At 42.7% G+C, this 144,179-nt stretch overlaps 4 protein-coding genes across 8 annotated transcripts in view; 2 read left to right on the top strand and 2 right to left on the bottom strand.

Annotated features, from left to right (window-relative positions):
* The window catches only part of LOC118222374 (E3 ubiquitin-protein ligase SH3RF3-like), a 119,802-nt gene extending 88,377 nt beyond the window's left edge, over positions 1-31,425 (bottom strand). The window contains exon 1 of the mRNA XM_035407927.1: positions 30,627-31,425. Within this exon, the coding sequence (XP_035263818.1) occupies positions 30,627-31,034 (408 nt within the window). The 5' untranslated portion in view covers positions 31,035-31,425. The remainder of the gene's footprint in view (positions 1-30,626) is intronic.
* Positions 31,426-42,555: 11,130 nt separating this feature from the next.
* Positions 42,556-77,048, top strand: LOC118222542 (tumor necrosis factor receptor superfamily member EDAR-like). 2 transcript variants are annotated; one of them, XM_035408208.1, is made up of 12 exons: positions 42,556-42,861; positions 56,349-56,418; positions 57,898-58,020; positions 61,996-62,177; positions 64,354-64,439; positions 67,945-68,028; positions 68,176-68,301; positions 68,679-68,753; positions 70,071-70,143; positions 71,881-72,064; positions 72,685-72,745; positions 74,039-77,048. In XM_035408208.1, the coding sequence occupies exons 2-12, from the start codon at positions 56,368-56,370 to the stop codon at positions 74,371-74,373; spliced, it is 1,380 nt and encodes a 459-aa protein (XP_035264099.1). In that variant the 5' UTR covers positions 42,556-42,861; positions 56,349-56,367; the 3' UTR covers positions 74,374-77,048. The 2 variants fall into 2 exon arrangements, with proteins under 2 accessions (XP_035264099.1, XP_035264097.1); XM_035408206.1 differs by having other exon boundaries at positions 72,664-72,745.
* A 9,302-nt stretch (positions 77,049-86,350) lies between these two features.
* Positions 86,351-125,413, bottom strand: LOC118222901 (radixin). Of its 2 annotated transcripts, XM_035408829.1 has the most exons (15): positions 125,227-125,413; positions 117,895-117,999; positions 107,929-108,012; positions 102,984-103,079; positions 100,776-100,898; positions 99,104-99,255; positions 97,387-97,470; positions 96,832-96,978; positions 96,565-96,661; positions 96,174-96,337; positions 94,845-94,975; positions 93,575-93,735; positions 93,217-93,309; positions 92,022-92,246; positions 86,351-90,921 (listed from the first exon to the last, which is right to left on the bottom strand). In XM_035408829.1, the coding sequence occupies exons 2-15, from the start codon at positions 117,904-117,906 to the stop codon at positions 90,757-90,759; spliced, it is 1,734 nt and encodes a 577-aa protein (XP_035264720.1). In that variant the 5' UTR covers positions 117,907-117,999; positions 125,227-125,413; the 3' UTR covers positions 86,351-90,756. The 2 variants fall into 2 exon arrangements, with proteins under 2 accessions (XP_035264720.1, XP_035264719.1); XM_035408828.1 differs by lacking the exons at positions 117,895-117,999; positions 125,227-125,413 and adding an exon at positions 113,250-113,345.
* Positions 125,414-125,451: 38 nt separating this feature from the next.
* Positions 125,452-141,244, top strand: fdx1 (ferredoxin 1). 3 transcript variants are annotated; one of them, XM_035408831.1, is made up of 4 exons: positions 125,452-125,602; positions 135,318-135,442; positions 139,042-139,171; positions 140,760-141,244. In XM_035408831.1, exons 1-4 carry the CDS (start codon positions 125,556-125,558, stop codon positions 140,878-140,880), a joined length of 423 nt encoding a protein of 140 aa, XP_035264722.1. In that variant the 5' UTR covers positions 125,452-125,555; the 3' UTR covers positions 140,881-141,244. The 3 variants fall into 3 exon arrangements, with proteins under 3 accessions (XP_035264722.1, XP_035264721.1, XP_035264723.1); XM_035408830.1 differs by lacking the exon at positions 125,452-125,602 and adding an exon at positions 132,945-133,265; XM_035408832.1 differs by lacking the exon at positions 125,452-125,602 and adding an exon at positions 133,288-134,733.
* Positions 141,245-144,179: the final 2,935 nt, after the last annotated feature.

The raw sequence follows: 144,179 nt of genomic DNA, 5'->3' as shown, positions 1-144,179 counted from the left end.
CGACCCTATAGGTCAGGTCATGAAGTAGAGGTAGTGACCCTATATACCAGGTCATGAAGTAGAGGTAGCGACCCTATATACCAGGTCATGAAGTAGAGGTAGCGACCCTATTTACCAGGTCATGAAGTAGAGGTAGCGACCCTATATGCCAGGTCATGTAGTAGAGGTAGCGGCCCTATATGCCAGGTCATGAAGTAGAGGTAGCTACTTTTCATGCTATCTGAGTTCATGGCAGCCCTGTCACCGAGATATGTTTTCAGACCCGACACAGCACAAGTTTGGGAAGCCTGGATCTACGGAATGTGGAGACTGCCTGTGAGAGAGAAGTCAGCTCGTCGTTAAAAAGTGTCTCAGCAAGCTCTCAAATTCCAGAGCGGTGTCCAAGCAGCTGTCTCCTGATTGCTTTCACTCAATCATAACCAGCAAGTCATCTCACGAGAGTGTAACTTTAAAATGAAATACAACTTCCCCTTAAGACTCTGCACTTCTCTTTCTCTCCAAAATATTTATGTACAGTTGCAAAAGCATTGGGACAGTGAAAACATATTTGTGGTTTTGGTCTGTACTCCAGCATATTGGATTTTAAATAAAACAATAAATATGAGGTTAAAGAGCAGACTGTCAGCTCTAATTTGAAGGAATTTACATCTGTTATTGTAGGAATTACAGCCTTTTTATGCATTGGCCCCCAATTTTAGGGGAGCAAAAGTAATTGTAGAAATTAACAAAAAATAAATAAATAAAAGTCATCATATTTAGTACTTGGTTGCAAATCCTTTGCATGCAATGACTGCCTGAAATCTGCGACTCATAGACGCTTTGTGTCGCTCCATGTGTGGCTCCATGTGTGCCCTTTCATATCAGTTTGTTTCAGGGGCATTTTGCCTTCAGTCTTGTCTTCAGCAAGTAATATGCATGTTCAAGTGAATTCAGGTCAGGTGACTGACTTGGCCAGTCAAGAATATTCGCTTTTTGGCCCTGAAAAACTCCTCAGTAGCTTTAACAACATGTTTGGGGTCATTTTCCTGTTGCAAGGTGAAGCACCATCCAGTGAGTTTTGAGGCATTTGTTTGGATCTGAACAGGAAAGATGTTTTTGTACACTTCAAAATTCATGCTGCTGCTGTCAGCAGTCACATCATCAATGAAGACAAGTGAGCCAGTTCCAGTGGCAGCCGTACATGCCCAAGCCATAACGCTGCCTCCACCATGTTTCACAGATGAGTGGGGGTGCTTTGGATCATCAGCAGTTCCTTTCTTCCTCCACACATTCTTCTTTCAATCACTTTGGCACAGACCCATTTCATCTGTCCATAAGACTTTACAAACTCTACAGTCTCTTAAATGTAGTTTTTAGCAAACTCCAACCTGCCCATTCTGGTCTTGAGGTTTACCAGTGGTTTGCATTTTGCAGTGCACCTTCCGAGGTTATGCTCATACAGAATCAGACTTCCATCTCCTCGTCTGTCCTGAAGTGAGGGTTTTGTGGTTACGGCAACATTTTGCTATAGTAAACTAGCTGGTTGACTTCAACACCCAAGACACCTTGCAAATATGTATTGTACATGCATAGTTATAAAAGTGTTTTAAATGGAATAAGGTGTTTTCATGCTCTTAATTTTTAGTATTATTAGAGGGGTATGCAACCAAAATCTTATTTGAATTGCACATATTCAGAATAAGGTGTTTCCAGGCTGTATTGTAACCGGAATACATACAAACATGGTTAGTGAGTCTACACTATGAATCATGTGGAAAAACAGCATTGAATTTCCCACAAGGTTAAAAAAAATCAATGAAGGTCTGACATTTTGAAGGCCCTCTATCCCGATTATCACAGTCGACTTAATATCTTTCTAATAATCACAAATGAGAATCGTTTGTTGCTTAACCATAATTCCATATGTTACAGCGTTCTGCAGCTTTAAAGACATGCGACAAAGGAAACATTACAAGAGTACAACTTTCATTTCCATTGTGTTAGAGTCAAATACCTAATTTTGTACATAGAATATTGTGACCTGTAAGGATTAGCTAACAATTACATTTTTGTTCAGTGGAATATATTACTTTGTGGACTTATCAGTGGTAATTATGTCACTTTGTTGAGCTGTCCCACAAAGGGTTAAATTAAACATAGGGCTTCAATCAGTAGTTTTGCTACACATCAGTTTGGACACTGGCTGAAGACACTGACACAAAAAGTTTTTCAATAATTTCATACCTTTAATATGCTTTGTATCATTTCAGCATAGATCCACAGTTTCACATCAAACAAAACTGGTTTTGTATTTGTCTTTTTGATTCATTGTTCATCATTCTACCAGTTAGACTGCAAAGACATGTTTCATTAATCAATAGGCTATGAACTGAAAGCAAAAAAATATACCTTTGCATCAAATGGAAAAGCGTTGGATTCCTGTACTCCCTGTCTGAGTCAAGGTAATATTCTTGCTAGATTCGATTTCTACTTTCAAAAATGTGTGATTAACTGGTGCAGTAGAGTCCTTTTTGGATGAAGAATACCCAGATTCATGGCCTGAGCCCGCTGTCTGCAGCTGTGTACTCTCTCTCCTGTGGTCTAGGTAAGCCTTGCCAGGGGAGCGGGGTGCCTTGGCAGATGGTAACGAGTGATAAAAATGCAGATGTTGCATTCTCGATTGCCTGTAGATTCACATTAACATTCCGCGCGCGAGGCGGCCAATCCAGGCGCCAGATCCAAAGCCTGAGTGTCATCATGAAGCACGCTCCAGACTCCACAATCCCAACGCTTGGACGGCGTCCATTTTTATGAAGTTCGCTCCCAAAAATGCTCCAATGGATGGCCAAGCGTGTGATGTACAGATGTCTCCGCTTTCTTACACACACACACACACACACGCAGTCGGCGGTAATGGAGCAGGAAGCAGATGAAAAAGAGAAGTATCGGGCTGGCATAATAAAAATGAAATGAGCCCCATCATAGTTTCCCAAATTAAAATTCCTAACAATTTATTTGATATAAAGATGTTCTCCAATTGTTTAGCTGAAATGTGGGCCTTACTCAGGGCTGTAGTGGAGAGTGAATGCAAGCAGATAACATTTATCCACCTTTTTAAAATGAGGTGGACCATACACTCACCTATTTTCCATTTAAGAGTGTTGATTAGCCATTAGCATTATTGCAGTTTTCCACAAAGTCACACTATGCAAATGCTTTATTCAAAGTTTTCTACATCACTTAACATTATTGTATGAGAGAGATATGTCATTATGCCCTGCCTCTCAACAAAACAGTATATGTCACTCGTGTGCAGCAGACTAGGCTACACGCAATGAAACGACGAACAGAGAATCCCCCAGAAAAAGACACCCCTCTGCACGATATTCAGAGCATGCTGTTGTCGAGTGCACCCCCCACCCCTCCCCTCTCCTTCTGCATATGGTAAAGTAATAGCCTATTATTTCAGATTGGTATTATTTAATTGAGAAAATTGATATTGAAAAGAGATTGAATTAAGGAATTGGTTACGAGAGAGGACAGAATTGAGGGAACAGTTATGGACAGAATTTATTGGAGTGAATTGATAATAAAGATTTAATGGGAAACAAATTACACGAAATTATCCCGCCGAGCGTCTGAATTGATGCCAGCCCCGAGGTGAGCAGCAATTAAACTGTCAATCTTAAAATAGGGTCGGCTCCTTTCTGCGCCACGGTGTAAGCCGGCCGCGCGAAGACGTGCTCAACCGACGATGCACCAGCCGCGTACGCCAGGGCGCAAAACTTTACCCACACAGAGCCCAGAGTTTACTGACATTTTTTACCACTAGGCCTTACCGCTTCCCAATTTATCAAGAGCACAGCCAAGAAAACGCCGCAAATCCATTTGTCTGGAAAATGTTCAGTCAGGTGCTGTGGGGACGAAAGGAATGCGCGGTTATGAGGCTCTTATTCATTTATGGCCCCAGCGCACGTCCAGAGACAGATGGACTGCTTATTGCGCGTCGCGTACGAGTCAGCATTCGTCAATGCTTCGCTCACTGCGGGGAAAAAAAGTACATTTGATTTAGCTTAAGCGAGTCCCCCCCTCCCCCTCCCCGGCATCGACTGGGACACCTTCGGTTGCCGCGCTCCGACTGGAAGGAGCAATCTGATGCGATACGCAGCCGGGTCCTCGCGGGGTTATCGCCCCGCTCCGGGATGCCCAGCACGGTGCAGGCCGAGGGGACCGCGATCGCTTAAACAGACCGTCTGGCGGCATGAATCATGAGAGGCCAGTAAGCGGCCGTGATTTAATTAAGTCGGAAACCCGGCGGGTAATCCACTGCATCCTGATCGTCTGCTAAGTCCGCGAGTCACGGAACTCCTCTCCCAGCGGAAGACGAGCGCGATGGAGCGAGCGGGCGATGCATACCTGCTGAATTAATCAGCGTCCCCTTCGATAAGGAGGACCGGCACACAAACACCGTCGACAACTCGCCACGCTTCGACCTAGAAGTCCGACTCCGCTGAGTTAGAAAGCTACGAAAGCGTATTGTTCAGAAAAAAGTGGGTAATAATACAATGAATTTCTTCTGAAAAAGTGATAGGCGGACAAACGAGTAAGTTATTACCACAGGTGTGTTTGGTGAACCCATCCAAATGAGCTCTTCCAGAAGCCTTTTTTTTTTTTTAAACCGCAGACCACTCCAAATTAATTTCCTGCTCCAATTAGACATGCATGCTAAATGATCATTTATATGGCATACGTCTACGCACTCTGGCTCCTCAGTATTATCAGGAGCCCCGAGGCTTCCCTGCTCTGGCTGCCTGGGCTGGGGAAGCACGGTTGTGTTGCGAGACCCTCGCGGAGCAGCAACATGGGCGGTGAATACTGAGCAGTAACGGAGCCATGAATACTGGGCAGCTTAGTCCAGTAAACACAGACAGGTCTTTCACACAGCATTAAGGAGTAAAGCAATGTCTTTCAGGGCTCATCAGAATGGGAAAGTCACAGGTCTGAATTCCAAACAGGGTCATTTTTTTACTGCCCTTGAACTGAACCTGAGTTGCTTCCGTTACTATGTCCAACTATATAAATGGTCTCTGGAACCTGGGTTTTCAATAGGGGGTCATGAACATAGATCCCAGGGGGGGACAGAGGGGGTGCCACCCCACAATACTATCATGTTCTATTAGGTGGTACAGTTAGTGCCTACCTCCTGCCCCCCCCCCCCCCCAGAACTGACTCATCGCTTGAGAGAGAGTGTTTATAGTGTGGGTAAGGGCACGGACAGCCCCTGAACCACTGTACACTTAGTAATTTCAAAGTTTTAAATGACTGTCCTTCTCATTAATGGCCTGCATAAACTGGCCTTCCTGGCCTACTGGACACAAAGCAATAATGATGCACTGTTTAAATACACAGTAGCATTTTACCTTGTGTGAAAACTATGGTTTTTATAAAAAACTATTAATTCATTCAACGATTCATTCATTTTTAATCAGAGTCTATCGGGACTATGTATTACTAAGAAGCACTTTGCACTGAACAGGTCTGTCTTACTGTGATTCCTTGGAGTCCTGATCGATGTGGTCACTTCTGGCACTACGATCCTTACTTCACTCTAGTGTTTCTTTTGCGCCTCTACATCTTGAAACCTATGCACTTGTTGTACGTCGCTCTGGATAAGAGCGTCTGCTAAATGCCTATAATGTAATGTAATGATTCCTTTCGAACTCAGTTAAGCCTGGAAATGTTAAATGTTTAATGTCTCAAACATGAGGTATGTTATATTCATTGGTTCTAGTTTACGTGATCTTGAGTCCCTTTTAATGTATAACAAATTCCTGGAAAGGTAATAAAGATAATCAATTCCATTAAATTCACACTGCCCAACCATTACAATGGGAATAGCGGGAAAGGAAAATAAATTATCGCGAAGAGGTTGTAGGTTCAAATCCCAAGCGGGCTTGAACCGTTCAAGAGCACCTAGCATGTGCAAATCTCTGCGGATGAGGGTGCCTGCCAGGTGAGAATAATGTTGAAAAAGTAATGCTTCAAGCATTTCTTCTCCTAATAAATTCACTTTTTCCTTCATTCTGTTGGAGAACAGGGTGTCAAGATGGACATAAACCATACGCCATAATGCAATCCTGGTCTCGGTCTGGGTGTTATCCAGAAGGCCTGGTTTCTGTTTCAGGCTTAGTCCTTATTTGGGCATGACGGCAAAACTGTACCACAAAGGTCATGACGGATGATGAAGTCAAATTAAGGGTATTGTTTTCTGCTTCCTTTTATTTGATTTGTGAGCAGTGCCCCTTTCCCCCTCCATGAACCATGTGCAGTATCGTAGCACAATGGCAAATAGCCCTCTGTGAATTTGGGTGTCACACTGGCAGATTAAAAGCCATTTCAAACTTAAACTTCAAACTAAAAAGTTTGAAGTTCATTCAAGAAATAGGTGCATTTCAGCACAATACGCCACAGACGATACCTGTTAATTTAGCCATTGTGCAGCAATGCGGAAAGCCGCTGTATAGCAGTTTAGCACCCTTGGGTAGCTCCACAAAAAAACCTGCATCCCAGACAAAGAGGACTTTGCCTACACTGTGCTTTGGGGAATCTCTGGGGAAACGCTTGCACAGCTGGCATCATGGGACAGATGAGACGGCTGTGCTATCCAGCTCATACTCTCTGTCTGGAGATTTGGCCCTGATTGGAGGAGCAGACTGGCATACTGTACGTTGTTTTTTTGGAGCGACACAATGAGCAATTTACAATGAGCAGGCCATTATAAGCCACCATTTACACTCACCCAGATCAAAGACGAATGCTGCTCTCCAGTTTTCTTTTTCCCTGAAATGATCCCTTCTTCGCCTTTGCGATGGCCACCAGACAATGTGTCCCAGGCTTCAAAGGAAGCGAGTCCTCCCTCTTCGCAAATGCTGCCCTGCTCCTTTGATCGTCCAATTTATTGCTTTCATTTACAGTCAATCAGTTGACTAGAGGTATAGGTAGTGGACTGGCCGCAGAGAAGCATACAATTTCTTTTAAAAAGCATAGCAATTTTTTCCCACTCTGTATTTTGGTGTATTTTAAACAGGGTCTCCATTTTAATTTGCACAAGTAATGCATTTTCAACAGACCAGGCACAGGTCAAAAAAGCCAAAGAACACACCCCTTCTGCATTTAAAAGCATCTATTTATATTTTAATATTTAATAATTTTAGAACATGTTGGGAATTCACACAATAGACAAATTTTACCGTTGAATAATGTGTATTTAAATGAATCCCAGGGAATGCGTTAAATTGAATTTACCCAGAACATGACAAATGTCTCTTGCAGGTTGATTTTACATAATTTTCCTCCCATTCAACCACACACAGAGCTGTCAGAACTTTATATTGTATCCAATGCTGACATACTGCAAAGAAGTGTAAGAGAATGTGTGTGCACGTGTGTGTGTGTGTGTTGTGTACTAGGCTTATCTGTATGCGTGTGTGTGTGTGTGGGTTGGATAGTCAGGGGTCCGATCAACTCTACTCCATATGTTCAGATACTGTATATTTTAATGTTATACAATATATTGGGAAAAAGTCAGAATATCATAGGCTAAATGGCATATCTTCCCTAACCCAGTAGGTATTGCTCTGAATGCATGAATAATAAAGCAATATGGAACAAGAACCCGTGGTTTGACTCATGAATATTGGCATGGCTAGGGGGTGTTGTTCGGCATAACACAAAGCAGAGCCATATCGCTTTTATAAAAGGGCGTCACCATATATCTCACAACAATTCACCAAAGAAACACAGCAACTTTAAAAGTAATGTTTTTTAGTTTGCATGGAGTGTCCTTCCGCTGAATTAATTTGCTAAGCAACAATAATTTTTGTTTAGGCCTACTTTAACCAGCTACATAGAAACTAGCTAACATCAGCTCTTTAATTAACTGAATGATGGCTAGCTTGGTGAAATAATAATAGGACCGGGATTGATAAACTACGGGCTAATGGATCCGTTAACATTACAAAATATTGAAAATAGTCAAAATCGCATATTATTAAAATGATGCGTACACATTCTATGTAGCCTTGCTTTATCAGGGATTATAGAATGGCTGGAACGTTGTACTGACCAATGAGCATCCAGTACCGGAACTATCTGTTTTATAATTATTATTTTTTTGTTCTATAATGAACACTTTTCAGTCCAAAGTGTATTACAGTAAGAGACAAATAAAGCTTAAAACACAAGAAAACATACAGTAGACAGTTACTGTACAGCTAAATGACTGTCAGCGGTTTTCTCACAGTACACAAGCAGGCCAGCATCGGGAGGAGTGTGAGCGTTACTCGGGGCGAGAGCTTGGCCGGGTCAGGAACCAAATTATGCGCACTGTTAGTGTAGTAACAGCCGTCACAATTTTCCCCTTACGCCAAGTCTGACCATAATTACTACTTTCCCCACCAGAGTTTCTATTGCAAATGCAAGCGAGAAACCTCACATTTACAGCATGATGGGGCGCGAATGGGCCAGCTTAGTCTTGGCCTTCCCTTCCACGGCTGTTTCAGAGAGCACTGCTTGATTAAACTTCCTATTTGACCCGTGTTCCCGTAAAATATCCCTAATTGCCCATAAATACGCAGAATGTACTTTTACTCACTGGTCGTTAAAATGCCTATAATTTTTTTTTTTTTTGCACACTGGTTGGGAATATACAGCTAGCAGACACTGTTAATTAGATCTCCAGTAAATCATATATGATGCACTACAGTCTATAAACTCAATTGTTCATGTATTGTGACTATAACAATGACTATAACAATTGATGTGTTTTCAGCCCATGAATTTTTGGACAACTGGCTGCATTTGCAAGTTAAGTTTACAACTGTATCTCAAAATAATTGTGAATGCAATTCTGTTATGACAGAATCCATAACTGTTCCAACTAGCAGATGCTTGATTTGAAACAGCAACAGACTATTGCATGTTTGTTCATGACGTTCAGTATACCTTCAATGTCACACATTATTGTAGATGGGCATATCCTCGCTGCTTTAATTATGTTTGTCCAGATCCATATCAGTATGTCAAATCAAATCACAAAAGCAAAATGCACACAAAAGGAGGGAATGGAATTTGTCATCGTTCCCACCCATCACATTTTCATACTGCTTTCCTGAGCCTGCTAACTTTCCTCCGACTGGATCGAGTCATTTGTCTTGCCTGGAGCTCTTCGCCTGTAAGTGCTGCTGTGCCTTGGCAGTCTGGGTGCTGGAAACATCCACTTCAGCTGTAAGAGAGATCACAGCCTTCTCTCTCTCCTCTCTCATTACTTGAACAAAGATCGCAAAGGAGAGCTTTGGTGTCCGATGACAAAAACGTCTCAGCCTGCCAAAATGGTGGTGTGTGCGAGGGCAGCAAACTCTTTGACTGCTGTACAAATGACACTGCTCACAGTTAAAAAGCTATGGCTGAATGGTATTATGAATATTAATGGTATGAATAGGAGGGAATCAGTGAGTTCGCTAAGGTGTGCGTGTGCTTCATTGCTTTGGCCTTTTCCTCTCACATGATGTGCTCCATAATCTGTGTGACTGGCTCCAGACAGTGGCACGGTTATTGGGCAGTGTCTCCAGGCCCACACACAAGAGCTTTTTGAGATGACCCCCTATGAAACAAAGGCATAAATGTAGTACTGTGGCAAGGCCACAGTATGGCTATGACAGGCTTACAGCCACAGACATCGTGCTACACTTATTTAGGAGAATATCTGTTCAGTTAACACTGAAAACTGTCTCAAATCAAGATGGTGAGAACCACTGAGGAAATTGCAAGGCAAGACACTGGGCATTTTGCTATTACAGACACAGAAAGATGCTGTTTGTTCTCAACTTAGCCTTAGTTCTGCCACAGGTCTTTTGAGTAGTTTCTGGATGCTGTCATTTTTCATTGGGTCCAAGACAAGCCAAGACCAAAAGCAGAACCTCAATCGCCAGAACTATTAACCACCAGCTGCTCTTAGCAGTAGAGGGACCAGACAGAATGCAGGAATGTTGCATTCCTCCAGGCAAACTCAGCTCCAGCTGTGTGACATCATTCAGAGGGGACAGCTGAGCGCCCCCACGGGGCTGATCAGGTTATCTCTCCCAAAACTTTCACAGTAAGAGCCACTCCTGCACCTGCTCTCCTACCCCAACACCCTCCCCCACCCCACACTCCTGCAGCCTTTGAGGTTTGAGGACTCACTATAGGGCATTCACCCTCAGGGCTGGATTCAACTGAATAGCATTGCAGTAGTTAGCCAAAAATCTGGAACAAATTCCAAGCCAAGTCCTCCCATATAGCAGTTTTCAATCACATATTACCAGCTACACTGTTTAGTCACATTGCTTTGTGTTTATAAACTGAATTCACACCCAATATAAGCCTTGTTTTAAGCAAGAATATCAGCTATGTTTAATTTTTTGTACTAAATGCTGAATGCAAAATGTTCAACGTGGAAAGATATACCATATATGCTTAAATGAAAAATGTCATATTTACATCACATTAGATTACAGGTATTGCTCAGGTTTACACTGAATTGTTATTTTAAAGATGCAATAATATTTTCAAGCAGCGTGCTATAAAACAACAAATGTATGAGAGCAGAGGGAGAGTGAGGAAAGACATCTTCCATCTGTAAAAGTTTACCCAGTCTCTGACCCAAGTAAACTTAGACAGAAAAATACCACAGCCCTCTAAGACCTCAGCAGTGTTAGATGCCATGTGAAGGTGTCTGCCTTTCACTGTGCCCAAGGTGACATTTGAAGCTTGCAGGAACTTGTATCCCATGCTTCACTTTTACATTTTACAATTAGGCATTCAGCAGATGATCTTATCCTTAGCACTGTTAGAAAAACACACACACTCACGCACAGGGAAACAAAGGCACATTTTGTGAATGATCAACAAGATTTTTTATCACCACATTGTCTAGAATTTTCCCCGGAGAGATGGTGGAAAAAGCCAGCCACACAGACTAAACACCTATTTATTCTCAGTGGAAGTCTCGCAGTCTGAAGAGGGGGAGCATTTGACATGGTGTGTGCAGGACGTACGTCCAGTGCCTTTCCAAAACAGACCAAATGCTGAGACAAAAGCCAAAAACAGGTCCTAAGGCAAGGATTACTGTGCAGTGGTGCATTATGACATCACAGTATGGTCAAGGAAGTGAGTGGGAGGAGTTGCTAGACTTTTTAGTGCATTATTATAATGCCTGCCAGTCTGTGTGGCATTCGGAGACACCACAATAACACTGGCAACGTGGTACGTCTAGCGATGGTCACAGAGTGCTACTTACAGACCTGCGGACAGCTGTTTATTTTTCTCTCCGTCGTTCCTGTAGGCAGCGTATCTAGCCTCTTGCAGCTTCTTTCTTACTCTCAAGGCTGACAAGAGTAAATGCACTCACAGTGAACACATTGGCCAGGCCTGCACAATTAAATGAGTCACATTCAGCCATCACAGCTGGCAATGGTGAGTCACCATGCATCAAAGAGGATTGGTCTTTTTGATAACACACAATAATCATTGGGTCAAAAGCATACTTTACACATCATAAGCATGTAACATATCTGTTATAACTAGCCACGGTAGCGGATTATAGCTTGTGACAGATGTCATAACTTTGGCAAAATATATGGAGCGATCAAATTGTATCTGTTTTGTACAGTAAGCTGTATTCACTATGACAGTGTTTTGATATTTATTATGAGTTGTAATACACTGCAGTGGCTGGTCATGACATAATGTTATGATCAGCCACTGCAGTTATATAATGCTTGCTATGTACGCTTCATGGCTTATAGTTCAAACAAATCATTACCCAACATGTTGTGTACTATTATCAAGTGTTCCTCATTATACAATAAGACCACTTGTGCCTAACCACTGACATCTACCTGACAGCCACACATGCCATAAAAATAAAAACATAACATGCCATAACAAAACCAATGCAGTTCAGGGCCATAAACCTGCCTAATTTATGGGATGTAACCAATATTCAATATTTTCTAACCAATCACATCAACTCTAGGTGGCAAATATTAACTATGAGACACAGGGAAGTGGTCAAATAGTGTCAAATACCTCACACTTCCACAAGCTTCTCTCTGAGAATCCAGTCAATGTCTAAGCTGGCACATCCCTAGCATACCTATTGCGGTTACCAAGTTCTGCTCTCAGAAAGTAAGGTGAATGTGTCTTCATATCACTGGCTGTCTGGGTTCTGAGACTCTCTCTACTTCATGGTTTGATGTATAAAGCATGGCCTGTGTCCTATTGCAAAAACACCTCCAGGGTTTATGCTGGGTTGCCTTAATCTCTGGGTTCATTAAATAGCTTCTGAAAGCATTTCAGTCTTAATTTGTTCAATAAAATTGACTCTAGCCTCGTGCTGTGGGTCATACATTCATTGTGACATTTAAACTAAAGCCGAGTAAACAAGACTGCAGAGATGAGGAACATCTCTATGCAAACCACAGAGTGTCTCTGGAACTGAATGAATCTCTAAATCCCAAATAAAATGAATGTGCCTCTTAAGCCCTCACTTAGGTCAAGTTCAGACAGAATGGCTTTGTGTGAATGAAATACACACAACCTACCACTACCTTGTAAGTTAGTCTATTATGTACAATTGTTTACATGAGCAAAACCAATAAGCCTAATTAACACTGTGATTGTGCATAATAGAAAAAATATGTCAAGGTGACAGAAATCAATTCAAATCTGAGATGAAGGTGTAACATAGAGGTTAAGACACTTAACCATAACAGTAAATTTGCAGGACTGGAACCCAGGAGGGGCACCACTGTTGAACCCTACGTGCCAGGCGCAAAGATTTATTCATGCGCATATCCGACTGCAAAGCATAATATAAGCTGCCATGGAAAATAAGGCTCACAAAGAGTATAAACAAATAGAGAAGGAGTATTCACGAATGCAGCCAGCTGCCCACGGTGAGCTGAACCACTTCAAGTTCTGAGCGCGCTGTCGGTGGTGTCAAGGCCCGAGACCGACTCCTTTGACAGAGTCATTAAATGTGCTGTGCCAGGGCTTGCTGTATTGGTACAGAGAGGAGAAACTGAGCCACTGCCATTTCCTTCTGAAATTAAACCTGATATTTCCATCTCTTTAAGTGTGATTACCCAATTGTATTTACACAAATAAAACTAAAAGAAATAAATTGTATTTTTTGGAAGATTGGATTAAAGTAAGGCTCTGATGCCATTTTCATTCCTAATAAATTTAATTTTGCCTTCGAAAAAAAAAAAACTCTAAGCTCCAACACATATGGACACATCGGAGCAGATTTAATACTGAATCTGAATGCTGAACAGTACGTCATAGTAATCTCTAAGTAATCAGTTTCGATAATGTACTGCTTTTGATTTTGGTTTAAAAATATATTTACTTGTGCAAGTTACAACTAGGGGTGGGACATTTTATGACTTTCTCTAAACAAATACCAGCTGATCTGTGCTTGTGTTTCACTGCTGGCCGCAGCCTCTGAGGGGCCCTAAGCAGGATGTGATTTGGGAGCCCCCAACCCAACACTATAAATAATATATATTTTATAATATTGTAGGGAGCCCCTGGCAGTCGCGGGGCCATAAGCAGCCGCTTATATTGCTTATTGGGTTGGGTCAGCTCTATTGTGTTTAGTTTTTTTTTTTTTGTACCTGAAGACAAATGCAAAGGTGTGGCAGAGTACTTACTTTTGAAAGACGAAAAAAAAAAAAAAAAGTTTCAGATTTTATGATAACTTTTTCTAAACCTTTAAGAATCTGCAGGCGAATACTCACTTACTTGGGTAAAGCCCCCCCCCCCCCACCGCAGTCACAACAAATGAATTTGGTTGCCGTGCAGACACAACATCATTCTGCCAAGTGCACAGGGATAAGGGGCTCATTGAGAGAGAAGCAGAGGAAGTTCCAGGGCCATTGTGCGCATCCCAACGGCAAGTGAAGGAGCGTACGCACAGCACTTCCTCTCTCCCAGCAAGAGAGCGATCAAAGCCTAACCCACACGGCAGATAAAGCCCCATTACCACACCGTTTGAAAAAGCAGATCATAGACGTGACTCACATTGTTAAAAATGTATTAAGCCCACAAGAAAGAAACACCTACAACGGTTGTGTCTGTGCGAGCAATGGCTTGCTGCAAATTTACATTCACTTACTTTCAGGGAAACAAACCAGTTAACTGGAAGACTAAAATTAAATAATAAAAAATATATACAACAGGATACAACACAGCCCCTATTGCCATACATTATATAGGCCTCAAACAGTCACAGAGAATGTAGGAACACCAGACATGGAAAGTAAGAGAATCCTAAATAAACAGAAAACAATCACTGGGGAATCTTTGCAAATCTACTCCACGTGGTTGCTGTTCCCAAAACATCTGTGAGAACAACAGCAGCCCCATGAGATCTGAAGAGATCTTATCTTTCCTTTGACTGCGCACTGGTGATGTAGTACACATCCACATTAAGAATTCCCAAGGGCAGAGAAACTATCCCTCCAGCTTTACCTCCACTTTCGTCAACTTGGAGGCTGAAAACATCGCCATTACACAAGTGCATTCAAACATCTCCCACTGATCCATATTGCCATCATGAACTAAAAGTCCAAAAGAAAAGTTTAACATCCTTCTCATCTGGCCTATGAAAAATGCCAGTAAATATCGTCTCTTCCAAAAGGGGAAACTGTGATCCACGAATGAAATGGACAGAAAATAAAAACGGCCAGCACGTATTCATTATCGCTAGCACAGAAGCAGCACTGAAGTGTCACTTTCTTCCAGGTAGGAAGAGTTACAGTATACGCAGGAAAGTACAAGAATCTCCCTTGGTGGCCATATCACAGATGGAGGACGGATAAATAACTCGGCGATGTGTTGAAATTGTTGGCACATTTTTTAAACACCAGCTGCAGCGCCTATTGTGTTAAGCCATATGGGGGTCTCGCATTGTATAGTTTACCAAACAATAAATATATAGAGGAAACTACAAAAATGAAACCATTACCGGTGACTTTGACACTTGCCCCTCGGGATGACCAGCCCCTAAGTGTGCAGGGATTGTAGCTGTGACTGAACTCATGGGTGGTCCTGCAGTTATTTTTACACATGAGCATAGACATCAAGGTGAAGTGTGTCAGATTACAGTCACAGGCGGCTTTTTCAGTCGGGTTTCACAGGGGTACTCTTAATTCTAGGTTCAACAAAGGCAATGTTAGTATGGCTTTAGAGGCTGCCTTTTTTGCTGCATTATTTTTGAAGAAAAAGAGACAACCGATGGAAACTATGGAAAATAAAGTCATTCAGAACATCTATGTAAAAATAAGTGAAGCACTTTTAGCACTTCAATGACCCTTTAATACCTTTGACCCAAAAACTGTAATGCACACAGGTCTCTATATTTTTGGCACTTGACGCAAGTTACATAGCACAGAGTAATAAGGGACTGGTTCAAATCACCCCTTATAAACCTTTTCACTTGGCACACACCAAGACATTTATTTTTTGATGGAAACCACAGTGTAATGTTCCGTATCACTATGCTTCCCCAGAGTTTCTTTGGCCAGCAAGGGTGTACACTACAGATGAGATTTATTTAGAGCCTGAAGTGTTTTTGTGTATTTTCTGCCATTTTTTAATTCAAAAGCAAACTGAAGGAGAGTTTGTTTTTTTAATCACAGCCAGGCATGCCGTTTCAAACTGAATGTCTTTTCATCTTTGAGTGTCTTTACTGTGAAAGAGGAGACGCAGCTAAAACAGACCACATGAAATTCAGGACGGGAAACAGACAAGCTGTTGGCTGCAACAGCTCTCTCGCTAAAAGGATATGCCAAGAACATGAAGTACAGGGAAAAGCAAACGAGAGAGAGAGAGAATTTTCAACTATTGTAGCAGAAGTAGGCAATTAAAAAAACATTTAAATTCCAATTCTATCTATAATGCATATTTTACATTATTTTATTGTATAACCTCTGCTTTGGCAAAACAAGTGCCTGTCATGGCAATTGCAAATAGAGCACTTTGAATTTGAAATTTGAGTGAGACTTCAACACCTTAACCCTTCTTCAGATCCAAACCTTCTTGGAGATTGGTTTCGTCAGAGATCTCCAAGAGGTAAGTTATTAGAATGGACTACAAACTAGCACAGGTCTGTTAACCATATGAAAGGTGAAAGGGTCATGCAGAGGAGATGATATGGGTGAAGTACAGTATGTGCAAATAAAAAAACCTACATTGCCCGTTACAACACGGTCACAGAAGATTAGTCTAGGTATGCAGCCGTTACAAATTCAAGCAGATTCCGTCAGTGCTTCTGTATGGTCTAAAAACGATGGTTCAGACTACAGGAAGCAGAGGCTAAGATTTCGTGGCAGTTTGCAAACTACAGATGCAGAGCACATTCTGCCTCTGCAACAAGGAATGATGCAGATGCAACGTAATCTCTCCAGAGATGAGCTGTGGAGATGTGCTGGATTCTCATTTCTACCGCTCTCTCTGCACACATGCACCTCTCTCCTCTCAATGTCACAGACTAAACACACCGAGCGAAACGAAACCCCGGCCGGCCCCAAGGAAATGATTCACATTGGCTCTCCGCAGAGACCATTTACAACAGGAAGAGCATTATCCTCAAATATTCTACTGTGTTACATTTGGAGAAAAAAAAAAAAACAAAAGCCAGCAAGAGGCCTTCTCGTGACTGATTGCGACCAAAATGTTTATCGTACAAACCTAATTATTTCCTGGGCAGGCCTCCCCCTTTTTCGTGATGTGAACGTGAAATCTAAATTGGTCTGCACTTGCTGCATTAGAGAACAGTCGGGCCGTTTGGCCTTTTTCTAACAATTTCATTCTATATCAACTTAAAATGAAAACATTTTTGAAAACAAATATAAAATCTAGCATGTGTTCATACTGTTCTGCACAACTGTTTGTGTAGAGTTTTCCCATTTACAGCAATGTGTTCTCACTTACAGAACCCCATGTCTAATCACAAACCAAGTTCACGTTTGTGAATAACGAATGTGGAAAAACAGATGAATAGACAGGCCTAAGAAAACTATTTAGGCAATCAAAAAGGCTTCCTAACATTCAGTGACATTGCTGAGTGAAAAAATGCAGAATGGTTTCTGTGCAACGACAAAATACACTTTACGAGTGATAGCATGGGGAAGGTCAAGATTAATGCAGCTTTCAAACAACACTGGAATGTTGCATTCATTGGCATTCAAATGCTCTTCATGTAATGCAGTTATACTCCTGACTAGATAAAACCTAAAGACAATTTAGCAGTTGAATACTTTGGTATTTCAACTGAGCATTTAGGCTTAAAATGATCAAAACTCCATTATGAGGATGATGATTATTATGATTATGATGAGCCGCTGAAGTTCAAGTAAAGCAGGTGCACTGCCATCTCTACATATCCAATAACAACATACCCCTCAGGGGAGTGATTCTTTATCAGCAAATCAGAAAACTAAAATTAACAATTAAAACGGTAAGTACTGCTTTACACCTTGAAGAATGGAATAAGATCAAAAGAGAAACTTACGTGGTGAAACAACCCTCTTATTATTTGAAATCGAACTGAATGCCTTAACAGCTCACTCACACAGAAATAAACTTTTAATTTGAAGAAAAAACAAAGAACAAGCAAGTTAATTGTTTTTTATGGCAGCCCTGGAGCTCTACTCAATCACATCAAAAATAGGCACTAACAAGACATATGCAACAAGACCAGCTGAAGGCAGCACTTCCCATTATGGTATTCAAAATGCTGTTAATTGACTTTGCGCGTGGACCAAAATTTAATGAGCAAACATTATCATTTTTAAAAGTTAACCAATCAGATCTGGCCCCAGAATCCAGTAATCTTGTTTGAGCCTAAGAAACATCCACAGTACCCCCTATATCCTGCCTTGGAACCTTCCGGACGCATCTCGCTGCTGCTCCGCTAGCACTAACCATGGCCGGGGACAGCCGTTTAAGGCTGATTTACCCACAGCCAGCCCTTGGCCATTACCTCATCCCCCTTCCCTCCCCCTTTCTTCCCTCCTGAAGAACCCCCACAGGTCATGAGCCACAGCTGGACGTGCAGCTAAGCTCTGGATCTGTCATTAGACCCCCGACGGCCCAGAGCTCCGTCAGCTTTTCCAGGGCACGACGTCTGAATCTCTGCTCTGTGCTGAACACAGAGGCGTCCTACATCCTAAGAGCTCGTAAGCCAAAGTGGAATCTGACCTGGTGATCTTTCCTTCTCTCTGTGATGGCCGTGAGGGGGCTCAACTCCAGGAATCTGCGTAACATACATAAGAGACCGAAGGAGGGGTGTCTGGGTGGTTAAACTCTCTGGGTTAAAAGTTCATCTTAATCGTCAATATCTTAGTGACTATAAAAAGCACAAATTGGGGGGGCGTCTGTATTACAACATTCAGTGTTTTTCCTGGCTCAAAATGAATCAAAGGCGATACATTAATCACGTTCATGTGATCAAGTGGTGAACTTTACCACATCTTGTTAGTAATCATTCTTTTCAACGTCCAGGACTGATCAGATGCTGACTTACTGTCCTCTCTAACTCTACGGGCCATATCTGCAAAGTTGAAAAAATTAAACTGATAGGACGTAGTTTAGGAAACATTTCTGAAAATATTGGACGTGCCTGGGTGCAAAAGAAAAGTAGGATGCCTTCACACCGGACATGCTTTAACCGCTTTGGCTGCTTTATTTCAAATTATTTTCAATGAGTTGGAAGCATTTTCGACGCTGCTTTTGTGCACCAAACACCTCGTTTATCCGCTCCGGGTGCCTCGCTGTTTTTTGGCGTGCTGAAAATGATCCTATTTCGATGCGCTCCAAGAAAAATGTAACCTACGACACTGTCATTCTTTTCTCTGCCGTCCAATCGCATGAAAATAGAGGCAGGCCTTGATTCTGCCGCTAGCTTCTGCTGTAAATAAAGATGGAAGAGAAGTTGGTTGTTACAGTTTCCGCCTACTCAGAGTTGTACAATTTCACAAATCGGCCTCAGGCACGGTCACAAATTACCGCCGCGTGGACGTAGATTGCAAATTTTTTTTGGGGTGAAATTAGTTCGTTAATGCTGTTAAATACATAATGCACGTGATTGACTCGAGCAAAGTGCAGTCGCCTAGCAACAGCAAAAAAGATGCCTCCTGCGCCTTTTTCAGAGTAGGCTTCATAAAATCAAGACAGGTAGGGCGTCATGCGTTTGCAAGCCGATAAAACGCGTCCGGTGTGACTGCAGCCTTACCTGTCATAACGCAGCGAACTCGGAGCGACGTCCGATTACGCACTCCCTGCGCACAGCTGCTGTAGCTTTGCGTTTTTCGGTAGCGCCTTTCCTGGTGCATGGTGCTGATTGCGATATAGGGTCACATGACAGAAATGGTGGCCACCATGCGCAACGATTGTATTCAGAATGTTTTTTCATGCCGTCGCTGGTCAGAATTTTGTGGAGGCAGGACAAAATTTGATGGAGGAGGCCCCCGCAGAATTCTCCATGCAGGAAAAACGCTGGACATTACAGTAATCCTAATCCTTTTGCCAGAAACTTCAGCCTACCAGAGCTGAGCGGACATACTATCTACCAACATATGTTTGCTCAGTATGAGCATGAAGGATAGCACTGTTAACCTATATTTGTTGTTTCTGTATTCATTTATGAGAAAATTTTACAATTCATGTTTATAAACCAGACCAGCTGTTTGAGTGACTAAATTCATATTAACTAATCTTGCCATTATACAATTTGTCATTGAAGAAACTCTCCAAGACAACAGAAAAGTGGTTCTCAAAATCAATACAAAAATTGTGTACAGGGATATAGGCTACACAAAACAAATCAATGACTGAACAAAAGAACTGAACACATTCATTGAGCTAAACACAACTCCACTCTTTTTCAAGGCATCTATTAGTACAGCTGTATAGTCATGCTGCTTGCAGTGTATGACTCCAAATCAAAAAAGACAAACATTGCCTCTATTAAAAATATTTTCTTATTATTTCCAAGGGTGTCCAACAATGCGCATGTGAAGTGCACATTCTCAGCTTTTATTAAAGGCTTTTTAATACATTTTTATACATAATGTCCCTATTTCTGGTGTTTCTGGTGAGTCAGGAGTGTTCAATTGCTTCCTTAGTGCAGTTATAAGAGAGCTTTCAGTATCAAGACCTGATTCCAGGCTTGTGATTGCCTTTGGAGTCTGTTATTGGCGTTTGTCCACAGGAGGACCTGAGTTGGGCCAATGAAAGTCAAGGAAGCCATTATGAGGCTGAGAAATAAGAAAAACAGTCAAAGACACATGCCAAACCTGAGGCTTGCCAAAATCAACTGTTTGGAACATCATTGAGAGGAAAGAGAGGACTGAGAAGCTCAGTAATGGCAAAGGGGCTGGTAGGCAAAGGAAGACCTCTACAGTTGATGGCCATATAATTTTCACCATTATGAAGGAAAACCCCCAAACATCTGTCTGACAGATCAAAACAATTTTCAGGAGGCAGGTGTGGATATATCAGTGACTACTGTCTTATCTGCTCAAGTTAAAACAAATGCCTCCAAACTCACTGGACAGCGCTTCATCCTACAGCAAGATAGTGACCCAAAACACATTTGAAAGGAGTTTTTCAAAGCCAAACACTCTTGAGTGGCCAAGTCATTCATCCAAACTGAATCCAACTGAACATGTGTTGCTTGTGCTGAAGAGAAAACTTAGGGCAACTAGCTCCCTAAACAAGCACAAGTTGAAGACGACTGTACAGGCATGGCAGAGCATCACCAGAGAAGATACTCAGCACCTCGTGATGTCTGTGAGTCACATATTTCAAGCAGTCATTGTGTGCAAAGGATATGTGACAAAGTACTAAACATGGCTGCATTTAAATAACATTAATATTTCACAAACATTATGCTGCCCCAAAATGGGGATATGCATAAAAGGTTCTGTTAATTCTCAATGATGAAAAGTGTATAAAAATGTCTTTTAAAAATCTGAGGATGTGCAATTTCACCACACGTGAATTGTTTGATTATTAATCAAAAATTGAGTATAGCCAAATCAACAAAAATGTGTCTTTGGCCCAAACACTATGTAGAAACTTAGCCTAGATGTCCAACCTTTCATATATAATTGAAGTTTATCAGGTGCAGCGCTGTTTGCCAGGAAAGCAATTGTAAATGAATTATAAATTATAAATTTAATTATAAATAAGTATTTGTCAAGTTTAAAAAGGGCAATTAGTGATATATATGTATTGCCCACACATGTAATTACTTTTTGACAACATAATTAACACTAATAAGTGTAACAGCAGGAGGCTGATAGCAATGCAGGATACAGCTTAACAGAAAAGTAATGAGGCCAGAGATTCCAGTCCATATGTAGCCAAATGTTCCAGTCAACAAATAATCAGCCACTAACCAATGGATACCAATGACATCCCAGTGGGAGATGAGAAAACTGTGCTGCACCACGTAGCAGGACTCAGTAAGTGGCTACAGCTTCATCACTATATACACTCAAGTTCACTTAGATTTGTACTGCAACTTCATTTTTTAAATTGTCAACAATGATACAAAAATGAATTTTAATAAAAATATCTATATAAGAGTATTTAAAAAATGGGCCAAACCTATGGCTTTATTTATGCAGATAAGCAAACAGAAAATAACAAAAGACAAGCCTGTGTTTAAACTAGCACGAAACCATCCAGACCCATGGCGCAACTCACTTCCGCAGACACATTTTCGCTGGCACCACCTGCGCATGCGTCCCACAAAACGTCTCTGAAAGGTCGTCCGTGAGTGAGTGAGTGAGTGACCACAATTTGCCATGCATAACCCACAGCGCCAGTTCCTGCACGCCGTGGGAAAAAGGCACAATAACTTTTATGTAGGGACAATCACAGATTATTTCTCCATACAAAAACTTTTAAAACTGAACAGTGCAGCAAATCACCATAAATCTGAACAAGCTGTTGTGTTTTAACCATAAACGCCTGGTGGATTTCCACCAGGAGGGACAGTGTGGCTTTTGGGCTGACCACACCATAGACACTGCATTCCTCTCTTTAGTGAGACCCTCCAATCTGTTTAGCCTGATTCTCCTTTACCTCTCTGCTGCATTTGACAATGGCATTGTTCTGTCTTCCCTGCCTGCAATAGGGATCTGTGGCATGGCCCTTACTAGGATTTCATTCTACCTCACTGGATGTCCCCTCCAGGTCTCTAGGGGTGGCACACTTTAAACACCCAATAGCCTCCCTCCCTACAGGCATCCCCCAGGGCTCTGTCCTTGGTCCACTCCCGTTCTCCCTCTACACCAAATGCCCTGGTCCTGTTATGCCACTGACACTCAATTATTACTTTCTTTCCCACCACCATGTTTATGTGATGTTGTTAATGTACTTAGTTTAATGCTCATTCAGGTAGTTTGGTTCTTGTTTGCTGTATAACATAGCTTTATGTTCTCTAGGGTAGTTGAAAAATTGTCAATCAAGGTTTCACTTGCTATCTCTTGGGACTATATGTTCCCACTGCAGAATTACTGCAGTTTGATCTCATATCTTTACATTTGTGTCTGCACTGTAAGTTGCTCTGGATAAGAGTGCCTACTGAAAGGCAGTAAAGTAAAAAAAGGATGCGAACAAGCTCTCCAACTTGAATTGATCACACACAAAGACAAAGGCCTCCAGCAAGTGCAAGTTAAAATGCAGATGGCTTCAGCACCTCCCATCTGCACAGATGGCAAATGGCATCATCTTGTTTCTCCTGCCTCGTACACTGCTGTAGGAACATAGGGCTAGGATTAACCTTGTGAACAGCATTTGAATTGTGTGTTGACAGAAACTGAGTGACACACAGCGGTTCTATTTGTGTTTCAGATTACTCATGACCCATGTAAATGGCCTGAGGGAGTATTACATATTCAGCTTATGAATACTGAATAATCAGCTTGCAAACTTCAGAAATCATCTTTAGTTTTTGATGCCGTGGGGTTTACATCAAAGAGACAAGGGATTTTACTTCTGTCAAATATGTCTCATAATTTACCATCTCAATAAAGATAAAGAAGTGATAAAAATAGCCTGAATAATAAATGTGAGGTTTTGCCTCTTGATTCTGAGCCAGGGTCACAAAAGACATCACCTTGTATTGACTGGACATACTTAGGCAAATTATAATGGCACCAAATACCTCAATATCTCATCTCCCATTCTTTAACCACAGCATTTAAAAGCGCTAATATACCAGCCATTAATGAATGCATATTCAAACAAAGGAAACAGCCATCTGCCTTTCATATTGTGTATTACCCTATATTAGACTGTTTCGACAAGATAGGCAAGGCCCTGTAAAAGTAATGAAAGCAGAGGATCTGAGGATCTTTATCAACGGTTAAGTCAAATGAACAGCTCATGTTATTATAAAGTACAAATATAGATTACCATCACCAATATCAAAACCCCATTGTATAACAAAAGAATGTTCACTGGATTAATCAGACTGATATCATACAGTACATCCCCAGCCAATGTACACCGCAATATAGGTAGCTTGCATTACCAGTTTCACTGAAGAATAGTATACAAGTGCACACCCAGCTATATGACACACAAGTGCCACTGAAGAATAGTACACAAGTGCACACCCAGCTATATAACACACAAGTGCCACTGAAGAATAGTACACAAGCGCACACCCAGCTATTATGACACACAAGTGCCACTGAAGAATAGTACACAAGTGCACACCCAGCTATATGACACGCAAGAGCCACTGAAAAATAGTATACAAGTGCACATCCAGCTATCTTGTTAGGTGCGGATCGGAGAAAGCTAAATGTAAACGTACATGCGCACACAGGCTCGAAACATCATCACATTTGTGGGGGAGCGTTTCTCTGTACTAAACAGGTGCTGTTGCTGCCTGGTGCTCTGCTTCCCAGCGGTATCCCAAATTCAATAACAAGTGAAAAGCTGACATAATCTCCGAGAAGTTTACCAGGAAGCCATGGCAGCACTTAATGGTTAATAAAGTGCTAATCCTCACTAATAACGGGCAGCAAAGCGTTCGCCGCGACCATCTGGCGTGCGCGCTCCCTTTCCGATCTTCGCCAGGTGGATTAGTCAGGTCTTCACACGATCGTCTTTTCGTACAGACCCTCTGCAAATGAAATAGATTAAACCAGAACTGCCTTCTAATTACATTATGCCAAGACTTCGTAGGACTCGGAATTAAATGCTGCTGCTTTATTAAATTCTCTAACGGATTTCTTCGTGTAGAAGTGCCATCGACTGCCTCCTGTCCGTATTTCAGTGGGATCGTTACGGATTGCGGAACGGACACAACCAATCTGGACTGTCACAAGACAGCACCCACGGCAGGCCAAAGACAGCTTTGTTTCCTAGCTGATAAAATGCTCTTTCCTGTGCTCTGCTTTTTGGACAATGTCTGTATATGTGTCCTGACAAAAAATGGCAGGGTAAAATCATAACAAAAAAGCTATTTCTCACAATCGTGGAGCATTTACATGAGCTGCTCTTATAACTAATGATTTTGCTCTGGTATTCTAACCAGTTCAGAACATTTGAGAAAACTTGCAATATCGGCAAGGTCTTCTTCAAGCAAACACCCCACTGTTTTATGCAAAATACAGAGTGCTCACATATTTTACTCTTAATAAATTACTTAGTAATAGTCACTCAGTTTAACAAAAGTAGGGACACATTTCTTTTTTTTTAAAACACACTTAAGCATTCGGTGGTCAAAAAAGAAAAACTGACAAATTTTTGTCCTCAACACTCTTAATGGCAAAACTCAAGACAAGGCAGGATTAGTTATTTTCTGATCACTGTTTAGAGATCCACTCAGCCCCTGCACTTAGTAAATTTATTTAACAGCCATGATTCACAAAGGAATAGAATATAGGTGCATTAAGAGGAGTGGCACAGGATTCTCCCCTTATGATGTCAGCTCTTCACTCTTCTCTCCCGTTGACGTACATCTTTCACTCAGTTTTCTATTTAGTAATACTGCCTCTGTGCTGAAAACCAATCCTTTCATGGACCAGAGGTTAAATGATGTTCTGCAACATCGGCTATCAAGGCAAAACCACAATGTACCCAGCATTCAGCCTCCAAATGGTGGGAGGTATGACATCTTAATCGCAATGGTACAGACATCGCCGCTCTTCACAAATGGCTTGTTGGATATGCATAGACTTTATTCGTTACCTGAAACAGAGGCAAGAAGCAAGCAGGGACATACTACCCAGCTACCATTTCACAGCTCATTTTAGTCAGGACAAGTCACGTATTTACATATTTTAATGAATATGCAAGTACATTTTTTGGTTTGCCGCTGAATGGTTCTGCTTCAGGCACTGTAGAGCACACACCAGCATGACCTACCTTATACATCTTCCCTACTAAACCGGAGAAATGCCAGAACCCCACCCTACCCCAGTATCTAGAAGAAGATTCAAACTACAGGTAGTGATGGGGTGGTGGAGGGTGAGCGCAATTCTGAGCAGCAGCAGCGAAGCATGCAAAAGCAGCGCAGGCAAACGGCAGCGCCGGAGGTTTTGATTGTTGGTTTAAAAAGGTGCTCCATTGGTGATGTGTGCATGTGATTGAATGAGTATAAGAAAACATGTTTTATGTGATTGGTTGAATATGAAAGTGTGTGAAAATGGGATTGCTTAGGCCAGCCAGGGTCAGCTGGAGCAAGAGTTGCCTGACAGAACTTGCTCTGTGTACTCCATGCATGTGGCTCATTCCTCATTCCTGCATTGTTCCTTGTGACTTAAAGGCAGTGTATAGGGAGTCTGTGTGGCACAGTCCATAGCCAGCTAACTTTCAACCCATATTTACGCATCTCCTGTGCTGCCAGAGGTTTGAATCCCCATCTTACAACTTCTAGTACTGTCATCCATCTCTAACTGTAACCCTCTCTACTTCCCCCATCTGAATTAAGTGGAATGGATACATAAGGAAGGGAGGCTGTCAGCTCTTTTATTTAAAAAGAAAATCGTGATTTTGAAAAACTGAACAAATTTCTATATTGGGTATTTTAACCCTAATGATCTTGAAATGTTCTGAGAATGAAAATTGTTATCTGGGTAAAACATGCATGTTAAGAGAGATTAGGCATCTCTCTGGCATTAAAGAGCAGATCATGAAGAGCATGTGTGTGTGCGTGCGTGCTTTTGTGTGTTTATGAGCATAAAAAACAAATGAAATTAAATCAAGTTCATGGACTCCAAGAAGCCTCCTGACAACTTCCCAATAAGGTCCTTGGAGAAAACAGACAAGCAGGCTTTTTTGCTTCCCATATAGGTGTGAAAAGAAGTCATCAGGAGCTCATTCAGACTGTGAATTTTCACAGCTGCCAAGAACGGCAACCGAACCAAATGGTTGAGAGCTATAAATAGCATTTATCACCTGTGATTGGTGTACTGTTGGAAGAAATGGTTAACACACCTTCCTGAAATACTTCTCATACTGCTAGCATGTATTTCAAGTGTACACTTTCATCAATTATCTTTCCAGCCAATAATAAATTAATCTATTTAAAAAACAGAATTTGTTACTAAAATAACTACTTTTCATGCAACACATTACAGATAACAAAAGCATGAACTGATCTGACAAAATAAAATTCCTGATGTTAATATGGGACATTTCTTGCTCATGTCTTTCATAGCTACTTCCTACAGTAACTAATGAAACTAAAATGGCTAATTAAGAACTATTAACAGTTTGTTACAATGCAAGAGCTCGAGAGTTTGAGAACCCCCTTCAAACAAAATCCTGTTATGTATCCCGTCACGTAAATCCAAGTGTGGACCGTAACCTGACATATCTTAAACAGCAAACCTGAACGTTTTAAAATGATCACATTCAGATTTCCACCAAGTTAAAAAATCCTAAAGAGAATTATATGTTTCAGTTCGTCCTAAGATCATGGTAATGTTAATGTATTCTGGAGCAAGAACACTCAGAATTCCTACTGGCACTTGTGTCTCGAAACACAAACAAAGCACCAGTTATATTTTAAACTCACGTTTGACCTTTTTACAGACTTTCTGGGTAACAGAAATTGGGTCTCAAACCACTTTCAGAACAGAGACATTTTGCCTAAAACCTAATAAACATCAGATAAAGCATCTATTTATAAGCCAAATAAAACACAGTGAGCCCTGTGAATAAGACACCTTGAGAATAATAACAGCATCTAGGGGGATTTTAAAAAGTGCAGCAGGTTTTCATGTTCTCAAGACTACATTGTTGGCTACAATATGACACTTTAAAGTTATTTTATGCTTTTTCCATGAATGAGCTACATAAAGTATTAAGTACAGTCATCTCCCCAAGACAATATGTTGTTTTAACAAAATAGTCCTGATTTTACAAAAAGCACCAGTGTTTCCATGTTTGAAATTGAATGTAGAATGAAAACATAAAATGGAGCAGCAATAATCTGCTAACCAATCATTTCAGAAATTACTGTCAAATTACTGTCATTTTACACCAAATATAATTTTTCACTGCTATAATTGTACATGAAACATTTGAAAATGGAAACCAACTCTCCATTTTTCTCATTTTAGCAATTGCAGCTTCTGAAATGTATCTACAAAATGGCCCTCTGAAGTACACAGTATGAGTATTTGCTCGAATGATTCTTTTTTTTAATCAAGAGGTTTTGGTTTCTGTCCCTTTGTGACTCTTTGTTTGAAATATTACAGAACTGAATTGCTTACATTGATTTTCCAGCATGTTTGGAAAGTAGGTGGCAATATCAAATAAGAAAAGATTAAAATTCTACGGAGTTCAATTAAATTATTAAAGATTACACAAATTCAAAACTAAAGAGGAAATTACTCGGCTGTAGCAAATGAAAACTCCACAGTATACCTCATATGCAGGCTTACTTCATTTTTATTCCTGGTGGAGCCTTAACATTACTTCAGTGACCTGACTATATTTCACCTGTGATGTCCTCAATTAAACTCTCAGTAGAGTACCATATGTGTGAACAGTTCAATTTTGCTGTATCAATACATTTTCCGCATGCCCTAAGGACATTCTGTTAGACCGTATTCATTGCTTTTAAATTGGAACAATAAGGGTGTGTAAAGTTTTGTGTTCTTTGACCCTTATACTTGCACCAAGAGTGCAACCAAAAGAAAGGTTTTTATATGTCCCTCTGGCTTTGCAACAGCTAAAAATGCATGACCAAGGAATTTCCCAACAACCACTGACTTTTCACTAATCTCTGTTGCCTGGGTTTGGCTGCTTTTCAGTCTCGCTGACCCCACAGTGAGGTGATGATCTAAAGATCCCCTTAATGTCAGCAGTGCCAGCCCACATTCCATTAATAATTTACTTTATTTTGGCAATTAGCACTCGCTGATAGTTTTCTTATACATGGACAATCACACAGAAAATTAAACTGCTTAAACTTAAAGTTGAACATTTACTGAAGCAATTCCGGTTGGGATACAAGGATCCAACGACAGTGCCCCACTGGGAATCAAACCCGCAACCTCCGAGTTACTGTACAAGCCCACTTCACTACTACTCTGCTGTCCATATGTCCTCCCTCTCAAAGCCAGGCTGCAGCAGAAGATTATTTCAAACTTTCATCTCAGGGCTGTGGAGGGATGAGGAAGTGAGAGGCAGGAGTTCACCACTTCCAAGGTTCACAGACACCACAGTCTCACAAAAATCTAAGCAAACAAGGACGGGGCAGCTTTGAGCCTGGATCAATCTCACGCCTGCCTGTGGACAGCCTCCAGGCACCACCATGGCAAAGGCCTTCTTCACACAGTCCAAACATCTGGACCCTACACTGCTTGGAAAACTGAGATTCACATTTGTTCTTCCAATATGTTCCAGATCCTGTGCACGATAATTCCCATCTGCTGAAACATACTGCATGTACAGTCCCACACATATTGGTGTCAGAACTGTAGGTTTGGGCAAGCTGGTGATGGTGGGCATTTGATAGTACCTGGCTATACAGTTTAGCAGCACCACAAAACAACAAATGAACAAATACATCACTCCATGCAAATAAATGCTCTGCCTGATTGTGACAAGCAAACTTTGATCTGGCCTTTTAACTTTGACCTAAACATCGCTCCACATAATTTCTCTTTACACTACATCGAGTATCTCAAAGATACGGAAAGAATACGTCAGAGCAATACACACATACTATTCATGGGTGTTCAGCAGTAATGTGTGTATGTACAGAAGGGAACCGAAAACGCACACTCTCTGAACGCATCCAAAGGCGCTGTTTAATGTAATCAAGGTACAGATAATATTTAGACTTGAAAATGACAGAAAGTCTAAATATCGTAGCTCTGCTCTTTAAACAAGCAACAGGTTTGGGATGTGTCCTAGTGTGTGTGTGTGTGAATTACATTCACTCCCCTAATGTGAACAAGTCACATGCTCAATATAAAGGTGGTTCTTTTGCTAAGTGCTGAAACTGGTCATAGATAATTTTGTACTCTCTTTTTTTAGTTTATACACAACAAAAACACAGTTGTAGCCATGACTACACAAAGGGAACTTCAAAGTCACAGTGAAAAGTCAACCAAGTAGGATGAGGTATTTCAGCCTCCTGTGGAAGTACAAATAGGGCTGGAGAATAACACAACAGAGCATTGAAAGAACACTGAAAACTGGACCTGTCCGTGCAGTGCTTTTTGTTTTTCAAACAAAACAAAAAAAATTGAACCGAAAACTGAGAGTAGACAATTTTACCTCCAATACGATTACATCACTGCAGCAAAAAAGTAATCTATTGGCACCCCATAATGTTGACTATCCCCAGCCTAACTCTTTCAACGAACTGGCAAACGAGAATTTAGCCACTAGCTGTTTTCAGTTGTTCTTCTTCAGTGAAAATTGCCATCCAGTCCAGCGGGACTTCCGTCAAGCAGGCTTTCCACTAGCATATCATGACATGGGGTAAACCTTCTGAAAATCGCCAGTATCTTAATATTTGAATCGGGAGGCAGGGTGGGGGTTCATCTGAAACCGGATCTTAAATGTGGTCACTGGCATTCCCAGAAAGCGTGCCGTGTCAGTGGAATCTCTTAGAATATCAACACTGAATTCTGGTGCCATTTAAGGGGAAATTGCGCTTTGGAATTACACTTGTTACCTGAAAACAAATTGGCACAACTCTAATTGCCACTTACGTGACTCAAATCGCTTCTCCTTACACTTTGTTCAGTCTTAGGTGACCTACTGCAGCAGAGATAACGGTAATTAAAAACCAGGATAGGCTGTAAATAGCAAAATCCGATGCTTATCGCTACTGTAGCCAACGTGAAATGAAATGCACCGCAGTTGTAGAATATCCGTTATTACCACACGAGTGCTTGCTAATTAGTCCTCGCAGCAAGGACAACAGTTGTGTTACCAATTACGTGAACAATCTATATGGAATGTACAGTCAAGAAATTTATTTTCATATAATTGCGCTCAAAGACGCGAGCGACCGCCACTGCATAAATTGTTTAGTGGCCACAAACCTTGACTGGAGAGCTCCGAGTCGAACTTGTCAAGTCACGGATGGTCGTTCCTGGAGGTGAGGCTGAAATGCCGGCTGCATATCCCAGGGACACCCCGGTCAGTGACGGTCTTCCGCCGTTCCACGGTCGCTGTTTAATCCCATCCAATAACCGTACCAAGAGGATGTTCGCTGGTAAATCATCCACCTCGCAGTCTACCAGTATCCGACACTCTGGGCATCGCAACTCATTGCGGGAGCTGACAATGTTCTCCAGGCAGCGTCGGCAGAATGTGTGTTGGCAGGGGAGTACTTTGGCGGTCGTGTCCAGCCGTTCCAGACATACGGAGCATTCGAGTAAATCCAACAGCGATGACTCGTCCATTTTAGTAAATGGCATTGACCATAAACGCGGTTCCTTGGTCCACATAAGATGCTCTACCGACAGCGTGGTGCATGCTGACGGCAGTCGGGAGTAAGAGAATTATTCGACTACGCTAAAAGCAGCGCTGTGCTTCGCACACAGATGTGCACACCGATCTCACCCGCACTAAAATCTATTTTCTGAGCCGGAATCGCAACCGTGTTGTGAATAGGTTTTTTGTTCCACCGTCACATATTCAGAATGTGGGAGACGTGCAGCTCCCTGGCTTCTGGTGCAGTAACACTGACTTGCTCGCAATATCTGGCCAACTGGCTACCCTGACGACGGCAAGGTAACTGTGTACTGGCTGGTTAGCGGATCAAATGCGTATGTTGTTGCTGATCTCATAGATTTTTAAAACAGCGTCTTTTGTCTCCCGCAGAACAAGATCTTATTGAAGATTTTTTTTCACCCCTGTAGTGCCGTTTAACGTGTACGCTTGATCGTCTGCAGGCTACTTGAATTGTATCAGAAAAGTAGCCTAAATGACTTGTCTTATATGCAGCACGTGAGTGTTCGCATTCGCAATTTTATACATTTCTGCACTACACATTTTTCACTTATAGCATTTTTTATCTTCGACCATAGTTTAAGATATGCGTGGGAAGTAAACTTTTTGTTTTCAGATATGCGTTTACAGTTCCGAAGCACAAGATCAAAACTACATTACGAGCAAAAATGAGGGATGCGACTATATAACATTTATTTGTTCAGTAGCCTACTGCAATGCACACCCATCTATAGAACTAGAACACTCATGTCCAAAAGCAGCCTGCTCCTTTGCTGCGTAAAACAAACATTTTTAGTTAATCTTGTAACTTTAAGATTTTCAATGCAGACGGCGTTCATTCCCTGTTCTCGCAGTCTTGGAATCTTAAAAACGGGATACTGATTCACGTTGGAACGAAAAAAAAACATTACCAAATCTCCAAGACAGTATTTAAAGTCATGTTCTGGTTTTCAGCGGTGCAAATAAGGGGGTCCAGCCATTCCGTGGGTTTGTGGATTTGGTTGCGTCAGAGCGGAAGAGGTTGGAGAGGGGAGCAAAGTATGCCAGTAGACTATTTTGTAATGCCTTTAGTCTAAAATCAAGGCATGCGAGTTTCGACCAGGTTTGCATCTAAATAATGGCTACGGTTACATTTATTTTCATCTATATATTTATACTGTTTAATAAGATATATTGTAATCATTTTCGCCCATTTCTAGATGAAATGACAGCAGGTGCAGATACATTGCCACATCAGGATAGAGTAATTATCAGCTAATCTGCACTGATACGGAATTTTAACTGAAAATAATAGTATATTTCGTATTAAGAACGGTTATGGAATAGTCTGACTATTGAGTGCATGAAGTGATATTATTCCAACGGCATAAAATTCAAATCCTTCAAATTTCTGAAATGGTCATCATCTTTAACTGTGGTTACGTTTATTTGACAGGGAACATCCATTTGACTTGACTACTGCCCTCTGCTGTTCGACAGAAGTAATAGCTGAAATTCCCTTCATGGAACACAATGATTATGCATGACCACTAATTTCTACAGTACGTTAATCTGCATTCACAGAGAACAAAATAAATCATTTTAGAGAATTCCAAATAAGCAGTGCTTTAACCGTCTGCTGAAAATGATGAGCAATTTTCATGAATGTAACTTTGTGTGGTGCATCTACTTGAGGATAAGAGCACATTCAAGATGCTCCTTGAGTGTTTTAATTGCATGTGTCATATCCACATTGAGTGGAAAGAATACAAGGCAATTATACATGAAATGTGTAGATAGACATCCACACACGATTACAAACATTTAAAACAATCCCATGCTTTGGGAGTTTTTAAGGACATTTTTCCTGTTTTTCTACCAAATTGGTGAGTGTGCCTCCGGTGTCTTGTGACATTTCTCGTGCCAACAGAGTTAGAGCAGCTAAAGCAAGTGTTCTCCTCTGGTGTAATTGTATAATTACATCCAAGACAGTGACTTTTTACATGATTCAGACCATGCAGGACTGCAGGAGAACCAGTGAATATTTACCTACGCACCTCCAGGGCCAGCCTCCGCGCTGCTGAGAGGAAGTGGGGAAAATCCAGGGACCCATCCGACCTTTCAGCCTATCAGTCTCTCCTGACAGAGTTTTCTTCTGCTGCCACTGCCGCTAAGGCAAATTTCTATCAAACTAAAATTCATAACTCCATTTCTAACCCTCATCAACTGTTCTCTATTTTCTCCTCTCCTCAGCGTGCCACCTCCCCCACCCCAGTCTTCCTTCACTGCAGATGACTTTGCAGCATTCTTTGACGAGAAGATCGCAGACATCCGCAGCTCCGCCCCCTCCGCCCCCTCTGCGCCCTCTGCCACCTCCGCCCCCTGTTTCTCCACATTTTCTCTCCCCACAGACTCTGAAGTTTCCCAGTTTCTGCTCTCCCACCGCCCTACCACCTGTGCCCTCGACCCTATCCCCTCATCTCTCCTCCAGGCAATCACACCAGACATCCTCCCATTTGTCACCTCCCTTGTGAGCTCCTCCCTATCTTCTGGATGTTTCCCCTCATCCTTCAAGAGGGCCCACATCACCCCACTGCTGAAGAAGCCCACACTATATCCCTCAGTCATCCAGAACTACCGCCCAGTATCTCTCCTTCCTTTTCTATCCAAAACACTTGAACGAGCTGCATCTAACCAACTCTCTGCTTTCTTCTCTCAGAATAAGCTGCTTGACTCCCACCAGTCCAGCTTCAGGCCTGGCCACTCAACAGAGACTGCACTCCTCTCGGTCAGTGAGTCACTCCATGCTGCACGAGCAGCCTCCCTCTCCTCTGTCCTGATTCTTCTAGACCTCTCCGCTGCATTCAACACTGTGGAGCACTCTATCCTCCCAGCAACAGGGATCTGCGGCACAGTCTTTGACTGGATTGAGTCCTAACTCTCCGATCGTTCCTTCCAGGTTGCCTGGGCTGGTAAAGTATCGCCGCCCCGTCCCCTCACCACCGGAGTTCCCCAGGGCTCAGTCCTCGGTCCCCTTCCCTTCTCCTTATACACCAGATCCCTTGGCCCTGTAATCTCTGTCCATGGTTTGTCCTATCACTGTTATGCTGATGACACACAACTCTTTCTCTCCTTCTCCCCATCGGACACACAGGTCCCTGCCCGCATCTCCGCTTGCCTGAGGGACATCCAGAGCTGGATGGACAATCACCACCTGAAGCTCAACCCGGGAAAGACGGAGCTAATCTTTATTCCTGCTCTAACCTCTCCCCTCCTTGATTTTTCCATTTCCCTAGGGGACACCTTAGTGACATCATCACCCTGTACCAAGAATCTCGGATTGGTGATGGACAACAGGTTGTTCCTCTCCAAGAACATTGCAGCGGTAAGCCGGGCGTGCAGATTTTTCCTGTATAACATCCGGAGAATCCGCCCCTTTCTCACCAGATACTCAACCCAGCTCCTGGTCCAAGCAATGGTACTGTCCCGCCTGGACTACTGAAACTCTCTTCTGGCTGGACTACCGGCATCTGCCATCAGACCCCTGCAACTCATTCAGAATGCTGCAGCTCGTCTGGTCTTCAACCTCCCCAGACACTCCCACGTCACTCCCCTGCTCACTACCCTCCACTGGCTGCCTGTTATGGCTCACATCAAATTTAAAACATTGGTCCTAGCATACCAGGCAGTCAAGGGATTAGCCCCAGCATACCTCCACAAGATCTTCAGACCCTACATGCCAGCCAGACCCCTCCGTTCCGCTACCTCAGGACGCCTGGTACCTCCCCTTCTTCGCACCTGCGCTTCCCGAACACGTCTCCTGTCTGTTCTGGCCCCACGATGGTGGAATGACCTCCCCGTGGAGGTCAGAACAGCTGAGACACTGACCCACTTCAAGCGACAACTGAAGACTCACCTCTTCAGGCTGCACCTCTCCCCATCCCTCCCTACCTCCTTGTAATCTCTAAATGGACTGTAAGCTTAGGGTTGTAACTAGGTTGCTGTTTCGTAGGTGACTTAAGATGAGTGCATTAACTAACTACTGCTTGTATTTTTGCATAGACTTCGTTGTTGCTGTTCTCGTTAGTGTTAATCAGTTTAACCTACAGGGTCGAAGCTGAACTACGCGGTTGTTCCCTGCACTTTGAACGGTACTTCTCTCTAGGGTTTTCAACACACTTGTTCCTGGTTTGGTTATACACTTTGTTGTACGTCGCTCTGGATAAGAGCGTCTGCCAAATGCCTGTAATGTAATGTAATGTATTTTATGCTCTACAGGCCACACAGTACTACAGGAGAGCCAGTGACTATTTTACACTATGTAGCCCATACAGTGCTACAGGACATTGAGTAACTATTTTACTAATTACTGTGTGACTTAACTAATGGTGCTAGGAGTGTAGGCACAATCTTACAACCCTTACAGAAATCCCCATAGCTGGGCACCATTCCACAACAAATTGGCTGCATGTCATTTTATAGCCATGATGAAGAATCTGGATATGTTTATGTCTGTTTTATGGCATTAAAGGATTGTGCATTATGGTGCAATATTGCCATCCTTTGCCATCTCTATTCCCTCATTCAATCCATATGGTTCATTGAGGTTGAATATCAGGGTGTTATTTCAAGTTCTAAATTAATTTGAAAATAATCTATTGAACAAAAGAGCACAGGACTACAGGACAGCCTGTGACTACTTTACTTGCTACAGGTCACACAGGACTGCAGGAGAGTCGGTGATTATTTTACACACTATTGGCCACAGGACTACAGGAGCATTGGTGACTATTTTACACATTGTAGGCAACACAGGACTACAGGAAAGTCTGTGACTATTTTACACCTCAGTCCACACAGTGCTAATATTGGCATTTGTCAGCCATGCCGGAATCATGTCAGAAGTGCAGGGGACAGACATAGGCCTATGGTTTAGTGAAGTTTCATATGTGACTAGGCCTATGACTTGCCACGGACACAGTAGGCCTAGCAATAAATGGTGCAAGAACAATAGCATCGAGAAAGCAGACGTCTAAAAGGTGACATATAGTATAATCAATTTGTAACAGATTCGTACACCATCCCTGCCTGGGATGACAATTCGTCAAGCTGAGGAGGAAACGACTTGAGCCAGTGGCAGGGAAAAGGGGACGTGAATGCAGGCCATAACAGGAACTGTTGCAATTATAGGAGAATTAGTGGAGATACGGGGATTTCAGGGATTCGCAAGGAAGGTAAAAGTGGGGGGGGGGGCAAATGAGATCCTCTCTTCACCTTTTGTGGTGAAGAGACAAGCTAATTTACCAGTAACCAAAGAAAAGCTGGCAGACTACAATCCAATTCCCAATCAGAAACAAGACAAACTCTGTGCTGTGGCACCCTGTGACAGTATGAAAATAAGATATGCAAAGTTTGAACCAGCGTCTGAAGGACCAAGCCTGTGCCAATGGTGAGCCTTTGCACAGTCTGTGCCGCTGACTTTGGAGTTTTGTAAAATCACCACTCCTAGGGGAGGCTTTTCTCTTACATGCTGTGATTTGAGTTCTATTAGCTCATTTCATCTTCTTCAGTTCATGTGCTTAATGTTATCACCTCATAACACTGCAGTCCTTAAAAATTTGATAGAAGATACTAGTTCAGAAAGGGGTGTAAATACTAGAACGTAAACCATGTTTATGTCACTGGAAACTGACATCCTGCCTTTTTGAGCATGTCGTTTGGTTTTCCTCACCACTCACAATGGCTGGTATAATGGGATGCATACAAATTCACTGCATTTGAGTTGTAGATAATGTGGTATGATGGTAATATCAATGGATTTTTAAGCATTATGATTATAGGTTTGAATCCTGGGCTCAATCGTTGAAACTTGCATGGTTCTTAACGCAAACAGCCTAAGTGACCTTAGTAAAAGAGCTAATGGATGTTTATGTTGAAAAACTCTACCTGTGCAAGTCTACTTGAATAATTACTTGTCATATGCAAATAAATTATACACTGTGATGTATTTACAAGTGAAAAGGAACCTTAATTTTTTATATACACTAAAATGCAAAATTGCAACACTCTTGCCAATGGGTAAATACATTATGCTATTATTTCTTGCTGTTATACCTCCCTTCTGTATTTACCAATAAGCTGAACCTATAGATACATTAAGTCTGGTGTGAAGTAATATATAAGTGTATGTACCACATATAGATGGATGACTAGGGGCTAGATCAGAGATGGGCAAGGAGAACCATTTTAGTTTCTGGATTTAACACCAAATTCTGCTGTTTATTTAGTTAGCCCAATCGTTTACACAATCATACATTTTGAATGGACAAGTTACATTTCTTGAAAAGCCCATGAATGACTGCTACTGTTTCACTATATCAAATGTTTTATTGTGAACTAACTAGAATCAGTCTATACAGCTAATTAGCAAATCGATCCTGGGTAACTGGTGGCAACAAAACCAGCATACAAAATGCCCTCCAAGGACAGAACTGCACACTCCTGGACATGTCCAGATTGCACTAAAGTAAAACAACATGAGGCAACACACAATTTGGCACACTGGATGCATGACAAGAACAAATAAACTCATGCATCATGGCATAATCAATTACCTGTAAGTATGAGAGGGAATAAACGAAAATATTTATCGTACCAAGACAAAATACAGTTGTCAATAGAGTCAATACATGAAAATACTTCACAGAAACATTTTCAAAATTAAACTGATAGATGTAATTACATTCTGACAAAGGATTATGCCTTCAAAAGGAGTAAAGTTTGTCCAGTGACTGCAATCAGTCGATTCAATACTGAATAATTTGTTTAGCTTTCACTTTAATACAGGAATCAATTCAATATCATCTGTGCTTTTATGTAATTATCAGGATAATTGTGAACCATGCAAATGTTAATGTTGAGAATATTGAATTGCTAATCAAAGATTCTTAATTTTTTCCCTTTTCCACTGAGAAAATCGCAAGATGTCAACAAATGTAAGCAAAGAATTTATCATTTCATTGCAGTGTTAGGAAATAATAACTGGAAACCAGAAATCATATCTATAAATATGACATTGCTCCATCGCATCACATAGTGTGCCCTTTCCACGTAATATTTCACCCACAAAGGCATTCTTCAGACAGGCTACTCTAGTTATATATTCACTCCAGACAATAGTGTGAGTGCTGAGATATACTTTTTCAGATAAATCTGCCATTTTCACACAATGAAAGAAAAATTTATGAAATTCCAAAGCTACATAAGCACAGAGCGAAGTTATGATGCAGTTTCTAATACAGCATTTCTTTGCTGTGATTTATCTGCTATGTAAAGAATGGCAAACTGTGTATTGTGCATTTTCCTGTTCTCCTTTATCCTTCCTGTTAGAAAATAAAAAAAACTTATAGATATTCCCATAGAGATGTTTTTTGTTGTACCAGAAATATCAGAGAATTTCCATATTTTAACCCACCTGAAATAAGGTGATTTTCTTCCAAGTGCATTTTGTACACTTTATAAACCAGCTCAGTAGTTTAACATGCTGGTCTCCTCTGTTCTTCTCTTCCTCTGTGAGCCAATAGCAAATGATAAATTTGCTTGCCTTGACTTTAGCTGAAAAGCTGCAAAGAAAGATAATTGTGGACATGAGCAGTATGCCAATCAAGAATAACCAATTTTGCATGTTCAAGAGTGCCGTGATATTTAAATAAGCCCTCATAGAAAAAAAGAGCAAAGCAGCAGAGACTGACGTATGTCTTGGCTGAACCACTACAAAAGATGCAAGAATTTATCAAGAACTACGACATCATTCACATAACACTAATTTAGAGTAGAGTATTAAATAGTCCCTGCTCTCCTGTAGTGCAGTTTATTTTCTAATTTATTTAGGACTTGACTTTTTTTTTTTTTATTATTAAGGGTGATAATCACCAGGGACCTCCCGATATGATATCATCCTGGTATTTAGGTCACAATAAGATGTTTTTGTGATATACAAAGTGTTGGTCCTGGGCCTTTTTGCATGGAGTTTGCATGTTCTCCCTGTGTTCATGTGGGTTTCCTCTTCCTACCTCTCGCCCAATGCACACTGAGACCCTGCCCAGGATAAGCGGGTATAAGTGCATATAGATAATGTACAGTATATCAGAACAATGTGAATGCTTATGAATGCTCAGAATTTGGCATGATATCCTGAGAAGGACTGGCCCTCTTTGCCCACCCTTGGGCTACAGTATGCTCAGTCTGGAGTGTTATTTTAGTTCCCACATTGGCTTAGACACTGTAACAGCCTCTAAAAGCATGTCTAATTTTGAGTGAACTTCTATAAAACCTGTAGCAGGTACAGAGAGATGAAGCAGAGAGCAGTAGACCAAACACTTTAAATTGAAATAAAATTTTACATTTGTAACATATTGGAGTGGTGGTAGTCTTTTATATACAAGCAGGCAAATTAAACGTGTTCCTATTTGCATATGTAAGGGAGATTGCAGAGTCAGACAGTCTCAACACATCCTAATCCAAGTTAATTCCCTGTTGAGTGCAGTTGCACACTTAAATTCCAGCCTTGAACACAAATCTCATCCAGCTTTTGTAGTTTTAAGCCAGTTTTATTTGACAAGCCTTAAACCTCCTTATCCCTGCTTACAAAGTGGGCCGCTGTACCTACAGTACTGTGCAAAAGTCAGAGACCACCCTTTCTTTGAGTTACGTTCCACTGAAAACAGCCATTAAGAGCAAGTTATGTATTTTTCAGCCTCAGAAAATAATGCTGCAAACATATATTTAACACAAAATTACACAAAAACCTCCACAGCTAGGTACAATATCTAATTGTTCACTTTTTCAATGTTTCCCACACATAGGCTTTACTTGGGTCAGCGGAGGGGCTCCATAATGTTTGGGACAAAGACATTTTATTTTTTATGGATTTGTCTCTGAACTCCATAATTTCAGATGTGTAAACAAACAATGTATATGTGGTTAAAGTGTAAATTCTCGGCTTTTATGAAATGGTATTTTAATACATTTTGGCTTCACCATGTACAAATAATAGCACTTTTTGTACATAGTCATAGTTACGACAGACCAGTTCAATCACTGAAGTAGCAATTAGCCTACTTTTTGGTCAATGGAGTGTCATTCACAACAGCTTCCTCAGTCAGTTCAGTCAGTTTTTCCTGGTAGCTTTTTGTGGCATCCAGCTTTTATGAGTGAATAACTGAACAGCATTAGAGGTGAGTTGGATAGCTGATAGCCAACCATTGGATACTTCTTTTCAATTGATTAAAAATGAAAGCAAATAAATTTGTTGACGTGTGCCTTCACACCATGAGAGCCAGAGAGCATTACAAGCTTGCCATCTGTAGCTGGGCAACACAGCAAGTGCAGCCAACTGCTGACTAGTCCCTTGTGAATGGCTTATATTAGCCTTGCCTGCAAACCGTAAGTGAGAGTATGAAAAATAAATTGCTTTTAAATTTGTCAGAAAGCAACTATATTGTTAATCTGTCATAGAAAATACTATTGTGATTCTTCTTGATTCACAAGCTTTTTGCCTAGAAGCTTCTCTAGAGTCCATGGTGATTTAAATCTCACAATTCAGAAACTGTAGTCCTACAGGAAAGTGTGTCTCTCGTCCCAACCCTGTCTCAATGATAACAACACAAATCATATAGGTCAGTGATGGGGGGGGGGGGGGGGATTTCAAATATGCTAATTTGTCTGGTCTGTCCTGTGGATGCACATACTCCTACACAATTAATTGTAATGCAATACTTTATTAACATGTGTCATTAGATACCATGAATATAAATGAATTGCTTGACTAAATTTTTATTTCAGAAAAAAAGAATATTTGCTTGATAAGCAACTAAAGCAGACAAGATAATATCACTGACACTTGCATTCACATTTTGCCTTGGGCAGCTAGCGGGAAACCTATTTTTATGTCAATAATGCTGATTTTTATTCCAGAATAAAGTGCCTGTGGCATCAGTGTGTTCTCGTATATGGAAGTCATGGAAAGATAAGAGTCATTGTCTAAAGAACATAAAGGCGTAAAGCAAATCAATGGACTGACAAAATCTTGGCATTAATATATCCTGCTCACTGCATAGCATTTTGCTCATTAACTCCGAAAATATTTAGCTAGCACTATGAAATTTAACTTCAAACAGCATTGATTATTAGCCTTTTCAGTTACATTACTAACTTAATTGAGTCGGATACAATTAAAACCAAAGAACACGCGCTCCAATGTTACATCCATACGACCTGTTTAGTATTATTGTAACAGTGGTGGGGAATAATTGTAACAGTAAACTAAATTTAAAAAGCATGTGCACTTTTTTAAAAATCGTTTAATCGTTACGTGAGACCAGCCTCATCCTCAGATCATGAAGTATGGGGCTTTAGTCATGAAAAAAGATTGTGGCACAACCAACTTCGTAACTTACAGTGAACTTACCATGAGTTGCAGTAGTGGCGAAATCAATGAAGAAAGTTATTTCTGTTAGTTTCTTAACACCCAGGTAAGCTTTTACAAAGCTAATAGCGTACCATTCACACCAATCTGGAGTGTGCTTATTATAATTGCCTGTGACCACTGTTTCTTTTCCGTTAATCGTGTCAAGCGATACACAAGACGCATGTTTGTGGAACAGAAGGCGTCATATGTGCAGTGCATGATGAAACTACTCTTAAAAGGCTTAGTAAGTCTGACCCAATGTTGTTTGACTGATTTACGTTGCTGTAACAATTCGTAAAACTACGTTAGTCAGTAGGTAAGTAAATAAATAAATCCTAGAGCTAAAATGTGGAAATATAAAATCTATGTCGATTTAAGAGTTCATGCCAGAAAGGGTAAGGGTGACTTTGAAGTTCTCTCTGCTCGGCGTCTTTCACAGGTGCAATCTTTTTTGCAATTGCGGGTCTGTTGACCTGCGATTTCCTCTGCGAAGAGGGGCGGGCAATTCCTGTAGCTCGATTTCAACAGCTTTCGTGCAAATGCGAGGCACAGGCGGGAGCGTCTGCCAGACAGTGAGGATAGCTTGGGGGTTTCATAGCGTATCCGAGTAGGAAGTCTTGCAGCCGCGTTTCTGTATTTCTTATCCATCCTTGCGGACTACCCAGCGGTGAGGGAACTGTCCCCGACAGGTGCGGAGTATTCCAATGCGAGACGTATATAGCCGTTGTAAATTGAAACCATGCCAGAGTTGTGAATACCACACTTTTACGCAATGCAAACAAATTCCGGTTTGCCAGTGATCATATAATCAACCTGTTTGTCCCATTTGAGGTTGCTTTGGATAGTAACCCCTAGGATTCTGATTGCTACAGGTTTGTAGGGGAACCGGGTATGGACAGGATTGGGGGAACGTAGAAAGAGAGAAAAGTAGCTGTTAAAAGTTTATCTTAAAATACGACATTAGCGATATTCTACCACCAGGTGGCGAACTCGAATTGCAGTGTGATATGTGTAGCGCTTGAAGTCTACCTGAATCAGGTTCGTTCTGATCTCATTGGGCGGGACGGATTTCTTTCTCTCTTTTTCTCAGGAGGAGCTTCAACTCTTTTAACACACATAAATTGTGCGATAAACCCCTGGGATTCCACGAACGGATTTGTCCGTGTAGCCTACATCATGTTGTAGGCTACATTTTGCCAAATAATAATTTTCTGCGTTGAAAATGACTTTACAAACTGTAAATTGAGATTTTTCTTTAACACAAGATTGGGAGGATTTATTTCATCTACAGTCCTTGAGGATCTCTTCTCCGCTTGCATTACGCTGGAAATAGGCTACTTATTAGCCTACACTACCACGCGTACACATTGCTGCAGGTAATGCGTTTCCCTTTTCCTCTTATCTTTTTTTACAGTCTGGGTTGCAAAATGGTAGTCGCAAATACTGACCTTATAGTGACAGATACATTTGTAACAATTCTGTTTGTGCGTTCTATTGATGAAGGGCGCCAGTGGGATAATTGGTTTACGTACGTAGTCTACTGTAACTACTAAAGAAATGTTACTTGTTGGATTGTCTGCCTGTTTTAGAGTCTGTACTGATTTCGTTTGTGCTTGTATCTGGTTTCGCGTTGTCACCTATGACTCTGGGCAAAATAGTTGGAACTTGTCATTCTGTGGCTGTAAAATAGGGCCCGGTGTGTGCCTCAATTTGGACCCAACGCCTGTAATCATTTTTCCTCGCTGTATATCCTGAGCTCAATCTCGGGGAAAGTCCTGTTTGGAGACTGAGGAGCCGGAACATGCATGTTCTTGTAGCTCCTCTGATGTCTCTTTGGCTTTGAACTCCTGCTGAAGGTGAATATAAATCTTTTTTTTTCTTTTTTTCCCATTTTTTTAATCTCCACGACCTGCAAGTTTCAAGGTTGTTTTCTTTTATGTATAAAGTAGATATAGAGAAAAGTAGCTGTAAAAAGGTCACCTTCAAAGATTATTTGGTCTAGCAGCCTTGATCCAAGCATGGGTGCAGTAGCCAAGAGTAGATTTATGAATAATTAATGCAACTGCAAAAAACATCACATAACTACTTTCTGCTGCTACTACCACCAATAGTAATAATAACCATATTTGTAATAATAATAACAACAATAATGTGTGAAAAAGATCATCAAAAGATGACCTAGCATACATCAGACTGCAAACAGGCTATGCTGTTTTTTGTTTGTTCATTTTTATCATTTTGAGTTGATAACATATGCCTTAAATATTACATTCAAAAGGCCAAAAGCGGTTTGTTTTTCTGCGTGGGTTTGATCCTTTCTTGGTTTTGTGTCTTTATTCATACCTAATTGCAATTTCAATATCACATATTATGCGTTGTGTCATGTTTAGGTGTTGCGGATGGCTCATGCCAAATGATAATGGTTACTACAACATTATGAAGAATCAGGCATTCAAATATTAGTTTCCTTGCACACGTGTTTTTTTGTGTTTAAAGCTCGGAAGGCTCTGTTAACAAGTGAGATTTCACGAGAATGGAAAGCTTCATTTAACAAGAATGGAGGGCTTCGGTGTACAGGACTGGAACAGCTCCTACCTCTTTGTGTTTTCTTGAATTGCCATTTTATCGTTGCAACAAGGATGCAGCCATAAATGTAACATGGCCAAACGATTCTCCAATTTTTTGCTACGTCTGAGGGAAAATGTTAAATAAATAGAGCAATGTGAATCAGAATACGAGTACCGAGTACGAGCAGCCAAGCTGCTATTTGACATTATTCACTTGGACATTATACATTCTGTACACTTTGTAACAGTACAGTACAAAACTATAGCATCAACTTGCCAGCATAAACAAGAAAATGAAACAGATATGTTGTATGCAAAATGTAGCTGTAGCATAGACAATAGAGAGCTCTTTATAATCACAAAATTATTGGCATGCTTAATACAGATGAGCAAAAAGGACTATACAATAATTGTACTAAACTATATTGCCATTTTCAAAGTGGAATATATTTGACATTATTAATGATTTGATGGAATCAATCAAAATTACACAATTTTCAAATGTATATAACATAAAAATCTAAATTTATTTCCAAAAAAAATTAAGTTATTTGTATCTGAGACCATTTATCCAGAAATAATATTTCCAGACACTTGATATATTTTGATTTGCATATAGACTGTCCTCTTCAATTGAAACCACAGATTGTCAGTGGGGTTCAGGTGCAGTGACTGAGGTGGTCCTTGAATAATTCTGCAGTCAATTTACCACTTTGTGGATTTTAATGTGTATTTGGGGTCATTGTCCTTCTGGACAGTTCGCTTTAAGTTTTCAGGTGAAAATGTCTTGCCACTTTGGTGGAGTAAATGATGCTGTTGTTCAGTCTAGGCTTGTGAGTGCCTTTGGAGTCTGTTATTGGAATTTGTCAACATGAGGACCAGAGTTGTGCCAACAAAAGTCAAGGAAGGCATTATGAGGTTGAGAAATAATAAGACATAGACAAAACCTTAGGCTTACCAAAAATCAACTGTATGGAACATGAATGAGAAGAAAGAGAGTACTGGTGAGCTCAGTAATCACAAATGGCCTGGTAGGCCAAAGAAGACCTCTACACTTGATAAGTGAGGAATTATCACCATAATGAAGAAAAATCCCCAAAGACCTGTCCAACGGATCAGAAACACTATTCGGGAGGTAGGCGTGGATGTGTCTGTGACTACTGTCCGCAGAAGACTTCAGGAACAGAACAGAACACTGCAACCACTAGTCAGCCGGAAAAACAGGATGGCCAGGTTACATTTTGCTAAGCAGTACCTAAAGGAGCCTTTTAGAAGAGTTTTAGAAAAAGGTCTTGTGGGCAGATGAGACCAAGATTTACTTGTATCAGAATGATGGCAAGAGCAAAGTATTCACTGATGATGTAACTGCTGATAGCAGCAGCCGAATGAATTGTGAAAGGTAGCAAAGCACTTTATCTTCTCAAGTTCAAGCAAATACCTCTGAGCTCATTGGACAGTGCTTCATCCTACAGCTAGTCAATGATCCCAAACATACTACTAAAGCAGCAAAGAAGTTTTCCAAAGCCAAAAAAAAAAAATAATAATTCTTGCTGGCTAAATTATTCACCCAATCTGAATCAGATTGAGCAGGTGTTTCATATGAAGAGAAAACAAAAAGAAAAAGTACTGACCAGTAAAGTGTTATTAGCTGGAAAATGTAGCTAGCTTGCCAGTTAATATTAGATAATGTTAGCTAATGTGAAATACATTCCTTCTGGTTAGGGAGGACATCTTCCGCAAGTGTCATTTTTGCAATATAAAAGATAGGATATGTGAAACTGCATCCTCCCTGCTACATTTTTCCATTGCTCTAGAGGGTGATGTTGAGATTTTAACATATATTAGGGATATTAAGCAATAGGGATTTTGTGTGTCTTAGGTGCTTACAAATAGATATCAAATTGATTTGTTAGATTTTTATTTTTATAGAATTCATTTTATAGGTTTTTTTCCCCATACAAATTCTTGAGGAGGACAGTCCTCTGTGTCCTCTATGGACAGACATCCTGTGATGTCTAGAATATTTGAGGTTTACAAACTGATTTTGTGTTTCCATGAAGATTCCCTTTCTCATAGTTCTTTCTCTCCTTTTCCTTTGCTCTCAATGAGAAGTGAAATAATGAAGTGCCGCTCAAAGGATAGAAGGACCAGAGGGGACGTAGGTGTTTAAAGAGTTAGCCAGCTGGAGCTGAATCTGTCAGACTGTGAGACGCGTGATAATCACAGGAATCCAAGCCCCATAGGGCGTTTGGCTTAAGCCAGCCGCTAGGCAGAGGGAGTCCTAGTGTCAGGTTCCTAATGTCATGAAGTATTCCATGAGAAATAAAATGTCTCTCAAGTCATAAGGAGAGGAGGTCACAAAGATGGTTCTCAGATTTTGAGACTGGTTCTTTCGGGACTGAAAATCAAGAAAGCGGTTTCTCCAAAAAACCCAGAATGGACAGATGCTGCACTGTACATGCAATATATTTGATGTTTTCATTTTTGAAAGCTGTTTTTCTTTTGTGCATTTTCATTCCCGTCATGTGGTGGTGATCCAGGACACTTTTTGATCTATTACTCAAGGACTTGTCCATTTCATGTATTATCTTAGTTCAACTAGATTTAAAAGTAGCTGTGTTACAGCAGAGCTGTGTACACTAGGAGTAAATAATAAAATGACAGCAATACTCCACAAAATGAATTAAACTGTCTGCATTGTTGAAGTTGACCTTCTGACAGAACCATGCAACACTCTCCAGAACCAGGGTTGCAGACCGATGTGATAGGAGCATAAAAAGAATGTGAGAATCAAAAAGAAATAATGAAGAAACGCTCTAGCAAGAAGCCAGATTTGTCACCTTCAGTTAAAAAAAAAACACAAAGTAAGCCTGCCTCTTATATGGAGCCATCCAGGCTAACCACAGCTAGTCTGAAGAAACTCATTGATGAAAGGTGAACTTTCTAATGAAAGCTCAACATCTAGTTCTTCAACCTTGATCGGAGTGGCAAACAGATTACAAAATTGAGCCGGGGTTTCAAGGTGGGGAGAGGCACCAAGAGACTCCTTTTCATGTGTGCTTAGGGTTTGTTTTTACTGTCTTTTGAAAATAAAAGTTGAAGCTGAAATCTGTAATTAAAGTGATCTAAAAGATTAAGAGTTTCTGAGCCTCTGTGCAAACCAGGGACAGACAGACTGCACACCTCCATAGGCACGTTCCGACAGCCCAGGTGTCTGATGCCGAGCGATAGAGATTTAGCATTAATGATTTGAGCCCCTGGTGTCTCAAATATAATTAAGAACATTCACATGTGCATTTAACCATGACTAAGGCTAATATCAGTCAACTTTGAACAGCAGCAAAAACAAAAAGGTAATGAAGTGTGTTTACGGATACTAAGGATCATCTATGTTTTAATTGTCTAAATTTGTATTAAATGCTAAATCTGTGTGTGTGTATGTTTGTGTGTGTATCTGTGCTGAGGCAGCAAGAAAACTGATTAACCACAGTTTCCACTGACAAAATGTTTCACCAATGTCTTAGTTTTTATTATGCCTCCGTGACGGCACAGCCTTGGCCGGAGGCATTATGTTTTCGGGTTGACCATCTGTCCGTCCATCCCGTCCGTCCGTCCCATTCTCGTGAACGCGATATCTCAGGAACGCCTTGAGGGAATTTCTTCAAATTTGGCACAAACGTCCACTTGGACTCAAGGATGAACTGATTAGATTTTTTGTGGTCAAAGGTCAAGGTCACTGTGACCTCACGTCCGTCCCATTCTCTCGTGAACGCGATATCTCAGGAACGCCTTGAGGGAATTTCTTCAAATTTGGCACAAACGTCCACTTGGACTCAAGGATGAACTGATTAGATTTTTTGTGGTCAAAGGTCAAGGTCACTGTGACCTCACGTCCGTCCCATTCTCTCGTGAACGCAATATCTCAGGAACGCCTTGAGGGAATTTCTTCAAATTGGGCACAAACATCCACTTGGACTCAAGGATGAACTGATCAGATATTGGTGGTCAAAGGTCAAAGCTGGCCTTCCTTAACAGCTTGTTGAGACTGCTGACCTCCAAGCCTTGATACCACCACCCCAGCACATCACTGTGAAAAACCAGAGCACTGGCTACTGGTTGGTGGAGGCATACAACAGCAAGGCGGTATTTCTAGTTTGACATGCATTTAATACAGTACTTCTTGGTCTTGATGTTGGCTCACTATTATAATAACAGTGGGGCAGTAAATTCACATCAACACTGTATTCAGATTTTATGTGTTGGCCACATAGTTTGCTTAAGTGTCAGGGATCCAATACATCCACTTTAGATTTTGGTGCTCTGGCATTCCCCTGATAAGTCTCCATTTTATATGATCCGATTATGTTTTGTTTGATTACATGAACTGGATTTCAGATGTAAGTGGAGAGAGAGGATTTAAAACAAGCTAAATTCTATCTACCTGATTTTCTTGCATATCACAACCATATCAAATATCCTTTGTTAGTTTTGTAGAATTCACAAATACCACCCCTATGCCTTCTGTGCCATTCTGACAATTATGATGTCACTGCATATTTATGGATGAAAAGGAATCCGCTAAAGCTTACTTTGCTTACTATGTTTCAGGGGATTAATAGTCATATGTGTCATATATGCCCTTTCTCAAAATGGAGGTTATGTTCTCACCTAGGAGACTTGAGTGTGGGGAGAGACAAGCTTGGATTCCTAGCCATCCCTGCCAGTAATCTCCACTGTTGCTCTTTGAAAGCCCCGAAAGCCCAAAAGAAGAAAAGATTGTCTAGGGCTTCTAAGTGACTCTTTTCTGGAGACAGTCTGCAGGCATGCTGGGTAATGCATGTGCCTGCAGGTGCTGGAACTCCAGTTCATCCTGACACTCTGAAACAGCAGTTTTACCAAATCTGCACCCGAAGGGAAGATTATGAAGAACACTCAGCCCAGGAGGAAGATTCTTTTGAGAAGCACTCATTCCAATTCGAACCATACTAATGCGTGAAAAAAAAACTTGACAGATTTATGCGCAAGACTTTCTAGGTTTGGCTCATTCTTGCTCAAAATGCCATTCTCGCCTGTGTCTTTGAAAGAAATCAGTTATTTCAGTTAGTATCAATCAGTTAGTAAATGGTTATTTACTTTATTTTTATGTGAATATGTGTATTCTTTTAGCATATAAATAAAGAAATGTTGACAGGGCAGAAGAACTGTCCTTTTTAATGAGAAGGTTGTTGCTGCAGGTAAACATGATTTTGCAAATCTATGACTAAGAGTCCTATGCTTTAATTTTTACTGTAGGGCAGAAGTGTAGAGTGTATAATAATAAATATTTTTATGGGTGGCTTTTTCAAAATTAAATTGTAAGCAAATATGAACAGATAGTGATTTTAATTATGTGCATAAACTTTGCGTGCCTCTACTTTTTATACAGTTCCACCATAATGCTTTACAGAACAATCTGTTCATTGCAGAGGTAAATTCTCTTACTCTTAAATAATAGAGACAAAAACAGTTTTGAGTCAACCAAGGGTCAGAAAAGGAAGTATTGTGCCAACACCAAATCACTTTTGTCGCCCAGAAGGTGTGTGTGCGTGTGATTGTGCATGCTTGCGTGTGTGTGTATGTGTGTGTGTGTGTGTGTTTCTCATGTATATGTTTAGAGAACATGGTCTGTTTATATGTGTTGTGGCACATAATTTATAAAACCCTCTAAGATTTGATTAGCTGCCATGTCTGGACCCTGAAAGTGATAACACCAAGTAGTTGACATGGCACTGGTTGTTATACCAGTGTATGTATATGTATGTATATGTGTGTGTATATATATACTAGATCCTAGATATGTAACCTAGACAACCTAGATATGTAAACGTGGCAAACACACTTTGCAGTATTACTGACGGTAACAGGCTGTGAGTTGCACATGCACATTCACACTTGAACTGACAGTACGTGTCAACACCCTAACGGTATTCCCACAGTCACCTTGAGAGTGAGACAGAAAGGCCAAATGTGCCCTCAGACACGGTCCTGTCAGCAGAGGGGAGGATATCTGGAGGGCTGTTTTTCTTTTTATCTTCCGGTCTAAGACACATTACTTAGACAGGTGGGTGAATGGTTTATCTCCAGGGTTCCTAACAAGGGCTGATCCGTTTCAGGATATTATGCCTTCATACATTTTACTATTTTGTTAATTAGCTCGATCATTTACTTGCACTTTTAGGGGGTTTCTAAAAGTCACAGATTGGATCAAACTATTTCTATTACATTTTTTATCAATTTACACTGATTTTCCCATCTTGAGACCAGCTGGCTTGTTTAATCTATGTAATATTTCAGAAAATGGACCCAAGTAACTGTTCTTTTAAGCATTAGCTAAATTGCTAGCCATGCCGTGCTAGATAGAGACAGCAGTCCATTCAATTAACTCAGATATCACCTCACAGGACCACAAAGCACTCATTCATTCAGAATCACAACACCCGCATTGTAAAATAAATATAGATAACAGAGTATTTCTAGGTATATCACAGAAACTATCCATAAAGTTCTTTATTGTACTGTACATCCAAGACCCCTAACTGAACAGAGCAGAATAGCCAGTGATCAGAGAACAGTTAATAATATCTCTTGCTTAATCCTCCAATATAAGAGTAGATATTTGCAGCGTTGTTAATGACAAGTATAATGATTCCGTGTGCATTTACCTTAGATTACGCGGTCGTTAAGGGATTAATAACTCGGGGGAAGGGAGTCTGCGGTCGAGTTTCAAAGGAGGCAAGTTCTGACATGGGCGCCGTAGGCAGGATGCCAGGACTGGGCTCGCTCCTCTCTGCGTACTGAGGTACATTCCAGCCTCAAAGAGACAGTCAGTCTTGGAGCATTTGGGAAGGGCAGGGGAGCTCGACATTGATGAATCCCGGGGGGCTGTTTGTATTGTGATAATGTCTGTCAGGCTTTGGAATAGGCAATATAGCGCAGTCCGTAGGTATTTGGGCCGTGACACAGTTTTTATTGTTTTGGCTCTGCACTCCAGTACGTTGCATTTGAAATGAAAAAATGAACATGATGCTAAAGTGCAGTATGTCAGCTTTAATTTCAGGGTATTTATATCAAATACATCATATTTAGTACTTGGTTGCATATCGTGCCTTACTAAAAGGATTGCCCAATATGGATGTAAATAACCTTCGAATTAAAGCTGACAGTCTGCACTTTAACCTCACATGCACTGTTGCATTTCACATCCAATTTGCTGGCATACAAAGCCAAAACCTCAAAAATTGTGTCTGTCCAAATGTGTAAGGACTGTCCTGTACATATACATGCTATACGTATATGTATTTCACATTTATTTTTTCATACTTAGAATGCTACACCAAACAGGGGAATTCATGTTATGTACATATTCATTATAGAGATATGAAGGGTCTTTTTTTGGTTAAACCTGGCTAGCAGTAGTGCAGCTCATAATTCATTCTACCTTGACAGGGGAAAGTGTGAGATAGAGACTTTATTTTGATAGCGCAGTAACAAATGAAATAGGTCTGGTAATTCCTCTCGGGGGCACAGAACTGCACTGGGGCTCGGATCACAGAGAGGTTATTAATGTAGCCGCCTTTCGAAAGAGGATTGCTCAGAACAGAGCAGGCAATGCTGCACGATGGTACAGATTCAGCAGCGAGAAGCCTGGCAGCTTGCCACTGGACTGCCGGCGCGCGCTCGTGTACGTTGTTCGTACGTGCTCGCCGGCGACTGTGCACGTCGAAGTAAAATGGCGGTTTACTTGTTTAGCCATTTGCTTGGATGCATTGAAGGAGCAATATTATCTGCTGTTGTATTTGGGGATATGTTGGTATCTCTCATCAATGACTGATACCTGCCGTTTTTGTGACCCTTTCATAAGAAAGACACAGCCAGAACTAAGACTAGCATTTTAGGACCTAATGATCATGCACGCATGAATGGCCAGCCTGTGGACCTTACCCAACATCCCCAGAGCTGCGGACAGCTGATGTACAGAGAACCGAGACATAGCTGTAATTATTGTTTTCAGCTAAATTTCTCATGGAGTCTCCTTGACAGATAATTGCCGCTGATGCAGGAATCAACAGGCTCGGAAGGGGGTTACTGGCTTATTATGCCGTCGCTCTTCTGCGCGGTTTAACCGCGCGCAGCGTCTGTTCATTCCGCCTCCATTCACAGCTTCCAGCTCGGTTCAGCAACGGGCAAACGCCTTCCGCTAAAAGACAGAGGCAGCGCACTCTACTTTGAAGCGCATCCGTGAATTAAGAGATTCTTTTTGATAGAATTTCTTCCCTCCCCTGCGGTTCCCTAGGGGGAGCAGCTCACAGCCAAACTTTGTGCGGGGGCGTGTAGGCGTCTCCGTAGCCCACATCAGTGCGGCTCTGCTCCTCAAAGTGCCTCCAGCGCTCCCCTCTGACGGCTGCTATCCACCAAAGGAGCTTTGTGCTCAACTGATTGCATTTATTCTTCAAAGAAACTTGAGAGCATTCATCCGCTTGTCAAGTCTCAGATGAAGAACTGCATCTTTCCATCTGTTCTACCTGTGGCTATTAAGCTACGTATGCATGGATCACGGTAAACGGTAGACGGCAGAACAGAACTTTTCGGACAGGACCGAGAAAAAGCGTCAGGGTGGCACAACGGCAAATAAAACATACGTTGCTATGGTGATGTTGTTGTTTGGTGATTGGTGATTGTCCTCAGGTTAATATGGGCCATTTTCAAGAAGGGTAGCAAAAGGATGATTGTGCTTGGTATAGCTCTTTATGAAAAAAGGCAACAAAATAAATGTATCATTTTTCATATCTGTGTTGCGTTGTTGTGTTGTGTTGCGCCACTTTCATTTTGGAATTCCATTGAATATAACAGCAAAAAATTCAATTGTTTTTCACTTCAATGGCAAGTGCCATCATCAAATGAGTTTGGATGCATTTGCTTGAAATTGAGCAAATAAGATCCATCTATACACTTTTGAATTTATTCTGCTGCTGCTGTCAGCAGTTACATCATCAATAAAACAAATGAGCCAGTACCTGTGGAAGCCATACATGGCCAAACCATGACACCTACACCACCATGTTTCACAGTTGAGGGAAGGCGCTTTGAATCTTGGGCAGTTCCTTTTGACCTCCACACTTTACTCTTGCCGTCACTCTGATACAAGTGAATCTTGGTCTCATCTGTCCTCAAGACCTTTTTCAGAGCTATGTGTTGACAAATAACAATAACAAACTCCAAAAGCCTGTAATTGAGACTAGATACTGAAAGCTCATACCTGCATTAAGGCAAGACACCTGTAAATGTCCCAAATATTATGGTGCCCTGAAATGGGGGAGCTGTGTATAATATATATATATATATATATATAATTTTGTAAATTAATGCAATGTTGTGTATGAATATATAAATATAAAATAATAAATTACCATGTTGTGAGTGATCTTTAGTGTGACGAGACACTTGCCAAAAAGAACTGCTAGGTGCTGAAACTCCTCCCACTGCCACAGTGTGGCTCTCTGTGACTGCTGCCCTTTTGATCTCAGCACTGGATACTGTGGATCCCCAGGCAGTGGAGATGCCACCCACAGTGCTGTGCACGCACACACACACACACACACACACACACATACCAAACACACAAATACACACAGACACACACACACGTGCGCGGGCACACACACACACACACATACATACCAAACACACAAATACACACACACACACACACAGACACGTGCGCGGCACACACACACACACACATACCAAACACACAAATACACACACACACACACACGTGCGCGGGCACACACACACATGCGCACACTAACACACAAATACACACACGCACACACACCAAACACACAAATACACACGTGCATGCGCACACACACCACACATACACACACAGACCAAACCTCAAAGTGAATAATCCTTGTGGTAGTAGTCAGCAAATATTCCTCTAACTCTCTACAACCCTGTTGTATTAAAGGAGCTTTTGTAACAACTAATTAGTTATTTGCTTGGATGCATTTATTTTCAACCGTCTTTAGAAGTATTGAAATTATAACAACCACATGCTGTGGTTTTGGTTTAGACATTACGAAATAAGGATTTATGTAAGGAGTATGCTCTTATATATTCATTAACAATTCCTTTGTACAAGCATGAGTATATATAATCAGGTCATGCAGAATTTTTGAAATACTTGTCTGACTTCCTGTGATTTTTGTGATTTCTGTTTTTCCCATTAAAAGTTGAATTCCTTGACTCCCCAAACACTGAAGGGTACTTCCCTTAAAATGAACATCATAAACCGCTTTTATAGTGCCCATAAACAAACCCCATTAAACCCTGAGTAAATTGGGTTTGTTCCATGAAGATGCATTTTTACACATCTGTTTTCATTCTGCATTGGAAGACAGTAGACTCATCTGTCCTCACTACAAATGATAGGTCAGTCCGCCACTGGCTAGATATTTATCCAGCCAATTCAGGTATGGTTCTGTGGATTTTGGGGATAATCGTAGCAAAAATGGAACCAACAAAACGGCAAGTATGGATTTAGATTAACGCGATCTGACTTGCTGAACTCACCTGAACATCCTTCAGTTAACTGACAGCATTCTTTACACTTTAATATTTTGTTATTATATCTGGGCTTGATCAAATAAAATGAGTTTCCTGTAGGTACAAATTGAAGGAGTGGGTAGAGTCAGGTCTGAAGGCCTTTCAATATTGCTAAAGTGATTGCTGTCATAAACATAATTACTTCTACCACTGACAGGTCTTGTGATCACCTCTATGTATTTATCATTTTGTCTTGCTGTCTTCTTGAGAAAACGATAAGTGAAAAATTGATGTTTTCAATGGTGTCTATGTGCATTAGTGTGCCCTTTCAGAAATAGAATGTAGTGGAATATATAGCAAGTTATGCGATTTTTGGAAAATATTATGATAAATATATTTCGCAGCAGTTTAACTTGCAACATCTGAAAGAAGCAATAATTTGTAAATTTCCCCATTTGTGAAGTGCCATTACAGAAATGTAATTTTTGAAAATATAATTATAAATATATTTCTCAGAAATATTTAATTATAATGCTTTATCTGAAAGTGGCAATAATTTTTGCATTCATGAAGTGGTGTAATATATTTTAAGTATATTTTCAGAATTTATCATTTGACATATACCAGGTGGTGCCATTTCAGGAATTGAAATTCTTTGGTTTTGTATTTGTTCTTTTGTATGAAAAAAAGGCATAAGTACAAAAGTACTCATTTATTTTGTTGTGATTGCAGAAGCATTTTTGCCCTCCCAGGTAAGAGGAAGGAAGACATTTTTGTTACATGCATGTAACCACTTGTGCAATATGGCAGTCCTTGCCAAACAATTTAATTCTGATCCAGATATGTGATGGAATTGCAGTAGTTGTCGAGACAAGTTTGAACTAATACAGTAATTAAGATTTATGTGGCACGTGTACGTCTATACATGGCATCTAAACTGAGGGGTATATAAGAAGATACTTACCTGTTGCTCACTTTACTTTATTTACATATTTAGAGAAAATGAGACTTCTGAATGGTCACATGCAGAGTGTAATTATGCATGAACTTGTTTTGTATGCTGCATTGCTTTGTGTTAATTAGCACCAGTACTAACCATTTTTACAAGAGTGTGTTTCATAAAAATTATTATTTCTGTGTACTGAAATAAAATGTAGAGATTTTTAAAAACGTTTTGTCTTATGTGCAGAATGGTGAATTCTGAAAAACCAAACAAACTGGTGAGCTGCACTCCAACATCTTTAAATCAAAAATCTATAGTCATGCAACACTTTGCTCTCTGAAAGACAGTAATAGTGAACCTCCATTGTTCGAGGTTGCATATCATGTTTTTATTTAGCAAGTTTAACAATTAATTTATTGTGACATATACACGCACACACGGAATCACGCACACACACACACACACACACACATACTTGTGCAACCACACACAGATTTAAATCTTATTACAGTTGGAGGAGCTGACAGACATAATTCCCAATCAGGCTACAGACGGAAATTTCTGGGAGACTGACCCAGAATGCTGAAACCAGCAGACGGCGGCCTGTCATTCTCCTGGCGGAGGGTCAGAATGTTTTCCCCCCCGCCGTCTGTGAGGCATGATGGGAGCGTGCCCGTACACGCGCTCCGGCTGCTAAGAGCAACAGCGAGCAATCATCCAGAATTCACATGCTCACCATTCCCTCGCTGTTTTCCCGCATTCCCAGGGGGAAAGGCGTCAGGACGATGAGCCAGGGGAGAGAACACAGACATTCCTGCTTCGTCTCCTTTTTGTTGGTGAGTTTTCTACCCTACCATGTTCACAGGGACATGGACGCTCACATCTGGGGGAGCGGTTGGCTTTCTTTAATGTTCAACAACATCAAAGACTTTACTGATAGCAAAATGTGTGGCTTTAGTATGCCTTCAATACCATCCTCTCCTTTTCAACCGTTGGCAAAGTTTCCAAAGGTTAATTTTCACTTTGTGCTCCCGTAATTACACCCTTCTGATTTGTTCTGCATGAACCTTAGCATTATGTTAAGTCAGCTGTATATCAATTGCTATCTTTCTTTTCAAAATAGTAACCACATTAGTTGCCTTTACAGATGTTGATTTTGCCTGCATTTCCCTTTCTAATCTCATTTCTAATCTCCAGTAACAGGCTGCTAAATGTAAAATGGCACATTTTCTTGTTTCTTGGTTGTCTTTCAAATTATAGTGTTTTTCCTCCCTAGTAGATATATGTAAGATCATGGTGCAGTCGTATCTTGGCAGGCCCAAAGGGTTATGGAGGGTCACAGATTCTATTAGTTTTTATTATTGCTCAGCACTTATTTGATCAATTAAAGCATGTTGATTAAAGGTTAACTCACTTGCTTTCATGGGTCTGAATTCATTGCCAATTTTAAGGTGAGAAAGTAGAAACTGGCAGAGACCCCGCAGCTCTTCAGGACCAAGGCTGTAGACCCCCCGGTTTGTGACACGCTGTCATGTGTTGAGAGGAGCCTGTTCTATGAGACTCCACCCCATGTGGGAATCTTGCAGCGATTCCCATATGTCAGACCCCCCACAGTGAGAAGGGGTGAACCAGCACCTTCAGCTGGTCCTGTTTAAGTATAACTTTGCTGACTCACTCCCCCTCACTTCTCCCCCAAAACCAACAGACAGTGAATCAATCTCCAGGCCATCTGTAAATGACTCAGATGTAGACAACCTTCCAATGAGAAATAGTGTTGCTGTATTTTTTCCTTTTTCTTTTCCGTGTCATCATTTTCCAATTAAGCCACTAATTTAGAGGACCAGCAGCCGCACTTATCAGCAGTTTTTTTATTAGCTTGTTTTTCCCCAGGCAGCAGGTTCTGCAAAAGTTAGCAACAGCAGTGATTATTAACATCAACTATAGTAAGTAACCATGAATATGGCTGGGTGTTTTTCGTGGAAGTCGTCAGTGAATGGATTCCTTGAGTTTTGCCATTTTTGGCAGTTCCATGACTTGTGAATGAATTACCTATATCACTGATATGGGATTATGTTCATAAATAATAAAATTGCAGTTCTTTTGGACATGCTGTTTTTTTGGATGTTTTACTCACTCACCCAAACATGTGGGGTCACCAGCTGTTAATATATAACTAACTTAATAAAACTCCCTGCCTCACAGGCACAAGATCTTGTGTGACTGCCCCATTCGTGCCCCGCCCAGCGGCGGCCCTGTCTGTAGTGTTGAAACGGATCCCTGCCTTCTCTCTCTCACTTCCTCTCTGGCTGTCGTAGGTGAGCACCCTGCCTCTGCTGCAGGCAGAGCACTCCAGCTGTGGGGAGAATGAGTTTTATAACCAGACCAGCGGCAGCTGCCAGGCCTGTCCTCGGTGCCAGCCGGGCCAGGAGCCCTACATGGTGAGAGAGCCTGACTGTGGAGCTCGCCGCTGTCCAAATCCTACACCATTCCACTGGAGCAGTATCCAAAACACCCTCAGCATCCACAGACACTTACCCCATGTGCGGTAGCGGAAAACAGGAAAGTTTAATTACGCAACTGGCTGCGGAAACACAAGTAGTTTCTTGTTTAACAGACACAAGTTATATTCTCTTTTACGTTGTTAAATTGTTCATTTGCATTAAATCAGGGAAAAGCATTGGCCCCTGCCAGGTTGGTTCAGGCACGCTATCGTTACAACAGCATCTCTGAACTCCAGCCAGGTGGTATTGTCCATTCAATTTCACAAATACAAAACCCACCGAGTTATAACATCATCAAAGCTATACTCGCCAAGCCAGTGCATACTTTTATGCATTCTCATAAAGCTAGCCACACAATAAAATGCTTGGTGTTAATTTAACCCTAATAGTGTGTGCAGGAGTACAAGAGGGATTTAATTTACTCACAATTTAATTTATATTTAATATTTTACATTTTATGAATACTATGTCATAAAACATGTTACTGGTGTGGTGTCCTATATAAATTCAGATTTTTTGCTTTTAGCTATTACGAATGCTTCTAACATGTATTCCTGCTTTGGAAAAGCCTGTTGTACACATAACAAAATGAACTCTGATGAAGCACTTTTAATTCGAATAGAGTACATTTGCTCCCCTTTGGACTCAAACAAACTGATGGTTTGACACTGAGAATTTGCTGTGTAAAGTGTAATGAATAAGGAGTCGAGGGAACAGTGAGTGTGTTATTTGTTGAAATGAAATGACAGCCTGCAGCCTTTAAACCTGTTTTCGCAGCCCACCCACATAGCACTTACCTACTTTGCATAATTCGAAACAATATGCTGCATCTATTTACAAAGATTACTCAAAATACGGCAACTTTGTGCTCCACATTAGCTTAGCTGATGGTATTATAAACATATGGCAAACTTTTTGCCACGGGACCAGATTAATAGTTTAGATTTTTTCCCCCTCTTAATTTCTATTTAATTGGATTTCATTTATTTCATTTTATTAAATTAAGTTTGGCTTAATGCATGGTGAATAAAATAAATATTATTCATAAATATTCATTTATCTTTAAATTATGCCAAAGTGTGGTTTAATCTTGCATGTGACAATAATACAGAATCATTTTATTTATACGCTGCTTTTCTTACATTGTGTTCAACATTCTTTTCATAATAAAAAATGCAGCACACCTTATGGAAGCATGAAAGATCTTGAGCATAATACATAATACATAATAGAATGTGTACAAAATCAGCAATATCTCAATAGGTGACTGGTCAATGGACTACAAAGTGAACCTGAGAGCATGAACGATACTCCAGTGGATTGGCCACATGGCAGTTTAGACCCCTCTTCTCGCTGTCTAAAGAGTACAGCCTGGATTCAACATTTGTCCTTATTTTTTATTCGGATTTATTCTGACAAGCATATACAAGCATTCTTTTTTCTTCACAAACACAGTTATAAATGTTAATTATAACTAACACCTGCATTTAATTGTGAATCAACTAAGGATAAATGTTGATTGAATCCTGGCCAAAAGTGTCTCTCTGAGCACCGGTCTCCTTCAAAGCCCACACCTTCAAGTGTTAAGCTGATTATAGCTGAAAGAGCTCAGCACTTTCCATACCCGTGTTTGTGTTGTACCAACTAATATAACCCTAGTTTTTAAATCATTGCCAGCATTTTAATTGGTTCCTGTCTGCTTAATACTCAAAATGCTTCAAGGAAATGATTCCAGAGTGCAAACTGTAATTATCACTATTCAAAGTTCCTCTTTCTCTGAGAACATTAAAAAATAGGTTTTAACTGAGAGTGTGGCTTTCTCTTCATTCTCGGGAGACGTGTAAACAGCACGGACTCCTTTTTAACTAAACCCAAGGCAAGATCCTGTCCAGTCTCACTGAACTTTGTCCTTAACTTAAAACACATTTAAGCAGTCCCTTTTTGTTTGAAGATGTGCAAAACAAATAATAACACAGCATTATTAGTTCTGCAATCACAACAGTTATTAATAAAAAAAAATAGTTTGATGTCAAAAAAACATTTAAGGGATAATTCACTTTCTGGGGTTTTGTTGTCATTTCAGTTTGAGTGGTTTTACTTTCTGATTGGCCTAGAGAGTTGTTTATGTAAGATGATGGATATGTTTAGATATTTAGAGAGGTTTCTGATAATCTGCTGGCTTTACAATGGCAGGTGTGAACTTGCGGTCTTAAGCAGCTTGTGCATCGATGTTACAATATGTTTCCAGGGGCTGTCCATATGAACAAATGATCTTATACCATTTATTCACAATCATGCTGATACCTCTTTCCTTGAGCACAGCCATCTCAGGTTGCATACAGCAAAGGAAATCGTTTCAGTTGAAAATAATATTAAAAGTACTTTTTTTAAAGATTAATCTGGTAATATATACAAGCGCAACTTCTGGAGGCGTAATGTGGCTGTACAAGCTTTGGAGTCACATAAAACCCACAAATAGCTGCTATAGTAAGGCTGGCAGGTCATCAGAAACTTCTTTTTAAATATCTAAAATATCCTCTTACACAAAGACTGTCTGGGCCAATAAAAAGCAAGTACACTAACCTGAAATAATTTTTTAAACCCTGAGAAATTGAACTATGCTTTCAAATTTGTTTCTCAAAGTCAAGATTAAAGTGAACTGGGGTTATTTGGATACTAGGCCCAACTGTGTTAAAAATGATTTATGAGATATAAATATGGTTGATATTGAAAGTGAGATATAGTGAATCTAGTAATAATGACAAAAAATATCTCACAATTTCAAAAAGAGCTTTCTCGGCTTTCAGCTGGAGCCAATCAGATTTCTGGTCATGGATTTGAAAGGAGAATACCGCAATTAATTCATTATTTGATATTAGGTTATAGAACTGCGACATAAACATGTATGCACCAAATATCTTTTTTGAGATGTTTGGGCTTGAAAATAATATGGCCAAAAATAATCAACATTTTATAACAGGAACATGCACAATTGCGAGAAGAGGAACAAATAGTAAACAGTCCCCGATTTTTTAAATGAAGGAAATATCCAAAGGACGTACAGCACCTTTGCTTTTCTTTCTTCACTTCACTAACAAGTTGAATTACTAACAAGCTGGATTCCCCAGGCTAAACTAACATAATTATGGTTGCCATGTGAACATCCAGGGATACCAATACAGCATTGAAGTTTTTTTTTATTTGTTAAACGCTTGGAAAGAGATGTGTCAGAAACGCAAACTCAGGCTGAATGGCTGCGGGGGGACCTGTGAGTTTTCGTGTCGGAATGCGCTCGCCTGCCAAGCACACATCCTCTCGCACAAAGGCAGCTATACAGGGTCAGTGTGTGATGAGCGTTCGTTGCGTGTGTCATGACTGGTGAGGTCTGTGGACCGTTAAAAATCCGACAGAAACCCCAAACCCCCTTTTTTTTATGCAGACCAAAAATTGTGACTATACAGCCTGAACGTGCCTACGTTGCTGTTACATTACTGGCATCTCATGACCGCTGGAGACAAACATACCCATAATTGTTAATAGAGTTATTTATTATTTATTCATGCCGACCAACAGTGTTGACATTCCCATGCAACAACTAGCTAGTTAGTTGCGCTAGATTAGCAATGGTTAGCAGATTAGCAAATTTTATTCAGCCAGGTAATAATATAAATAATCAGGCTCTGGCAATAGGGTGAATGACGTCATAATGCAATGGAATTAATAAGAAATAACATTTAAAACTTTAAATGTAGCCTGGATTGTTTGGCTTGCTTTATTGGTTTTGTCTTATATTTTAAAAGTGATGATTCCCTTTGACCTAAGGGAGGTTTCAACATATTTTAAGTGTGTTTCTCCAGCTGGTTGTTTCCATGTATGTTGCTACACTGATGACATGCTTTTTTTTTTTTCCAGAACTGCGGCTATGGAAGCAAGGATGAGGAGTACGACTGTGTGCCGTGTCCGGCAGGGAAGTTCTCCAAGGGCAAGTACGAGATCTGCCGGCGGCACAAGGACTGCGACGCTCTGTACCGCGCCACCGTGCTGACGGCGGGGACGGTGGAGAGCGACGCCGAGTGCGGGCCTTGTCTGCCAGGGTGAGGCCCCCGCCTGCACCGGCCAGCTACACGCATGCATTCCGCAGACAATCTTATCCACAGCGTCTTACATGCAATACTGCTGGATAAGTATTTTGTTCAGAGGTGCAGTAACTGTGCCCCAATTGGGGGTGGAGCCTGCAGCCTCTGAGTTACAAGCTAAGTACCCTAAACCATTATACTTTGCTGAAACTTTTTCCCACCTGTAGACTTCACATTCTCATGACCGCTTCAGCCTCTACACCTTGCATAGGAAAACAAGTGGAAGTACTGACTTCTTTTGCTTTAAATGGATTTCCATTTGTATGATGTTATAGGTAAAGTTGTCAAAAAAAATCAGTATAATAATACCTTGTTACAATACAAATTTTTGTTTGTTAGCTTAATATGACAGTTATTGTTTATAAATGGATCTTCTTGGTGGTGCCACATTCCTGAGAGTAACACTAATTTTTGTCTTATTCTTTAGAGCAGAATGTTTATTTTGGGTCTTTGAAAAAGCACCTCTTTTTACATAAAGAAAGCACAACACAGGCCCTGATCCATTCTGATCCATGTTCACATATGTGACTCAGCAGTGCACTCATCACATCATGGACTACATCTACAGTATCTTCATAGCCTGCCTACTTGAATTACATACAGTATATATCCTAATCGTTTAGCTGAGCTTTTAGTCATAGTCACCCCTACTGCCTCACAGAGCTGAGAGGGAGGTGATTACTGACATTGCTGGACTTATACAATTATACAGCCAATTATACAATGCTTATTGCAAAGTAATAAGACTGTAATAATTATGTGAATAATATTTCACTGCAGGACTAGGGTGTTTTTCCCTATTTTAGGCAGCATTATTTGGAGATTAACAGGGCACAGGCAACCTGATCTCTGACTAATGCAATGTTTTTCGGTGCAGAAGAACTAGTACAGCCATTTTTCATTCATAAAAATCTGTTTGGCTTCCCTTGTAGTAAATCTCACAGATTGTGGCTCAGAGTCTGACATTTTGGCTTCTGTCAACATTATTATTACATCTGTTATTCAAATGAGCTCATCCATACTGCACCTGGGAAATAGGCTCTTACACAAGAGGAAGCCCTAACAGGCTAAGCTAAATAGCTGGAACAGGTCAGGAACAAGTTTCAGGTTCTTGATTAATTGCTCCAATGATACAGCCATGCCTGTAGGGTCACAAAAGGGATTTTTTAAAAGTATTCACAATGTCAGGATTGAAGGTTTTAACCTTTTGCATTTGCCCGAACTTGCGGATTTCACTGGCAGGATAAATCCCAGTGATTTTTTGTATTCATGTATTTTTTGGGTTTTACTGTAGAAAAGGTCTTCAAGCTCTGTAACAAGAACCAGTCAGAAATGCCCAAGTGACTTACGCATATGTAAACATAACTGAAATCCATACTTCTGGTTATATTGTTTCTTAGTTATTCTGAAAAATCAGAGGGAAAACTATAGGCAGTGTAACTACTCTGTCCACCCCACGATTTTAATGGGTTTCAAAGTAAAAAAAAAAAAAAAGTGGTTTCACTTTACTTTAAATATGTGATAAAGTCTACGTGACGCATAAGCATAATCTAACATCTGTCATAACTAAACATTACATCTTCTGACTAAAGTTACACCACTGTCATAATGTCCACAGCAATAATTGTGGATCAGTTTGAATCTGTTTTGTAACATTTTCTGCATGCATTATGTTAATGTTATGACATTTGAAATAAGATGTAATATCTCATCATGACTGCATTGTGGCAGGTGTTGTATCATTATCATGAGAGCCGTGTAGGTTTTATGATGGGGGTCCATAATTCAAGTGAAGTGCTAACGTTACTGAAAAAGTTCCAGAGAAATGGACACCTGCAGGGCATGCTGACATCTATCATAATTTGGGTTTAAAAAACTACGCTTCATCCCACCAATCACACTGATCAATTTGAAACGGTGATTAGTAATAATGCAATTGCTGATTAGAAATGTATAATCATCGTATAGTAAATATTTACTAATTACGTAGTATTGTCTTTAGGGATTTAGCAATATAGTGATTGTCAACATGCTATATGAATTTGTGACATGCATCCAATTATGTTATCATGCTTGTACTACACACAAGCACACTGGTATACAGGTATACTCAATGCTGCATTTTAACCCACAGATACTACATCCTGGAGAACCGACCACGGAACATCTATGGGATGGTGTGCCACTCCTGTCAGAATGCCCCGAGGAACACTAAAGAGTGTAAGTGTTCAGCCTGTCAGAATGCCCCGAGGAACACTAAAGAGTGTAAGTGTTCAGCCTGTCAGAATGCCCCGAGGAACACTAAAGAGTGTAAGTGTTCAGCCAGTCAGAATGCCCCGAGGAACACTAAAGAGTGTAAGTGTTCAGCCAGTCAGAATGCCCCTAGGAACACTAAAGAGTGTAAGTGTTCAGCCAGTCAGAATGCTGCTAGGAACACTAAAGAGTGTAAGTGTTCGGCCAGTCAGAATGCCCCGAGGAGCACTAAAGAGTGTAAGTGTTCAGCCAGTCAGAATGCCCCTAGGAACACTAAAGAGTGTAAGTGTTCAGCCAGTCAGAATGCCCCTAGGAACACTAAAGAGTGTAAGTGTTCAGCCAGTCAGAATGCCCCTAGGAACACTAAAGAGTGTAAGTGTTCAGCCAGTCAGAATGCCCCGAGGAACACTAAAGAGTGTAAGTGTTCAGCCAATCAGAATGCCCCGAGGAACACTAAAGAGTGTAAGTGTTCAGCCAGTCAGAATGCCCCTAGGAACACTAAAGAGTGTAAGTGTTCAGCCAGTCAGAATGCCCCGAGGAACACTAAAGAGTGTAAGTGTTCAGCCAATCAGAATGCCCCGAGGAACACTAAAGAGTGTAAGTGTTCGGCCAGTCAGAATGCCCCGAGGAACACTAAAGAGTGTAAGTGTTCAGCCAGTCAGAATGCCCCGAGGAACACTAAAGAGTGTAAGTGTTCAGCCAGTCAGAATGCCCCGAGGAACACTAAAGAGTGTAAGTGTTCAGCCAGTCAGAATGCTGCTAGGAGCACTAAAGAGTGTAAGTGTTCGGCCAGTCAGAATGCCCCGAGGAGCACTAAAGAGTGTAAGTGTTCGGCCAGTCAGAATGCCCCGAGGAACACTAAAGAGTGTAAGTGTTCAGCCAGTCAGAATGCCCCGAGGAACACTAAAGAGTGTGAGTGTTCAGCCAGTCAGAATGCCCCGAGGAGCACTAAAGAGTGTGAGTGTTCAGCCAGTCAGAATGCCCCTAGGAACACTAAACAGTGTAAGTGTTCAGCCAGTCAGAATGCTGGTAGGAACACTAAAGAGTGTGAGTGTTCAGCCAATCAGAATGCTCCTAGGAACACTAAAGAGTGTGAGTGTTCAGCCAGTCAGAATGCCCCAAGGAACACTAAAGAGTGTAAGAGTCTATGCATAGGAACACTAGAATCATGTACTGGTAGTGTTCAGCCTGCCAGTTGCCTCCAGTGCACAGTACAGCACATAAGCGTCTGGTGCATTAGTGGCTGATGACTATTTGGTTCCATGCCTGACAGAAAATCTGTAACATCTTGACTCACTGGTTGAGATGCATACCTAAAGAAAGGAGCAGCTCTCTGTGTGACACGGAACAAGACCCATCACTTTCTGTGTGCCGTCTACCAGTCTGGAGACAGTAAAGGCCTGAAGTTAGGAAAATGCATTTCCACAAAAGAATCCTTAATTTAATTGCAGCATGTCTGCTATTCTCATAGGAGACATCGGCTCATTTACCAACCACAAACTTTTTAACAGATGCTGTCACCCAAGTAATGCCAGACCTCAGCTTAAATCAGTGTAATGGATCACAGTACATACTGTGCAATTTTACATTCATGACCAAAATTTAATTACAATCTGAATAATCTTTCGGAAGTTAATTGCATAGTGATAAACTGGCCTCCACTGCCTGAATTGAAAATTGGTTGGATCACAACATTAAACAATAAAATGTAACCTGCATGACATCTTGTGGTGTTTCCTCATAGTCTCCTTTCAATTGCCTGTTATCTGCCTTATGTTTTTCAATCTCAAAACTGCAGCAAACTAATCCTAATAAGAGAATGTATATACACATGTAGGAAGATGTGATGATAAATGTTTGAAAACACCACAGTCTAAAATAATGAAGTCTAAAGTGAGGAGTTACTTGCTCGAGTTTGAGGCACGCTTGTACTTGTCGAATAATTTTCAAATTACACTGCGGAGAGCATGGTGTGTGTCTAATAATTAAATGTATGGAGGGGGAAATGGAAAGATTATCATTAACTTGTTGCTGCTTGTCATAATCACTTTATTTAAAAATCAGTCTTGGCCCACCTACTTTCATTCCTTCAATGTACAAAAAAAATTATAGCCCTTCAAAAATCACAAACAACTTCATTAAGATGTTTTGTAAAAATGCCACAAGCAGAACCTAACCTTATTTATTGGAACAAGGAAACAAGAAACAACAACAGGGTTAGAGAAGAACTATGGGTAGAAAACAAATATACAAAGTGGAGATGGCAGCATAGAACCTCTGCTAGGGTTTTTCGGTGGCAGCAAAAGTATGAGACAAAGTCTGAACCCCCCAAGAGCTTGCCTGTGAAAATGGGGTCACAGCTGATGAGAGGTGACTAAATTAATTTTATCCTGGATTTACGTCCTGGAGCACGTTGAAAGTTAAAAGCACGTCCTTAAAATCAGACGTATACATAATTGGAAGATTCTTTAGTTAAGTATTCATGCAGCCAGATAGCAGGGCATTACAGTAATCTAGCCTGAAAATGGCAAACGCATTAATCAATTTAGCTGCAACCCCTAATGATAAAAGTGCCTGATTTTTAAGCAATTGTCAAAGTATAAAGACAGGTACGATTAATTCTTAGTTGTTGTTTTTTTTTTAGACCTAAAACTAATCACTTCCATTTTATCTGAGCATAAGAGCAGAAAATGAAGGCCTTTATAATGAACCGCCTGAACCCATAATGACTAATGGGAGCTGAAAGTTCCATTGAAAGAAGTGTCATACAATAGTGGCAGCAGTTCTGCACTGGAGTGGAGATGTGGGGCCCAGCCAGCTGCAGATAGAGCATCGGACACAGTAAGAATAGGAAATGGATTTTAGGCTTTAGGGAAAAGGAGCATAATGGACTGTTTTTAAAATCTGTTTTGGAACCACCAAATGCACCACCCTTTCAGTGTATCTGACAAGCACGGTTTTGGAAGTAACATTTTTGGCACCCACTATTGCACAAATTACATCTGGAGACAGGATTCTTGTTATTTACTTGTATTTTGTTGTTCATGCTACATTGTCTGGGTTTGGTTATTGACCACCTTAGACCGACTTTTAACTGTGCAAAGAATAATATTCATTTGTCTTCTCTCTTGTGGGCAAATGGCTAAAGCTCAAAATGGCCTTGTGTGAGACCATGACGTTGAGCTGTTTTTTTTTTTTCAGCTGCCAACAACAGAAAACAAGAAAAACGCTGAATTTAGTGCAGCTTGCACATCAAAACGTCCAGCATTTTCACCAACAGAGCACTTTCAACTATAATAGAGTACAATGTGCTCAGTAGTGGACTTATAAACAGTGAGAGTTTATCTAACACTGAGAACTTGGCGACACAAGGTTTATTTGAAATGCTGTTGTGCATCTTCATGTGCACCAATCTGAATGACTGTTAGTGTGATGTCATAAAGCACAATGGTGAGCGTGGCGTGTGTTTCAGGCATGCGTGGCACAGCTGTGTCTTCTGGCCGTACGCCCAGTGTTTCCTCCACCAGTGCCACCATCTTCCCCCACCCACACAAAGGTGAGTTACGCGCTCCTGTCACCATATCTTTATGATGGACAGCGCTTGAAAGCCCACATTTGGTGGATAAAATGTATTGAAAACTAGTCTGGGGGATGGGGAAGGGTACAAGCAGAGTTTACCGATGGAGCATTCTCTTTTTTAAAGACCCAACTGGACAGGGGCACTTGGCGACGGCCCTCATCATCGCCATGTCAACCATCTTCATAATGGCCATTGCCATAGTACTGATCATCATGTTCTACATTCTGAAGGCCAAGCCAAATGGCCAGGGTGAGACTGCATGCACTATGCTTTCCATTTCAAATGCTAAGCACCAAGTACACGGTCAGGTCCTCACAGAGATGGACAATATTTCAAATATGTGCATTTGAAATATTTGTTTGCATATGTATATTTCTCATGTAATACAGTTTGCTTGCCACTTGCTTTTTGTATGGTATGTATATCTGTGCCAAAAGATTCAAGACAGGTTTGCACTCACCCAAAAATTGAATAAATCTTATAGAGATACATTGTTTGGAAGGGATTTTGTATTTTGTATCAAGATAAATGTATTGCCCATTTGTAAATACATGTATATACAAATAACACAGTCAGGAAACTGAAGCATTAGACTGACCATTTCTTGAATGTCTGTGTGTGTGTAGCCTGCTGCACTGGCCAGGTGGTGAAGGCAGTAGAGGCACAGACTAACAAGCAGGAAGACAAGAAAGAAACCCAAGGTAAGAAACCACCATTACACCAGCCCCAAAGCCAATGCAAGATATGAACATGATTACCGGCAGCTATTTTATTGGTAGCCTATACACTGACTTGGAGTGAGATGAAGGACAGTGGCCCAGGGCAGAACAGTGTTCAGTGTTCAAAGAGCTCAATCACTGAGCCATGTGGGCATCTGCATTGACGTGCGCTATTTCCATTTTAATGGCAAAAAGGATTTGGTGGAAAACGTGCGGTGCAGTCCATAGGGCAGCTGATTCCCGGGCCATACAAGTGTGCACTTAGTGCACTGCCATGGCACTCTCTCAGCTGTGGTCCCTTCTCTGTTTGTTAGCCTTTCTGCTTTCTACCTGTGTGAATAAAGCACTCTCACTCTTTTTTTAATAATTTTGTTATGGAGCGCTTCGAAATCTTGCTTATACCTGTGTGCAGCACTCACCAAAACACAACCTATGAGCTTTCCAAATATTGTTGTTTGCAATGACTTGAATTAATTACTTATATGAAACCATGAATGACTTGTTAAAAGGCAGTTTAGGTGCAGAGTAATTATTTGTGAATCTCAGATGTTTTCATTAGCCTTAATGGAAGCATTTTATTATCCTTAGTCCAGGTATTTAGCATTTCTATGAACTGTTGCCATAAATAAATTTGTCTTAATTTATTATCTATGTGCTGCCATTTTCCATTAGGCAAGTTGGGAATGTTTTTTTTTATTTTATAGCTGTACAGATACACCCTTAAGGAAACACAAATTCTGCTTTTGCTGAAAGAGATGGCATGAATTATGTGCTTGTTTTGTTAAAAAAGTTTGCCACTCCAGGCTTCTGCTACTCTATATGGCAAAAGATTAAAGGAACCGGTAGGTCTCTGTGCACATCTGTGTACACAGGAGCAACTGTCTGTCACTTCCTCCGTGCTTCTTTAACTGTGTGTGCCAATATTTACTGGGATCGGCTGCACCAGTATAGCTAAGAGCACTTCTATCAATAATTGCTGAATAACAAATTAATTGACTTCCAGACAGACGAAAGACAAGTTGCAGCCTTTTTTCATTCCCACCTGCTCAGGCGGCTTGTTCTGTTTTATGGTTTATTAATGGAACTACAGCAGTAACATGCTTACTGTATATTGAGCCATATTTCTGGCTACATTAATAATTATTTTCTTTATCAAACTATGAAATATTTGATGTATTGGCTTTTGTATAAATAGCAAGTAATGCTCTTGGTTTTATTTCATAACCTTCTGAAGATGACATTTAAAAAATATTTTGGTCTTCCATTGGACATAATAAGCGTGAACCTTTTCTTTTATAGATAATGCGACAATCTTCCCAGAAAAAGATGAATTTGATAAACTCAAACCGACTCCCCCAAAGACAGTAAAAAGGTAAGAAGGAAGTTTGTCTCCACATGCCAGTTTGGAGACAAACCTCTGTTCACTCAAAACTTTATACCAGTTTGATGGCAAGATTTGGGTTATGTGTCAAGAGTAAACGTGGTTAAATACAGTAAAATCAGGCCAGTATACCAAAAAAAGCTGTCGTCAATATCTTCCAGACCTGCATCACTCCCCTGTTTTTCTAACTTTGAGGCACAAACAAGTTATAAATGTGGGGCAGGACAATTATATTCTGTTTCAACTTTAATTGAGCACTCAAAGAGATTATTTGTTATCTGATTTTCTACTTGGGACCTGTTAGTAACTACTTGAGACACAGTAGGACAGGTTCCAGCAGATGAGTTGCCCTTGTGCCTGGCCATGACATTGGGTGGGCAGAAGGAGTCTGAGGAGCATTTAGCATGCGCCCGTCGAATGGGCATGACACTGTTCACTTGAACGTTTCCACGGTAAACGTGATGTGGAGGAGAGCTCTTTAGCAGATGTGCCCCGGAGGGCCTGTGTTTTTGGAGGCGTTTCACTCGCACAAACAGGGTGGCGGTGTCTGGCAACAATGCTCAGCCCGAGCCAAAACACCAGGGGGGGAAGCACTGCTGCTTCAAAGGATTAAATGCTTTCACCCGTAAACCACCCACGCACCTGTGTAAAACGGCATGTGAATTCACTCTCCGTGACCTATGCCACACAGACTGTTGCGGCTATGTTTCTTTGTTTGTATGTACAGCTGTTCTTAAAATATATACACATGAACACTCACATAAACAAGATGAAAACCAGCAAAATGAAAACGCATCCTATAAAGGGACTATCCTCCTCTATACATGCTGTTTCTCATTTTCAATTGAACTCAACTCTGATAGAGTACATTTTATTCTGAGAGAATACATACGATCCCTATTAGACTTAAATAAACTTGGTTGATACTGAATGTTTTACCATGTAGCAAAATGCACACACACAATTGCACGCGCAAAGTCCAGACACAGGTTTGCATGAGCAAATCTCCACTTGGAATGCATCTGGGCTCTGTGTGACAAGTAGTGAGTTCATTCTTTGCGTTGGTTGCCAAGCCACTGCAGGTATGCTGGGAAACAATTGCAATCTGTGAGTCAACATGGTGGGCGGTCTCAGTGGAAACGCTGGGATGGAGAGTGCTGTGTGCAGTCTTAAACAAGCCAATCACAGCCTCTCTAAGTGCAGCTGAAAAGGACAAATCAAAGCATTCCATGATGTGTCTCCCATTTGTTAAATTATACAGAGGTCAATTATTAAAGTGACAGTGACGATATGACTACCCTCAGAATAATTGGTGTCACTTCTAGTTAATTTGTCAAAACAAAACTTTTCATCAGTGTCTGCAAAAGACCATTAAGTCATATCATATCATATATTTAGGATATACCTCCCCTTCTTATTTAGGTTTATCAGGGTCTTTTCAGTTGGGAAATATGGTATAATGCTGACAAATTATGTTTTTTTTCTACATTTCCACTAAATTTTCAGAATCCTTCGATGCAATAGAGGAAAGGAGCAATTATGCCTGGTGACATTAATGTTATGTGTACGGCTTTGTACAGTCACTTGGTTGTGGGCTTTTATGTGACTCATTAAAAATGTCAATGATAAATTATTAATAAGGTGAGGAGCAACATATAACATAATGACTATAGAGATAAACCGAAATAGGGATAGACACTGACCCCGCAGCGCCCCCTCTGTTCGCAGTGAGAACGACGCCTCTTCGGAGAACGAGCAGCTTCTGAGCCGTAGCATCGACAGTGATGAGGAGGCAGCTCTGGACAAACAGGGCACTGCTGACCTGTGTCTACTGTCCTTGGTACACCTGACCAGGGACAAGACCTGCTCGTCCATCAGCAACAACAACAACAACAGCAGCAAGTCCACTGGGGTAAGTCAGAGAGTGGGTCATGTGATTAGCCTGGAGAAGATAAAAGAATGTACTCTACTGTACCAAAGCTCCCAGGGATATATTAAACAAATTTTGACCTACTGTTTGACCTACAGTACAGTACTTCCATTTTCATTTGTGAGCATGGAAGTAACTTGAAATTTTGTATGTTCAAAATTAATGTTAAATCTCTTTTTACCAAGTCTTGCTTTGTCATGTTAGTTTTATATCAGCTTTTGTGTTCAGTGTGTGCCATTCATTTTGTTTTGTCAGCAAAGTGCTTTGAGCACCATGTCTGAAAAACACTTGCGTAACTAATGGCCCTTAAAAATGGGCCATTTTATTGCAATGATTTTCCATATTGTTGAATTTTGGCAGGAAACGTGTTCTTTTATTGCAATGAATGATTATCTATATTGTTGAATTTTGGCAGGAAACGTATTCTTTTGTTGCAATGATTATCTATATTGTTGAATTTTGGCAGGAAACGTGTTCTTTTGTTGCAATGATTATCCATATCGCTGAATTTTGGCAGGAAACATGTTCTTTAGGAAGGGTAATGTTTGTACTCACAGACATGCCTTGTTTTCATCCTGAAGGTCTTCTCTTCGTTGTTGCAGATTCAGAGTCGAAGGAAGAAGATTCTGGATCTTTACACGAAAGCATGCAGTGTGGCTGAGGGTGAGGGATTTTCCATACTGTGATGTGCTTCTGAAACCAAACCACAAACACACACACACACACACACACACACACACACTTATGTACACACACACACACACACACACGTACACATTTCCATACACATGTATACACAGACACATAGACAAACACACGCACACAAACACACTCGTGCACACATACACACACACACAGACACACACACACACACACACACACACGTACACATTTCCATACACATGTATACACAGACACATAGACAAACACACGCACACAAACACACTCGTGCACACATACACACACACACACACACACACACACACGCGCACACACACGCACACACACAATGTACCAGACAGATTCATTCCACCTCTCTCCTGGGTGAGACACATGCGAACAATCTGACATTGTTCTGCAGACTGAGCCAGTGTGCCAGTGTGGTTGCCACACTCACTGTTGTTATGTTTCCCTCACTATCTCTGTGGGCGGAATAAAGGACAGCCTGTTCCTCACAAATACTGAACACATCCGTCACATGGCTTTCCAGAATACATTAACTACAAATGAGAGAAGAAGATCACTGGAAAGAGCTCTTTCTGAGGAATACTTCACATGTACACTCCCCCAGTCCAAAATGAACGCCATATGGAGTGACTTGGTTGGGAGAAGTTAGCGCTGACTTTGAAAAACAAATCTTAAGACCAGTTTGCAATATGGTAAAAAATGCTTTTGTTAATGACACAATTGTGTTCAGTTTCTGCCGTCGTAAAGTCTGCACTTTATGAGATTATTCAGTCAGTCAGTCAGTCACACCATCCAGGGACAAATTATGGGGAGTGCGTCCAAAACAAAGACTCCAATTACTTATTACTTGTGAAAAACTAACAATGAGGAAAACGTTAGTGCCATTTTTTTTATGGAGCCACACTATAAAAACAGTCAGTTCAAATGCACTTGGTTACACCCTGTTCATCCAAATCATCAGCTTTCATTAGGTTCAAATGGATTGGATCTTCTGAAAGCAAAACATTTTCAAACTGTGACAAAGAAAATCTGACAAGTTCTCTGCATTTAAAAAAATGTGGTATCCATGGGGAAGTTACCTTTTCCATTTTCGACTCATGCCCCCTTACTCCTTGTTCTGCTGACTGAAATCAACCTGAAAAAGTGCAAAAAAGTTTGAATACGACTACCAGCCATGTGCAGTACCACAGTCCCTGCTTCGTCAGTACGGTCTCATGGGCTGTGCTTCACCACCCCTGACCCCCTCTGTTACCCTGTGACCCCCCCCAGGCCTGAGCCCCACGGAGCTGCCCTTCGACTGCCTGGAGAAGACCAGCCGCATGCTGAGCTCCACCTACAGCGCGGACAAGGCGGTGGTGAAGACGTGGCGGCACCTGGCCGAGGGCTTCGGCCTGAAGCGGGACGAGATCGGCGGCATGACGGACGGCATGCAGCTGTTCGACCGCATCAGCGCGGCCGGCTACAGCATCCCCGACCTGCTCACCAAGCTGGTGCAGATCGAGCGCCTGGACGCCGTCGAGTCGCTGTGCGCCGACATCCTGGGCGGGGCCGAGGGAGCCCCGCCCGTCGGCGCCGCCCTCGCGTCCCGCTGCGCCAGCGTCTGAGCCCCGCCTCTCCAACCGCCCGGCCCCCGCCCTCCGTGGGCTTCCCGACCAATGAGGGATTCCACCGCCTGGGATTCCTGACTGTGTGACAGCGACCAGTTCAGGGTTAGTGGCACACGGCCATACCCCCCCGAGGGGCATTCTGGTCACTGTCCTGCAGAGCGTTGTGCTTCATTACCGTGCGCTAACATCCACCAGCACTGGTAGTGGCAAGGACGTATTATGGCCATTGGGAATTGTCCCAGACTTCACTCCCCTCGCACAGGGTCTATCTCTGTTGTGCATGCAATGGTTGGGATATTCTTCAGGTCTTTTAAAAAATTTTGGAGGGGGGAGTGTACCTATTTGTGATGGTGACTCCATTTTTGTGGAGTTTGCTACTGTGGTTGCTGGAGCAAAGTCAGTCAAGTTGGTTGAGTCTCTAAAAAGCTGGACCTTGTTATAACCACGCAGCAAAAATCCAGTTAAGAGACACAAGGTAGCTTAGAGCTAACCAGGGCTGGGTCAAATACATTTGCAGTCAGTCCAGTAAATGAATTGAAATTAAATTCCTGATCTGGAAAAGGCATGTGATGTTCTGTGAGTATTTCATGGATTGGTGGAATTGAAATGGAAATGAATTCCAGCTCGACTGCTACCCCTGTTATTTTTTTTGACTCAAAGTGTGACCTCCAAGTTCACATTTGGTAACAAAATACTAGGGCCTAACAAACAAAATGGATAAACAAGCAAGTTCAAGGATTCAAATGCATTATTGATTAATGGGAAATTCTCTATAAGTGATCTTCAAAGCCATGATTCCAAAGAGAATTCCTGCTGCCATTTGCCATTTTCATATGCAGCTGTGTGCATTTGGATAAAGTTTGCTTGCTAAAAGATTCAGAAAGTGCATTTATTTTCAGTAACACAGAGTCTCTCGTGGCTCCTGTGCTGTTTGCACAGAGATTTACTGGCTCAGGCAGTAATGAACTCTGTGAGCTTGTATCTCAGTGATGTCTCAGAAACAGCCTTTGGGATTGCATGAAGCCAGCAGTATTAAACCGACGATATTCCTCCACGTCTGAAGGTACAGTATCTGGGTCTTGTGAACCTTCAGCCAATCAGATCAACCCATGGAGGATTTGAAAAAGGATGATGTCATAGAATTTAGGCTCCTCCCTGATGTGGCCCATGCGCTTGACTTCAGTACTCTTGGAGATTCTTACATGGAGAAATGTAGTGATTCATAATTGTGGCTTTGCAAAAATAGACAAGACTTCTTGATGCCAAATGGAAAATTCCATAAAACCAGCTGGTGGGGACTGACAGTATCGCTGCTGAATAAATACAACTTCCATCTGATGTCATCCTATCTCATGCCATGCAAAAACACAGAGCTGTCCATTTAGTATGTCGCTATAAGCTACAAAGGTCAAGTATATCTTAGTGCAGCAGAGGGAAGAATTTCAATGGATTTTCACTGTTTACATCTTTTCTGCTTCTCCAGTGTTGTAAAAGCAATGTCTCACAGGATTTTCAAAGGTGTTATGCTAAGACCAAGATTATCATAACCGTTACAGTAGCTTGTACAGCCCTCTACACAAGATGTGTTTCTGTGTGCCTGAGTCATTCAAACTGATACGCTGATTGCACATTTTCTGTGACCAGTCAGGTCCACCTGAAATGAGAAATGCATATATAAATTACAGTTGTGGACTTTGTAGAACACTACACCTTTGTTTTGCTATAGGGTTTTTACAAAGTCAACAGTTTGGGGCAGAATGTAAATAACTGGCCTAAATGTGTACTGATTTAAATGGTAACAGTATAACATTCATTGAGGTGTGCAGCGTCTATCCTGGTAGCTTCACCTGTTTATCCAACAAAACTGTCTGTATCTGCCTTTTGATAGAAACCTGCAAGATAGCATAAACTAGTTTGGTGCTCAAACAGATACAGATATGCAGACACTGCACACCCCTAATGTCTGTGAACCTTGGCTGATTAATCCACCGCTCACTGGGACCGGTAGAGTTTTCTCAAATCAAATCATACCTCTTTTTCGAAAGAAAAATACATTTTCTGTACCGTACATTTAAAAAAAAAAAACTGATTCTCTGTATGTCTTGTATTCTTATACTCAGGAAAGCAGCTTTATGTTAAATTTGGGGGCAGCACAATGGACACATTTCAAATCTGTTGGATGAACTCCATTTCCACAGGTCATTCCTTTATCTGTATGGTGAAATGCTCTGTGTACATTTAATTCCGAATAGGAACAAATGTACTCGTTCAGTGCAGTTAACTAAATCAGATTTGATTTAAAGCTGAACATTTTGATGTGATGTAATCACAGTGACAGTAAGGCAGACTTGCAATGGGAGCAGGACTCCATCAGTGTAAATGAATAGACCTGCTTATACCGGTATTGCATGTTTAGCGTATATTTGTGACACCTACAACTTTTCTTTGTCATTTGTCAAACAGGACAGTGTTTTTATGGACGATTATGTTGTTAATAACAGGGAAGAGTAAATGTCATAAAGGGTAATGCCAATTTACCTCATCAGCAATCTGTACTATATACTGGAATATAAAAGAAAGACAAAACAATTCAACCTACTATGGAAAGAAAATGCAAATGTATATATAACTTATTTCTGTACATACACATCAATAAAGAGCTATCAATTACCGGTGAGATGTAAATTCAGGCTGAATGGTGATTTTGTGATTGACAGCATGTAAATGTATAGATCAATCCTGCTAAGCTCCAACAGTTGGCGAGAGAATGGAATTTTGTCTGCAGATGCTCAGTTATATGCTCAAGTGTGATCATGCATTTGAAATCTCTAAAATGGCTTACTTGCCTCTTTGTATGGTTTACACATCAGCAACATCTGCAAAGCGACCTATGCCTCCACCATTTTGATTGTAGTCAACAGGAATATTCATTAGGAATCTGTATTATTTTGTGCCGAAATACACGTAGGCGCGGAAGCATCCCAACTCTTCTCCCCCCCCCCCCCCCCCCCCCCCCCCCCCCCCCCCCCCCCCCCCCCCCCCCCACAACCCCTGATCAGTCAGGCAATTACAACAACAAGCCGGAATGTATAATAGCCAGCGGCAGCCCCTGGGGTGGACCCCAGGCTTGGCGCGGGCGTTTCTTGATTCAGAGAGAGGGGGAGACTCGCGGATCTGAGAGCAGAGGGCTGCGGCAGGCTGGGGGAGAGGGGTGCTGCTGGGGGAGAGGGGAGCAGCTAGGGGTGGGAGCAGCTAGGGGTGGGAGCCCACAGCAGGGGATCTGAGCATGTCTCACTCCGGCAGCGCTGTTCAGGACTACACAGCCAGCGGGAACCTGGGGGAAGTGTTACACTCTAAAGACAAGTTAACGTTGTGAAAAGTAAGGAATGGATTACATGCAAATTAAAACCTTTTCATAACAATTTTTGATTTTAAAAAATGGGTACTTGAAGTGACTAGTAATGCATTTCCTGCTTTAGAACACAAATCCCCAACTACCTTTTTCCACCCTTGTAAGGTTGTCAAAACATCTGTATTTAAAACGCTCTTCATTGCACGCACACTGTCTGGGCGACTCAAGAACAAATACTAAAACTGAAATAATGCTTACATACGTTTATGGTGGATTTAACAGGGAGAGTTCGTTCATGGGGGGGGGGAGCAAATAGCAAAATAGCATCCCTTTCTCAGTTCTTAATTTTTGTGAAATAGAGAAGTCTAATTTGTACAGTAATCATGTTACAATGCTCAGATATCACCTAATTGGAGAAGCCGATTCTCTCTGAGTCCAGGCTATTTAGCACAAGAGCTCATCTTTAGAACAGGACTCCCCAAGCTTGGGGAGCTGTAAGCTGGCTGCTGGTTTTGGGTTTCACACTAAAATCAGCAACCAATTAAAACTCAAGACGTGTAGTCAACTGCTTTAATCGATCGATTAAGTGCTGTGTAAAACAAGCAGACCCTGCAGCGCTGCAGACCCTTGCCTTAGAGCTTGGCGTACATGAGGACAGAATATACCAGCAAGTGGTAATATCCTGCTCCACATACAACACTGACCATTGATCCAATCCCTGCTGGAGGATCACTACAGACAGACAGGAAATGGATCTCAGTAGGACGGGCAGTTCCTTGAATCCAAACCGAGGTTGTGCTGAAGGACTCAGCCAGTTCACACCAGAGTTTGTGTCAGTTCCACTTCAAATCAGTGAATTCAGGAAGTGAAATTCAATAAATTCATTAGAAAAAAATACTCATTGAACATTGTGGACATTTTTTTTAATTTATCAATTTCATTTCTATGAATTTCCGCAAATTAAATGGTATTGACACATATCTAGTTTCCTCGCAATGAAAGATGTAAACAGTTATGCCAAGGTTCTGAGTTTGCCTTTTATCCATCTATTCTAGCATCATGACTAAACTGGTGCTAGATTCATGGCTGTGGGTGGAGTCGCTGCACTAATATTATCCGATAGCTATGTCTGCTATTACACGTCACAGTTATTTTCAAAGTTATTTTCTCAAAACTTTATAAGTGACAAGCATATAGGCTATATGTCCTAACTCAGAGTAAAGGATGTTTAAATATTCGGTACATTGATTCAGCAGTTTTTTTTGTAGGTATAATTAGCACAACCATATGTCATACAGTATGTCATACATAGCTCTGGCAAACTTGTCTTCCTGTTTTCATTTAGTGACATGTTCATGAAATGCATCGAAATACACAGGACACATCTGTCATATCAGTCAGGTCAAAGGGCAATGGCATGCTTCAATGCCATTGGTCCCTTTAGCTGCATACCAGTAGCCGCGCTGTCTTGTTCACTCAAGACGCGCAAATATAAGAGCCTGAAGGGTGCAGAATTTAACACATTACCCGCCCTCTGAGGCCCATTGTTCTGTTCTTTCATAGGGAACAAAGGCTGTCATTGACTCCAGCAAGTTCAAACATGATGAGCTTGTGTACGCTTTAAAGAGCCAAGCTGGCAGCGTGGTAGGAGGAAACCCAATACACGCGCTGAACCTTCAAACACATCCAGCAGGGAGGACCGCAAGGGCCCCGCCCTTCTTTTTAGGTCATTTTGTCTTTTTAGGTCAAAAATGGGTAGGAATGGATACTTTGGGCTTTTTGTAGCAACTTTGTGCAGGTATTTGAAAGTTCATGAAATTCCAGCCCCTTTCCCCCATAGGCAATTTTTAAAACTGCCCAGTACCCCTATCTTGTAAACTGCAAAACTGGGTATTGCTCAAGCCATTTATCAATCTTTAATCTTGTTAGGTCCGTGGTTCGGCTCAACTATCATTTAATATGCAAACAACTTGATTCACATGTCGTCTCTTCAGTCAAAAGCATCAAGGGGTGGGCGCTAAAAACATAGCTGACAGAGCTAATTCTACCACGTACGGGAAAGCTAGCAAAAATGTTGAAGTTGGGAAGCACAAAAACTACAGGAATGGGAATCCCACTCCCAGTAAAAGTACTCTACCACAGCAGGCCTCAGAAAGCTCCAGAGCTCGCTGCAAATACTGAGCCTCAATGAATCGAGGGCCCACATTGAGGCTGGCAAGTCTCAGGTATGATGGGTGCCCTGCAGAGAATTGCAATGTACAGTACTGTACAAAAGTCTTAGGCACCTGTAAAAAAAATGCTGTACAGCTAAGATACTTTCAGAAATAATGAAATGAAAGGTTATAAATATTTTTTTAAATAATATAAAGGGCAGTAAATAGTTAAAAACAAAATAAAATCGATGTTTGGTGTGACCACCCTTCACCTTAAAAACTACATCAGTTCTCTTAGGTACACTGTCCGGCAGTTTTATAAGAAAATCGGCTGGTAGGTTGTTCCAAGCATTTTGGAGAACTTGCCACAGTTCTTCTGCAGATTTTGGCTGTTTCTCTTGCTTCTGGCTCTCCAGGTAATCCCAGAGACCATTGATCAAGTTTTTATCTGAAAAGTAGTCTATCACTTAAAATATTACTTTATTTAACAAAATACAAAAATTTTTATTACTGTAAAATTTCATTTTTTGGAAAATTCATGTTTGGAAATCTCAAATTTGCTCTTTTCTACTGACACACTAATGCAGAAATAAAAAAATAAACATCTAAGACCAAATATATACTATATATTATATTTAAAAATCTAGAGTGCCTAAAACTTTTGCACAGTACTGTACGTTGTCTGCCACGCATCCATTTGGCGGATATACTAAAGCATGAGTTTGGATCATATATAATGCACGAAATGAAAAGCACCACAGTAATGAAGTCTGCTCCAGTGCCACATGTCAAAGAAGAGCTGTGGATGTAAGTGGGTCTCCCTATTCCCTCTTACATCTTTGGCATCTTTATGGCAAAACTTGCAAACCGAAATCTCAGTTTTGACTTGCCTACGAAGATATGCCCATCTGGCCAACCCCTGGCAATACACACTCACCGGCCACTCCATTAGGTGACAGGAGTGGCACCCGGTGTGGTCTTCTGCTGCTGTAGCCCATCTGCTTCAAGGTTTGACATGGTGTGTGTTCAGAGATGCTCTTCTGCATACCTCGGTTGTAACAAGTGGTTATTTCAGTTACTGTTGCCTTTCTATCAGCTCAAACCAGTCTGGCCATTCTCCTCTGACCTCTGCCATCAACAAGGCATTTTCACCCAGAGAACTACCGCTCACTGGATATTTTTTCTTTTTTGGACCATTCTCTGTAAACCCTAGAGATGGTTGTGCGTGAAAATCCCAGTAAATCAGCAGTTTCTGAAATACTCAAACCAGCCCATCTGGCACCAACAACCATGCCACATTCAAAGTCACTTAAGTCACCTTTCTTCCCCATTCTGATGTTTGGTTTGAACTTCAGCAAATCGTCTTGACCATGTGTACATGCCTAAATGCATTGAGTTGCTGCCACGTGATTGGCTGATTAGATATTTGCGTTAACGGGTGCAGTTTGCAGTTGAACAGGTGTATCTAATGAAGTGGCCTGTGAGTGTATTTACAATGTGTTTACAAAATATCCAAACAATTATGACCAAGTGTTACTTCTGTTATAACGGCCTGGCCTTGCCAGACACTGTGCAGGATATTGTTTTTTTAGTGAATAGGGCTGTCTGTTAGCTGGAAAGTGCCTATCAAATCTGGCAACACTGGGAAATACACTTGCTGCTAAATGTCATCTGCACCTTGACTTGTTGATTTAACTTCTGCTACAGAGGGTCTTAGCCCAGAGGAGACAAATGAATGGCTCTTTTGTTGAGGTAAATCATCTCCCATCGCTCACTTAAGAGCAGTTAATAAAGGAGCCATTGGCTCCTGAAAGACCCAGCTCAGCCTTTAAGCCCATCAAAGCCCCAAGGGGGCTGGGAGTTTGAAATGTTTGCTGCTATTATCATCAGCAGGAGCAATTTCATTTACTTGTCAGTCACCGTGGTAGATAAATGAACCCTTGCGTCTGGATTTAACCTTATAATTCTTACCCATTCACTGACAAATGGTGGCAAATATCACTGTACAATTGTATAATTTAAAAAGGCAACAGAAAATCACACAAATAGTGACATTTATGAACACACTGAAGAGAAGTTGTGCTTCAACTTGTTAAAAAAAGAAAGAAAAATATGGATACAACTATATTTACCACACTCTACATTGGGATTCATTAACTCAAACAGAAATGTAAGGGAAAGGCAAAACGTACTTAAACTAATAATTGCACATCTAAATCGATTGTTATTGTATGTTACGGAACACTAATTGAGATGTCACTACAGGAGGAGTGGAGCAGACTCCCACTCTCCTCATGAGAGCACACAGTGACTATGACTCAAGGTATGATGTTCTAATACCTTTCAGTACTTGTACCATTGTGCCACTACACAGCTGGGAACTTTCTCTGTACAGTAGTTTGGTTTCCTCATTTTGAAAAACAAACCATGCTAGGTTGAGCAAACCTAGCTTACGTTTAGAGTATGCAAAAACACTTGCTATTTTAAGTGTGACATTAGCTGTTATGACAAAACATTAAAGAAATTATAGAAATTTTAGGACAATTAATGGTATTGGTAATATTAATATAGCAGTATGGTTAAACTGATGTTTTTTCGTACAAGAAAATATGAGCCCCTGCTTGCTTAATTTGAATTTTGTAACGAATTCTGACTAAAATTTAGAATCAAAATCTAACAGACAGGCCTTATCCATTTAGTAGGCAATTTAATAAAGAGTATTTGCCAAATCAAGTCAATTAGACTTAAGGATCACGAGAAAGATATTATGTATTAGCTTTTAAATGTAAAAATGGGCAAAAATTCTGAATGTTAAATCTCTTGTGGAGGTAGCTGTCGACACCATTCACATTTTGTCCTGTTTGGAATGATGTTACAGAAAGACGTTTCAAGCCCATAGATCAAGTCAGGAATTAATTACAGTGATCTCAATGGACACAACAAAATAGGTCAATTTGAATGGCTTGGCATTCAGCCACTTTTTGACATTACCACTTTTGTTTTAAAAAAATAGCCACAGACTGGTAGGAAAATGTGGAATATCATGAAAAAGTGCCATGATATTGAGTAGCAAGCAAGTGCGTATCTCAGTTATTAAATGTTTTCAGTTCTCTTGTTAATCATGATAGCTACTTGCAAGTACAACATCAATGAAGCACTGTAAATATGTGTAAAGAAATTTATGCCAATCTAGAACACCAATCATATTCATATAGCTAATATCTATGCTGCTACAGTCCTAAAATACATATTTTTGGGAAGATTAAAGGGGTGAACCAGCATAGTTCATTGAGCTATGAACTTAAACTAAGGTAATTGGAAGGAGCAAAAACCAGCACCCAGACCAGCCTCCAGGATAAGAGTTGTGCACCCCTGGTATTACCAGTGCCTTTTACTGCTTACTACTTACTGCAATTAGAGTGCCTACAGTGCCACCTTGAGGATAATGACTGAAATGCAGATCAAATGTTTGTTCGGGTTATCCCCAAAAAGTCATGGCTCTATGCATAAATACCATTCGCCACTCCTGGTGAACATCCTTACAATAAAACAAGAATTCACCTGTGAATTGTGGATTCAACTGTGAATTTCGGACAATTGTATGGAGAATTTAAATATTCGCTATCAGCTTAAAAATCTGGGGGCTGATCCTTTAAATAAAGCAGTTTGGTTGTAGTGGCACTCAAAAAAGGCCAGTCCATTCCACTCATATTGACAAAACGCTTTAAACACATTGCACCAGCCAACAGAAATGGGCAAAAGCACACTGAAATGGACTTTGCTACATAAAACATACCTCCCAAATAAAAACTGTACACTTTGATGATGGAGGAGTGGGTTTGCTCAGGACAGGCTCTCAGGTTCAGGCCAGCACAAATTGCACTCAGAAAGGGCAGTGCAGGCTAGGCATATTCCACAAGCGTGTTTTAAATTGCAGAAATGACCAACATCAGCCAAACAGAGAGAATGGCTACCCATCCAGCTCAGCATGTCAGGAAGCCTGGGCAACGGGCAATGGGCAAGAGCGACTGAGTCACTTAGGACCAGAAATGTGATTGGGAGTGAGATCACACACTTGATATGAGCAGACTGGGGAAGCGGGGTCATCACGTCCTCCTCTGGATTTTCTTCTCCCAAATTTCTAAACAGTGACACATCAACAGCCATTCTGCCAATGCCAATGTTACTGAAAGGCTCGCCACAATTCTGTTTTTAGCCCCGATGGATAATGTAAATATCCTGCTCTCTGTGTCAGCTCGCAAAAGGTGGCTTGGGATTGGATGATGAAAACCTCCAGGGTCAAATCATTGGGAGCCAATATTCTCTTTGAGTTACATTATAACTATTTCAAAATATTAGGTAGACTATTTTGAAATTGAAATTATGCCTAGAACACTTGTAATGATAGAAACCTTTACCAAAGATCGGTGAAATAAATAAACTGGCAGGTGCCTTGGTTGTTCCTGGTGGGGGGAATCTGTGATAACCCACCAGTCTCCATTATGCTGGGGAAAATCGAAGTTTTTCCTTCGAAAAGAAAATGAGATATGTTTTCAGTTTTAATAGAGCAAAAAAAAGCTGATGAAATTGTGCTGTTGGCATGTCACAGACCATTAACCACACTTACCCACAGCTAGCAGGCAAAAATAGAAAGCAGTTATTACATTGTGAATTGAATTGTACCCATTGAGTCTTTTAGTGATTGAAGTTGAACACGTCACCTTCGAGTGTGACTTAGTGTTATAAGTTCAAAACCTCCATGGCTCATTACTATACAACTATAATTTGTGTGGGAGTGTAGGATCGTAACCTAGCATTTATGTGTTAACTGTAGATAAATAAAGAAAAAACTGAACCTTTCATTAAACTTTCTTTAATTACAAAAACAGAGGCATATATGTCCCCTGTGCTGCAGGATAGGAAAACGGTATTGCACACCCTTCTTGGCAAGGTTCGGGCTGAGCTGCTCCAGTAAGTGTTCATTAAAAAAAACATGCGTATATCCTTTTTTTTTGTCGAACACCACGTGTTCTTCCACACAGTTTATGCCGCCATTAACATCCTCCCTTTTCACCCGGAGTTCCATTTAGGCAGGAGCCACATCCTCTGAGGGACCATCAGCTACATGATTACACATACGCAGGAGGAGCCAGAACAAAAATAAACAATAAGAGTGTGTATCTTTGTGACATCTATTCATGACAGTAGGCATGTTTCCTCTCCCTGGGTTATACTACTGCCAAATATGCTCTCACCTACAGGCTGTCAACCAATCTGCACTAGTAGAGGATACATCACCAGACCATTGGTCTTGTAAGGATTTCAGGGCACAAGAGTGAACCCCATATATGTGTGCTGTCAATTGCTGCCTCATTTGAAACAATCAAAAAAAACTCTCTGGAGTCACTGGATAACTCGTCCAAACAAAACTCCAGTTCCCAGAGTGCACTGCATAGTGAAAACTTTCAATTTTCCAGTCATAATGAATTGGGAGTTCTCGGTTTACAAAATGAAAATGCTTTCATTCTCCAGGTTGCTGCCATCACATGACTGGTTGAAATTGCACTATAGAGTTGAGTAGACCTCTATATTTGGCAAACTGTAATTCTGCAGCTATTAACAGCCAACATATGGCTACAAAGCTGCAGGTAACTAACGCTGTTAACTTTGAGAGATCTTGTAGCCATTTTCATATGATCTAACAAGCAGCTTTTTCATTTGAAAGGGTCATGTAGCTAACTAGCAAAAAAGTCAGTCACTATAAGTGACAGCTTATCCAGGGACTGTCATGAATGAAAAACAACCTGCACTACTTGGCATAGTTCCAGTTTTGTCAGTGAAAACTAAGGGAGTCCAAAGCATGAGGAAATTAAGTTTTATGTTTAATTCTTTGTAGTAAACATAATGTTTTAAGGAGCTAATATAATATTAGCTTTTATTGCCGGCAAAGGCCAGGAGGGCCTGCTGGGGTACACGTAGCAGAGTTTATTTCAGCACATGCTAATTACAAATCATGTCAAATGAACTACAGCTGTAGGGACTGGCAATGAGTAGGCCTGCACGACACCGATAAATTGGTAGCTATCGGGCCTGCATGCGTGCAAGCATTAAATTGACATGATGAAACTAATTACCATGTACAAGCGGCTGCTAAACCTGTTTTTTTATGTGCATAACAAATATGTGCATTGTAGTAGAAAACAAATATACCCCCCACCCAGAATCTGAATGTGCTTTAGCATTTCACCCCTTCAGTAAATGTAGCTGGCAGTGATTTGAGAGGGCAATGTAATTCCCACATACAGAGGTACAGAAATTACATTTTTCTTTTCAATAACTACACCTTTTGCCAGCCAAACCCAAGGCCATGGTGTGCCAAGTTTGTCCCTCGGGCCATAGTTTGGGCAACCCCAAAATACAGCTTCAGTAAGACCAGTGTTCAGTTGTTTGAGAAACCAGCACCAGACGATTCGTTTTGATACCTTTATTGTTAACCAGCGGACGTTGTTCAAAATGTTACGACTTGATCGTACAAGACAAACGTGTTGCTTTGGGTGGGACAGAGGGAGAGCGAGAAGCCATTTGAAATGTAAAACTATTTAGCGCTCTCAGCACCCCCCCCCCCCCCCGAACAAAAGAAAACCAACCAACCAAAAAAATAATAAAAATAAAATAAATAAAGATGCAAAATGAGAATATTTTCCCTGCTTAGAAAAAGAGCTTGCTCACTCAGTTAATGGATTAGGCTCCATTGTGCTGCTTCTATTGTAAGAGAAATGCATGAACAGAGAAGTACAAATAGCAAACATGACCACTGGTGTCAGCACTGAGGCCTAATGTAGAAATGTCCCCTTTTGGAGGCTTTAAGCTCTTATCTGTCAACCCAAAATGGACACCAACTCGTCCAACGTTTCCTGGGAAAGATGAGGGAGATTTTTTTTTTTTTAAAGACTCCACTACCCACATTTTCTTATTTTTGCTTATTTGTATATTCCCGAGGATAGATCCCCCCACCCCCTAAAAAAAAAGTTGTCCCCCAAAACATGAAAACCCACCATTTGCTACTTGAGTTTAAAACCTCCACCGGGATCTTATGCATGTTTAGTGCAGCCAGGCAGCTTGATTTTTTTCATTTTCTTCAAAAAGCATAAGCAACCAGTCGGAAGCACAGTATTTAACTTATGGCAAACTGAGGGACGCCTGCAGGGGTCCTGCAGGGTACACATAGCCAGGCCTGCTCACCCACGGCGCGCCCCAGAGAAGTGCTCCTGGAGCACTGTGCTGCCACGCCCAATTGCCACGGTTACCCACTGCCGCCGGTCTCCGCCAGCCGTCACCCGTCGCAGCGCGGCCGCGTCATAAGTCGCAAATCATAATTACGCTGTCTCAGTTACAAAACAAAATATAACAATAAAGAGAAACCAAGCATAATGGTAACATATCTGAGGAAAGGGACAGCATGCACTCTGAAGAAAAGAAAAGCCATGGCAGATTTAAGATGGAGGGCCAGTCCCAGAGAAGCATGCTAGGAGGGAGAGCGAGGCCGCGGGCTCCGCTGGGTGAACTGAATTCTGGGGCAGTCCCGGACCCCCTCCTCCTCCTTCCTCTCACCGTCAGACACGCCGTTCAGAAGAGCCGGTAAACGCAAGCTCTGGGTTCTGAACCCGCCGTTGGACCAGCCCCTCCGGTCAGCCCCGTCTCTGTGCGGTGCGGCAGCACGAGAACGAGCCTGCCCGTGTGCAGGGGTCCGATCCGGAGGACTGAAGGGGGACACAAGTCTGGAGGGAACGGTTCCCGCAGTGGAGAACAGTGAGGAGTGCGGCGACGTTCTCCGGTGAAGGAGCACCGCTGGCTGAGATGCAAGGTGTCCCAACTGCAGGCTACTGATCCGAGAGGCTCCATTATGTGCTCTTCAACATAATCATCATCACCATCGCTGCGGCCGTATTGCTGACGGGCTCGAATGAGGGGCGAATTACAGAGGACATGAACGAATAATAGCTGTACGACTCCAGGGCACACTGGTGAGGGCAGAGTGAGGCTTCACAAAGCCCATAAGTGGGCGGAGCCAAAGACAGACACGCACCTGTGCCAGCTGGTCGGTGGTTTCGCTGTGGAGAGCAGAGCATTTTGATTTTTCAGAGTCACTGGTTGGCTAACTCCATCCGACACTGGGTTTATGAAGCCTCCCTCATCACTGCAGCACTCCATTATGAATAATATCACTGTGCGAAGTACCACGGGTAAACCCACTTCATACTTAAAAAAACAAAACAAAACAACTCAGCCTTCCATGGCTTATCCTATTCTATGAGGGAGCACAGAAAACAAAAGTTATAAAATAATCTGCTTGCATTTGTCAGATAACTGAAAATCAGGGATCGTTTCTGACGAAATTAGGTGACAAATATAAAAACTGGGGTAATTCCCCTTCCCTTTCCTCTGAGGCGGTCAACAGCCTCACGTTCACATCAAATCAACAGCGTTTCCCTGCCAAGACCGCAACAGGCCGCAGCCCGACACATGCACCGGAACCAGAAAACACGACAGCCTTAAAAGCAGCTTAGTAAAGGTACGTAAAATCCCAAAAAAAAAAAGCAGCCAAAAGAAAACAAGAGTATCACTGCCTCAAACCAGAGCCTGGGATCCACTCTCCTGAGAGGAACGCCTTCCCCACCGAAACCACGGTCTCGTAACACTGCAGTAACTATTCACCCTGCGTAACCAGGGCGCGCGGCGCTGCTATAGCGACATCACCGCCAAACCGCCAGTCCAAACGGTTCAAATGACCCACAGTCACTGCTCGCGACGTCGTCCACACGCGGACGTCACGCTGTTTTTGAATACTGCCCTGCTATAAGGGGGATATTTATAAGGGAACATACCCATATCGTATTTTGAGAATTTATGACAACCCTGCCCCAGGACCCTGCAATTCTGACCGTTGGACTAGAACAACTGAGTGAGTCTATACATTCAACCCAGTCCCTCTTCCCTGCACTTCTTTATTATTGTTTGTTTTTAAAAAATAGTCAAATTTTGAAAATAACCTGGTCTTTAAAACAACCACCAGTAACCAAGCTCATCGAGATGAGGCTACATATCCTTGAGTCTAGAGTTACAGATAGAGCTACAGCCAAACCAAGGCAACGCAGACCAGCCCACAGCTGCTCCAATCAAATTGCAGCAATGTAAAGGAGGAGGGACATGTTTGGTTTGTACAGTGTTTGCTTGGCCAGTCACCATCTAGTAGAAATGAGGTAGTGAGCTGTCCTCTTCACAGGACTGATGTTTTCATATGCTCTCCAGCCAGAAAGGCCTGGGGTTGTCCAGGGGTGGCATAATGAAGCTCTGCCCATCATGCAGGCCCCGCCCCCCTGTGGACAAACAGAAGGTTCATTAGCCTGTCTGTCTGTCTGAGGAAGACACCCCTGGGCTCGCAGACAAGCCCAGACATGTCCCCCCCACACACCAGGACCTTTGTGAGCAGGCAGGCAAAGAAAACCATCTATGATGACTGGGCATGAAACACAGGGGGCAGGGTCGTAGTACTGAGGGGGAAGGGGTTGTGGTGTGAGGAAAAGGGGCTGAGTATGGGGGGGGTGGGGGTTGCGCTATGGGGGGAAGGCAGGATGATTGTGTTAGGAGGAGGGGTTATGATGTGGGCAAAATTAGGGGCAGTCTTAATTGACCAGATTGAAATCTTAACAGTGAATCTCAGGAAAGGCCTGAATCGCCCTCTGGATTTAGTACAACTGCAATAATGATTCCTGATTCACAGGAATGCCAAGTTGACTACCAATACCAATCCATGTGTGGCCTGCCCTTATCTACGTAGACCACCATTCTCTCTCTTGCTCTCTCGGACACACACGCACATACGCAGCACACACACTCATACACACACAGCCTGCCATCTCCTGAGGATCGCAGAGATGACTCTTATAGGTACCTTTGATGTTGCCAGGTCTCTGACTCCCCTTTGACTCCCAGATCATAACGGCAGAAACAATTCTGGGTCAGAGACTTCGCTTTGACTCCCAGAAGCTCAGGCTGAGATTTGCATCGTAGCTTATTTGTGAACGGACATGATGGTGGTGTGGTACGGAACACTGATGCTCATATTGCAGTGGTCACTAAGGTAACCAACTCCCGGTCTCATCGGAAAAAGTCTCTCTCTCCTGGGCCAAGAGTAACCGCTCACCGCCCAGTGAACCAGGGCCCAAACTCAGCCAGCACACACAATGTTCTGGCTTTCACAAACACGGTCGACAGACGACGGAGAACCAAACTAAAACTCTACATGAACCAGGACGCAGCAACTCAACCTCATAGTTAACAATTAAGGACACAAACTAAAAGGAGATTAAAATAAAGAGACAAAAAAAAAAGAACTTTTAAAAAGTAAAGACTTTTTTTTTTTTTTTTTAACTGAAGTAGTAAGATATTAAAGCTTTACATACAAGTTTACCAGCAACATCAAAAAGCTATGAATGGCCATTTTCAATAAAAGCAAATTTGTTCTCCAATTTCTGTCCATTTTTTTCCTTTTTTTAACTTGGACATCCAACATGCAAGCACTGAATTACCCTTTATGATAAGGAAGAGTTTATACTGATAATATGTATTGCTTGCTCCTGACTGGACAATTCCAGATGTAGTTGGGCAGAGCTATATGTGTTGAGAGATCTGATTGGCTGACCATTGGGCAGGCAGAGCTTTGGCAAGGCGTGGAGGGAATACAGTGTCAGCTGTGCCCCTCGAACCTCCGTAGGGGGGGGGGGAAGGGGGGTGTCAGGGGTCGGGAGGGTGAGATGGGAGGGGTCAGCCGGAGATGAGAAGCGAGTCGCCGAGACAACCAGCCAGGCCGTCCCCTCACATGGACTCAAACTCGTCGATGCGCTGCTTGGTGTTGCCCTGGCGGATTTGCCGAAGGGTCTTGTACTTGTCCCGCCCCGCCTTCACGTTTTCCGCGTGCAGCATGTCGTTCTGCGTCTTCTTGGTGTCGTCTCTGGCCTGGGCTAACTCTGAGCTCAACGTCTGAGAGAGACAGAGACAGAGAGACAGGGAGCAGGGACAGAGGGGAGAGAGAGAGAGAGAGAGAGAGAAGGAAAGGAAGTGAACATGGGCCCGGGAAAAGCACAAAGCTCACAGTTGTGATCACAGATGCGCAACTGCAGAGTAAATAATGTAAATATTGTTGCAGTGAAGGGGACTGTGGGCTGCAGCAGTAAGAATCCCACAGTAAGAGTAGGGGTGAGAGCGGGTGAGAGCGGGGTGAAAGTAGGGTGAGAGTAGGGTGAGAGCGGGTGAAAGTAGGGGTGAGAGCAGGGTGAGAGCAGGGTGAGAGCAGGGTGAAAGTAGGGGTCAGAGTAGGGGTGAGAGCAGGGTGAGAGTAGGGGTGAAAGTAGGGGTAAGAATAGGGGTGAGAGCGGGTGAGAGCGGGGGTGAGAGCAGGGTGAGAGTAGGGGTGAAAGTAGGGGTGAGAGTAGGGGTGAAAGTAGGGGTAAGAATAGGGGTGAGAGCGGGTGAGAGCGGGGGTGAGAGCAGGGTGAGAGTAGGGGTGAAAGTAGGGGTGAGAATAGGGGTGAGAGCGGGTGAGAGCGGGTGAGAGCGGGTGAGAGTAGAATGAGAGCGGGGGTGAGAGTAGGGGTGAGAGCAGGGTGAGAATAGGGGTGAGAGCGGAGGTGAAAGCGGGTGAGAGCAGGTCAGAGTAGGGGTGAGAGCAGGGTGAGAGTAGGGGTGAGAGCGGGTGAGAGCAGGTGAAAGCGGGTGAAAGCGGGTGAGAGCAGGGGTGAGAGCAGGGGTGAGAGTAGGGGTGAAAGAGGGTGAGAGCGGGGGTGAGAGTAGGGGTGAGAGCAGGGGTGAGTGCGGGGGTCAGAGTAGGGGTGAAAGCGGGTGAGAGTAGGTCAGAGTAGGGGTGAGAGCAGGGTGAGAGTAGGGGTGAAAGAGGGTGAGAGCGGGGGTGAGAGTAGGGGTGAGAGCAGGGGTGAGTGCGGGGGTCAGAGTAGGGGTGAAAGCGGGTGAGAGTAGGGGTGAGAGCAGGGTGAGAGCGGGGGTGAGAGCAGGGTGAGGGCAGGGTGACAGTAGGGGTCAGAGTAGGGGTGTAAGCGGGTGAGAGCGGGGGTCAGGGGTCTCACCAGCAGCTGCTTCTTGACGCGCTCGTTCTTCTGCGCCTCGGTGAGGCGGTCCTCCTCGCTGCGGTGGTCGGTCACGCCCTCGCTGGACAGCTCAGCGCTGGCCTCGGCGCTGTTCTCGTCCTGCTCGTCGTGCTCGTTCTCCGCGGGCGCAGGGGCGGGCGGGGCGCTCATCACCGTCTTCAGCTCCTCCTTGGTCTTCTCCAGGTCCTCCTGAGCTGACAGGGCCTGAGGACAGCGAGCGCACAGGCACACACATCACACGCATGCACACACTATTACGTCTGCACACACTCTCTCCCGCGCACTAGGAGTATATAACTTTGTTTAACCATTGAGACAAACATGCAGGTGACTTTCGTAGGTGACTTAGGTGCATTAACTGTCTTAACTACTGCTTGTATTTCTTTTCCATAGACTGCGTTGTTGCCGTTCTCGTTGTTTAGTGTTAATCAGTTTAACCTTCAGGGTCCAAGTTGAACTATGCGGTTGTTCCCTGCACTTGGACCGGTACTTCTCTCTAGGGGTTTCGTCATACTTGTTCCTGGTTACGGTTATACACTTTGTTGTACGTCGCTCTGGATAAGAGCGTCTGCCAAATGCCTGTAATGTAATGTAATGTAATGCATATGTGTGTAGCCAGAAATTATGTATTCAGTGGGCGCACTAGCCCAGAATGCTGAGTCTTTAGAACAACATTTTACACTAATCCACTTCCATTCTGATAACTATTTTTTCTATAATATGCCAACTCCCAATAATAACGTATTAAATATGCCATTCACAATTTTATTATGACTCTTCTAACTAGGATATATCGAATCGCGGTTATTTTAAGCGTAGTAAGAATAACCACAACCATGAGGCGTATAGACAATCTTTCATCTTTTATTTTTTAAAATTTAATCATACCGAATGTGATAGTAAACAACCAAAACTCAGAGGCCAAGTGAAATGCTTCCAGGAAAAAAAACAAAAAAACAAAAACAAAACATATCTATTGGGTGTTCATAAGACAGCCAATCAGCAGCAAGGTTGTGCAGCTTCGGTGATCAGGGGATTACTTTTTCCCCATCACACGGAAGCTGCAAAGTCTTGCTGTTGATTAAATGTCTTACCAGTATCCAACAGATACTAGTGATCTTTAAAAAGAAAGACCTGAGAATATCTGCGTTTAAGGGGGGGCAGGAGGTGTTACCTTTTGCTGCCAATCTGTGGCTTCCTCCTCCTTCTTCCGCTTGGCCTCCTCCAGCAGAGCGATTTTGGCAGTGAATTCTCCCAGCTCAGCCGCCTGTAAGCAAAATACACAGTTCACACAGGGCCAACGGTCTCACACCTGCACACACACGCGCGCACGCGCGCACACACACACACACACACACGCGCACACACACACACACACACACACACACACACACACACACACGCGCACACGCGCACACACACACACACACACACACACACACACACACACACACAAGCACACAAGCACACGCGCACACGCGCACACACACACACGCACACAAGCATACACGCGCGCACACACACCCACTCACCAGTTGCTCCTGGTTCTTCATCTGGTCTGCGGCCTGCCTGGCCAGTGCGGCCTTGGCCTCCTCTGCAGCCTCCTTCTCCCGCTCCAGCCGCTCGGCCTCCTCCTGCGCTTGCTTCCTCACCTGATCCAGCTCCAGCGCCCTGCGCGTCTGCTCCTCCAGCTCTGCGCAGACACGCGCACACACGTACGGGTGAAGCACCGACGAACAGACACTACTGCTCCCCCACTGCTCCACTCTGCTGCTCTGACCACTGCTCCACTCTACTCCTCCCCCACTGCTCCACTCTGCTGCTCTGGACACTGCTCCACTCTGCTGCTCCCCCACTGCTCCACTCTACTGCTCCCCCACTGCTCCACTCTACTGCTCCCCCACTGCTCCACTCTGCTGCTCCCCCACTGCTCCACTCTGCTGCTCCCCCACTGCTCCACTCTGCTGCTCCCCCACTGCTCCACTCTGCTGCTCCCCCACTGCTCCACTCTGCTGCTCCCCCACTGCTCCACTCTGCTGCTCTGGACACTGCTCCACTCTGCTGCTCCCCCACTGCTCCACTCTACTGCTCCCCCACTGCTCCACTCTACTGCTCCCCCACTGCTCCACTCTGCTGCTCCCCCACTGCTCCACTCTGCTGCTCCCCCACTGCTCCACTCTGCTGCTCCCCCACTGCTCCACTCTACTGCTCCCCCACTGCTCCACTCTGCTGCTCTGCCCACTGCTCCACTCTACTGCTCTGCCCACTGCTCCACTCTGCTGCTCTGACCACTGCTCCACTCTGCTGCTCCCCCACTGCTCCACTCTGCTGCTCCCCCACTGCTCCACTCTGCTGCTCCCCCACTGCTCCACTCTGCTGCTCTGCCCACTGCTCCACTCTGCTGCTCCCCCACTGCTCCACTCTGCTGCTCTGCCCACTGCTCCAATCTACTGCTCCCCCACTGCTCCACTCTGCTGCTCCCCCACTGCTCCACTCTGCTGCTCCCCCACTGCTCCACTCTGCTGCTCCCCCACTGCTCCACTCTGCTGCTCCCCCACTGCTCCACTCTACTGCTCTGCCCACTGCTCCCCACTGCTTTCCTTTACTCCCGTTTGGACCACTGTTCCACTCTGCTGCCCTGAGCGCTGGTACTTTGACCGCTGCTTCACACCGTTCCACACTGCTGTTCTGACAGCTACTTCATACCACTTAAGCAGCCACTTGTCATAGAAACCTGCCATTATTGCTATGGAAACCTTCCTGGTCTCTGTACGACAGTGAGAAGTGGGTCTTGTTCCATACCTCTCTGCGCATTTAACGTCTGCTCCTCGATCTGTCTCAGACGCTCCATCAGCTCGTCTTTCTCCCGCTCTATTCTCTCCTTCTCTTTTTCCGCATGTTCTCGTTTCTTCTTCTCATTTTCTAGCTGTGCCCTGTGAAAGAAAGACAAAGAGCATGTAGTGGATAACCATGCTGGAACCATGTAGTGACATACCTATAATGGTTTCAAAGGTGTAGCAGTGACATTTGACCAACGCCATGGATTCCTTGATATACGTGTTGCAATTTAATGTTTTGCCCATGTTGTGGTGTTGTACCCTAACTATTTCGTAGGGTCATGGCGTGACCAAGTTCCGCTTCCTCGTAACCATGATGTGGTTTCCTGGGTGTAATTGAGGCAGTAGGCGTAACATTGTTGTGACCGGGTTGCACTCTCTTTGATGTAAGGTGTTAAAACAGTGTTGTGGTCTCTCAGGTGTAACAGTGTTGCAACAGCATTCTGGTCCCCTAGGTGTAACAGTGTTGTAACAGCATTCTGGTCCCCTAGGTGTAACAGTGTTGCAACAGCATTCTGGTCCCCTAGGTGTAACAGTGTTGCAACAGAATTCTGGTCCCCTAGGTGTAACAGTGTTGCAACAGCATTCTGGTCCCCTAGGTGTAACAGTGTTGCAACAGAATTCTGGTCCCCTAGGTGTAACAGTGTTGCAACAGAATTCTGGTCCCCTAGGTGTAACAGTGTTGCAACAGCATTCTGGTCCCCTAGGTGTAACAGTGTTGCAACAGCATTCTGGTCCCCTAGGTGTAACAGTGTTGCAACAGAATTCTGGTCCCCTAGGTGTAACAGTGTTGTAACAGCATTTTGGTCCCCTAGGTGTAACAGTGTTGTACCAGCATTCTGGTCCCCTAGGTGTAACAGTGTTGTACCAGCATTCTGGTCCCCTAGGTGTAACAGTGTTGCAACAGCATTCTGGTCCCCTAGGTGTAACAGTGTTGTACCAGCATTCTGGTCCCCTAGGTGTAACAGTGTTGTAACAGCATTCTGGTCCCCTAGGTGTAACAGTGTTGTACCAGCATTCTGGTCCCCTAGGTGTAACAGTGTTGTAACAGCATTCTGGTCCCCTAGGTGTAACAGTGTTGTACCAGCATTCTGGTCCCCTAGGTGTAACAGTGTTGTAACAGCATTCTGGTCCCCTAGGTGTAACAGTGTTGTAACAGCATTCTGGTCCCCTAGGTGTAACAGTGTTGTACCCAGGCTGCAGTCACTTTGGTGTAACAGTACGGTGACCAGGTTACAGTCCCCCTTGGTCTACGGTGTTATAACAGCGCTGTGGTCTCCCGGGTGCGCCGTACCTCTCCAGCTGTTTCTGGTGCTTCTCCTCGCGGGCCTGGGCCTTCATCTGCTGCACCTCGATGGTGTCGGGCTTCCTGCGGCGCATGTACAGCTCGTGGTTCCCCATGCACAGTGCCAGGATGCGCTTGTTGATGCGCAACCGCGGCGCGTAGAACACAAAGTCCTGCGGGGCAGCAGGGGGCGCTCTCTCAGTAATGAAGCATCAATCACCATAAATCCTCCCTCTACAGAGACTCCATTAAGATACATATACACAGTACTCCACGAAACTGTGGGTGTTGTACATGTTCTTCGTTGTAGTTAAACTAAAGAACATCGCCTATATAACACAGAGCAAAAGCTCCTGTTTTCTAATATTATAATAATGAAATCAAATGGCCGGGGTCTTACCGGTGCTTTCTTGTCAATGGGTTTGATGACAAACTTCTTGTCGCTGAACGAGATGTTTCTGATTTCACTCCAGGGAAAGCCGATCTTTGGTGTCAGTCTGGACAAAAAAAAAAAGGGAATAAAAAAAAAAGTAACCCACACAGGCCCACTAAACAAGATAAAGCGACATTGAGAAAGACAAGGGCAGGTTTTATTGAGCGTCCTCTCAGTGCAGGTCTCCAGAGGGCCGTGGGCCAGCGTGTGTGCTGGCTCTCCGGCGGCGCTCACTTGTCCTCGTGCTCGTAGATGTTGAGCCCCAGCGCGTCCACGCCCAGCCACAGCTCCGTGCCCTTCTTGTTCTTGATCTCAAAGTAGTTGACTCCGTACATCTCCAGGTCCTGCGCGATCTTCAGGTACTCCATCATCGAGTCCTCCCTGCGCCCAAATGTTTCGACAACGTTTCATCAGCCGCGTCAATAAAACCGCTCAAGACAGCTCTGAGACACGCATGCACCAGGGATGCACTGGTCCGAGCACACAGAGCAGTACACGGGGTTCACGAAGAAGGCCCATCTGTTTGGGGTTTAATGCCACCTACTGTTCTTAATCAGTCAATGTGCATGACCATGAGCTACAGCCACCTAAAGTATCTTTTGGTGAAAAAGTGTTTTACTGTGGTACTGGAGTGTATAAATAATACATCAGTGTTGAGCATGTAGCTAAAATAATGTGCAGCAGTAACATCTGTACAGCACCTGGAAGAGTTTAAAGGTGAGTGTGCTGATCTCACTCGCAGGTGTACTAGCAGGTGCAGAGACACAGACGCTCTCGCGTACACAGTACCTAAGCATGCCTTTGTGCTCCTCGTGCCAGGTCTGGATCCTCTCCTCCCACTGCTCCTTGGTCAGCTTGTGCTGCTCCAGAACCCTGCAGATCAACCACACGGTCATACAGACAGAACCCTGATCAATCTAAACACACGGTCATACAGACAGAACCCTGATCAATCTAAACACACGGTCATACAGACAGAACCATGACAAATCTAAACACACGGTCATACAGACAGAACCCTGATCAATCTAAACACACGGTCATACAGACAGAACCCTGATCAATCTAAACACACGGTCATACAGACAGAACCCTGATCAATCTAAACACACGGTCATACAGACAGAACCCTGATCAATCTAAACACACGGTCATACACACAGAACCCTGATCAATCTAAACACACGGTCATACACACAGAACCCTGACAAATCCAACCACACGGTCATACACACAGAACCATGACAAATCCAACCACACGGTCATACACACAGAACCCTGACAAATCCAACCACACGGTTATACACACAGAACCCTGATCAATCTAAACACACGGTCATACAGACAGAACCCTGACAAATCCAAACACACGGTCATACACACAGAACCCTGATCAATCTAAACACACGGTCATACAGACAGAACCCTGATAAATCCAACCACACGGTCATACAAACAGAACCCTGACAAATCCAACCACACGGTCATACACACAGAACCCTGATCAATCTAAACACACGGTCATACAGACAGAACCCTGCAGATCAACCACATGGTCATACACACAGAACCCTGATCAATCTAAACACACGGTCATACAGACAGAACCCTGACAAATCCAACCACATGGTCATACACACAGAACCCTGATCAATCTAAACACACACAGTGACACACACGGAACTCAACGAATCCAACCACAAGGTTACACACATGGAACCCTGACGAACCCCAACAGTCACACACGCTGATGTTTCCAGAACATCACCACACACGGTCACACACACACAGAAGTATGCAGAATTCAACCACACGCGGTCACACACGAAACTCAACAGAATCCACCCACATACATCATACAGAATATCACACAGTCACTCAAACAGGCCCCGCAGAACACACAATTGCACACGGATGTGCAAACACACACACACGCGCGCACTCACACAGTTCCAGATGCTTCCGTAATGAGGTCATTCACTGTTAGGCCATGAACGCTTCAGAGGGCCCCAGTCACCTTTTAGCTGAGACTGGAGTGAATGACTGCTGGGACAGCCCGACACTTTCCCACCAATACACACAAACATGCGCACACGCACGCACACCCGCACACACACACGCTCAGGAGGAGCCCAACGCACTGTGGTTAAAGCGGTCTACCAAAGTACACCAAACCAAGTTGCTGTCATGTGCACAGCTTGACACAGACTAAAATCAAGTGGCGTTCTACATAAATTGCTACGCTGCTGCTTCGGCTTCAACACCTCTTCCTGTCATCTGTCTGAGAGAGGACTGCTCACAATATAAATTTACAGTACAAACAGGGTATGAGACTAGGGCTGTCTAAAGTCACTTTAGGAGAGCACATTCGAAAGGGCAGCCTGTCCTTGTTCTTTCCATCGAAATGGAAACTGAAGTCCAAAATCCAAACTGAAGTGATAAAACGGCTGGGCGTAGCACCGAATCCCCTGGGGAGAAACGGGAGGGATCCCGCGGCCCACCCTACCTCTGCGGTAGCAGGCGGTCGTTGGCCAGGTAGCCGGGCTTGTGGGCCTCCTGGTTGTAGTCGGCGTACTTGGCCTGCACGGAGTAGGAGGCCAGCAGCACCGCCGTTTCGGGAGGGCAGTAGTTCTCATCGTTCAGGATGGCCTCCTTCACCTGCACCAGTCATTCACAAAACACGGCTGAGCGGCTCAATCCAAAAGTTTTCAAAGAAATAAAATCAACAGAATTTTTTTTTTTTAAACGACGATTCCCGACCAGGTTCTGTACCAATACCGTATGCGGTTATTAATGCTTCAGGACTACATAGGCAGTAATCAGGAAAGCTTATTTTAAAGTCTGTGGCACAGAGGAGTTCTGCTCTATTTACCACTGCTGGGGTTTGGCTCAGCTCAGCTTGGCTCAGCTCTGGCATTCCAGGCTTACACTACTCCACCATAAGACTGGCAAAAGCAGTGTAGTTCAGTCCAATAAACCCACCCGCTTTCTGAGTCTTAACCAATATTTCCTAGCCAATTAAATCAGCTCAGTGGTGAAGGCGGTTGAGGGCGGCGAACAGAACCGGTGGTTCGAGCTAAGAGGAGTTGCCGAGAAGTGGCCGAGGCGTGTCGAATTCCTCACGCTTCTGAACACCGTGCTCTGAGAATCGGACCCATGTCCAAGCGGCCGTGTTGTCGGGCTGCCCTACTGCTGCGAGAGTGAGCGCTGTTCCCTGATGTAAGGCTGCGATTAAACGCGACCCAACTCCAGGGGGGCTTAGGCAAAACGGCAGAGGCTCCCCCCATCCGGTTAATATGACCCAGCTGTTCCACCGTTGGCCCAATCTCTTTCTTTATACCGCAGGCCAAATTAGGATGGAAACTAAAGGGCCTAAAAGACTAACTCAAATAACAAAGCACCAGCAGTGGCTCAGCATAAATCATCAAGCCGGGGCCTGGCTGTGGCCTACACTGACAAATAACACAGGACCAGCTGCCGCACAATCCTGCTGTAGCTTCTGGGGGTAAAATGCTAAATGTTACTCATATGCTAGGTGCCATATCAAATAAGGCACTCAAATGCTCTGTTACAATGCTGGTTGTAAACATAGGGCCAGTTTGACCCACTGGCCATAGGCTAGCCACAGTTAGCTCCAGATGCCAAAACATATTTGGAGGGAAATTAATCTGAACAATCAGAATTTTAACACAGGCTGCTGCCTCATCACACTCTTGGAGATATGCCACACTGCATATCATTACATTATATTAGAAGGAATGCACCTTAAACTGTTAATGTCCAGTAATGTAATGTACTGCTGTTTGAGGATATAGAAGGGAAGTTGAACATGTGGCATTAAATTCAGCTACTGAACTTCATCCAGACTGTGGCTGTCTAAATAAAAAGCCTTACATAAACAAACAATGCTATTACTCGCTCAGCACTGCTTTCTGACAGATTAATGATAGTTTTGATTACGGTTCTGCAGAGTTACAATAAGTGCAACAATCTGAGTTACACAAGCAACTGACACGGACCTGGCTATGAACGCTCCCCCACCATTACACAATGTGCATTATACATGCACACGTGCGTGTCCATCGTACAGCATTTGACCTCAGCAAGATCACATTTCCAGGGGTGATGTCACAATGGCTCTGATCCAATCAGGTGGGGCTAAAGGATTCTCCCTTTACCTGCAGGAAGAAGAGGCGCTGGGTGATCTCCTGGATCAGCTCCTCGGAAACATCCTCCGGGAAGAACTTGGCCCGGAACTTGAATTGGAGCGGGTTCTCCTTCTTCACGTCCTGCTGGGTCACCTTGGGAACGACACGGCAGCGTTTACTGGCCAATCAGAAACCCTTCAGAGAGCACCAATGCTTCAGCATACTGAAAAAAAAATCTGATTCTGGCTTAAAGAACAGGACCAAGCCGGTTCTGCGGTTTGGAAATGCAGCCTGAATCCACTGACAGGGTTTCAACGAACTGAATCCTGGCTTTCCTCACAAACCCTGTGAGGCTTATTCTTTCCAGTGCTCCCAGCCAAGGGAACGACGCTCACTCTAACTGCTTCTGCGGGAGCGATTCTGCATTCTGCAGCAGACGGTCACCTGATCGCTGACAAACTTTCGGAGAAGATGCTGCTTGCGCAACCCCGCTTTGCCACTGCGGGGTGTGAAATCACAGAGCACCGCGCAGCCAAACTCAGAGGAGATGAGAGCCAGGCCTGTAGACCCTGACGTGCTCACACCTCCTCCTCACCTAGTTTGGCCTGAATTTTTAGTCTGAACTAGGGTGAACCTCTCTATTTCAAATCGTGAGCTAAAGATTATATCATTAGCGAAGTTTCAGTAAAGCACACGAGAGATTGAGCTGTGAATGTGACATCTGCGGTAATGACAGCTTGTGAACACCAGGGGGCAGAGCTGACTCCCACTGCGAGTGAAGAGGTGGGGAACTTGCTTGGGCTCTCGGAAACTCTCAGACAACAAGGGGCCCCGGTCTCTGACTCACCCACAACTTTTCCTGGGCCCATTCGTCACTACTTCGCATACCCACATACACGTACTGACACATACTCGCATGCTTGCATTAACACAATAGCGAATGCGTAGTCACATGCAAACACACACAACTTCCTCTGAAAGTAACATTTAAAACTATGGCATGAAAGCAAAGAAAATGAAATAAAACAGATAGCCGGTTAAGAGCTCTGAGTACATGCAAGTTTAATTCAGTGCAACTTGAGTCAAAAGTAACACAGCACACAGTGGGTAAGCTGCAAAAGCATCCCAAATGTTGCATGGAGATAATAATGAAGAATTACCCCTCATGCCTCCAGTCCTGGGGCAGGACACTACTAACGGTATACTGCTTCAGTATTCAGTAACCAGCAGTGTGAAGTGGTAATGTGGTGCAGTAGATGCTTTACTGCAGGGGTGGCCAACCCTGGTCCTGGGGAGCCACAGGGTCTGTTAGTTTTTGTTTTCACCTTAAACCCAGCGACCACTTAGACTGAAGAAACCAGATGAGGAGAGTTAACCGTGTAATAAACCACTATAACTGATCAATTAAGTGCAGAGTAAAAACAAAAACAAAAACCAGCAGACCCTGTGGCTCTCTAGGACCTGGGTTGGCCACCCCTGCTTTACTGAGTAATAATTCCTCATTGTCCTCATAATCATGACTCCCCTAGCACACTCTGGTTGTGGCTACACTACACTGCAATCGTGTTATGCTGAATTTTCCACAGGAACTGCTTATTAAAGCAGCCTTTCCATAGATCACCCTGACAGCCCTGTGCCACTTGGGCCCCCCTCAAACCCCCCCACAAACATGCGTAAATAGTTCAGCGCTGATGTTGGCCAATAGGAGGGAGGGGGGAGGAGGAGAAGAGGGTGTTAGCTGCTGCAGCCAATGGGAGCCGAGGGGAATCCAGTGGACGCTTTTCTCTTCCTGTGGCATTCTGGTGAAGCCCGACGGCGCGGTAGGACTGCGAGGTCACCGCATTCGGTTTGACCGCAAGCTATCCAGCTGGGGCACAGAAGCTCACATCGGCCTCCACACACACAGTCTGTTTATAAAGCTGGGTATTTACCAAAGCAACTCAGGGAACGTGTACCGAACACGGTTACAACAGCAGCGCCCTAACCTGGGAATCAGTTCTGTAAGGCACAGTTCCCACACCATTACACACGGCAGCCGTTCATACATTTGCATGGCAACTTGGCACAGAAAGCATAAAGCAGCCTCAATGTGGGCGACTCCCTCACTAAAAGGGATGAGCGCTAGCTTCATGTCATGATAAGGCTGGACTGAACGGAGCTCCGGCAGGACCACGGACGTTTCTGCCGCGAGCCGGGGGCGCGAGGCGTGGTCTCCAAGGCGACGGGAGGCAGACGCACCTTCTTGTTGAGTTTTAGCCACGTGCTGTAGCCCTTGCTGTCCACGTACTGCAGGCCGAAGAACCACACCTCCCTCAGCCCCACCGTCTTCACCACCTGAAAGACACAGAGATACAGGCCTTTAAGAGCAGTAAACACACACATAATCGACTCCCACACAAGCGATGTACCAGATCATCCAACAGCCTCATTTAAATGCTAATGACAATATCTAATGGAGGTTTACAGCCCAGCAAAGTGGCAAATTTTACATGAGTGCAGTTCATTAACAGTAAATCGATGCTTTTGTGCTTACATTAAGCTAGGACGACTGGACCTCCACCACCGTATGTGGTTGTCTATTTTCACAGCGCTGGAGAGGAAGGGGGGGGGGGAACCCCGGAGCAAAATGGTTTGTATAACAAGTTCATTTTTGAATGCTGACACTTTGAAATTGAATCCACAGCCACGCTGATTTGAATTTTTACCGGTTTATCCGGGCTCCCATGTCGACGCCTCCCCTCCGGTCCCACTGAGGCTGGCTGTGCAGCACTTGACTTTAATATATTCATTTCCTTCATTTTTGTCCCCTAACCTTCTGTTGTTCCAGTATGGGGACCTGTCACTGCAATGCCACTCTCCTCTTTAGCCTACGCTGCTGGCCACTGCACCAGAAGAGCACAGGCAGACGCAGCTAAACCCACCAAACAAAACTGTGCTACACCCCTGCCAGTCATGCACCACACAGCAGGGCTGCTGGTTACGGTCAACACTCCCATGGTCAGGACCAGGAAATCAGACCGCACATAAACTGGAACCCTCCCCACTTTGGAGGACTCCATATCGGGCCACAGTGCCCATACACGCACTGAGAGCCCACCTTAGCAGGTCTCTAAGAACACAGGGCCTATATACACACTGAAACCCCACCTCAGCAGATCTCTAAGACTGTAGAGCCTATGCATACACTGAAACCCACCTTAGCAGGACTCCATTTCAGACCACAGGGCCCATAACACACACTGAAACCCACCTCAGCAGGACTCCATTTCAGACCACAGGGCCCATAACACACACTGAATCCCTCCCCCCTCGAGTCTTGGAATCAGTTTGAAATACAGAACAGAGCAATAGATTTGGGAGCCCTCTGTAAAATATGTGAATATTTCTCAGCATATGAAATATGTGAATATGTGTCTCAGTATTGATCAGGTCTACCCAAGGAATAGACAGCAAGCACTATCCCTCAGCATTCACAGACCGGGCGAGTACAGTGCTTCGGTCGATACCACTGTAAAAATGTCAGAGGCATCACTCACAACTTTTAAATAATGTTGGCGCAGTGGAGAGAGAGAGAGGAAGCCAGATGATCGTAAAAATCATACTGCATCAAGCCATATTAACTCTACAGTCTTTCTACAATAATATACCATAGAGACTAAACTGCACTCCCAGAGTCCCCCTATGGTAGTGTTAAAATCTAATTTCATCAGCTTTACAGAGTCAACTAAGTCTCTATACAGTAACATATCATACAGATCAAATTGCATCATCTTCACAGATGCAGTACCATAGTCATTCTCAGTATTTACCAGTTACCCTGATCACAGGCCACATCTCCTCTGGCCCGATCATGCCTGTAATCCAGCTAAAGAAACTCAGATGTGGACCGCCAAACTCTGATCAAGCACCAACTGACACGTTCACTCTGGTTTCTGAACCACACAGGGTAAAATAAAATACAGGTAGGGAACAGCACAATGTCACAATCTTTCAGTTTTCTGTATTTCAGTATGAGCAGTTTCAGATCAGCCAACCCAACAGCCAGCTCTCCTCTGAAAGACTGCCAGACCAGTCTGCTCCATCCCATAAACCAAATCAGGAAATTTTTTTAGCATTGCTCACTAAACTTGTATTCACTTCAGGGGGGCGGGGGAGGAGAAACCTTGATTATGGGCTGCACGCTGAATCTCTCTCAAAAAGACAGAGCAACTAACTGAGTAGAGCAACTAAAAGGCCCTCTGAGCTGTTCGAGAAGCTGGTAAAGGGAATTCTGGGGTAAAAGTAAAAGGATTTCTTTGAGGAACATGCTGGGAACACCAGGAGGTGTTCCGCGTGTGAAGCGAAGCGTGGTGCCGCGGAGAGGTGGACATGCTGTGTGTGCCGTGCATTTCCTTTCACCTGCACTTCCTGCATGTGCTCCCACAGACCACCCGCGACCCAACCCCCGTCCTCTCCACATCCTGAACAGGGCTCCAACGACTCCGCACGTCATATTAATGTTTCATGTAGTAACATCAATATTGCAGCATGTGTACATGTCCTCCTGGGGTCCAAACAACGCGTGAGAAAGGGACAGCAAGGGAGCGCAGGCCCCTATGTAACCCAGCCCAATAACTACATTTCGCACCCCTCTTTACAATGGCAACCCTCAAAAGTGTCACAGTGGCCAACTCACTGCCATCAGTCCCCTCAGCACTTCTCCTCCTCCCATTGGCCGAGATGGGATGTGGATTTTGGGGCCCTCACCTGGTTCCGAGCGCTCTAAGATCTTATTTGGTTTCCATAAAAAAACATCTTCTCTTGAACTGATAAAACGCACTCTCACACACACACACGCACACACACACACACACACACACACTCTTGCTTTGAAAGCAGATGACCAGAGCAGCGTTCAGAAACGCGCTTTTGTAAAGCCCTCATTCTTCAAGCTGTCTCAACGTGTCGCCCGTGAAAACACACACAAGGGTCGGTTGTCAAGGCAACCCCTCCACACAGGGATCTTGACGGAGATTCAGAGAACAGGACTTACGTCTCTTTGCAGGGAGGCGGTGACACAACTCAAACAAAAACAAAAACGCTAACAGAAACGTCTAAAGGCCTGTCGGGACGTCCAGCAGACCTTACGCCAACGCTTTACGGGAATGTGCCGTCAGTAATGTGAGCTCATCGGAGTCACACATCACTGCATGTACTGAGACTACTCTGAACACGTCCTGAATCGACCTCTGCTGCCTGATTCACTGCAAGGGCGTGGGCAAGGAATCAAGTGAACCTCACTTACCTGGAATAGCAGTTCCACCCCAACACCAGCCCTCAAAACCACACCATCCCAACCCCAACACCCCCTCTCAAAACCACACTATCCCTTCCCCAACACCAGCACTCAAATCCATATCACCACCCCAACACCCACCCCCCCCACACAAAACCACACTATCCCTATCCCAACACCAGCACTCAAAACCACATTATCCATACCCCAACACCAGCACTCAAAACCACATCACCCCAACACCCCCTCGGAAAATGGCATGATCTCTAATCAAACACCAGCTCTCATCATCTCCACCACAACACCTCTCTCAAAATGGCATCTTCACTCCAACACCAGCACTCAAAAACCACATGATTTTCACTCCAACACCGTGCCTGGATTACCAACTGAGAATGCAGGGCATGCAAAAAAAACCGGGGTCCGCATGTTCACAAAATGGTGAATTTACCAATCCCAACTGAAATGGGGCCCCAAACACAATATCAAGCACAAGGCAACCCCAGCAACAAACTTCACTGACACGGGGCCTGGACACTATTGGAACTGAAGTAGACTCCCAGACACAATTTCAAGCGCAAGGAGGCACAGACCTGCACTGGTCAGACTTAGAGATCTGTTCCCACCCCTGCAACATACCATTCTGTACCTGTCCTGCAAACTGAATATAATCTTTTACTACCCGCAAACTGTCCAACCCTTTGATTCAATCACCCGCATCCCAACCAGCAAGAATGCAGGTACTCTTCATTCAGACGTAAGAAATTTTAGACAAGGCTATTGGTAAGTGTCCCTGCCTCTCGCCCAATGCACGCTGGGATAGGCTCCAGCACCCTCCACGACCCTGCCCAGTATAAGTGGGTATAGATAAAGGATAGATGGATGGATATTGGCAAGTGAAATGTTTGCACAAAGCAGTAATGTAGGCCCTACCAGAATCACATTCTTATGAACATTATGTAAAAGAAAACAAATGGCTAATTTGCATAAACAATAAGCCAATGGTGTGTGTGTGTGTGTGATATACAGATCAAAATTCATTTCAAACATCTTCACAGTCAACTATTTACGATTTATTAAATTTTATTTCTTAAAAGCCAAGACTGTCCCAGTACAGGTATTATCAATAACTGCTAATACCTAGCTAGCTTGCTTATCAGTACGTAAGGTTACAGTTACAGTTCTGTACTGATGCTTGCTGATCAATAACTACTGTTAGAGCTTCATAATTCATTCATTCATTCACACGGAAGCTTGCTTTTCAATAACTAACACCTCAATCTGTGTGACATATTTACTAAGATAAAAGATATTTACTTAAGTAATATTAAAATGATAACTGCAGCTATCTAGTGAACTTATCTACCTTTATTTACTTAAGATTACCAACCTAAAAGGAAGAAAAAGAAAAACTTTGCTGGTGCTAATCTGGTCACTGGGAGAGCGGTACCGGGGGCCCTGTGGTAGTTTAAAGCAGCCATGCCCAACACCAGTCCTCAAAATCACATCATCTCCACCCCAACACCAGTCCTCAAAATCACATCATCTCCACCCCAACACCAGTCCTCAAAATCACATCATCGCCACCCCAACACCAGTCCTCAAAATCACATCTCCACCTCAAAACATGATCTCTATACCACCTCTCTCAACATAATCTCCACCACCCCAGTCAACATAACATTTACAACACCTGATCAGAATACAGTACAATAAACCCATATTGACCTGGACAATGTTAGTGTGCTTACAGTTTAACCCCACTGTCTTGGTTAATGGTAGTGTGTTTACAGTTTAACCACACTTACCTGGTCAGTTTGTCTGTTTACAGTTTAACAACACTGAACTAATCAATGTTAGTGCACGCTGTTTATTGCAAGTATTGCATGCAAGTTTATTCACACTGACCTGGTCAAAGAGCTGTTTCCCGGTGGTGTTTGGCTGGATGGCAAACTCCAGCTCTGCATCCATGGTGGTGACCCGCACATTGATCTGCAAAGCAAATGAAAAACATCATCATGAAAGAACCACACTATTCCTTAAATCCGAACGGATCTTGGTTAACACCGCAAACGTCATTACTCAATAAATCATATTACTACTTACAGACGAGCTGATCTGTTCCACAAACATTCTTATGGCATTACTCTATAAATCATCACATCACCCTTTAAATCTGAACTGATTTGTGTTCAGAACACAAAACTAAATTAGCCTGATACTCCTTAAATCTGATCTAATCTGTGTGATTATGGTCACATGAACCATAAAAGGTCTTTGACTAACCCAGGATTAGGCTGAACCACTTAACACACAGGCGGATGCACACTCTCAGGCACGCACGCACACACCCTTTACATTATTTTATAGTATAAGATATCACCCCTTTCTAGAGTCAGCAAAGTGCTGCTCCTGCATCTTGGCCGTCTCACTGCAGGAAAACTGAGACTCGGGCAGTGCCAGAGCGCCAACAACCTCTTCCCATCTCTCTTCTCTCTTTCACTCTCCATTCCCCCTCCCCCCAATCCGCAATGGCATGAACAGTTAGAATGGGCAGTTGGGTTTCTCATGCTTGACAGTTTTGAGTTTTTTTAAATAATAGTTTAATCTAGTCAGTCTAATTAGTATTTAGCTATAATTATACAGGCGTATCACGATTTGCGCTGGCAATAATTAGCCATGGAGCTGTTCCATGGCAAGATTTAGAGCACCATGGTAACATAAATCCCCCGAAATCGAATACATTTTAAATGCAATTACTGACAGCAGTCGATACAAATTTCTGAAAAATAATCTGACCACCACAATGCAAGAGACACTCAAACGTGGCATCCATAATACTGTATGCAGTATATATCGTCCACAGTTTGGGGTGGGGGGGGTCGGTGGGGAAGCCCATTTCATCTTGCGCACCTCATCACTCCAGTGGTGTACACTACCCAATGTAGCAATGATGCTAAATAAAAAAGACTTAACACATGGCTACTTAACCCCTTCACGCACATGCCAAATCTGGCCAATCCATGCCCATTTAGGTAGCTTCTTATTTATAACTCCTGAAGTGAGCATTACAGAGACTTAGGAAATAGCTTAAATGAAGCAAGAAACTTGTATCATTTACAAAGCTAACTTAAGATTAATTCATATTCATAATTTAGGTAGAAATAAAGTGCCACAAATGCAATTACCTCCATATTTGGCATTGTTATCATGTATCGTCTACAAATAAAGCAAGAACGCAGAGTTCTTTGTTTCCACTCATGGTTTGGTTGCAGGAGCACTGAATGTTGAGTTGAGCATTTTCAGGACGCCGGCCTCTTGGCCACTAGGGGGATTGTGAAAAGGGGTTCCATGTAATGTTACTTAGTTTTAAATAAAGTAATATGACTTTGTGGAGTGTCCTGCACATTAATTTATAATGTGTAAAGTGAACCATTTATAACATGTATAGCTGACCCAACCCCAAGAGAAAAAACACTGGATTTGTCACCCTCACCCATGTAAACAAGCTGAAGATAACTTACAGCTAGTCTATGTTTATTCATACAGGATCCAGAAAAGCAGCCAGGGATACTGCCATTTGTTCATGAAATTTGATAGATAGAAAGAGTTGATGTTGACTTGTGCTAGCTTTTCTAAGTGATAATGCCGTTAGCATGAATCATCAAACAGCAGAACCCTAGCGCATGCACACACACACACACACGTCTGACTGTGCAGCCCACGCTGGGGTCATGACCTTTCACACTGCCACAGAATCGTGTGACCACTCCCCCACTCCCACAGGTCTGACTGTGCAGCCCACGCTGGGGTCATGACCTTTCACACTGCCACAGAATCGTGTGACCACCCCCCCACTCCCACTCACACAAACACAGCTGTATGTGATCCCCTCCCACTCCCTCTGCCTGACGCAGTATCCCACATTCACTCCCCACCTCTGTCTAAAGATGGAGGAGGAACTCACGAGCGGCAAATGTCATAACGGAAGTCAGCTGTGGTCCGACCGCAGTCCATCAGGGAACTTCATGGATGTGCATTGCAAATGAACGATGTCAAAACGAGTATTTACGTGAATATTCAAACACAACTGGGATTAAACAAAATAATCTTGAGAGCTAGTTTGCGAGCACACTAGTTTGTTGCCCAGTTGATCTGCTCCTCGTGAAAAATGTGACAACAAATTCAGAAAGCTATTCAATCTGGCAAGGTAACCGTCAGAACAAATGTCAAGCATGCTTAATAATGGAAAATGAAGCACAGTGCAGGCTATACTAGGGGCAATGCCATATAACAATGATTCACAAAACTACTGTGCACTGGGGTTTGTGGCTCTCTTGATTTCTCATTTTAGCAAGCATCTATTGGTCAGACTTTGGCTTTAAAATGGAACTCCAAAGATCATCATTTAATATGTAAATCCACACCTTTAAATTCATCCAGTTCATTTACTCATTCATATAGACTTCAGCCCACAACAAAGAAAATGTCCCCAAAACCGTGATGTCGCCAGGTATAATGCCTCCCCTTTCATCCACTGCAGAGAAAGAATTCAGAAGATTTATGAAGACTGCAGTACAGATTAAATAAAAACAAGATTCCAAAATTTGTCACAAGTCTTCTCCAGTTCAAAGACACCTCAATCAATCTGGATGACAAGGATCGGTTCTATTCCAATGACATCATCACCTGAAATGTCTTTTGCAGACACAAATGAACATTTTACTAAAACACATTAAACAAATATCCTGAGTGCAAGATGAAACAAACCAAATAGGGGTTTCAGAGCAGAGTTCCCCCTTTAGAGGGTTAACCTGTTCCCTGCGCCCTCTCCTTTACATCACCCCTCAGGTGCGGCGTGACAACTCGGCACCAAATGCCGCCTCGCCCAGCAGCCGGACAAAGAGCATTCTGCTTTATGTTCGCGGGACAGACAAAGGCGGGCGCTGTGTCTCGCTGCCAGTGTGCTAGCGCTCCGCGGCAGAATAGACGCTCGCTTGTTACCCCAGTCCGGCGCGCAAATCACCCCTGAATGACAGAGTGTTCCAGGAGAACAAGAGCGCTTCTTCTCAAAAGCGGCTTCTCTCAGCTCAGCCGGGGGGGGAAGGGGGGGCAGTAGAGACAGACGGGGGGAGGGGGAGAGACAGACAGGGCCATACCTCTAATTACAATTAAGGTCCTATTATCATTACTACTCGTCCTCTACTGCTTCAGTGCTCACATATACACACACACCTCTCCTAAGTGCAGCCGGTCTGTTTCTTGGTTGGGTAAACTGTAATTACTGTGCTATAAATTATCCCTGGGGAATATTTGCCAGCAGTGCAAACTCAAATGGAGTTATGGAGCCCAGACTGCAGAACTGACCTAATATCCACTGCAGGGCATGAGTTAGGGGATACGGGAGAGAGGGAGAAGGAAAGAGAAAGAAATTAACCAAGAAGGGGGGAAGCAGAGAGGACGCAGATGAGCAGCCACCAGTACAAAAATACATACACATAGAAAAAGAAATTATTTATACTATTCTTGTTCCATGTTATTGATTTACTTGATTTTTCTGTTTTTTCATTAAAACATACACATTAATTTAACATCTAATGTGAGCCTGCCAGGTCACGTACTAGAGGCGGAAACTCTGGGGGTTTCCAAGGCCAGGCTTAATATAGCGTTAGATACCATCTAGCCTGTAGGTAACCCAAGCACTAGGTACAATGTAGTCAGGAAGATGGTGAGCACTGTGGGGCTGAACTGCCTGTTCTCATCATTATGTCATGTTATGTTATAATGTTTTTTTAACTGAAACCCTTTGGATCTTGTGTGTTTGTGCCACAGTGAAAGAGGCACTCTGGGAGAAAGGAGTGCAAACACAGGGCACAGAGGTGCGAGCAGGTCCGGCGCTGCGTTAGCCTCCATGCCGTGGGGGAAGGTCAGGCCTGTGAACGCGCTAACAGACAGACGGTCTCTCCCTGCCCTGCTGTTCGGTTTCCAGCCCCGAAGGCTCCGCCAAGTTACGCAACAGCGTTTCGATACTCGAGCGGCAGCTGCTCCGCCCTGCAGAAACGGCCTGTGACCACTTCCAGGGGAAGACGCGCATTGGGACTACAGTACATGCACCGAAAATACACACTCGCACACAGACGCGCAGAACAAAGACGCGCAGGTACACACACCCCTGTACCCTCGCTCGCTGCATTTTGTCTCCTCGACCCAAAGTCAGGGTCTTTCCTGCACTGAAATGTCTCAGCGCGGGGAATTACGCTTTAAATATCCAGCGGATAACGGTGTGAATCTAAAAACTGGGATTTTGTCCAGATTTTGCTTACAATTGTAGCTACTTGATTTTAGAAGTAGAAACTACACACGTGGCTAGTTAAGCTAGTAGCTCTGCCCAACCTAGATATAGAACTCTACTACACACACACAAAATGTTGGCTAGTGGTTTTAAGTAGCCTAGTATTATTAAGTAGACTCAAAAAATATTTTGTGTGTGTAAAATAATAGACATGGGGGAAAGATTGGCCAATGCAAATATGGACACCGATAGTCTGGCGGTTATGCTTCCATGTTTAAGAACATCAATTTAAAATCTTGCCATTCTAATAAACACTATTTTAATTACACAACTTAAAAAAAGTAATGCAACAAAGTTAAACATTTATTTATGGTATTTCTTCACATTCACCCAACTTGCATTCTTCCAACTGAAAGTGCATTCCTGAAAATCACTGTTTCCCCTAGAACTTTTTTCAGGCCTGGTGGTACGCACTGAAAAATCCCTAATCAGACACAACATGCAGGATGGCAATATTGACAGGGTCGGATGGTGCAGCAGGCATTCTGCAATTTATATTTCCTTTCAAATTTCTGTTTGCTCTGCATATTCAAGACTGATCACAAAAAAATGATCAAAAGGAAAGGATAACTTAATACACTGCGTTTCTTGCATAAAAAATAAGCCGTGTAACCTCTGCCACACAATTGCATACAGGGCATCTTTAACAATGTTACCAACTAGTGACATAGAATAAGGCTAAGAGTGATAGATTCGCTTGCAGTCACATCGGTCCAGAATGTAAACAAGTCAGGGATTCTTCCCTGAAAGAAGACATTTTAGGACAACGTTCAACCGTACCAACACAAAAAGCGATAGCAGAAGGTTGACAGAGCAAACAAGAGACACACAGTGAAACTGCGGTTACATGAGAAAACATTAAATATCAGAAACTTACTTCCACGCCGCTCAGCAGGGATAAGTAAAGTAGAGAGACTGACCACAGTTCAGGGGAACTGAGAGCAGCATAGAACACCATGAACTGTATAAGAACACGTTTATTGATAGAACACTGCAGTGACACTAGTTTCCCAGGCAACGACACAGAGGTCAGCTCATGGTTCAGAGAATTGCCCCACAGAGTCTCCCAAGCCAAATGATTATTGATTTTCAAATGAATAGATATTTGGCCTTATTTTCGGCATTTTAAAAAAGCATTTTGTCCACCAGACCACCAGGTCCGTACAATTATTGGGGAAACACTGAATCTGGAAAACAAAGTGAAATAATTTTGTATCCACCAGGCAAATGAAAACCACCTCTTGAATTACAAATAAACAACAATAAAATAACATTTTCTCCTTTTTGATTGACAGGAGATAATCGGAGCTGACCATTGGTTGTTTTTAAACTATTGGCCAATGGCCGAATACGGTATTACTGGCCGATAACGATCAGTGGCCGATCAATCGGTGCACCCCTAAAAATAATTTAAATATGTTAAGGTGGCATTTGCGAGGATTCATTAAGCTGAAAGGTTAATATTGTGCCCGTAGGGCAGTTGACAGAAGCCTGCCTCTTATCAGACCCCCAAAGGAAAACTGACTGTTTACCGTGTTTACAGGGACTACTTAGCTTCATAAAGAGACAGTGCTCAGTTACAAAACATCCTACTGGATCATCATTATGTGAACCTTAGGTTCTCCATCATACAATGTAATCATGTTTTGTATTGTTGGAAAGCCAATGTCATGGGGAACAAGTTTGTTTGGTGGTGGGTTGCTGACTGAAGATCTTGATACCTATGGGTCAGCACCCAGCCAGACACACAGGTTAATCTGGTGTGGTACGCTTACAGAGATAGCACAAGCAGAATCTTTAATGTACTGTTTTGTTATGTTCATGTCTTTATTTGATGACTAGGTGTTTTGCTTTGATCTTTATATAAGTATATAAGGGGAAACGTGCAATGGTTCGAGGAGACTTCACGGTCAACACGGTCTCCTAAGCATCATATGCACATAGCCATCTCACTACACACACATTTTGCACCGTTGTATATTGCCATTATTAACATACTGAACAATAAACTGCATTCGCTTTAACCTGGCATTCCTGCTTGACTTTTACCACTGCACACCCAGCAGTTAGCCTATAATGTCCTAACATACACACAGAACTCAGGATATCTACATACCATAGTCACTCGCCTATACACTAGTGCTGTAGCAGGACACACAATTGTATTTATGCCGGCTACAAAATCCAGTGGCATGACCACCGCGATCCTTACACAGCCACACTGCCAACGGAGAGCAAGAAGTCTCCTGCTTCTGTGCATAACTGTTAGCAAAGAGGAAAGATAATCAGATAATCAGAATAACATTAAATTAATCCTATTACAGTAGCAACCGGGTAAGACTACACCACTCGGATACTTCTGCTGTTTGGTGTGCTGGAGGGGTTTCTTACAGTTGGTGACCTCGGCGTCGGTTGGTGTATCTGAGGGGTTTCTTATATACCCTAAATTTTGCGTGGCAAAAATGAAATGCATTTCACAACATATTGCAATTCCACATACCACTATTCCTGTAGGATGACCCCTTATAATGTGATAAATCATTCTGTATAGGCTATATTTCTGCCCCAATTCTAATCTGGCATTTACAATGTGTAACCCTTCAAAAAACATTTCAATTGTTCAAATTTGGAATTTTTGCCGCACGCATCTTTTGATTATTTCCGACATCTCAGTGCATTGTCTCTCTAAGGCTTCACAGAACCCGACATTTTAAATGTAGCTGAATGTAGGGAGTTGATGCTGGCAGTGAAGCCAGACCGACCGCAGCCACTGTTACGCAGTCCCCACCTGAACCCCATATAAACCCCTGAGCCAGGAGAAACCCTGCAAGTGGAATAAAAGATCATCAGTGCCCAGAGGAGGTGGCCGTCCGACCCTCACCCTACTGCAGAATGGACTACCCCGCACTGTGTGGCAACAACCAAGCAAAAAAAAAAAAAAAACTGCCTTATAACGAGACTCCCCAACAGGCAACGAACACCAAGATGCACTTCTGCTACGACAGAGAGCAGTGAATGATTTTAAAAACAAATAGCGAAATAAAAGGGTCAATTATTGTGGCTGCTGTGGTTATTACACAAGAGCTTGAATACGTAATAAGTACTATTGCACCATTTATAAAAAATATACGAAGACTTATTTCATACTTTATCTCTGCTAGGGGTGGGACAATTCACAATGTTCTCTACACGAGTGCGCAGGCACATATGTGCGTATTATGTAGCCAACAGAGTTGGGCTAATTCTTGACTTCTAGCCAAAGTCCATGAAGTGCCAAATTTAGGGAGGTGTGGAGTAAGGTGGACTTCTCCTCATGGGGGTTGAGTGGGTGCTAGGATTGTGTTTATTTTGTTCTGTGGACGGACACCCCCTAATCTGATCGACAGCTGTTGTCAATCCATTTTCAAGAAGTTTGGCATCGAGGTCTGTAACACAGGGTATTATCCAACCACCCCCCACAAACCTCTCCAACCACCTGTAAATCTGTTTGGCTCACAGCAGCTGTCCATCTGGCTAATTACCATGGAGAGGGAAGGGAGGGTTCTTCTCTAACACAACACTGGGCCCAGTCTCATACACAAGACTGGCAGAAAAACAACAGGTTACATATTGTCGGGCATGAAAATAGCTGTGATCGTGCGGTTTCTTTTTTGGACATCCCCGGCAGCAGCTCAGCAAAAAAACGAGAAGAGGATGTTGGGTCAACCAGCAGGAAGCCGCTGGCGTCCCTCCGAGATTGGCCGAGGCAACCGAGGTCACCCTCGGGAGAGGATTGTGGGAGGAAGCCTCAGACGCGGCAAACGTACACAAGAGAGACGCCCTTATTCCCACTCCAAGCAACAGACCTTCAGTCAGCACCAGGGGTAGGAAGTCAAATTCCCACTTTGATTCAGAAAATTAATTCATTACTTTCAATGCAATTCAAAGAAAAGCACCCATAGATCATTCCAGCTTTCTTTCATTTCGTGAAAAAATCTTAAATTGAAATAGAAATCTGAAATAACTGAAGTCAGTCTGGATGCCAGAGAGATGAGGATTAGACTCGCTGATTACCAGACTCAGACCCAGACAAAGGAACAACCAGACCTGTTTCTGTATGGATTAGTCTGCATCTATATCTGGTTCAACCCAAGTGACATAGGCCTACATGCCACGTGCTCAAAGATAACTACATACTTAAATTGAGTACCCTACCTACAAATAACTGGAATAGACCGACTTTAGGAATAACACTAAAGAAGGTGGTGCCTGAATTCACACCCACACACCCCCAAAAACTGAATTCTGCAGTAGAAGGCCAGGCCTTCGCCAACAGTTGTCCACACCCTATCACAGTGGGAGATGTGTTTTGAGGGGCAAAAATTTATGACCATTTAATTTCTTTTTTGAACCCATTTATACCCTACCGTTATAAAGAAGGAATTTTGTGCGTACAACAGATCCACGTGTACGGAGATTTACAACATTGCCATTTTCCTCTTCATCTTACTTTGTGCTCCGAGCACAGGGAGGTCAAAGTTCATGCCAAAGTGCATCCACATGCACGTTCCATGAGGCGTCAAGGGCAGTCATCGACCTCTCATCTCTCCCCACAAATATGCAAACAAGGGCCTAAAATCATACCGCGTACTGCACTGCAACAGACACATCGTTCTCAGCAATGTTGATTTTCGGGATATCGCTGGAATTATTCAAAGGCTCATCAAACAAAAAAGTTATGAAGTATCCCAGATAACCCCTCCCACTCCACCTCTAACCCTGCCCCAAAACTCAGAAAGGGAGGGACAAACACCCTTGTGTTAAACCTTCATCCGGCACGTGACTCGAAACGTACTTCACAGCTTCCTTCAGAAAAGAACTGAAATTAAAGCTCAATGTTCAAATGTTTCTTAGCATTACTCCCCATTTGAGGAAGTCCAGTTGAACTCTTGCCAATTTCTACTCCAACAAATTCCCCAAGTTATGTCTTCAAATACCGACCGCTCCTCTTTCTAGACAATTTATATCTACTACAGTTAGACACAGGCCTGTATTTTTAAACCGAAAGGTAGGCTTGAGTATCAGTTCTATGAATGATATCAGTTCCATGAATGGTGTATATGTAAGCGAAAGTTGAATTGTATTCATACTTCTACTCATATTCATTATTAATGGAAGTGCATTATTAAAGAGGGAAGCCAGCCAGTGCTGAGGGTGATGTTTTAGAGAACAGCTCTGTGTGCCCTTTAGAGACAAGCCTCCGCCTTTCCAAACCACCAGCACAGCGCTACACACCCACTCAGAATTCACCTGCATGAGGCACTTTATTCCACCAAGTATGGGGACTTCCAGGAAACTGCACTGCATTAATAGACTTAGACAATCAGATCTACCTTCTTTGGTATATTTGAAACGGGTGGCAATTCATTATTGAACAAAACTTTAAACATTCAATTTGTTTTCATTTTCACCGCACACTCCTCAAAATCTCTACTTGACAACTGATTTGTTTCTCTCACACACATACACACACGTTTACTTACCGGTTTCGGCATCTTCCTTTCCTCTCCACCCTTCCCCTTTCTTCAAGAAAATCAAAAGGAACTCGTCTTCCGTCTTCAGACGGCACGACGACTCGACTTCACCACCTATGAAGAGGGGGAGAGAATCCTTATTAAGAAAAGCACTTTCGGAGGGAAGTAACCCACGATTTTAAAATGGAACATGTTCACATTTTCCCAACGGTTTCACAGGGAAATACTCCACGCTCTGATGCCCAACAATTTCATGCTATTACAGGGAAATTCACACGGCAACGCCTCATGCTTTTAGTGAAATATTACACATTCACAGGAAATACTGCTGCAAAGCCCCGCAAAGTGAATTTTTATCCTCATTATGACCTCCTTCTATCAACACCAGCTACAGCTAGAGGGTTTCCTTCAATTCTGAGTTTCCACTGATTAGCATAATTAACTACATCCTAAGTTTTTTATCTTCCTGCAATCGTCCAAACATGGACACTGTGGCCTACATCTTTGACCTAGCTGTACTGTTAATTAATGAACCAACTTCTACCACACTAAAGAATTTTTACACTGGGGACAAATGAATCCATCCTTCAATCAAATGACCCATCCAGTAGCATACAATGAGCCCTGATGTGAAGTTCATCTATAAAACCACAGAGAAAAGGCACAGGCTTGTTTGGCCCTGACCCAGAACTGAACTCCAAATTTGGACCCAGTAAGTAGGTCAAATATGGTCCACTGAAACACTACCGCCCGTGTGCGTAACAGGTTGTCTAGAGCTATATTAAACTCAACCTTCCAGCAGGTCACCAGAATAATAGTCTCAGAAGCCAGACAATCACACTTTGAGAGATGTGATGACATTCTGGCCTTACCCTGTGGGAACAGCGCTTACTGCAGCAGCAAATGGCATGCCCAGGCCATGCCAGCTCAGTCGCTGGTCACATTCTGAAGGCGGTTTGTGGGAGCGTAGCAAATTTGATACGTCCCTCAACCACGCCCCGCACGTCACTTTCTTTGACCGATGGGTTTGAATCGCCGCCTCCACCTAAGAACTGCCTTCGCCGAGATGATACGATTGGTTCAAAAATATTGGCTTGGTACCAAAAGAGCTGGTGGGCAGGCTAATCCCATTAGAAATTTTCTGCTTTTGCCAGGTGTATAGAGGAAAGGTATAATCCTGGCACGCAAGGCTACCAAATGAGGGTGAGAGCTCCTAACCATATTCCAAATATTGACGGTTGGTGCGAGATGTAACGCTGCTGGCGGTGAAAGTGGCACGGGTCCAAACCCGCGACGAGCAACGGGAGGGCTTCGGTTTGATCGGCTTCCAGACTCTCAATGGGCGCCATGATAGGCAAAGTCGGCGTGCCTCCGGCCTGCGCACAAATATAGCAGCGCCGTGACACTGTTCCAGCCTGACGCTGACATTTTAACTCACACCCCTGCACCCTGCTGCTTACCGTCACCGGCTCTGGCAACCGGCGCAGCTTTCTAAAATAGAGCAGCGACCTTAAGACATTGGATTACTGCATTTCAGACTGATACACACCAAGTGCAAGATCTGGATGAGGTGGAGAGGGGGAGGGAAAGGGAGGGGGAAAGATGTAAAATAAAGCCGGAAAAAGCAAAAGAGATGGAAAGTGAAATGAGATCTGCAGCCACCGACTCCGCGCCACCACGTAGTCCTAAATCACTCTAAATATGGACAAAAATAGAGCTTTTAAATTTTGCAGAGGAAAAAATGCCTCATGGGGGTAAATAATTATGTGTCCTGCCTCTAAAACAGAGTCATGTTACCCAGAAACACAGGCCCTGTCTGAGGTGGGCAACCAGGGAGGAAACAAATATACAATCTGAGGAAGGAGTTTCTGCAGCAGTCAAGAACCAAACTTGAACTGCAGCATTCAAGGAGGAGTGTGTGGGGAATGTTGAGAGAACATGAAGACAATGTAACCCTGACTTTTGCCACAAAAACTTCTCCAAAGTGCAGAGCTCCAGATGGGCGTCTGAAATGGAAACTCAGGTAATGCAACCTCAGTCCTGGCTGGCAACATAGGGGGAAAGCCCTGTGCCAAAGTTACCTCAATATAGGCTATGACCAATTCCATTACTGACATCACAAATCAATAGTAGAGGGTGGAAAGGAAGAGCACAAGTTTTGTTCGGCCTTATTCATTCGCCAAATCTTAAAGTCGCTACCAGCTCATTCCACAGAGAGCCAATCACAGAGAAGGGGCAGGTGCTTCAGCCAATCACATACAAGGAGCTAGACATTTCTTTCAATCCTGCAATTTGACAGTTCTTCGAAGGAAAAAGACTGTTATTATTACAATCTGCAACTATTCTATGTGTAGCCTACAAGTCCTACATCCTGCATTAGACACTAACCTTCATATCACATCTTGCATTAGAGACTAACCTTCATATCACATCTTGCATTAGAGACTAACCTTCATATCACATCCTGCATTAGACACTAACCTTCATATCACATCCTGCATTAGACACTAACCTTCATATAACATCCTGCATTAGACACTAACCTTCATAACACATCCTGCATTAGACACTAACCTTCATATAACATCCTGCATTAGACACTAACCTTCATATAACATCCTGCATTAGACACTAACCTTCATAACACATCCTGCATTAGACACTACCCTTCATAACACATCCTGCATTAGACACTAACCTTCATATAACATCCTGCATTAGACACTAACCTTCATAACACATCCTGCATTAGACACTACCCTTCATATCACATCCTGCATTAGACACTACCCTTCATAACACATCCTGCATTAGACACTAACCTTCATATAACATCCTGCATTAGATCACATCCTGCATTATATCATTATATCATATCACAGCCCGTAATGACACAACTCTGTATGGCAGTAACACAATGCTGAAATTAAACTGTTGATGTTACCGGCAGGCTGTGCTTCAGTGCCTGTTTGGCTGTTACGAAAACATACACCAGGTCTGCTCTATCTGCTGGTACCTGCGTGGTGTCCCAGCTGAGGCCTGCTGTAGCCTCTACGTGTTGGGATCCTGCTCATCCTGTGTGCACTCCTCTTAGGGGGGGGGGGCACAGTTAAATATGTTTAAGGTTAAAAGAAAACTTCACCCAAAAATGTTAAAAAAATAATTTTACTACATTTAAATTATATTAAAAACACCATGGGCAGAATACATATAGGCTAATACCCTGCTTTAAGACAGTGCTCCAAAAAGTTAAACAAATGACTCCTGGAAGACCGGTTTGGCCAAGCATGGCAGAACGATAATAATGTTCAATTTAATGTTTATGTGGAAGCAAATCAATCTATGTTCTGTACATATTACAACCAAAACAAGCATAAGTATCAACATATGAATTTAATTAAGAGTTTAATTTTTTTCTTGAGCTTCCCTAGGTGGAAAGTATCTGGAGCACTGCTGAATGAATCACATAAGAGAGGCTGCGGAAAGATCCTGTGCAGACGACAGCCCCTTTTCCAGCAGAGAAACCTATTCTGGAACTCAAGAACTTTTTCCAGAACTCTGGAACTTTTTTTATTTTCCACCTCCAGGAACCTGGACCGATCTTGGTTCCTGCGGCATGGTTCCTATCCCCATTTTTAAGTCTCTGCTCGCAAGGTAGTATGTTTCAATGGTCTGTGAACTATTGGGGTGGAGCTTGCCGTATTGAACTTTGCTGACTGGTCAAACACAATTTACGCATCGCCAAGCAGGCCAAGCTCCGTTTTTTAATATCGGCAACAGAAAAACATTTAGCAGGAGCTAGAGAGCATGTGAGTCTCCCAACAAAAAAAAAATGTAAATGGATGAACAAAACGAGAAAAAATCATGGACCAACATGAGGTGCAAGCTTTAATCAGTATCTGGCCGGAGGATGGCGTTCAGAGGGAGTCTGAGTCGGTGAGCTGTAAGGAAAAGGTCTACCAAAACATTTATATGCATTTAGCTGAACTGGGCATAACCTCTCTGTTAAACAGTGCTGGGAAATACATTTTAAAAAACTGAAGCAAGGTTGCAAAAAAATGAAATGTCTTAAATGTCATCATCGCTTCCCCCCCCCCCCCCCCCCCCCCCATCACTTCCTCCTACTTTGCCTAATCTTCCTGGTTCTTAAGGGCTGGTGGAAAAGCAAACAAGACGATGCTCCAGGAACCATGTAGGCTAGTCCCTGTTGCGGATAGTTACTGCCTTCTATTTTCCACAACCTTGTAGAAATGGGCAATATGTTAGCACCTGTAAATTTCCCAGCTACCGTCAACCTTAATCTGCCAGGTAAGTAAAACCCTGAGATACACGATCTCTTTCTGATACCACAAAGCAGCCCAACTTCTGGGCTCTGTGCTTGAGTCTCTGGAATAATCTAATCATTCTGCAGGGATAGGAGAGTGAGGCTTCATGAGACATTAAAGGTGCACCCACAAATGTAATTATGGTATGGTTCCACTTACCCAAGTACCATCTATCCATCCAGTTTGTTCCGCTGAGATTTAATGAGCTTTCTAGATATGTGCCGCAGCTCATTCTGATACAACAGGTCTGTAGCTTTTATGGCCTCAAAGTGCCAGAAATATACATCAGCAAAGCTCAACAACGTCTCTTTATGAATATTATGCCACAGTTATGCATAAACATTACATCCACCAAGCTTAATTTGTGCAGGTTTTCACTGAAAACTTTCTACGAAGTACGTCAACTGTGCATATTTACGCAAAGTCTCAAAGCAAACTTGCATTCTGAGGTGCAGTGTCAACATTGCTAAAATCGGTGGTGTTCACAAAAAGTTACCATGCCAATACATGAAAATGGCACAGTTAACGTTCTCATAATTAAAGACATGATAGACAGAGAATGCATGCGTTTGTGCCAGCACACAAACCAAGAGGACATGCCTCGGACCCCTTTTACTCCTTCGCTCTGCCCTGATGTCTGCTCAGTGATTGGCCGATTGGCCAACTGGCCATAGAGAGTGAAGGCCAAAGAGTAAACACAGGCTGAACACTGAAGATCCCAGGCGAGCCCCCAAAGCCACACTGCCCTACCCTGCATGTGTGCGTACACTCGTGTGGCTACAGACACGTTTGAACAAGTCTTCTTATCCGCTCCCGGTGCTGATATCACCAGACACCCTGTGAAAGCTAGCCTTCAGCCGCAAACCTTAGTTACAGCATGTACGAAACATGGGCACCTGGAGAGCAATAAAAACTATCAAGAAATAGTTTATCAAATTTAATTAAAAAGATCAGGAGCATATCTAAGTAGGCAAAACTGTTTTGTATGTGCTCCACTTAATAGTTCAAGAAACAGGCCTAACTTCTGAAAATCTGGATGAAAACCAGCATTCATCTGTTCTATTTGGTTAATGTTTCTGCGCAGTTTGACTATACAAGCAGCCTTTAATGCTAATGCCTAGCCTATATTTTGAGAATTGTAAATACAAAAAATGCTGAACTCAAATAAGACAATTATTTTTGCAACTGTTCGCAACTTTCTAGTATTTTATATAGTGCAGATCTCTGAAGTGTAGTCTAGCATATTTTAAAAGTAGAGAGAAAACTACAATGCACTCAGAAAATACAGCTGTAAAATGCTCAGTGCCAATTCCCTTTGTACCTGAGAAAAAATAAATACGACCGCAGATCTGTTTTGTATTTTATTCTTTAACTCGGCTTGCAACACCATTAGGCTATTCCGTGCACATTCTTCAGCTCTGGAAATATGAAACCGTCGCAGGGCGATCTTATCTGACTGGCAGGTTTCTATTAAAATGACCCCATTTGTAAATTAGACTACTGTAACACATACACCGACAGCCATACAACCCACTCAACCGGACGCACACCGAGGTTGCGTCGAATCCGGCAAGTTCGCTGAGCAAGGATCGGAATACTATAACTGTTGATTGACTTAAACGGCGGCCAATCAGACATAGCAACCCCTCTAAAACGCACCAATCAGTGTCTACAGGAACGTCCTCCTGACATCTGCTTCTGCCAGATGGAGCGACGATAAAAGAAGCCAAGTTTGCTCCTGCCAGCGCAGTCGTAGGTTTTGTATGCATGAAAAAACTTGCGCAAAACTACCATAGATTTAATCCCACAAAACAGTAGCCAAAGGGCTTTGCGTAATTCGTTTCGTAAAACGCCGCTTCTGTTATTCCATTTGGCGCCTGTTGAGAATAGCGGAATTTTAATAATGATAGGTGTCATTACTGTGCGTCCGTGTAAAAGCAGATGATTACAACGCAACAAAATCAGAAGGTAAAATTAATTAAAAGCCAGTTTGTCTCAGGTGGCAATGTAAGCGTTAAATTTTACCTCGCTTTTGCTCAAGTAAAATATATACGTTGCATACAGAAAGCAGGTAACTGGACTGTATGGCACTCGCAAATGGTGAAAGCGGGTTCCAGTCCACACATTCAAAAATGTTTTTTTCACGACATAGTTACATGTTCAAACGCAACTTATCCAGCTATGTGGCTCCTAATACCTGTCGAGGATACGGCTGCCGTTACACAAGTCGCTGCCCCATTCTGAAAGTAGCAATCGAACAGCAAGCTAAAGTGGCCAATATTTGAGGCTCAAAGTACTAAATAAAACCCCTTTTTACCACCAGTCTGAGTTTGCCATGGTGTAACTAATAGACGAAACCATTCTAAGTACAACTGCCAGTATTGTATGATAAATACGTGTAAGTTACAACAAAAAGTAGAGGGTAAAGTTGTTCATAGATTTCGTGTTCAACATCGTGTAATTGCCGCGACATTACATATGACACAGCTAATTATGCACAGGCTGAAACTTTTCGACGCGTAAATTTGTAATGGAACTGAAGTCTATAGGTGATACCGTTCGTGCCAAAAACTAGTCTTATCATCCGCCAATATACACTGATAATTTGGTTGCAACCTAGTAATTACCACCGCATTAACACCTTAAGGAATGTACTTGGCCCGTGCATAACGTTAATTGGCGTTTTCTTGGAAAGTAACTTGCTAAACGTTTGCCTTACAGTTTTGTGAGGTACCTCTACGTTATGTCGACGACTGTGGGTTTATAATACTCATCGCAATTAGCCCGCTATGACTACAGAATCCCGCTTTAAAATTTCCAGGCTAATCCTTGGTTTTGGAATACATTATGATTGTAACAATAATTTAGGCCTCTCTGAAAATATTTTAAAGTGTTTCAAGCGACAGGCCTGCGAGCCACGAGAACAGGTCGCTTTAAGGGAGCGCGGAGAAAATCCCCTCTCCTTAACAGCTTAAAAACCACCGAGGAGACGCGTCCCACAAGAAGAAAAACTCACCTCAGTGAAAAACTGCGCCTTGAAAACGGATCACGGTCTCCCCCCCGGAACAAAGAGGGTTTTAATCCAAGAAATAAACGGGGTAACAGCCTTTCCTTCTGCCGTTAGGATCCCCGCTAGTCCTCTTGCGCTGTGCCTTGATGATATACTCAGTTACCAGTGAAGTTCCACCACTAGGACAGACCCTAATGCAGTCAATATGGCCGTCCGACCGTGTGCGCGAGGCGTGGTTCATCTAGCAGAGCTGGAGGGGGAGACCGCGCGCCACGAAAAAGAGTAACCGCATCTTTGCCGTCTCAGTAACACGCAGCCAACGTAAGAAAGAAATTATGTCTCTAGTCTACCAGGTGAAGCTGAAGCATAGTGATGACATAAGGTAATTGTAATTTTAACACTCCCCATGTGTGCTGTTTTAAACTTTTGGTATCAGCTTTACTTGAATATTTTCAGTAGGCTAATTCCCAAATGAAGCACTTGTACGGACTCGCACGACCAACTTGCTGTCACTGTTAAACTGTTCTGTACACCACAATATGTTTTGCAAGTGTTAACATTTGTGTTGTAATGGAGGGTTCAACGCGGTAAATTAATTGTAGCAGATACAAATATTGCATATTCAGGCAAACTGTTTTGTGAAAAAGACAAGATACATTTTTGATGTAAAATGTCTCAATAAAGAAGCAAATATCCCACTCATGGCACCAAACTAACCGAACGGAAATAATATTTAGGCCTACTGAACAGAACATTTAAAGAAAATTATAATTTTTACTACAACGTGTACGCTAGCATTGGGTTGGTTTAGAAAAGGTAATTGTTTCAGTTCCGTTTTTTTGGACGGTTTCATTGGCAACACGGTGAATCTCCAGGACGGTCACGACATTGCTTTCCCAGTGTTATCAAATAAACATAAAAAGCAGTAAACTTTTAATCTGGAAGTCTCGCTGAGAGTCTGTCTCAAAGTATTCCAACAGGTCTGGACTTGTGCGCGACTGAGTCTATGTTCTGTTCACCCGGGCACGAACAGTAGTAACTAGCTGCTGCAGGGGTGCAAGGCCAGTTATTCCCTGGGATGCAAGTCAACCGGAAGTGACTGGTAATACACATGATCTAACCTGCAGCATCTCGTACACACACTTGTAACAAGGTTAATGCCAGCTAAGAGTCGGATGGTGTAGGTTCTCCAATACATGCATACACCACCCCCAGCACACACAGTCATGCTATCCACTGATATGTTCCCTCATGCTGGGGGGGATCATAAATAATCTTATTGATTTTTTTGCCTTTTAATCTAATGTCTCCATCAATGTATATTACCCGACTTTGTGATGCATGGCAGCATAATTCTCACCATTCTATACACTAGTTGAGGTGGAGAGGGAGGCCTTCATTTGTAAAATTCAACTGGGTATGATTAGCTTGCTAGACTGGAGATCACCCTACTTTTTACAATGTGCCATGGATTGCTTAATGGCCATTGGTAGTCAATCACTTATTTCTGATCTCATCCAAAGGACAAGATACAAATAAACACATACACATTGCACCATTCTCATGGCTGCTGTAACAGCCTCAACTCTTCTGGGAAAGCTTTCCAGTTGATTTTGGAACGTGACTGAGAGTGTTTGCTTCCGTTCAGCCATAAGAGCATTAATAAGGTTGTGGGCACTGATGTTGGGCGTATGGCCTGGCTCGCAGTCGCTTTCCAATTCATCCCAAAAGTGTTTCATGGGGCACTGTGCAGGCCAGTCAAGTTCTTCCCCACCAAACTCAGCAAGCCATTTCTTTATAGATCTTGCTTTATGGATCATGGTGCTGTGCACAGGGGCATTGTCATGCTGAAACCGGAAACTGTCGCTACCCAGTTGGAAGAGCACAATTCTCTAGATGTATGCTGTAGCATTAAGATTTCCCTTCACTGGAAATAAGGGGCCTTGCCCAAACCATGAAAAACAGCCCCAGACTATTGTTCCACCAAACTTTACAGTTGGCACTATTTGGGCAAGTAGAGTTGGCACTATGCATTCCACCAAACCGAGATTCAAACTGCCAGATAGTGGAGTGTGATTCATCACTCCAGAGAACATGTTTCCACTGCTCTGGAGTCCAATGGAGGTGTGCTTTACACCTCTCCAGCCGACACTTGGCATTGCACATGGTGATCTTAGGCTTGTGTACAGCTGCCTGGCCATGGAAACCCATTTCACAAAGATCTTAATGAACAGTATGCTTGACTTTATGCACTTTATTCAGGTGTGGCTGAATACTTTTGAAAATTTTGTGTGTGTGAATATATATATGCGTGAATATATATATATATATATATATATATATATGTCATTCATTTTATGTGGTGACGGGAAAATAGGCTTTTAGCAGCTGCATTCACCTATTTTTCCAAGAGAGGGAATGTCAGATATGTAGTGTTTAGATAATGGCCTTAGAGAGGGAAACGGTAAATTGTATACAATATTATATTGTTTCTAAGAATGTGTCCTGCTCTCCCCTCCACAAGCATCAAAGCAAATGTGATTGGGGCAATTTAAAAGCTGCTGATACCCTAATCTAGGCAGGCCATCTATGGGTCTCACCACCAGCAAAGTTTGACTCAGAAGAGACAAACCACAAGACACAGGACATCAAATCGGGGGTCAATGAATTTGGCGATTGAATTGATAATTCTCATTTTCAAGAATAATTATTAAATTAAATCACATAAAATATATTTCATATGTAGGTTAAGTGAGGGCTTCTGGCACGCAGTATCGCTTGTGTTCAGTATTCAGAGTGCTGAACATTTTAAACAAGGGCATTGAAGGCTGAAACCACTGGGTTCAGAAAAGAAACATTTTTAATGAATCCTTGCTTGTCTGACTATATGTATATATATATATATATATATATATATATATTATATATATGTATAATTTATTTATTTATTGAACAGAGATGGTTTTTAATGTAAAAACACTGTGTAATGGCAGCTGTTTTCTCAAGTCACAGTCGCATATTTGAGACATAACTGAAGGTTTAAACTTTAGTTTTACCTTAAATGCAGTATCCTTTAAATATAATTAATCTATTTTTCACAATGAGTTGAAGGGGAGGCGTCCTACCTGGGTGACATTATGCCTTTGGATGGGACTCTGTATAGTTTCTCTATTGTGGGCTGAAGTAATACATGTGATGAATTGAAATGAGAGATAAGTATACTTAAGTTGAGGGCCAACATAAACTTAAATAGTGATCTTTGGCTGGCGTTCATCGTTTAGCTTAATTTCTGAAATCATACACCCCTTCTCTCACTTGCTGAGTCAAGCACTTTCAAACTCTGTATATATAGCATCATCTAGTGTGCATTTGTTGTTATAGCACAAGAAAAGGCACGGTGCTTAAGAATAAGAGTGCCAATCATTGATTGGAGTGCAAATACTCATTATGCTGTTCTGAAAAATTGCAGCTGTAGGAGCAGCATTCTTACCATAATAATAACACAGATGTGGTATCCTTTACAGTGCACTTTCCAGCATATAGCCAGTTCTGGAGCAGTTAATATTCTATGCATTGGTTCTGTCACAAAAAAACTGTCATGGTAAAAGAACGTACGCCCGTTTTTGGTTCTGTAAGTTGGTTTTGCATATTAGGACATAACTAACTCTCATCTTGTCCTCACCAGATGCTAACACTAGATAAATCAAACCACACAAGGCTTACACACAAATGTGACTTTAACATTATTATTCAACCAAAAAGCCAACAGGCAGAAGCCATGTGTGGAAAAAGTGTGCCCATCCTGCTTCCGTATCGATTTAGAAGGAAATTACGACCAGGTGCTGCTAATCAAGTACACATGATTAATTGTTCATCAGACAGTGCCATCACCTGTGTGTAAATGCAGAAACTGAGAGTTTGGTCTGGAATGTTCAGGTTTGTGTTAAAATAGCATGCGATGGACAAACAAAACTGTATCTAATGATCCCAGAGGAGCAATTGTTGCTACTCGCTAGTCTATGAAATGAGCTAAAGCCATTTCCAAATGATATAAAGTCCATCGTTCTACAGTAAGAAAGCTGCCAGAGGAAAACACCATGCAGAGATACGGTTCTCAGGCGATTTTAATACAAATGCTTGAGAGAAGACTGACCACACAGCGCTCAAAGTTCTGGTGAGGATGCTAATAGTCTCAAATATGACATGATTTATAGGGGGGGAAAGGGGATCTGATACAAAGTCTAAACTGATAATATATATTAATTTTACTATTCTGGTCAGGATGTTAATACTGTTGCGATTGGTTACTCAACATGTTGCTTGGCTGGTATGCCAAGTCCCTTATCTACTTTTTATGTTAAACTTCTCATTCAGAGAGAAAATTAATCTTTGTCTTCACCAGCTTCATCTGTTACCTCATGTACTCCCTTCTTTGTGTTCAAGGTCTGGAGTAGTGGAAGCTGGGTCACAAACAATCTGGGAACAAAGGCCTCTTTAATGAGCAAAGGAAAAGAATGAGAAGGGTTTTGCCACAGAATTGCAAAATAATCCAATTAGAATGATAGAATGAGGGAGCAATCCGATGTAGCAGAGGCACCTTCAGGATTATTTCCCAAGTTACGGAGGAAAAAGCAAGGCTTCACCCATAACCAATTAAATTCAGGCATTTGAGTGGATATTGTTCGACATTCTTTCACATTGATAAGCAAACCATTTATGTTTGCAGGCGGTTGAATATAAAAAATGTAATGTAGGTGAGGTATTCAGTGTGTGTACTCTGCATACAGACAAGGGCACCACTGAGGCGTGGTATATTAGTAAAGTGAATGATTAAAAAAGTGAATATATTTGAATGTATGTATAAGTGTGTGTGAATGGTAACTTCTGTCTCTCCTTTTCCTGTGCCCGTATGTAAAGGAATGTGGAACATGCTGTTCACTGACACCATTGAACACCACAGACCAACACTTCTCCTGCCAGGCATCAAAACTGAGTGGAGAGTTAAATAAAACTTGTGTGTATATAAATGCAAGCATACAACATTGCGTGTACCTTTCCAAATTAATTGTGTGAGCAATAGTGAAATGTTAATGTGTGCCATTCACACAGTCATGCATATCATGATGTGCTTAATACCAGCAGTGGTAAGTGTTGTACATAAAGTGGTCACAGTGTGTGTGTTCAAATTTGTAATCAAACAATCAATTCAGACATGGTTAAAGTACATTTTCTTAGCTTTTATTAAAGGGTATTTTTATAGAATTTGGTTTCACCATGTAGAAGATAAAAGGCCTTTTTATACATAGTCCCCCCATTTCAAGGCACCATATTGTTTGGGACAAATGGCTTCACAGGTGTTTCTGATTAGTCCGGTATGTTCAATGGCTTCCTTATTGCAGATATAAGATAGCTTTCTGTACCTAGTCTTGATTATAGGCTTTTGATTGCCTTTTGAGTCTACTGGTGCTTGTCAGCATTAGGACGAGAACCAGAGTGTGCCAATGAAAGTCAAGGAAGTCATTATGAGTCTGAGAAATAAAAAAGAAACTGCCCAAGATCCCCCCCATCTGTGAAACATGGTGGAGGGCGTGTTATGGGTTGGGCAGGTATGGCTGCCTCACCATTGCTTATGTAACTGCTAATAGCAGCAGAGTAAATGCTGAAGTATGTATAAGCATGTATAAGCATCTTATCTGTTCAAATTCACCAAATGCCTCCAAACTCATTGGACTGGGCTTCATTCTACAGCAAGACAATGATCCCAAACATATTGCTACAGCAACAAAGGAGCTGAAGTCAAAGCTAAAAACTGAAAAATTCCACTTAAAGTCCAATTAAATGTGCCTATCATACGCTGAAGAGAAAACGTAAGGTAACTAGCCACTAAAACAAAGCAGGAGCTGAAGATGACTGCAGTACAGGCCTGGCAGAGCATCACCAGTGAAGATACTCAGCATCTAGCAATGTCTGTGTGTCACAGACTTCAAGCAGTCATTGCATGCAAAGGATATGTGACAAAGTACTAAACATGACTTTCATTCACATGACATTAATATGTGCCAGACATTATTGTTCCCTGAAATAGGGGGGCTATGTATACATTCCATTTATTTGGCAGACGTTTTATCCAAAGTGACGTACAATAAGTGCATACTGATCATTGGAACAACTACAAAACACAGGTTGGATAATGTGCAATACTCATTATGTAACAGTTATCCTTAGACATGAACACATTAATTCCAGTTTACACGGTAAGCATAGGCTTGGTCAGAAAGATGTGGTAAGTCTAGAAGGCATGATGATGAGCTGCAAAATCAAAATAATGATAAGTGCTGGATGGAGGTACAAGTGTATCATGAAGTGCTACAGGAACAAATTAGAAGGATTCAAGTGATGAGAGTGATCCTAGATTGGGAGTGCCCTGCAGAGTAGGGATAGTCAGTTAGTCTTCAGACCATGGTGGATGATGGGCAATGAGGGAGTGGTTCGTAGAGAAGTCCCCAGGATCAGGGTTGCAAAACACTGCCAGCGCAAATGTTCAATATTAAACAATAGATAATTAAAACAGAGAAGCATAAGGCTCTTCATTTAATTATTTTTTACAAAATGTTATCAGTCTGTGAATGTTTTTCTTTGAGTGAACTACTGATATTTCCTCCTGTTTTGTTCTTCCATCCTGAATTTGTAGATTTGGCTGAGCTTCACAATAATTCAACCTTTCTTCCTCTGCAATGTTAAGCAATAGATGTGTGAGTTGAACGCACAGTAGGCTAGTGTTGTGACCTCAACAGTCTCAACGAAGTGGAGGTCGCTCCTACCTTGAGTTATTTTGCGCTTAGATTTCTTTTAGTTGATTATTTTAAAAGTTGTTGGGGGGTAACACCTAGCCCTTGATTTGTTGTGGAAGTATTGGAAGTATTTGTTTTATTTTTTTATATTGTAAATTCCATGCAAAAATCCCATTTCTTAAAATCCCATATCTTGCATTAAATCTTTGTCACACAGGGTTTGAATCGGTTCTATTAGTTGTGCGTAGGTAAAGGGCATTGCAGTACATAGACAAAGATTACATTACATTACAGGCATTTAACACACACTTATCTTATCCAGAGGGACTTATACAACATTATTATAAGACGTAGGCTAAACTTTCTATGTTTTCTATGTGTTTTAAAGAAAACATTTAATGTTTGCCTTTGCATAACAGAATTCATTGATGATTGAATGAGATCAACAGCAGGAGCCCTGTAAAAAGAGAAACACACACACAAAAAAACTGTTTACTTGATTGATTTGACTGAGAGTACACTCACAGCCTGGTCTTTGCCATGCTGAGTAAGAGCTGTGGTTAATTCCACATAAAATGAATTCAGTTCATTTACAAAAATAAAAAAGAAAACAGAAGTGATGGTGGGGGGTCTAAATGCCAACTAGCTTCTTACCAGAGGAGGAAAATCAAGGTTCAGCAAGTTAAAAAATATATATATCCTCAGTATTTTGTTACACAAACTGGCAAGCAAGGAATCATAAATTCTATTCTGTAGTAGCGAAACTAGTTCAACATAAGTGTCTTTCTCTTTTCAATAAAAGGTAGGCCTTTTTATTATTTGTTTGTTTTTTGTTTTTTAAAGAAAAAATTAACTAGTGGGAGCCAGCAACATCACGAAGGTTATAGAAAGTTGATCTGGCAACACTTTCCATTCCGATCCGCAAACGGAGCGATGCACTTCCTGCAATGTTACGAAATAGATATGAGTTGAACGTACTGTACTGCCTAGTAGTGACCTCAACAGTATCGACGGAGTGGAGGTCGCTCCTACCTAGTTATTTTACGTTTAGATTTCTTTTATTTGATTATTTGAAGAGTTTGAAACTATGTCTGTTGTATCGGCAACGTACAGACTTCATTCAATTTCGAAGAGATTTATACGATCCCTGTCTGCAGTTTCGGCGCATAATTCATTGAAGATTCCTTCAACAAGGCATAGGGTCGAGGCCTGCATTCGTAACCGACAGTTCAGCTGCTATCCCCGGGCACTCAGGTAGGAAACACTGGGTGGTGTTTAGCTAGAGCGTATCTTGAGAAGGGTACGATTTGCATGGCTGTCCTCAAAATAATACGAAAAAATTATATAAAGGCTACGTTAGCTACTTTATGACATTAATAGATAATGCCTGGGTAGAGTGTCAAAACTGTGCATGAAGTTGATTAGCTAACGTTATGTTGGCTATCGTGAGCAATCTATTAAACTTCGGTATGATTAGCCAAAGCAGTAATTTACCGAATTGAACCAACTGCTGCTATATATTTAAAAAAGAAAGGAATGGACATTTTGTTGCAGCTAGTTAAAAGAAATCAGCTAGCGTTGTGGATATGGCTGCAATTGCTTGAGTTAGCTAATTTATGTAACGATAGTCTATTCTGTAACGTCGGCTATTCTTAACGAACATAAACAGCCCTAGTCTAGGTTATTAACGTTACTTTGTCGCTGCAGTTTTTAAAAATTCTTATTAAATAACGTTAGTTTTTTGGACTAATTCACGAATGTCTTAAATTATGAATCCTTTCCTATGGTTGGCTATTTTAGTTTCCATAAATTCATTTGTACCTTCAGGGCGAATTAGCTAGGTAGTCTCGCAAAATAATCGAATTTAGTTTATTTTAATTTAAAACCTGAAAGCAATTGGCTGAAATGAACTTGTCAGTGATAGCAGAATGTTAGTGCATCTTATTTATTGCTCGCAACATTGGCAGCCAGCTTGTCATATTAACGCCTGAATGCTTTGCCCCGGGGTAGCTAGTTAGTACGGTCACCGAAGAAACGCATGTGCATTAGCTTACTGCGCTGGCTATTTGTTAATGAATGAGTTTGCAGGCCATGTCCTCCACCATTGTTGATAGATCTAGACGTGCTTGGCTCAAGATTGTTCAATAGTGAACTTTGGCCCTCCCCACTGATGCCGGTTATGAAACTAGATGCTAACGTTCTTTATCTAATTTATCATAATGATACAGAAGTTATGTTAGCGTTCTAAAGTTCTGCTGTTTGTAGTAAACTTCACGTATACGTGTATTTGCCTAACTTTGTCATGTAAAGTTGTTAAATTGTCTAAATTAGTCGAGTTTTTCGAGCGGCATGGCGTGTTATTCCTGTGAAGGTCAGCGCTTCGTGGACGCCGCCCTGTTACTTTAAAAGTCACATTTCTTTATTACGGGGTTCAAATGTTGGTTGGTTCCAGAAAGCATAACACATGTTTGCTTACTTATGTATATGAAAAATATACACTCACTGACCTGCTTTTGCCTACAGAACAGCCAGAATTCTTTGGGGCCTGGATTCAGTAAGGTGCTGGAAACATTGCATGGGTTAGGGATTTTGGTCCATGCTAGTATGCTGCAAACTTCCAGTTCCACCCCATCCCAAAACTGCTCCTTTGGATTGAGGTCTGGGGACTGTGCAGGCCATTGGAATAAACTGAAGTCACTGTCATGATCCAGTTTGAGACGATGTATGCTTTGTGACATGGTGTATTATCCTGCTGTTATATTTGAACAAAAGTAAACTGTGGCCATACAGGGATACACATTGTCAGCAAAAATGCTTATGTTGTGGCATTTAAATGATGGTCATTGGTATTAAGGGGACTAATATGCGACACAAATAATTGAATGCTGTTTATGCCAATTTCTGATCCTGTCACCTGCGTGTCACTACAGAAATCAAGATTATTCAGACCAATTTTCAGTCTTCCAGTCTTGGTAATTATGTGGCCACTGTAGCCTCATCTTCCTGTTCTTAGCTGATAGGAGTGAAACCTGTCGTAGTCTTCTGTTGCTGCAGCCATTTGCTTCTAGGTTTGACACATTGTACATTCAGAGATGTTCTTCTGCACATCACTGTTGCAAAAATCTGCATATCAAATCCTGAATTTGTATTTTCAATGGCATTCGCAATTAATAAAATGCAAAGAATTTTAATCAACTGCCAGGACCTGCTGAGCTTAAGTCCATGTCGCTGGTTGCGTAAATACGTACGGTATGTGTGCTTAAGCGGTTATTCCACCCGCCATTCATTTTTCTTTTTTTCTTAAAGATCTGAAAACAAGGTTACCGTCAGTTTCATCAATCGCGATGGAGAAAAGGTGACAGTGAAAGGTTCCCCCGGTGACAGTCTCCTCGATGTCGTCATCGACCAGGACCTGGACATCGACGGGTTCGGTGAGTGGAGGGATTCGCGTCATTAACAAACAGCACCACATCATGCACGTTTTGAGTGATTTTACACTCCCCCACTGGAGACAGGACAAAAAACTCCTTCATTCCACATTTAAACTGGTCAGTCAGTTCAGTGCTCTTTATGAGAATGTATGGGTAAAGTGAAATTATTAAGGCAACAAGTGCAGTTGTAGGGCTTGATACAGTTATTGGGGGATGGGGTTACATGCAATAATGGGACTTCGTGCTGACAGCATGTGTGGCATGTGGTCTGTATCTTGTGTGCATGTGGTGTGTCCATTAACTGTACAACTGCGTTATTTGTATTGCTTTTACTTTAGTAGTACAACATACACAATACATACTGTTGTGTGTATTGTGTATGTTGAGAAAAGCAGCTTTTTTTAATGCTAAAGAGTTGTCCTCTCTGTGCTGGGCTTTTGGGACATAGCTAACACACTGCTCCACCAGGGACACCATGACACACTGAAGCCAGCAAACATGCATGTTCAGAAACTGCAATTCTATCTGTTTTATTGCTAAAAGCATTAGGCATGATTCAGGAGTCATGGGTTGGACCCCATTCAGGCCAAAAATGAATAAACAAACCATATGTAATTGTTGCCACTTGTACTCACCACGGTATTCAGCAGTGCATTTAGACCAGTCTGGCTAAAAAAGAAACCCTCTGTAGACCACGCTGCTAAGTACCACAGTCTGTACAATCAGGTGATTTTTTTGTTTTTTGTTACATTATATTACAGGCATTTACAGCTGGACAATGCAGGTTAAGTACCTTTATCAAGGGTACAACGGCAGTATCCAACCCGGGAATCGAACCTTAGCCATTATACTACTCTGCCTGTACTATACTACATTATACTACACTGCCGCCCTGCATTTTTCTTTGTCCATCTGTTGTTGGTCTTATAACACTTCAGTAAAAGTCCTCAATATGGAATGTGATTTTTTTCCTGTAAGTATCTCCTGATCAATGGGGAGATACTGATCGTCCAGACCATGAACATCTCTGGGGGCGCCCCTGGACTGTGGTTTTATTGCTGGAGCTTCTCTCCTACTATCACCTGTCCAAGAGAGCGAAATCTCCTGAATTGCCTGTGCTTGTGACATACCCAAGTCCTGTAGCTCCAGTTGGGATATTCAAGGACTTAAAATAAGTCCTTTGTCATCAGGGAAAAATCAATTCCCTAATGAAAACGCCACAAAGTATCCCACTGTGCTCGCTTCTGACTTGTCTTTTTAGCATATGAATCCAAAGCACAGCTTTTGCCCTTGGGGCTGGTGGCATTCTGCTACACTGACGCAGAGTATGAATATTACCGGTCTCTTTCCACAGTGGGAGGCTGACTGGGCACCACTGAAGGGTCTGTGTGGCAACTTAGCAGTTCAGAATGTTCATCGTGGTAAAAAAGAAAAGAATGATCCTCATGACGCCAGTCTGTTTAATCCACAGCCCAGCCATTTGCTAAAAATAATTTGTTAACATTATGACTTTAATCACCCTCATCCTCTTAGTATATTATATTAGTATAAAATAAGTAGTTTTTTCATGCAAAGTCATTAAAATAGTTATATTTTGGATTCAGAGAGCAACTTTATTTGCTTTGAAAAGATGGAGCCACTTTAAAGGGGTTGATTTTGAACTCCGGATTGATTGGCTACAATTTCGAAAGCCGGATCAGTGTGGTTTCTGGCCACCTGAGGTGCAATGCTTCTGTTTGGCCACTTGGTGGAGCACCTCACCCGTGACCCACTGCTAAGGGTGTAGGACTGACTGCGAGATCCCGGCTCACGCAATGTCCGTTGGGCTTATGCACAGACCACCCATGCAGATGGCTTCTAGGATTAATGGGGCTAGGAAAAACAGATAATGAGGGTGGTTTTTTTTCTTTCTTTATTTTTTCCAGGGTGCCTTTGTCTGAGGCCAGTTAATCTTGGGCACATGCAGTGCTATGTCTTTATATGGAGGAGTTGCCTTATATCAGAGCTCTAAGCATGTGTTTGTCCGTGCTGTATGTGTCTGTTTCAGCTGTGTGTGAGTGTGTGTGTGTGTGTTGTGTGTGCATGCATGTGTGTGTATGTGTGTCTGTGTCTGTGTGCGTGTGCGTGCATAATATGTACGTGCGTGCGTGTTTGCATCAGAAGTCATGTTGTAGCCTGGTTTCCGTTCCCAAAGCATCCCACTGCGACTGTTTGAAATGTGAGGTATGCAGCACTCCCACAGAGCAGGATAATAAAATAAATTGTGCTGCATGGGTGCAGGTGGTGTACATATTGCTGCTTCGTGTTTTCATATCAATTTCCTCTGTTGTTCTTGGCAACAAACATAGTTTGACTTGAAATGTATCAATTTGGAGTGCAAGCGTTAGTGGGCAGCCAAGGTTTATTTAGTTGGTGTGGTTCATAGCATGGGGTGCTTGTGTGTGTGTGTGCAGACACATGCATGCGTTTGTCTTAGTTTGTACATGTGTGAGAGTTTGGAAGAGATTTAACTCATGAGACTGCGTACACGTTCTTCTATTTTGAGAAGGCAATCAGTGTGAAAGACAGGGAGGTTGCCTGTGCATCTTTCTCTCTGTATGAGATAACCACCGCACTCAGCTTAGCTCTCTGAGACCTGTTGTTCTGTGTTTGTTAGGTGGCCAGTTAATGTAGTCACACAGTATGTCTGTGCACACACACACACACACACACACACACATACACATACATATGCGCGCACACACACCATACGCACGCACAGCAGTATTGTTGTGGGTTCTAAGCAGGTAGGCGTGAGGCTGGTCCTGACTCTGAAAGCCCTGCACTCTGCCACTGGCCCTTATTGAAATACAGTATGTCCCACTCTGGTCAAGCAGAATCAGGGAAACAAATTCTACATAAGTACTAAAGAAATCATGCACACCCCTCCCCTCGCTATCAGTGAGTCTCCCTCACCTGTTGTCATGACGGCACCCTGAGATGGGTACAAAAGTACGTAGAATCCTTTGTGACAAAACACAAGACTTCCTGCAGAAATGCATGAAGTCAGCTACAAAATTGCAGCGCCAGAATATTGAGGTTGGCCCCCATAAATTTTAACTAGGATAATGCAAAAGGTGCTTTCCAGGCACTGCTTAGGGCTCTGACCGTCCAATCACTGGGCTTATAACGTAGAGGTTGCAGGTTCAAATTCCGAGTGGGGCACTGCCATTGTACTCTTGTGCAGAAGGGTAGCGCCTCCATAAAATGTCCAGCTGTAGAAACGGACAGTATTTAAGAATGTAATGTGCATGGGTCACTCTGGTTAAGGATGTCTGCTAAGCAAAGAAATGGCTTAATGTAAAACAGCTGGGCATTTACTGGGTATTTATTTAAACAGGCCCCCTTCTTAAGGTATAGAGCTTAAAGTACACGTATGTGGGGCACTGCTCTAGCATCTGATCTCTCATACCCTAACCATGTTCAAATGAAATAAATGCACAGTCTAATGCCTCTCAGATGAAGCGTTACTCCTAGCACCCTACAGCTGGCTGGTGTGTAGGTGACGTGTTACCCCCGGCGACGTGTGACGGGTGTCTGTGTCTTTTTAACCCGGACAGGTGCCTGCGAGGGGACTCTGGCCTGCTCTACCTGCCACCTGATCTTTGAGGAGGATGTCTACAAGCAGCTAGGACCAATCACAGATGAGGAGATGGACATGCTGGACCTGGCCTACGGGCTGAGCGACACGTGAGTGAGACCCGTCCCCTGGGCGTGGCCGTGGCCGCAGGGCGGGGCATAACCCGTGCCTAGTCGGCGCTGAGAATATGAATGAGAGCTCGCGCTCCTTTGGCTGTGAACGTTGATGGCGTCATATTGATGATGAGGAGGAATGACACCAGACACCTGCCGGAGCCACATGAGAGTTGCTTACAGTAGGAAAGGGATTCACTTTTAAGACTGGCCGCTTGAGAGAAGAGTGAGTTCTCCAACTGAGAAGATTCACTCTTAGTCCAGCACCTTGGATCATATCCAGGGTGCAGCAGATGCTGTTGTTGAGTGTGACTTGAAAACTGAACCAAGTGTATTCAAGTAGATTAATAAGAGTGTGCTAGTCACCTGTTATTGTAATCAACTATCCCGCTTTCAGACAACTCATGCAGTATAGTATTGAGCACCGAAGATATTATTCCTGAGCAGCCTAATGGATGTGGTGTCTCCAGGGCAGCGGTGTAGTGGAGTGGTCAGGGAACTGGGTATGTAGCTCAGGTTTCAGGTTATGTAATGGAAGTTAAGTTATATACCTAGGTTAATTATGTAAGTTACTCTGGATAAGAGCATCTACTAAATACTGAAATCTAAGTCCCCTGCTGGAATTTGGCACTACCCTGGGCTGGGGTGTACAACGTGAGTGCTTTGGTCGTGCTAATAAACTGATTATGGGGCAATGGCAGTTAGCAATGCTGTAGCACAAGGGTGTAGCGTGTTGCACCAACACTGCATTTCAGCTGAGAGGTTTGGATGGAATTTACTGAGTGAGCTGTTTTAACCTCTCTCTTTTAATGAGCCTGAGATCTTGAGCCGAGAGCCTCCACTCAATTAATTATTCTTGGATTTAACCCCTCCCCGTAAAAAAAAAACCCAGGAGAATGACTGGATTTGAAAGTATGTGTTCTGTGGCATAATTTTAGAGGGTCATTCAGGGACATTGTTCCTGGGCCGTAGGCGTTGTACTGCTTACAAAGGGGCTGATGGGTAAGGACATAGTTAGCATAAAGTAGTTAGCATAAAGTTGAAAAGCCTCACTCCTGAGACGAAGGGAGACCGAGAGCAAGTTCGAAAGGCTGAGATGCTTTATGAAAGCGTGCAACAGGAACGGGGGCAGTATGGCTCGGAGCGTAGGAGGATTTCCTCTCATTTCGGATGTGGGTTTGACCACGGCCGTACGATAACAGTGCCGTCTGTTTGGGCAGAACCAGCCAGGGCCTGGCAGAGCATGCATAATATTGGGCGCACATTGGTGGCATGTAGCATTGGTAGCTGCACTGTCAATTCCATGTTCAGTCACCAGTAACATCGCGTCACGGACTTTGGACATGACACAACCCAGCGGTAGAAATAATTGGAAATATATTGAAAATAGTTATACTGAATTGTATTTGCAAGGCATTTTTCTCATCTTAATGTACTCTACAGTGAAGGGGAAGACTTACCCCAACCACTGATATGTGGCACTCACCTAGAGAAGATGAGAACACGATGGATTATCTGACAGCCTGTGTCTGTGTGCGCATGTTTGTGTGTGAATTATTGAATCTTTTTCCCTCTTCCCTCGCAGGTCCCGCCTGGGTTGCCAGGTCTGCCTGACCAAATCCCTGGAGGGCATGACCGTGCGCGTCCCGGAAAGCGTGTCGGACATGAGGCAGTCCGATTTTGGCACCACTAGTTCCTCCTCCTAGGCCCTGCCCCCACAACACCTCGCCCGGCCCTAGAGCCTAGATTTGCACTGTAATTAATATGAATATGTATTTAGCTTTCTCTAAATCATTTAATCACTCAGGGATGCTTGGTTCTGAGGCATCCCCCCCCTCTTCTCTGGGGCATCAAGATGGACAGACTTCTTATTATGGGATGTAGACTGGGCGGAGGGAAATAAGCCTTCCATGCCTAAATCGACTTTGAGTGACAATGATCATCTCTCGTCGGTGCCACTTTTAGACCACTAATGCAACCCTATACAATGTTTTAATGTGATTGTACATAGCACAGATGTGTATAGCTGGAATCATATCTACAATAAACTAACCTGCCTTTATAAAGGCCTACTGCTGTCACTGTTCTGTTCAAGTTGGTCTTGGATGTTTGTGGTAGACGCCGGTTTCCTCCCCCCCACTTCCCCACCATTTCCGCTTCCTGGAGGTCTTATTGATGCCTTTAAACCGGCAGTTGACTGACACCTGGGACCAACTTGTCAGTCTATTGCCTATCAAGTCTGTATGCCCAATTAAGCATTTCAGACTAATGGGAGAGCAAGGCTGAGTGATGACTGAAAAAGGGTGGCCTTCCATATGCTATTTTTTGAACCAAACGTTTGAAAAATAGCGTTTTGTTGTGTAGAGAAAATCCCTTTGATCATTTTCCACAGAATTACAGCTCATTGTAGCTTTGTTGTTACAGGAGTCATGAAATTGCACTCTCCAAACACCAATTAGGACTATTGAATGACCACAACCGAAACAAACCAGAATCCAGTGGATGCCCAGTTAGAGATTGCAGACTCTGATTAGTCGAAAAAATAGCCATTTTTGGAACCAGAGCAGTGGTTTCCATGAAAAGCATTTTAGATTTGGAGGTGATGGGAGCTGGCTGTGTCTGCCCCGTTAATGGGAACAGTTTAAAAGGAAACAAAAACACAAAAGGAAAAGCAAAAACGCACTTTCTACTGTCCGACATTTCCCCGTGGCAGAGGTGGAAAGTCCCAGGGGTCAGAAAGTCCTCCCATGTGTTTCTTCCACCCGTGAACCTGAGACAGCTGATTTCACTAATTAGTTCTCCCTCCTGGCTGAAGATTGGTAAATCCAGATGATTGGGAGAAAATACTGGAGAGGACTTTTACTTTCTGAACCTGGGTGGCACAGAGGCAGTCGCTGGTCGCTTGCCTGTCAGATGGAAGCCAGACTCATTTGCGGAGGTTAAAGGTCGTGGGAGACAAACGCAGATGCCCAGTTCACAGTGCATAATGTTCGTTCGGCCGGCTCTGTTCTTCCATGTTTAGGTGTCAGGCACTTCCCACGCCAGTGTGCTGCCTTTACATGTTTTTCTGTTAATGCCCACACTCCTGAGTATACGCAGTCTTCTACTGAGAACAGTTTGGACATCTGCCTCATTGTTACATGAGTACTGAATATCTGTCCAATCTATGGAATGTCTTCGATGAAGGGTATAAGGAGAAAGAGAACCCTCTATCTTTTTCCAGGGTTCATTATGTTACATTACGTTACAGGCATTTAGCAGGGCGGGGGGCGGTTTCCCTCCTTACTCCACTGTTCCCTACTGCTCCTGTGAGTCCGGGGCTGCAGTAATGAGTAATGAGGAGTTAGCGTAAGTATTCTCCTGCTATGTTTAAAACCAGTACTGGGAAACCTGTATGCCGTTTCTCCTCCTTTTGGAAGCCTATTGCTCACTCCGGAGCTGCAATGCTATGCAACACAGGAGCCTCACATTTTTATATTTGAGTGCTTTCAGTGTTCTCATAGAGTTTTTACTTCTATAGTGTTCTTGAGCAGAGTATGCAGCAGGGAAATAATAAAGTGGACATAGCAAGGAAATAAATGGAACTTTACTTGGTGGTTGTGAAATGCATAGCAATGCTGTGCCTGTGTGTGTTAGAAAGAGATAGTTTGGTGGAAGGATATGTGTGTGAGAGTTTGGTGGAGGGGTGTGTGTGAGAGAGAGGTTTGGTGGAGGGGTGTGTGTGTTTGTGAGAAAGAGGTGGTGGGGTGCATGTGAGAGAGTTTGGTGTAGGGGTGCGTGTGAGAGATTTTGGTGGAGGGGTGTTTGTGAGAGAGTTTGGTGGACGGGTGTGTGTGAGAGAGAGTTTGGATGAAGGGGAGTATTTATACTTATGCCTCTGTATGCACGCTCGCAGGGGCATAATGTCTATGTACGTGTGGTGGGGGTTAATGTTTGGTGAATTTACAGATGTCACTGTGGACCAGTGAACTAGCTCTGAGGCACAATGCGTTCTGTAACAGAAAGCCTGTGACCATCCATCAGACCTTGCATTAGAGACAGAGGCTTAATCTGTACTGTGCGTTCTCTGCTCAGCTGGAGGAGGGGATCAGGAGCTGAAACCGACTCAAGCATCAGGCATATTTGGGGACCCCCTGGACACAACCTTTAGCATAGAAGCTGAAGTCAGGGGGCCGTGTGTTTTGTGAGTGTGTGCATATGCATGTGTATGCGCATGTGGGGGGGAGAGGGTGGTTGTGTGTGCATGTGTGCAGGGGATGAGGATCATGTGTGTGTGCGTGCGTGCAGAAGTGAGGGCTATGCGCTTGTATGTGTGTGTGTGTGTGTGTTGTGAGAGGTACATTTTTTCCTCTCGATGCTAGGAAAGGTCAGCCTCTTATCGATCCCCAGCGTTCACATTGAAAAGGCAGGGGCGTCTCAGGGGTGCAAGGTCAGCTTTGAAGGTGGACAGTGGATTTCTGGGCCCTGCTGATCTTCCACACCTCCAGGTTTCCTGATAAGACTGCCAGGCGGGTGTTATCAGGGAGGGGTGTACAGGGCAAGGGGAAGGGGGGTTTAGGAGGGGCACTGGAGAGCTACAGGATCTCATGTTATTTCATTTCACAATAAAATCAGTAACTTATTTAGACCCAATAAATCAGGAGCGGTGAGTCAACTGTGTAATCAATTGCTTTATCTGATCTATTAAATGCTGAGCAACAATTATACCCAGCAAGGCTATGTTTGGGGGACCCTGTTATGACATCCTTCACAAGACAATGTCACTCATCAAAGGTGGTCCTGGATGACCAGCTGTACCTCAAGGACCACATCATGGCAACATCACAGTCCTGTAGATTCCTCCTGTACAACATCAGGAGGATTCAACCATACCTGACCACGTACTCTACCCAGCTACTAGTACAGTACCAGAATCAGTAACTTTTCACATGTGTTGCAGTTTAAAGCGCCCTGGTCTTGAAGTGTTTGGTCATTGTTGGATTGGCATAGAGTTGCTTCAGCACCC

This window comes from Anguilla anguilla, chromosome 3 (assembly GCF_013347855.1).
Source record: "Anguilla anguilla isolate fAngAng1 chromosome 3, fAngAng1.pri, whole genome shotgun sequence".
NCBI lineage: Eukaryota > Metazoa > Chordata > Actinopteri > Anguilliformes > Anguillidae > Anguilla > Anguilla anguilla.
The sequence above is the reverse complement of the archived record's forward strand: the minus strand, read 5'-3'. Positions and strand labels throughout refer to the sequence as shown.

Excerpts from the sequence above, each read along its gene's own strand:
- fdx1 (XM_035408830.1), top strand. The coding sequence starts at position 133,099 with ATGTCTGTTGTATCGGCAACGTACAGACTTCATTCAATTTCGAAGAGA. Across the intron at positions 133,266-135,317 it reads TGCTATCCCCGGGCACTCAG|ATCTGAAAACAAGGTTACCG; the intron begins GTAGGAAACACT and ends TTTTTCTTAAAG. Across the intron at positions 135,443-139,041 it reads CCTGGACATCGACGGGTTCG|GTGCCTGCGAGGGGACTCTG; the intron begins GTGAGTGGAGGG and ends TAACCCGGACAG.
- LOC118222901 (XM_035408828.1), bottom strand. The coding sequence starts at position 113,330 with ATGGTGTTCTATGCTGCTCTCAGTTCCCCTGAACTGTGGTCAGTCTCT. Across the intron at positions 99,256-100,775 it reads AGCGCCTCTTCTTCCTGCAG|GTGAAGGAGGCCATCCTGAA; the intron begins GTAAAGGGAGAA and ends TGACTGGTGCAG. Across the intron at positions 96,979-97,386 it reads GAGCACAAAGGCATGCTTAG|GGAGGACTCGATGATGGAGT; the intron begins GTACTGTGTACG and ends ATTTGGGCGCAG.
- LOC118222542 (XM_035408206.1), top strand. The coding sequence starts at position 56,368 with ATGAGCCAGGGGAGAGAACACAGACATTCCTGCTTCGTCTCCTTTTTG. Across the intron at positions 68,754-70,070 it reads AGACAAGAAAGAAACCCAAG|ATAATGCGACAATCTTCCCA; the intron begins GTAAGAAACCAC and ends TTTCTTTTATAG. Across the intron at positions 70,144-71,880 it reads CCCCCAAAGACAGTAAAAAG|TGAGAACGACGCCTCTTCGG; the intron begins GTAAGAAGGAAG and ends CTCTGTTCGCAG.